General features: G+C 39.6%; 8 protein-coding genes and 1 long non-coding RNA gene across 18 annotated transcripts in view; 6 read left to right on the forward strand and 3 right to left on the reverse strand.

Moving 5' to 3' along the window:
• Window positions 1-334: 334 nt before the first annotated feature.
• Window positions 335-7,936, forward strand: plrg1 (pleiotropic regulator 1). Of its 2 annotated transcripts, none has more exons than XM_044347364.1 (15): window positions 335-493; window positions 711-820; window positions 1,814-1,950; window positions 2,187-2,240; window positions 2,848-2,941; window positions 3,055-3,145; window positions 3,254-3,352; window positions 3,459-3,551; window positions 3,898-4,047; window positions 4,173-4,274; window positions 5,544-5,646; window positions 5,787-5,895; window positions 6,767-6,906; window positions 7,056-7,249; window positions 7,335-7,936. In XM_044347364.1, the coding sequence occupies exons 1-15, from the start codon at window positions 485-487 to the stop codon at window positions 7,392-7,394; spliced, it is 1,545 nt and encodes a 514-aa protein (XP_044203299.1). In that variant the 5' UTR covers window positions 335-484; the 3' UTR covers window positions 7,395-7,936. The 2 variants fall into 2 exon arrangements, with proteins under 2 accessions (XP_044203299.1, XP_044203300.1); XM_044347365.1 differs by having other exon boundaries at window positions 339-493; window positions 714-820.
• Window positions 7,537-11,014, reverse strand: LOC122979691. Its single transcript, XM_044347366.1, has 4 exons — window positions 10,025-11,014; window positions 9,703-9,903; window positions 9,354-9,559; window positions 7,537-8,121 (listed from the first exon to the last, which is right to left on the reverse strand). Exons 1-4 carry the CDS (start codon window positions 10,159-10,161, stop codon window positions 7,895-7,897), a joined length of 771 nt encoding a protein of 256 aa, XP_044203301.1. The 5' UTR covers window positions 10,162-11,014; the 3' UTR covers window positions 7,537-7,894.
• A 674-nt stretch (window positions 11,015-11,688) lies between these two features.
• Window positions 11,689-47,295, forward strand: dchs2 (dachsous cadherin-related 2). The gene is made up of 20 exons (XM_044347368.1): window positions 11,689-14,060; window positions 17,523-17,714; window positions 17,863-18,094; window positions 20,072-20,308; window positions 23,396-24,424; window positions 24,518-24,705; window positions 25,798-25,897; window positions 25,982-26,151; window positions 27,138-27,981; window positions 29,202-29,441; window positions 33,400-33,534; window positions 35,764-35,973; window positions 36,456-37,316; window positions 37,400-37,513; window positions 38,264-38,475; window positions 38,575-38,726; window positions 39,777-39,907; window positions 40,007-40,293; window positions 40,739-40,880; window positions 43,129-47,295. The coding sequence occupies exons 1-20, from the start codon at window positions 12,312-12,314 to the stop codon at window positions 45,738-45,740; spliced, it is 9,837 nt and encodes a 3,278-aa protein (XP_044203303.1). The 5' UTR covers window positions 11,689-12,311; the 3' UTR covers window positions 45,741-47,295.
• LOC122979695 lies at window positions 27,879-78,320 on the reverse strand. 2 transcript variants are annotated; one of them, XR_006402901.1, is made up of 5 exons: window positions 78,234-78,320; window positions 71,768-71,880; window positions 45,581-45,713; window positions 33,380-33,497; window positions 27,879-27,965 (listed from the first exon to the last, which is right to left on the reverse strand). It is a non-coding gene; the product is annotated as an uncharacterized LOC122979695 (long non-coding RNA). The 2 variants fall into 2 exon arrangements; XR_006402900.1 differs by lacking the exons at window positions 27,879-27,965; window positions 33,380-33,497 and adding an exon at window positions 37,154-37,240.
• sfrp2 (secreted frizzled-related protein 2) lies at window positions 69,708-73,727 on the forward strand. The gene is made up of 3 exons (XM_044347371.1): window positions 69,708-70,799; window positions 71,128-71,208; window positions 71,580-73,727. The coding sequence occupies exons 1-3, from the start codon at window positions 70,298-70,300 to the stop codon at window positions 71,882-71,884; spliced, it is 888 nt and encodes a 295-aa protein (XP_044203306.1). The 5' UTR covers window positions 69,708-70,297; the 3' UTR covers window positions 71,885-73,727.
• tnip2 (TNFAIP3 interacting protein 2) lies at window positions 78,085-81,746 on the forward strand. 2 transcript variants are annotated; one of them, XM_044347370.1, is made up of 6 exons: window positions 78,085-78,801; window positions 79,227-79,529; window positions 79,733-79,822; window positions 79,956-80,219; window positions 80,352-80,468; window positions 80,581-81,746. In XM_044347370.1, the coding sequence occupies exons 1-6, from the start codon at window positions 78,484-78,486 to the stop codon at window positions 80,854-80,856; spliced, it is 1,368 nt and encodes a 455-aa protein (XP_044203305.1). In that variant the 5' UTR covers window positions 78,085-78,483; the 3' UTR covers window positions 80,857-81,746. The 2 variants fall into 2 exon arrangements, with proteins under 2 accessions (XP_044203305.1, XP_044203304.1); XM_044347369.1 differs by having other exon boundaries at window positions 78,087-78,801; window positions 80,578-81,746.
• Window positions 81,747-86,399: 4,653 nt separating this feature from the next.
• On the reverse strand, window positions 86,400-106,315 carry fam193a (family with sequence similarity 193 member A). 4 transcript variants are annotated; one of them, XM_044347373.1, is made up of 24 exons: window positions 105,922-106,315; window positions 104,553-104,627; window positions 102,903-103,145; window positions 99,858-100,033; window positions 99,589-99,756; window positions 98,931-99,177; window positions 98,635-98,759; window positions 97,423-97,570; window positions 97,216-97,290; window positions 97,038-97,112; window positions 96,821-96,933; window positions 95,870-96,112; window positions 95,425-95,581; window positions 95,089-95,229; window positions 94,228-94,506; window positions 93,639-93,861; window positions 93,184-93,540; window positions 91,175-91,460; window positions 90,867-91,053; window positions 90,319-90,558; window positions 89,280-90,171; window positions 87,931-88,012; window positions 87,406-87,501; window positions 86,400-86,872 (listed from the first exon to the last, which is right to left on the reverse strand). In XM_044347373.1, the coding sequence occupies exons 1-23, from the start codon at window positions 106,141-106,143 to the stop codon at window positions 87,408-87,410; spliced, it is 4,848 nt and encodes a 1,615-aa protein (XP_044203308.1). In that variant the 5' UTR covers window positions 106,144-106,315; the 3' UTR covers window positions 86,400-86,872; window positions 87,406-87,407. The 4 variants fall into 4 exon arrangements, with proteins under 4 accessions (XP_044203308.1, XP_044203309.1, XP_044203310.1 ...); XM_044347374.1 differs by having other exon boundaries at window positions 87,400-87,501; XM_044347375.1 differs by having other exon boundaries at window positions 86,484-87,501; window positions 93,232-93,540.
• arfip1 (ADP-ribosylation factor interacting protein 1 (arfaptin 1)) lies at window positions 103,319-124,075 on the forward strand. Of its 4 annotated transcripts, XM_044347376.1 has the most exons (10): window positions 106,618-106,914; window positions 108,173-108,561; window positions 112,755-112,856; window positions 114,118-114,226; window positions 114,823-114,924; window positions 116,871-116,983; window positions 117,284-117,505; window positions 120,039-120,196; window positions 120,779-120,953; window positions 121,053-124,075. In XM_044347376.1, exons 2-10 carry the CDS (start codon window positions 108,175-108,177, stop codon window positions 121,206-121,208), a joined length of 1,524 nt encoding a protein of 507 aa, XP_044203311.1. In that variant the 5' UTR covers window positions 106,618-106,914; window positions 108,173-108,174; the 3' UTR covers window positions 121,209-124,075. The 4 variants fall into 4 exon arrangements, with proteins under 4 accessions (XP_044203315.1, XP_044203311.1, XP_044203312.1 ...); XM_044347377.1 differs by lacking the exon at window positions 114,823-114,924 and having other exon boundaries at window positions 106,621-106,914; XM_044347378.1 differs by lacking the exon at window positions 108,173-108,561 and having other exon boundaries at window positions 106,646-106,914.
• Window positions 124,076-126,430: 2,355 nt separating this feature from the next.
• The window catches only part of fhdc1 (FH2 domain containing 1), a 34,192-nt gene continuing 17,892 nt past the window's right edge, over window positions 126,431-142,730 (forward strand). The window contains exons 1-2 of the mRNA XM_044347381.1: window positions 126,431-126,620; window positions 142,697-142,730. The exon at window positions 142,697-142,730 is cut by the window's right edge and continues 791 nt beyond it. The gene's annotated coding sequence lies outside the window, so the exon portion shown is untranslated. The remainder of the gene's footprint in view (window positions 126,621-142,696) is intronic.

Genomic DNA, 142,730 nt, shown 5'->3' on the forward strand with positions numbered 1-142,730 from the left:
AGATTTGGACAACAGTGGACGATTAAATCCAGAGGGAGGCAGTAATGCAACATAAAGGAAGCCAACTGCCGTAAAAACACAAAGAAGAGGAAGAAGAAACGCTCCGGGTCGATTTTTCTTTTGCCTAGGATGGCGAAGTCATGACCCGCCGTACTCTGCCTCTGATTGGCTAGTACTCGTTCCCTCCGTTGGTTGGGAGGAGTGAGATTGGTTAGGATTAGGGTAAGAATATCAGGGTAAGCCAATCAGAGGTAGAGTAGGGCTGGTCATGACTTCGCCCTCCTAGGAAAAATAACCCAGCGCGGCCGGTAGGTGGCGCTGACAAAAAATCCAGCTACTTTTTAGTGTTGTTTACTTCCGAGGTGTCGGTTTGTCGCGGTGGTGGTCATGTTTCTAGACTTGTGATATATTTTCAAGTGCGACCAAGTTTTAATCGCTGTAGTTTCTTCATCTGCGGTGTTACATCAGTATATTTATCACCACAATGACGGAGGTAAGCCGAGATTTGACGTCTTTTCGTGGCTTCTCCTTTGCTCCCGCTCTCCTGCACTGTCGGGCCCGGCTAATTGCTGGAACGTCACGTTAACAATACTATTTTTCTTGTTCGTTAAGAGTAAACATAGAAAGCTTTGAGATGTGTGAGTTAGCTTGTAATTGTAGACACCACACAGGTTAAATACTTTATCTGAAATATGTTTTGTTTTCTCAAGCAGGATGTGCAGAAACACTCAGTCCACACGCTGGTCTTCAGGTCTCTGAAAAGGACTCATGATATGTTTGTGTCCGACCATGCGAAATCTGTCCCACTGGATGAGCAAAGGTAAACTCTGATACTTTATTCACCTTGTTCTTATTTTACAAGTACTTTAAATGAGTTTTTCGGGCTATAATGTTAATGATAATCTGGTTCAGGGTTGGCCTGTATAAGTACAGCAGTTTTATGGACAGTGAAATCGCCCTTTTTATTTGTTTCTACGATGATAACAAATGTTTCCCAAATCTTACTAAAGATTCCCTCCAGACATGTTTAAAGACGTATATAACATACTCTACTTTGAATAATAATTTGTGCCTGATATGTTTCCCTCCCCCAAAAAATTCAATTATCATGTTCAAGTCCTCAAAATTGCAGCTTTTCCTTCTTTCTCAGTAAAAATCTATGAATATGCAAATATATTTCATTTTAAAAGTTTAACTGCTGGACACATGATGTCTCCTAGTTCACTGTAAAGTAAATTCTTAATGTTTGTGCACTGGAGGCTTCAAGTTTCCACATCACACTTGTGTAAGTTGAATATTGGACCAGGATTGACTTTTAAACTATTTGTGATGTCTCAAATCCTGCTAGGCCCACTTCTTAAAATCTGATTTTCAATTAGAACAGAGAAACTTTCCCTCTTCAGCAGATAAATGTGAAAACAGCCGTCTAGTATCAAACTCTGTATCAAACATCCAACTGAAAGAACAAGAAGAAAAGCACATTTTTCAGCAGAGATGGACTTTAAGCAGCTGTTTGATCGTTTTGTGTAACAAGCGAGTTAAGTTCAGCCCTTGGCCTTTCCAAAAAAAAGTTCTGTAGGTTTGCATCGATGTGATGAAGTACTTTGCACAACCCTAGTAAAATAATCTATCTATTGTTCAATTCTGTTAACTGCGTTTCATTGTTTTGCATTATATCAGACAAAACTCTTCGTATGTGAAACAACAACAACAAAAACTAATGTTTTGGCTTGTAAAATAATAACATGGAAATATCATATCATTAGTTTTTTTAAGTGTAAAATGATGCATCATTGTCCTCCTGTGTTTGCAGTCACAATGTGAAGATGACTGTGAAACTGAAAACGGAGTATGGTGCGGTGTTACACATGCCCGTCCTGAAAGAAGGGAAAGATCGAGTCTCGGTGCTTCCTGGCAGCATGCAAGGCCACCAGAGTTACACACAACCAGGTAATGATGAAATGAACACAACATGTTATCCTCAATGTGATAACAGTGGATTAATAGAAAGCATGAAGCGAAACATCCATGCATAGATCTTATTTTTATGTCTCTAAAAAAGTCAAGTATTTAAGAATGTGTTGTAGTTTATTTGGACAAATTTTAACATCATTTCCTTGTTGTTTTTATGAGCACTGATGCTCTAAAACTAGCTCATTGAGTTTTTTTTCTCTGATGTGTTTCAGGAGATGACCCAGATTACCTGATCACCGGGACACATGCTTACCCCTCTGGACCTGGTAAATTATATGATGTTAATTTAACTGAGCTGCATGCTTGTAATTCAGGGTATCTTCAAAAAAGGCCTTAGAATGTATTAAAAAGTCTTAAATTTAATTTACAAAAGCCTTAAATATTTTCTCTTGCCTGCTGTAGGCAGTAATGATAGTTATAATGTCAGAGGATTGTGTTGGTGGAGTTTCAGTCAGCACCATCAGACCTGAAGCAAACGCTGACACTCCTGCATCATTTTATATTCATCAAGTATCAATATTAGCAAAAGACTTAAATAATTTAGTATCGGTTCATCCTTCCTCCATTTTCTGCCTCTAATCAGGGTCCAGGTTATGTTGATTGAATTAATTCAGGATTGAATTGCAGAAAATGTGATATTATAATAACAATAAATAATTCAAGGCCATATTGTCCCTACTGGTTTTCCATCATGCTCTCATACTTTGACCAGTACGATGGTGAAACAGGTATTTAAATTGTATTTTATGATATTAAAAAAGGTCTGAAAAAGTCTTAAATTTAACTCTGTGAACCCTGCAGAAACCCAATTGTTCACAGCCCATTTAATGTACTCTTACTCCAGTGTTTACACTTGTAATCTTCACTCAACAGGAGTCGCTTTGACTGCTGACACGAAGGTGCACAGGAATCCCAGTGAGGGAGGAATCCACTCCATGGCGCTGGCTTTGCCACCCTCACAAGCCAGGTGACGTTTCCCCCTTACAGTGTACAAATTATGAGTAATTGAGTTGAATCCATATTTTTCTGCTTTTCACACAAATTAATATGTAAACAATGTTCGCTTTTGTTGACCTTTAGGCAGGACATCAGCCGCACTGCAGCCAGTGTTGGTGACATCCATCGACATGCAGGCGGCGCAGAAAGATCTCAACCTCCATCGAGTGCTTTGGTATGTCGCAGTGTATTTCCACATTCACTAAATCGAATATCTTGTTTACCTTTGCCATAAAAACACCTAAAAGAAGTGCAGAACTGATGATGAATGTATTCGCTGCAGTCGCTGATGGAAGGAGGCGGCACCAGAAATTCTGCCCTCATGAGGAAAGCACCAACGATGCCCAAACCTCAGTGGCATCCACCGTGGAAACTGTTTCGGGTGACTACAAATCATTTTAACTTCTCTCATTTAGGCTGCTCTTCCTCTTGATTTGGGATATGTGTGTCGGTTTTATTTCTAACACTAGCTTGTTTCTATGTGACAGGTCATCAGTGGTCATCTTGGCTGGGTGAGGTCCATCGCTGTGGAGCCTGGGAATCAGTGGTTTGTCACAGGATCAGCTGATAGAACCATAAAGGTGAGTTATGTTGCAAATAACAATAATTTTCTTTGTCAGTTATTTCTTTGATTAATTATTTTGTGTATAAAATGTCAAAAATAATAACAAATGTTAACCAGATGTTTATCCTTTGATTACCTTTATGTATAAATTAATACTTAAATATAAAAGAAAACTAATCTTAGTATTTTTGATTCAGTAGCTGCAATAATAAATAATAAATAAATAAATATTCTTCTAGTTCTTTGTTTTTCAGTATCTACGACCGCAGCTTTCATGACATCATCCCTCCTGCCAGCTCAAGGTGGCATATTGGAGACACTTGAATTGAATTTTCTATAATAAATGTTTTTTATCTCGACAGATCTGGGATCTGGCCAGTGGGAAGCTGAAACTTTCTCTTACTGGACACATCAGTACAGTTCGTGGTGTGGCGGTCAGCAGTCGCAGCCCCTACCTCTTCTCCTGTGGAGAAGACAAGCAAGTCAAGTGTTGGGATCTGGAGTACAACAAGGTACGCTGTTACAATGAGAAGACGTTACTTTAAAATGTTTTAGAGTTTTAAAAGCCATAAAAAGACTTTTTATTTGTCTTGTGGTGTTTCTGAATTTTCTTGACATCATCAATCTTGTGCTTTAGGTCATCAGACACTACCACGGACACCTGAGTGCTGTGTATGATTTGGATCTACATCCAACCATTGATGTGCTGGTGACGTGCAGCAGAGATGCCACAGCAAGGGTAAGCTCTTACTTGGAGAGAGTTTTGGGAACTTTTCGTGACATGAGACTCTCGCAAGGATTTACAAAAAACTGACGATTTAACCTCTGTGGACCCGAGCATGAGTTACCGCAGGCTATCAGATATCCACATCTCACCTTACACCTGTACAGCCCTTCATGGAACGATGGCTGAAGTCAAAAGAAACTTGATTTAGAGTCATATTACTTCCAAAACATGAAGTTACTGAAAACATCAAATGCTGCTACGAGAGATTTAAGTGTATCTCTTACCCTTGTCTACTTGCACGTTCCATCACTTGGTTTTTCTATTTGTACTACTGCTTTCATCTGTATATACTCCATATTCATAACATCTAATATTTCTACTCTAACGCCTACCATTTAGCTATTTATTTATACACTTTATCTACTGTAAATTCCTTCTCTGTAGTAGTTCTTGTCTTTTTTTGAGCATTATTGGTGTTGACAGATTTTTCATTCAGACATATAAACCACACAGAAATCAATCCCCGAAACCCAACTTAGACATGTGGGGTTTTCCTCTTGTTTTTGGGATTGTGTGCTGTTTGTAGGAAATGCAGTACTCACTTTAAACTGAACCTGTGTCTGATGTTTATTGAACAATTATGAATGTGGGAAAGTGCAGTCCTCCATATTTTATCAGGCAACACAGGATTTATTTCCCTTTCCAAAGCCTTCTTTATACAACTGACAGATACTGAATCCTTAGAAAAGAAATTCACAAATTTGGCAATAAGTTTCTTTCTCTCTGGAGAAAGAGAAAGCAACAAAACAGTGTCTCCCCTACAAGTGGACTCAAAATGGGGGATGTTTTCCCCTCACAAAGTGTCTAAGTTAGAAACAATGAGTGTGAGTTATGTTGTACTTAAAACATAATTGACTAAAAGATGTAAACTTGTCTTTGACGCACTGAAGCAAATGTATCATCCAGCAACACTGGAACAAAAGCGTGATTGTAGCAAAATGGCGTATATGTTGAAATAGCAGTGACTCTGTAGATATGATAAATTTGAGATTAGTGTTTCTTGTCTTTATTTTTGATGCTATTGTTGTTGTGTGGAATTACTTTGTGTTACTGTCTTGAAACGAATTTTTAGCATTTTGTCGTACAGATGTTATTCAGCAAAAATTAGTTGAAGTTTTTGGTGTGCAAGTAATTAGGGTCTTTTTTTTGTTGTTGTTGTTATTGTTGTTGTTGTTGTTGTTAATTAATTGCACTGATTTGATTTGCTGGCTGTCTTTGCAGGTTTGGGACATCAGGACAAAAGCCAACGTGCACACACTAACCGGCCACACCAACACCGTGGCTACAGTCAGATGCCAGGCTGCAGAGCCACAAATCATCACCGGTAAATAAATATTTTGATTTCATTTAATTTTAACTTAATATGTGTCGGTGTAATCCCTCAGTGTCACTGTGTCTAGGTATAAGTGATTGGTTTGCTTTTCAGTATTGATCCCAGACTGATATATGATTGTTTTCTTGCAGGCAGCCACGATTCAACCATCAGACTGTGGGATTTGATTGCCGGGAAAACCAGAGCAACACTGACCAACCACAAGAAATCTGTCCGAACCATAGTGCTGCATCCCAGACAGTAAGCAAACACGCGCTGTTAAATAAATCAGTGCTGAGTGTAGAACTAAAACCACGAGTCAGTCAATCTATTAGCCAATCAAAAGAACATTTATCAACAATATTTGATTTTAAGTCATTTATCAAACCAAAATGCCAAACCAAACCCGTTTGGTTTGGCATTTTGGTTTGCTTTTCTCAGTTTCTGGGGTTTTTTAAAATGTTTTTTCAAACAAAATAAGCAAATATAAGACTTTATATTGGAACATTGTGATGTTATATTTAAAATAATCAATAGTTTAACCTGTAATGAAATAATCATTAGTTACAGCCCTTGTTGGACACCGTGGGACTTTTTACCTTTGTGATTATGATGTGCCAATAATTACCTGGCAAAATGCCTTAAAGCAGCTTTGATATGTTTATAATAACAACACATAAAATGACAGCTTTATGGTGCTTTAAAGTGAAATTTAGCTCATTGTTTAGCCGTCCAGCCACATCTTTTCTGTTTTGGTTCAATCTCGGCGCTTCCATTGTTTCGTTTTTGGCCACAGCAGGCAGCTGCACACTCTCTGCTCAGCACCAAACGGCAAATAGAGGCAGTCGCCAACTAACTGGTGAAGATAATGGAGCATTTAGCAGCTAAAGAGCTAAATGAGAGATCAAAGTTAGAGCTCAAAGAGAATGAATATTGAGCTTAAATTCAACAGGTAGACAGAAACACAACTTCAGATTAATGTTAAAATGACCGTAACAAATTAAAAAGTGATGATATGTCATTGATGTGTTCACAGTTTGTTTCTGTTGCCCCCAAGTGGCCTAAAAAAATATTGCAGGTTTAAGAATTTGTAATTTGCTCATATCGTTGTCTTATTTCCTGTGTTTTACAGATACACCTTTGCCTCTGGTTCTGCTGATAACATCAAACAGTGGATGTTCCCAGATGGCAAATTCATCCAGAACCTATCCGGCCACAACGCCATTATCAACACTCTGGCTGTTAACTCTGACGGCGTGTTGGTGTCTGGAGGTATTTTCTGTTTTTCATCTACAGATATTGTTTGACTTTTGATGCGTTTTTAGAAGTTAGCATTTTATTGGTACAGGCGATTACAAGTATCGCATGAGAAATACATAAATCTCAGACTCATCGTACACATTTCTGTTCTCTCTCTGTAGCCGACAACGGGACCATCCACATGTGGGATTGGAGGACAGGCTACAACTTCCAGCGGATCCACGCAGCTGTGCAGCCTGGATCTCTGGACAGCGAGTCGGGCATCTTTTCATGCGTGTTCGACCACTCAGAAAGCAGACTGATCACCGCCGAGGCCGACAAGACCATTAAAGTGTACAAAGAGGACGACACTGCTGTAAGTTTTACAGTCTTGTTTAAAGTCAGTTTCAGTTCTCAGTCAACAGTTATATAATTTGACAACTCTGTTTTCTTTCCTTCAGACGGAAGAAAGCCATCCGATCAACTGGAAACCAGAAATCCTCAAGAGAAAAAGATTCTAATGTTTTGTTTTGTTTTTTTTATTTGATCTCGCCACTGTAACCATCTTGAAATGTATTACTACCAGACTTCCTGTTGTAGGTACACCCTTCAGTTTAGCTTGTTTGTGCTTTTTCATCAGGCAAACTTTTTCATAAACCAGAGCGACCAAATACGATTGTGTCCTGCATCATTCTAAAAACCATTTGCAGTCCTCGTTGTACGATGTTAGTCCAGTAAAGCGTCCGTTTTGGACTGCCAGGAACCTCCCGGAGTGTTTGTTCTTGATGATGATAGCTCTCTGATGGCTCTGGTCTGTCTGGTCCACCAACAGCAGCCACTCTTCAGACACAGAAGGACTGGCCTCAGAGTGGACCTCGTCCCTGCTGGGGTCAAACCCTGTAGAGGGAAAGACGGTGTGTCCATCGTTTGAAAAAGATAATTTTGTATTGACTCAACAGAATTGCCGGTTGTACAGACGTGGAAACAAACAGTTCCCTTTTTCTAGCCTGCATTACGATGTTTATTTTGCTCCATTAATAATAAAAAACACATTTTTCACAGACTTGCTGTTGTTGTTTTTCAGTAAAGCAGAGCGTCTGTACTCACCGAGGTATGTTTTGGTGACAACATTCCTGTAGTACTTACAGCCGTTGCCCTTAATCTCCTCCCAGTAACAATGATCACCAGGTGTCTGGTGCAGCTCCACTGTATGTCTGGTGTCACTATCAGGGTGGATTATCTGCTCACCTGTGAAATCAAGTCATTGTGCCAAAGAATGCATCACATTGTTTTCAACACAGATTTTTAAAAAGTCTTCATTGTTAACTCAGTTTAAGTTTACAAAGCTCAGGGTGCTACTCAGATTAAAGGTTAGATTCACCACAATGACAAAAAATATTTTGTATTAAGCGTTATACAGCCATGAAGATAGAAGATATCCTTTTAAGCATTCAACAGTAATTATGTCTTTCTACAAATAATATCACAATGAATCTGGATGATCCACAGACCTCACTGAACAGTTATCATGAGAACTTCTTCCTGCTACAAACAGTCCCTACAAAAACTGTTGACAATGTTAAAACAATGGGTTATCAATAGTAATTGGGACATTGTGTCTAAATGCTTGCTGTTGAATTTTTCAAATGTCAGTTTTCTGTACTTTGGACACCACAGATGAAATTACATTCACTTCCCTTGTATTTGGGTGGAGGCAGAAATTTAAGAGAAGGATCAGATCTCTTAAAACCTGAGCAATAAAACCAAACATGTCTGCATGACTAAATACCATCAGGCGCAGCGTCTGAGAACAGAAAGTCATGTCCTGGGTATTTTTTGGGGGACTTTACAGGTTTTAGGAACTTTGCTGGAGTTTACCTTTTATAGTTAAAAAAAGATATGCATAGTGTTATTATTGTCATTATTGAAACGGCTCAGCCAACCAGTTAAAGTCAAAGGATCTGTGTTTCTCCTCCAGAGGACTTTTAAGCAGCAGTTAAACCTTTATTTTACTGTCTGTAGTTTCCAAAATATTTCTTAGAAAAACTAAAAAAGTAAAACCTCACACAACCTTTCAACCACTATGGGTCTGTCGAAATGTTGTCCATGCGAATTTAGGAACAATTTAGCAGTGTGTGGGTACTTTTTTATTCTTTTGTGTAGCTTTTGTGACCCAGCACCTGCAAAAATATTTTCTAATTATTTCTTAAATAACCTCCTGAAAAGAACTTCATTGTCTAGTTAAAGGGAACTAGTCAAAGCCCTGAGACTGTTTAGTAAGTTGAGTTCCTAAGCAGTTGTTAATTTCCGGAGGAAATGTTGTATTTGTGGACACCTGCTGTATATAAATACAACTTGCAGAAAACTATTACTGAACGGCTAACTCAATGAATGAAACAGAAACAGAAAGTTTTGGTGTCTGGTGGACCTCAGCATTTCTGGTAAGTGAGAGGTTTTGTTTGTTTCATATCCATTTCTACCTGACTCGTGGATGTAGAGATCGGAGACGGCATGACGAAAACGTCGGCCTGGTTTCTTCTTCAGGAAGTGTTTCGGGTTCTCTGGCTGATCCACCACCTCTCTTTGATGTTCCTCTTCTGCCAGGAGGTGACCGGCGTTAAACATGATCTCCTCCTCCAGAGACCCGAGACACATCTCAAAGTGCTCCTCATCATTTTCTGCATTTCTAGAGGACGACAGCATTGACAGTAGATGTAATTTAATGGGTGTTAGATGCTTGCATGATTGATTGAACTCAATTTTCAGCCTCTCAAATCTTTTAAAGTGGTGTTAAATGTGTCGCCTCTCCCCCCTGAAAGATCTCCTCACCTGAAGTCCACCCACAGCAGGCCTGCAGTGATCAGTCCCAGCCACTCACTGGCCTCCCAGTTGTTGGCCAGCATGACCGGCACGATGATGACCTCCCTGGTATCCGCGTAGTTGAGCTCCTTCTTACAGCTGCGGGACGCCTGGTAAGCTGGAGTCATGAAGGGACAAATCACCACAGCCTCCTCCACGCCTGCTGCCATCCTGAAAACACACACAGCTTCTGCTTAAAGAGACCAAGTATATCCTGATTTCTGTAAAAACAACATGTGTCAAACAGTAATTTATCTTATCTGTGAGTGCCATGAAATTCCTTTATACTCACGCATCGTTAATGTTCCCCGTCACCCCTCCTTCAATATCCATCCACACTGGCAGCCCATCATCTTTGAGGCGGTCGTATATCTTTTTCACAAGAGCCTGGTCATCCCACTGGTAGGAGAGCATAATATGAGATGGCATTTTCTCCTTTATTCCACAAAAATAGATGAGAAAAAACAATCCTGTATGAAGCTTCTGAGCTGGACTTTTCACAGTTTTTCACACTTGTTGAACAACCTGTTGATCCAGACAAAGGGAGACTCGGTAGCTACGCAGCTTGTTTACTTAGGTATACAGCTCAGGTTACATCTGTTGCTTAGTTACAGCACTTGCTTGCGCCAGTGGGAGGCTGCATGCTGGGTACTGTACCCTGCAGGAGCCATGAAGAGTCCACAAGGTGATAATAGAGCTGTGACCCAACAGTGACTGTAAAGTGTATCTCTATGGAGGCCTGGATTCTGTACAACTAACATGTTTTATTGTTCTGTGCTGGTAGTTTATTATCTTCTCTAACTGCCTACTTAAAAAAGTTTTTAAAAGTTGAGAGGATGCACACAGAAGAAAGAAGTAAATAAAATGATATATAAATGGGAAAAAAATGAAAATAAAGAAGTTTAAAGTAAAACTGTACAATAAAAGTCTGATCATGTCAAAATAATTTCATTTAAGATAAAATAGCATAAAATAACAACACTATGAAACAGTCACTAGAGGCACTGCCTGTAGCTGTAAAATAACAACAACTAGATATCACACCAATCTCAGCTCCGTCCTAATATACAGCCGTTTAAATCACTCTGTGTTTGTTCACATCTCCCCTCTCACAGATTTTAGAAATACATAAGTACAAATTCATCCTAAACTCCTCAGAAATGTTTCATACACACACGTGAAAAATATATGTAAATATATTCATTGAGGCGTTCAGTTAGATCTTCTGTAGATGTTATCTGCCTCCCTACATGACGGTCTACATGTTGTGTCAAAGATTTCTCCAAACTATCAGGATTATAATTCTGACAAAGAAACATTTTTCATTTTTAAGGACATTATATTTGACTCTTAATTTAATCAGAATAAATGTCTCCTTAAATTGTTAAAATCCCAGTTTTCCAGAAAGAATAGTGAGGACCTGACCTCTGTTTCTTCTTTACCTCTGAGGTCATCCAAACAAAACATGATGATGTGAGTCAGGCTCTGATCACCTTTAAACCGTGATTAATGTTCTCTGTGGCTTTAATTAATTTAACAATCTGCACTCTGCTTTATTTATTTGACTGTTTTAATCTTTATATGTTTGTTTGTCTTTATTTTCGTTAATACTTTTATCTATTATTCAGTACCTTTATGGCTCATATAAAGGAAATTATTTTGCATTCTTTTTTGCAGGATGTTTTGTTTTTTAATTTCATTTCATTTATTAATTATTTTTATCATTGTTTTGTGCAGAGTTGATTGCTTTCTGTCCCAGTTTTATTGTCTTTGGGCTCAAATAAGTGTCAGTAAGACTTTGAGCTTGTGAAATAATGTTCAGAAATAATTTCAAAGCCTGTGGTTGTGTGTCATCTGTGGAGCAACTTAACAAATTCAAGTTTGTGAATGTGTTGGTAGTTGTAGAAAAAAAAAAAGATTTGTGCATCAGGTGCATCAGGTGCAGGTAAACAGTCTCATAGTCTCCTCCACTGTTAAAGTGCTTGTTTTTACCGATAGAGGGAGCCACTCACACACAACTAGGGACTTTGCTAAGACTGAAAGAGGACCTCGTTATATTCACTTTTCAACCTATTTACCAAATCGGGCGCACTAAATGAATTTATTTAAAGTCAACTTTATGACTGCAGTTCATTCTGCGTGCGTTTTATCTTTATTTCTTCTACTTTACAGCTCACTCTGTCACTTTCAACAGGTCAAATTTACTACATGTCTGTATGCGGCACGGTAAGTAATCTCTTGGCCTAATTAAATCTTAAGCAATCAGGGCCACAGATGGAGCCGATCAGATAGGGACGCGCCGCCTGGCAGGAGGGAGTGCTCAGTTCGCACAGTTGGTTCACCGTGGCCAGTCAGTGCCGTGATGTGTGGAGGATCCTAAAGGATTTCTATTCTCCAAAATCCCGCAAGAAGCTGCTGAATTATTGTAATGGAGAATAACTGTTTGCTGTTTTCTTGCGCGTAAAAATGCACCATGCGTTTACGCGTTTTTATTTGGAGAGGTGCTCTAAAACGTGAGTGAGGAGAGTGTTTTTGATACGGAAATATGTAGCCTTCTTTTCACAAGGTTAAAAAAAATAATGTGTCAAGGAGGAATGGGTCGCCAAAATGTCTCAACTTTGCTCCTTCAGACTCTCGTCCTGTCGCTGCTTTGCGCGCAGTCGCTCGGACAGGTTTTCAACCTGACGCTCTCTGTTAAAGAGGGTTTGCCCGCTAAAACCATCGTTGGAGACCTGGGAGCGTTGTTAAGCAGGCCAAGCACTGGATTTTTCATCTCAGAGAGCAGAGACTCGTATGTGTTCAGAGATTTGGAAATAGACGCAGACACGGGGATCATCTCCACAGCTGTGATCCTGGACAGAGAGAGCAGAGATAAGTATGAATTTGTGGCCGCAACTCTTACAGGTGAGATGATCAGAGTGAAAATAGAGGTGAAAGATGTCAACGACCATTCACCCATGTTTCCCTCCAAGGAGGTTCACTTGGAAATATCAGAACTGAGCCCCCCGGGGAGTCGGTTTCAGCTTGAAGGAGCTAAAGACCAGGATGAGGGTGAGTTTGGTACCCAGGGATACAGAATCACAGAGAGCGAGATGGGGGAGTTGTTCCACCTGGAGTATCGTAGTGGATCTGAGAACCACCTCAGCCTGGATCTCATCCTCACAAGCAAACTAGACCGGGAATCACAGGACTTCTACTCCCTGACCATCGAGGCCTTCGATGGTGGGATCCCAGCCAGAACGGGGAGGCTTCAGGTGAACATCAACGTCCTGGATGAGAATGACAACCCTCCCGTGTTCAACCAGACTGAATATCACGCCTCGGTGCTTGAGAACGCTCCACTTATGTCTGCTGTGTGTCAGGTGTACGCCACAGACCTGGACCTAGGTGACAACAGCAGAATCACTTATGAGATCAACAGACGGCAGAGTGACCCAAATGAGGTTTTCTCCATCAACGAAACCACTGGTTTAGTCTACCTGAACAAGCCGCTTGACTTTGAGACTCAAGCTTTTCATGAGTTGATCATCAGCGCGAGAGACAACGGGGCTCAGCCGGAGTACAGCAGCACTTTTGTGGGTGTGAAGGTGCTCAATATCAACGATAACAGCCCCACCATCAGTGTGCTGTTCCTCAGTGAGACAGGAGATGCAGTGGTGTCAGAGGCAGCAGGGATCGGGGACTACGTTGCCCGAATTTCAGTGTCAGACCCCGATCTTGAGGAGGAGAGGATTACAGTCACCCTCGAGGGTGGTGATGGGAAATTCACCTTGAAGCAGACTGATGATTTCCTGTATGCTTTGTGTGTCAACGCAGAGCTCAACAGGGAAGAGAAGGATCTTTATGAGTTAAAGGTGCAAGCATCAGATTTCGGGAGCCCCCCTTTGAGCAGTGAGATGGTCCTTCTCATAAAGGTGTCTGACATTAATGACTGCCACCCAGTCTTTCAGAGGGACGTGTACATCATCAACATCACTGAGGATGCTCCTGTGGGGAGTTCCCTCATCCAGATGAAGGCCCAAGATGCGGATGAGGGCGTCAACTCAGATGTCAGGTTCTCCATCCTCAAGTCCAGCCACCAGGACGGCCTGATCAGCATCGACCCTGAGTCAGGGATGGTCACCACAGCCGCCGAGCTGGACAGAGAGAGACAGATGGAGGTGTGGTTCCTGGTGGTGGCGGTGGATGGAGGGGAGCCGGCTCTGTCGTCCACGGCTACAGTCACTGTGTTGGTGGAGGATGTCAATGACAACGAGCCGGTGTTCCAGCAGCAGCTGTACAACGTGTCCATCCCAGAGCACAGTGACATTGGAAGCTGCTTTTTACAAGTATGTTGGAGAATATTTAGCTTGAAAGGCCACAGATCAGCACATTTTCTCATTTTCTTGCCATGCAGGCAGTTTTGTTTAATTGTCAAGGTTCTGAGATATCCACCTCTGAGATTTGTGCCTCCACCTCAATGCAATTTAGGTTGATGGAATTTCAACCACTGAAAAAATACATTTTAGATGTTAAGCAGCAGCGTGTCTTTCCAGACTTTGTCCTGTTTGCTGTAAACTGTTTTCCTTGTGAATATTTCTTAAAAAGTCCCAATGAAAACTGTTGGCAGTGAGTTTTGTGGATTATCAAAAGAAACCAGGACAAAGTTTTTGGAAATAGATGTTGCTGTTGAATGTTTCATAATGTAACTTTCAACGCTGTGAGCATCTGCATGGAGGCAGATATCTCAAAACCTGAACAAAATGAATGAGTTAAATTGAATATTTCTTTTATTTAAGTGTCATACACCCAAAGGTCCCCAGCCCTCTTGGGCTTACAAGACACTACTTAACATCCCCTATAGAGGCAAGAAGAACAGAACAAAAAGAAATCAAGCTAATACACGGTAGTACACATACATTCATATGTATACATATGTATCAACACATTATATCAACTATAACTTAACAAATTAAACATACAACGCTCTCGTACATTGATAGTAAGCATCCAACAAAAGTAGAGCTAAGTCAAAGATCATGATCACTCTAAGATCAAAATAATAAGAAAATGAAATGCATTTCATTCTCAACCTCGTCCAAATCACATAAGTGACATTTTCTGTCCTCCTCTGGGACTAAACTATCTGCGTAGCTAGATACCGCTAGAGGTAAATGTGTCATTGTTAATTGGATGAACCAAGCTCGATTCTGCAGATTCAACTCATTCATCTTAACAGTAAAATGTCAAGTCAATATTAAAATATCCTCTGCAAAAGTGGTTCTGAACCTGGGGGTCAGGAGCCCTCCAAGGGGTCATAAGATAAAGCTGAGGGGTCTTTAGGTGATCAACAGTATCATAAGTTCAGCACAAAATTATATTAATTTTTTCTCCCCAACATTTCTCCTTTTTTCATGTGAAATGCTCTAAAAATTATTTAAATGAAACAATCCCAGAAAGGAAAATCATTCAGTGGAATTGCTCATAACTCATAAACATATGCAGTGTTACAGTTTTAAGGGTTTGAAGGTCAAAAAGGTTGGAAACTACTATACAACACAGTCCAGTGGATAGATTAGACGTGACAATGCTGTGTTATATGTAAATTAACTTTGGTTTTACAAAAAAAACAAAAAATGGATAGGGTAGAGTAACAGTCTCCTCTGTGGACCAGATATTTTATTCTCTGTCTTGCTGTCTCTTTCTTACGTCTCATAAGACAAAAGTAGCCTTCAGTCTGTATGCACAAAGGCATCAGTGTTCTTCCTAAACACACACAACACTCACACTTTTTCCATTTCAGCACTGTGGCTTTGATATGACAAAAGCGATGCCTGGTACCACACTCCTGTAGCCTGACACAAGCTGAAGCCCATTACAAAAGAGGCCTTATTTACCAGAGTATTTTCTGTAAACATAAGCAATATATTGCATTCAATTCAATTAAATAGGTGCTAATAGGGTTTTTCATTGCAGTCTTTTTGCTGAACAGTGGTCTATCGCCAGGCTTATAGCTTTAAGTGTGTGCTGCTTTGCTATGCTAATACCTCCATCTGTCGCTCTCTAACTATGTTAATGCAAAATACCTTCAAAAAAGTGAAGAAGACTGAGTGAAAATGCTAATATGAGAGAATCAAGAAGAAGGAAAAACTATTAAATTCACTGCTTATGATTCAGCATCTTATCACACAGGTGTTTGTTTATCAGTCAGAATCAGTTGCTCCAGATACACCAATACTATGCAAAAAATGTGGATCTTAAGCAAGTCTGAGAATGTGAATTCCTCAGAAACTACTTGGCAGAGAAGTGAGATAAAAACAAGAAGCAAAAAGTGCTGCTTTCATTATCAATTAGTCTAAATGTTTTAATTTTTATAAGTTTAAATTTGTCAGATTAGGCATTTATTCTATAAAAGGCCAAAAAATAGCAACAGATGCCAAGATAGTGTCTTCCATTGCTTGTTTTGTTTAAGGTCCAAAACCAAAAGATACGCAGTTTACAACAGAGTAAATCAGTAAATCCCAACAGCTGAGAAGAAGAAAACAGAGAACCACAGAGCTGCAATGATTAGCCTAATCAATAGTCAGAAAATTAATCGGCAACTGTTTTGATAATCGAATAATTGTTTTAGTCATTTTTCTAAGTAAAAATGACAAAAATGTGTCAGTTTCAACTTCTCAAACAAGATGAGTTCATGCTTTTCTTTTTCATATGTGATTGTAAACTGAATATCATCTGGTTATGGACTATTGGTCAGATGTTGTTCATTTTCTGACACGTTATAGACAAAATAATCGATTAATCAAGAAGATAATCGTCAGATTAATCGATAATCAAAATAATTATTTGCAACCCTAACCAACTAGCAATAGCAATAACAACTTAGCAATAACAACTATATATTTATGACTTCCTCATATATTTTAACAGTATACAACTCGTTTATGGCTCACTTCTGCATGTGCAGTATTTAGCAGTTCACACTCAGTGGTTATATGTTATGACACAAATACAACAAGAAAACAGATGGAAAACATTTGACTGTGCATATTATTTTTCAAATATGTATCTCAATATAATATAAATGTATGGTGCACAGTATGTATGAGCACATCATGGACGTTCCCAGATCTAATGTTAGCTCAATGTTAGCACATCGGGTGTGTTACATATCTAAACAGACCTTGACCCATGTTCTTTAAACTTCCTGTGATCAGAGCTCATAAAGTCTGAGATGATATCACCTTTATGGCTGGAAAGTGAGAACTGCCTTTGTAAAATGTGTCTCTCTTGTCATGGGTACATTGAGATATGAAAGGAGCTCAGTGGATCAAAGACGTGTCCTTTGCACCGTCTGTTGGTTCCACTGCAGTGATACACCTCACCCTTTGATTGTGGGTGTTTTTTATGCTTTTATTATATTGACTGTCTTTAGCTGAACAAAGCCACTGTTATGATTCACGACTACTGCAGAGGTTCAATCTAAACACTGACAGATGACACTGATACTACACTTCCTTTAATGATAGATGTAGAGCTCAAGGTTTGAAGTACACATCAGTACAGCAAACTGTATAATATAGAATGAACTAGTGACAATGAGTGTGTAGAGTGTGCTGAAGAAGGCCATGAGATACACTCAAAAGCTCTAGAAAAGCTTCAGAATATTTAATCACAAAGACTTTTAGAAACTTGGTCATTACTTTGAACTTGAAGAGACACCCTACATTACATTATTACACTACACACACCTGCTGCATATTTCATTACTGCCCCTCTGCTGTTAATACCTGTATCTCTCTTCTTTTTAGGTTGTTGCCACAGATGCAGACGGCCCCGAGTTCAGTACACTGTACTATTCTCTGTCTGATGGCTTTGACAAGCAGGACAAACACCCCCTCTTCCAAATCCACCCAGAGACCGGAGAGCTGTGTGTCTCCCAGGATATCGATCGAGATACAGGACAAACAGTTCACGACATCCTGGTCAAAGCTGAAGATCCAGTGAGTGGGCTTCATTTATGATTAATTAGTTTTGTATAACACCTATCATTTAATGAAGCAGATATAACTGACTCCAACGAACAGAAGAAGATCCAGGTGTGTTTGACTTTTGAAGTAACTTCCTCTTTTCTTACTTTTCATTTGTCAGGGAGGTCTGAGCGCTCAAACCTACGTACACATTGAGCTAGAAGACCTCAATGACAACACTCCAGTGTTCAACCCTGAAGAATACACCATGAGCATTAGCAGCCATGCACAGCCTGGCACCGAAATCCTCAATGTAATCGCTACTGACCGAGATTCTGGCAGGTTTGGTCAGGTCACCTACAATATCCTGCCAGGTGACCTGTCCAGCTTGTTTTCACTGGATAAACAAACAGGTAGGCAGGAATAACACACTGTATCTCTGTGTTTAATTCTCAAAGAAACTGTGTGAAAAAAGAAAATGTGCTGACCAAATATAACAGACAGATGACAATTCATAAATCTGCAGTGCGTAGTGTCGTCGATCTTTGAATAATTTGCGGGTCAAGAAACTTTTCGAGATTAATTTGTTCCCTTTATTTCTCCGTAACTCATCTAAGACACTTCTTGTTTTGACTTGACTTGTTATGTTCAACAGCCAACAAGCCTGTTGTACTCAAATCAGCTTCACACAGTATTAACACAAAGTAACACAATACTTAAACAGCATTTTGCTATTTAAGTAATTATACAGTTTAAGTGAGTTTTTAAACTGTATCTGAATGACTCCTCAAGCTTCAGTGACTTGTCAGCTACTACACATCCACTCACTAGTCTTTAAGTAACTGGTGTGACTGGCAGTCTCAGTATTCAGGGATAAACATCGACTTACTTTGTGTAAGTCCTGATGATATGATTGCCAGTGTCACCACACAGCGGGAGTGGAGCAGAAACCCAAAAGCTTTATATCCCAACATGGCTGAGTGTAAGATAGAACTTAAACTCAGCCACAATGTAGGACCAGATACAATGTTAAATAAATAGAATATATTAACTATTTTTAAATGAGTGTGTTTGAAGTAGTTTTACCTGCACTTGAGTGAATTTCCAAACTGAATACAGTATCAGTAGTAGTGTTGATTATCTGGGGTTTCCAGAATAATGGTTGCCTATGTGGATGGGATTGAAAGGTACATTTAGGTGACAGAAATTAGTCCCGTTTCTGACCAATCTGTCATCATTAAATTGTCTGCCTACAAATGCAGTAAACAAAATGTTGGCAAATGAGTTTTATTAGCCCTGTTTCAACTTTGGCAACGAACAAAATCAGTTTAAAATAATTTGAAGAATATAACTCTCAGTCATTGTTTTAGATTTATTTTGATTATTTCTGAAAATTCAAATACCTGTATGTGCATCTTAACTGGATATTGTTTGTGCAGCGTGTGCAGTCTATATTGTATTTTTGCAAAATTGTTTTTACTGCTGCCTTCATGGCCACGTCTCTCTTGAAAACTATTTTTTAATCTCAATTATGGATGCAGCCAACAATCATTTTCATTACTGACTAATCTTAATAATTAATCAGATTATTTTTGCAATCAATTGATTGTTTTGTTTATAAAATGTCAGAAAATAGTGAAAAATGCCTTGTAGCCTGGTTCAAGAAGTAGAGCAGATCATCCACTAACAGCAGGGTTGACGGTTTGATCCCCGGCTCTTCCTGTTCATGTGTCCAAGTGTCCTCGAGCAAGACACTGAACCCCAAGTTGTTCCTGATAGTCAGGCCAGCGCCTTGCATGGTAGCTCTGCTGCCCTCGGTGTGTGAGTGTGGGTGTGAATGTGTGAATGAGTGGCAAAAATTGTAAAGTGCTTTTTTCCGTTAATGTAGAAAAGCGTCATATAAGTGCAGTTCATTGACCATAACAGCCCAGAGCCCAACTTGACGCATTCAAATTACTTTTCAGTTCAGTTCAATTGTATGTATATAATGCCAAATCATAACAAAAGTTATCTCAGGGCACTTTTCTCATAGAGCAGGTCAAGACTCTTTAATTTACAGAGACCCAACTATTCCCCCATGAGCAAGCACGTGGCAACTTATCAGCAAATTCTCACATCTGGAACCAAAGAAAATTTGACATTTTTGCTTTCAAAATGATTTAAATGATTCATTGATTATCAAAATATTTGCAGATTTATTTTTTTGTCTCAACTTTAATCTCAATATGACTTCTATTTAGTTAAATAAAGGCAAAGTAAGGAATTACCTTAAATTAAAATGAAATAATAAATACTAAAATAATGCTCCAAAACAAGCTTTGTATTTATTATGTGATTTAACTGTGAAAGCCGACAGAACAAAACTTCACTTTATATTTGTGTCCCTGCAGGAATGCTCTACCTGACCTCCACTCTGACCCACCTGGGTGCAGCCAGTGTCAAACTCTTTATAACAGCGCAGGACGGTGAGGGCCTGACCGCAGTCAGACCCGCAGAGGTCACCATCAACGTTTTACGCAGCGCCCAGGCTCCAGCTGTGTTCCAGAGGTCACGCTACACCTTCACAGTGCCTGAAGACGCACCTCCAGGCACATCTGTGGGGACTGTGGAGGCCATCAGTCCAGCTGGTGAGTGTACAACTGCCCACATCATTGTTTTTTAAACTGGTCTGAGAGCCGCTGGGTGAGAGGTGGGGGTTTATGAGAAGGTTAATTTTACCACTGTTGGGTAGGAGAGTAGTCAGATTACTGAACACAATTTTTAAAAACAGTAAAATGGTTAATCTATCTGCAATTTCTACAGATAGTGATAATTACTGATAAAAGCAATAAAGGCAGAAATAAAGGCAAAGAAAGAAATTACCTTTAATTAATACATGATCCATAGTTCCACAATGGCCACGTTATGGAAATAAACCACCATTATCCTTTAAATACTGCTTCTTAGTCACTGTCTGTGTCCTTCACTTGTTCATTCATTCACTGCTTTCTATATAATGGACACACAAAAGTTAATAATAAGCAGTGAATTTAGATTTCAGACACTTAAAAATTGTTCATCATCCGTGACAGGTGTAGAATCGAACAACAGTAATGTTGCATCTTGTGGGAGTTTTTGAGAACATTATAGTTTATTTAGTTAGATTTAGTGCATAAAGTTGACACAAAATTCAAATAAAATGGCTGATGGAGTGATTTTTGGCAACTGTCATTGTAAAATTGTAACAATATTTAAATCCACTCACAAAATATAATTAAATTTTGCACAAGCCTGCAGAGAATATTTGGTGTATGAACATCTCCACTTGTAGTTAAAAATTACAGCCTCATGTTACCTTAAACATAAAGAATTACCTAATCAGTTCTACACAGTGAGATGTACGGATTTTAATTTAAAAATAAAAAAGAGCACATGTGTCAGATTTATACTCTATGAGCTGATACCCAGCTCACTTTGGAGAGAAAAAGTACAATCTATGCATCCCAAGACGCTGTGCTACTAATTTAAAAAAGCAAGTTTAGTAATACGGATTAAAATTAAATTGGTTTGTTGCTTAAAAACAACTTCAAGGAAAGTTTAACTGTCTTTGAATGTGATGGTGACACAGCTGTAATCACTGTCACCTCTCCTGCACCGGTTTCCTTTCACAATCAAATGAAATGCAGGTCGGATAACTTAGAAACTTTAAATTGTATGTTTGGATCAGCTCCAGCTAAGCGGTCGTAGAAAATGAAGCTAAAAGACAATTCTTAACACACCCAACACAGAAGAAGCTTGCTGATATACATATATATATTTATGAGGAAGCAAACATACACTGGTTATTCGTTCTTGATCAGGACTAACACTGTAATGTACATTGTACCCTTTAAACAAAGGATTAGTCATTGGATTAGTCCTGACACATGATTGTGACAAAAACAACTGAGCGATCTTTGTTACTGCTCAAATCTGAGGTGTGAAGAGGCAAAAGGGAGGGCTGCAGTTTAATCTTTAATCCTCTTTAGCCACATGAACAGATGACAGATGATTAACAGTCAGTGGCAACTGCACACTATACTGTATCTATATTGTCAGGGGTTAAAGATAATGCTGTCATAAATGTACACCTATCATGGTGTAGGACTTTTTTCTGTCACTGTTATTGTGATTGTAAATTAAAATATCTGTTTAGCGTGGGCTCATTTAAAGGAAGTAGATAGATAAGGTTGAGTAGCGTATATTATAACCACAATTAACATTCTGAGAAGAGAAGATACTGCAGCAGTAAACAATATAATATTTAACATAGACTGGAGCCTCCTCTCTGTTGAGGGTTTTTGAGTTCCCCAGTTTTCCTGGATTATCCCTTCATAGTCCACTTGTTTTACATGCCACTAACCCCACTGAGTCCCTTCAACAACTAAACCACTCGACAACACTAGACAGTCATTTAAGGTTGTCTAATTAATTAACAGATTAACGCTTCAATTTAAAGTGGAAACAACAGAATTGGGCCTGTTTGACGGGGGTCGGCCAGCGTTAAGCTCCACCCTGAAGCTTAACTGTTTCCTGCTTGTTTCAGAGGTTTGTAGTTACTGTTGTTGTGCAACAAACACTTAAAGGGGATTAATGGGATCTCCTGAACTGTATTGTAATTACTTAACGTTGCTTACTGTGTGTGTGTATGTGTGTGTGTGTGTGTGTGTGTGTGTGCATGCTCTGCATTCATGTTCTCGTGCATGTTAAGCATGTTTGCATTACATAAAGTATGTTGTTTCACCATGCGGCCACATATTTATACCAAAACACACCAGAAACATTGTGCATGAAACCATTTATACTGTATATAAGGTTGGTTGGAGTCACTTGACCTGCACACTGAGGAAGACAGAGGTTAATTTTAATTTTTAATTTCAATTAATTTTTTTCTTAATTTGTCTTCTTACCCCAGTTTTTTTTTTCCTTTCTTTCTTTTATCACTTATTTTCTTCTTCACCCTCACACAAATCCCTTCAAACACTCTCATATACATCAACTTCTTCTTATTTCTTAGCTCAGCAAAACTCACATAATTCTTCTTGTTTTTTTGTTTTGTTCATTTTGTCTCCTTTCTCTTCATCTCAACTTTCAGGACTCTGAATTAAAACTACATGCTATATTTCATGTTTTGTACAGTATGTCGGTTCACCCAAATTACCAAAAAATATCTTCTCTCACTTACCTCTAGTGGTATCTAGCCTCGTAGATAGTTTTGGTTTTATTTGCCCAATTTTTGAGATATACAGTATGTCTCAGAGATTTCTGCCTCCACCACCAGTGCAATGAAGATTTGTGTCATTTTAATATTAAAAAATAATGTTTAAAAATTCAACAGTAGCATCTTTTTCTAGAAATTGTGTACCCGTTTGTCTGATTAATTCACATATCTTATTGTAAACAATTTTTATAACATACCGTAAAAATGCTCCCTATGAAAGGAGTTGACTATGACCTGTGGCACTTTTTCTAAAGAGAGATATTTATATTGGATTTTTTAAAATGTAAATTTTTACTACTGTGACCACCACATATGAAATCCTAGTAACATCTTTTGTACTGAGATGTAGGCAGATACCTCAAAATCTGGACAAATAAACCAAGTTTTACATGGCTTCTCCCAGTAAACAAGGTAAACAAAAAAAAAGATTTCTATTTTTGCAAATAAATAATGTAAATAATCTTTGTCTTCACAGACTCTATGGAATCTGTATCGTACCGAATCTCCTCTGGCGACCCTCAGGGTTTGTTCTCAGTCCATCCAAAGTCCGGCCTGATCAGCAACATCAGACCTCTGGACCATGAGTCACAGCCGTATGCCCTGCTGGTTCTTCAGTCCTTCACTGACACTTCCCCTGTTTACAGCACCACACAAGTCAACATTACTATAGCTGATATTAACGACAACACCCCTCTCTTCCCGAAACTCACTGACACCATCACAGTGTCCCAAAACACTCTCCCAGGAACGGTGTTGTTCATCACTCATGCACATGACTATGACAGTGGAGCCAACGGGAGGGTGCATTATTACCTAAAAAGTAGCAGAAATGGTACGTTTGCTGTTGACCCCAACCTTGGGACAGTGACATTAAATCAGAGCTTACAGGTGGATCATCAGCAGAGGTACAGCCTGGAAATTGTGGCAGAAGACGAAGGAGAACCCTCCCTGAGCTCCACACTGATCCTCACAGTCAACGTAGACCGAACAGCTGCCGAAGACAGTCTTGCCTTCGAGACATTAGTCTACCAGGTGGAGATAGGCGAGGGCTACCGGAAGGATTCACGGGTTATCCAGGTGAGGGCACACAGGAGCCGTGGAGCTCACACATCAAACTCAGGTCTCACTTACTCCTTGGAGGCAGAAGCGGGGTTCCCACCCGCTCCGTTTCGGGTTCACCCAAAGACGGGATGGTTGTATCTCTCTCACAACCTCGACTACGAGACAGAATCCATGTTTCGTTTCCGGGTGCTGGCCACAGCGAAGGAGGCCTCGCTGGCTAACACCACAGCTACAGCCTCGGTGATCGTACTGGTGCTGGACATCAATGACAACGCTCCAGTGTTCAGCAGTGAGGTGTACTACTTCACCGTGTCAGAGGGGTCGTCACCTCAAGGACTGGTGGGAACAGTTAAAGCTGTGGATGAGGATTCTGGGAAAAACGCCCAGCTGTCCTACATCCTCCTCTCAGATGGAAAGTTCTTCCGTATCAATGCTAAAACAGGTAGAACTTTCACACTAATAACTAATCATTTTTTGCTTTACCGTGCAGCCGTACAGTCCTCGCCCTTTATCTGTCCTCTCTGCACGCTTCCAGGTGAAATCATCAACTGGGTGGCGTTGGACCGCGAGCAGCACAGCCAGCACAGTCTGAAGGTGATGGTGACAGACCAGGGCCACCCTCGTCTCAACGCCACTGCCACCGTTCACATCCTGGTCACTGACGTCAATGACAACGCACCACTGTTTACACACCTGCCTGCCAGCAAGGAGCTTAACGTTCAGGTAAACATGTTTGGATTTTACGTCCACATTGGACTTAGAGAGTCCGTCTGATCCTGTCAGAGTGAATCCTTCTTCAGATGCAAAGTTTTTTACAGAGATCTAAACCAAATTTGATACTAAGAATAACAAAATTATTTCCTTATAGATTATAGCACTTTTTAAGCACTTTTTAAAAACTTATTTTAGTGTTGAACAACGGAGAAAACACTAATACAAAACAAAATCAGATTTTTATGTCTTCCTCTGCTTTTACTTTTTCTTGGATATAAGTCTGACATTTAAAATTGCAGTCTTTTATTTTAGTGAGAGCAAAATGCTTAATATAATATTTATTTTTCTGTAGCATTGTTTATTTTTACTGAGGCAACTGCTCTATTGATATTTTGTATAATAACATTAATTATCTATAACAGGAGCTCCCTGTGGGCCTCCCCTTAGATAAAGCTTGGAAAAAGGCACCCTCTCAACCCCCCTTAGTTTACTTGCTTAATTTCACTCAATTGCTGAATGCCTGTGGGATCATGATTATGTTATTTGATCCCATAGAAACTCAACAATTTAGCCAAGATAGCCTAAAATTGCTGTTTGACATAACATCAGACTACACCAAATATATAAAAAAGTCTGTCCCAAGGCATTAGTTTATGACTTCGGGTAAATAGGAAAAACAGTAAAATTCCCCTAAACTACTGTATCTCTGAACTATCTATGTAATCAAATCACACACATTTAAGCTATTCTATGTGATCTCCTTTTAATAACTAATGTAATATTTTTTCACTTCCATTCACTGAGCCTCCCCTGGGGACGCCTGCCTCCCGCTTTGAAAATCTCTGATCTATAATATTATATATTTGACTTCACTTTCTTAAAACAGTGTGTGAGCCTTTATGACTCATCCAGAGCATTAGGAATAATATTTCTGTTTAATTATATTATTTCAGTGGTTTTCTTAAGGCACTTTTTAAGACGATGTGTCATAAATCACTTGACTAAAACAGCAAAACCACAGAAGTGTGCAGTTTGGTTCATATGGTCACATATTGATATCCAACCTAATTCACACTGTACATCCTAATCTGTACATTGCAGATATGGGCTGGTCTACCTACAGGATCCTTGGTGACAAACATGTTTGCCAAAGACTTGGATGCAGGAGAAAATGGAACAGTTACCCTCTCGCTGGTCACAGGTGAGTTGTGAATGTCATGTACTGTTATTGTGTGTCTCTTTTATTCATGAGTTCCTCAGTATCACCGCCTTGTGTTTCTCTCAGTTGATCTAGAAGATGAGGCTTTTAGACACTTTGAGATTGATGGTGAAACTGGAGACATCAGGACAACAGAGCTTTTCAACCAGAACGCTGAACGATATTACACTCTGCAAGTAACAGCCAGGGACGGCGGAGCCACACCTCTGGAGGACACCGCAGTCATTCATGTACAGGTACAGACTTTCCTCTGCTGAATACTGTGATTCATGTTTTTTTAAGTGAACTTCCTGCTACATTAATCTACTTTGTATATAGTTCATTCTAATTCAATTTCTGATCAGAGTCTTTAAGCATTGAATTAAGTAATGATTATATGATTCACTCTTTTATTGTATGTTACTGCATTATAGCTTAGCCAGAAACACTCCATTGAAAAAATGCAGTAAAATTATCATTTACAAAAGATATTTCTTAAAACTGTATTTGTTATAGAACATGAGGACCACACAAAAGTTTTCCAAATCAACAAAGTGTGGTTTGATCAGTTTGTATGTTTTTGTTTCAAAGCATTCTGCCTTCTGTCTCTAATGATTATTTAAGCATAATCGGCAGATTTCTATACAAAACCAGTTAAAAAAACCTTATTTCTATCTGCTAGAGTCGACACATTGAATATTGCTGGCTCCAAAACATTCACATCCAGACCATCATAAACAGTATAAACATGCAAAAAATTACAGCTCCACCAATGATGAGATCACATGATACAAAAAAAAACATGATCCCATAATTGATCCGTTGTGTAGATAAAACTACATAGTAACTGTCATGAATCAGGCTGTAGTCTCTACAGGAGATGTGCAGAGAGAAAAGCTATTAGGAAAAAATCCATAACTAAGTTTGGCAGCAGAGGGAGACATTTATATATTTATAAGCACTCATGTAGACCATGAGGTGACACAGTGTTCAGCACGTAGATCCAGAAAGGTTCACGTTTTTTCTTCCTTCAAATCTCCTCCCCCGGTAAATTTTACAACTCTTCAAAGGGGTCCAAACAATAAATCTCTCTCTCTTTTGGCCTCTTCCAGCACATCTGTTGGAAATATATGATTCTTTCTGTTTTTGCTATTTATAATTCTACTGCTTTTTACATTTTCTTTTCTTTTTTTTTGCAAATAAACAAATTACCAGTGTAATACTGTATGTATTTCACATGCAGGTTCATGGAGTGGAGGCTCAGTTTGTCCACTCTGACCACCAAACAGTGAGACGTTTTTCGGTGAGAGAGGACATGGAGCCGGCGACTGTTATCGGCTCTGCCAGTGTTTCAGGTAAAGGGAAATTCCACTATTCTATCACTGAGGGCGACGGGAGTGTTCACTTCGGCATCGACGGCTCCTCTGGTGACATATACATAAACCAGCCACTGGACTATGAGTCTGCCATGCAGTACTTCCTCGTGGTTTGTGCTGAGGATGTAGGACTCGATCCTGCAGCGAACGTGTCAGTGCTGGTCAGCGTGATAGTGGAGGATGTAAACGACCACACGCCATGGTTCCCTGATAAACTGGTGATGTTCGGTCTGCGGGAGGATGCTGCAGTTGGATCACTGGCGTTTGCTTTTCATGCCAGGGACGCTGATGGGACCTTTCTGAACAGCGCCCTCCGCTACTCCCTGACCTTTGACCCAGGACGTAGTGGGTTGTCTTCACGCTTCCCCTTTCAGATGAACCCTTACACAGGGACCTTGACTGTAGTGGCACCTTTAGACCGTGAGACGACCCCCAGCTATGCCTTCACTGTAACAGCCACCGACCAGGCGAAGAGGAGGGACGAGCGTAAACAGACGTCAGTGACGGCTCAGGTCTTCCTGTTGGATGTGAACGATAACCGGCCAGTGTTTGTATCAGCGGACACAGTTCAGGTGATGGAGGACACAGAGGTGGGGAGTCTGCTGCATCATTTTGTGGCCATAGATGGAGATCAAGGTGAAAATGGTGTTGTATCCTACGTCATCATGAGTGGAAACAAAAAAGGATTCTTCACACTGGAGGAGAAAACAGGTAGGATTTGATTTTTTGCTCTGATAATGGACAACTTTTGATTACATTAAAGACGCAACAATCAAGGTTAAAGTAATACAAGCAAACATGGTTATAAATTAATAAACACTCAAACACTTATATCAGCAATATATCAGCAGTGTGACCAGATTTCCCGACCACATAAGAAAACAACAGAACAATATGAGCATGGAAATTCATTCTTGACCTTGGGATTAATATGTGATAAAATAATCTCAACTCAAGGTCCATTTACTAGTTTTTTCATAGCTTTCAACCACACTACACAGTACTCATTAGCAAATGGCTCAGGTGTCATCATGCGACCTAAGTGTGGCATTGAACACATGATAGCGAGCGAGATGCAGTTTAAAGCTGTGACAAAACAAGTGGAAGGCTTTCATTTCATTATAATGCCACTGAGTTGAGTTTTAGAACTACTTTGTTTTTGCTAAGTACAGACTCCCTTTTTTTGTAAAGGTATCGGTAGGGTGTAATAGGACATTAGCAGCAACTTGTCAGACAAAACTTTTACACCCCTGACGGTAGTATTTTTAAGAGATCTAGTTTGTTCAGTAAAATCACTAAAAAAGCAGTGAACATGCTAGCAAATACATGAAATCTTGATCCTCATGTGGACTTTGGTTTATTTTAGCAACAATAATAGGATGCAGACAGAATTAGTCAAAAAAAATATTAAATTCAACATCATTATGCTAGTATTTAATTCCTGATGGCTAGAAATAATTCTCATTCTGTTAAATAATTTTTAACAATTTTTTTTCCAGATTATGTAGCTCAAAGAGGAAGGGATTTTTTGGGGGTGGTTTATCAAACCACATTGTACAGTTTTGAAGTGATTATTTTGAGAGGTATAACTGGTGCATGATACGTGAGGTTTGACGCCATCTCTGATATTAAATTGGAAAAAAGTCTCTGCAAACATTAAAATGCGACAAGTGCATCGTAGAAAAGCACAACTTGAATAAATTGAGAAAAACTCCAGCACACACTCTCACTTACTGCTGGAATATTTACTCGTTTACGATGTTTCAGTATGTCTGAATTATTTCAGGTGTACCTGATGAAGGTCAGACAGACCAAAACATTGTAAACTAATAAACTTTTTCTCATTTTTATACAAGATTGCTGCATTAAAAAAATGATTCCTCCTTTTGTGGCCATCATTTTCAAAGTCCATCTTGGTTCATCTTCTCTAGGCCTCTTGTTTCTCTCGGCCCCTTTGGACTATGAGACGCAGCGTTCCCACCGTTTGACCGTCCGTGTGGTGGATCACGGTCTACCCGTGCTTTCCTCGACCCAGACTCTGACAGTAGAGGTGGGGGATGTGAATGACCAGCTGCCCGTCTTCGATCAAGACATCTACAACGCCAGTGTGGCAGAGAACAGAGACCCTGGTGAACCGGTCACCAGGGTTTCTGCCACTGATAAGGATTCAGGTAATAATTATCAGCATTTTATATCCTCTTGTGAGTTTGATTATTTGTTAGTCATGACTAAGCTGCTTTTGTCAAATAACACTCTTCAACGAGATTATTTATAATCAAATATTGCAAACCATATTTGTGACAGAAAATTCCAACAGTGAATGGATTTTATTCTTAAGAAGTGCATCCAAATTCAGTTATTTCTAATCCAATGATTGCCCAAATATAAAAATATAGAACCAGGATGACCCAGCAGCATCAAAGCTATTTGTCTCTGAAGGCAGATTTGATCAGAGTGTGATGGATGCTTTAGTCCAGAGACAAACACAGAAGCATCTGCTCTGTACTTCTAGTCACTAACTCTGTCTACTCACCTGTCCTCTGTTGTTTGTACTGAGGGATTTCCCTTTTTTTTGGAGTGTTTTCTCATCTAAATTAAGGATCTGTGGATAGAGGGTGACATTTTTCATACAGATTGTAAAGCTCTCAAGGTTTTTGGCTATTATAAATAAAAATGACAACAGAGGCCGTTAAGAAATAAACTGACTGGTCTCTAAAAATGTTTTGATGAGCTGCAGTTCTGATTGCAGCATTCTTGTAGCATTCAGTTTAACCTGAAATAATCATCCTGTGGAAGAAATGGCAGTTTGCTTCCATGGTGCCTAGATGGCAGCACTAGCATGCGTCCATGAAGCCAAGCAGCCTCAAACGTATGCATTAAACCAAACAGTGACACATAAAAATGGAATAAAACTGAAGATATTAAAACATTCATGTAGGAGTTTTTTTCTTTTTCCGTGTCACTTCAACCTGTTATTACTTCATGAGTTAAATATTGAAAATAGGAAATTCCCCCACAGCTTTTCTTCTGTTTTTCTTCTGTTTAAAAGGTAACATAAAGCAAAGCACCACATGACAAAATCCAGTTGAGCAGCAGCTCACCCTTCCATGTTTTGGTTTAACTTCAGCAGCACAGTGAATCAAGGTTATCGTCTGTTTAGTTTCACTCCATTAGCCGTTTAATTGAAACCAACCTCTGCCCCTTTCCCTCATGTGTTGCTCCATTTGTGTCTTTTTCATATGCTACGTACACTGTACATCCCACCAAATCTCATTCATCTGACCCCTAATCATATTCGCAAATCTACACATCAGCCCTGTTTATTTTAACACGTTGTGTGCGGGGCCTCCTAAATCCCATTTCGTCTCCTCGTGTTGACAGTACGAGTCCTTTTAAATACTGCTGGCACCCGGAGGTGGAGGGCATGTGGCAGGAGGATCTGTACAGGAGGGGTTTTGATGTGAACTAACATTCTTGGGGGTGAGAATTGTCCAAGAACAGCAAGCACACAGCTCCTCTGGGAGATTTGAAAGGTCCTCTCTCATGATGATTTCCATAATCCAAGCCATCTGTGCCAATAGGCCCCGTGTTTTCATCTGTCTCCTCAAATCGCCCCGTCTGGCAGCTCAGCCCGCTCTCCCACCAGTCTTATTTGATTATCATTTGTGCTGCTTTTTTCCCCAGCGCTCCCCAAAAATGACCATTGTTTTGTGCCTGTGTTGGTCTCTGTATCCAGTTTCGAGTGTGACAGCTAACCTGTGTAACGCTCTGCATGTCCTGGATTTCACTTTGTTCAGTAAATGTTTAAATGTTTGGAGGGAATAACTGTTCTGTCTTTGGGGTCACAAGGAGACAAATTTATTATTCATGGAGATGAATGTGATCCAATCGTACTTTTATGGTAAGATTTGATCACATCAGACTTACCGTGTACACATTCATTTGCATCAAGGAGTGCTAATTAACTCTTTGACTTTTTGACTCTTAACCCTCATAATTGTTTTCTAAATATAATCAAAAGTATGAAGAAATTGCGGTTTATGTTATGAACTCAGTCAACTGTGGCAGGAAAATCTGGTGAATGTTGAGTATAATCTTTTGTTCTGAGTAAAAATGAAGTCACACAGAAAGCTTAGATTAGGCGGCTTTATTAATCCCTTTTGTTATTTGTGTCTCTTTTGTTTTTTGCAATGACAAATAACAAAAGAATCATAGCAGATATTACGTATATATGCCTGTTTTGTCTGACCAACAATCCCAAACACAAAGAGATTCAATTTTCAATTACTTAAAACAGGAAAACACATGTGAGAAGCTGGAACCAGAAAATGTTTGATGTTTTTGCTTGAAGAAAAATTGAAACGATTAAATGATTATCAGAATAGTTGCCAATTAATTTTATATTGATCATTTAATCAAGTAATTGTTTCATCTCTATTCTATTAAGAGGAGTTAGTGTAATTAGTAATAAGGGTAGCTCCGAATCCTGCCGTTAACTATAAAAATGATGTAAGAAGTATTGCTCAATTAATAAAAAATAAATAAATAAAAGGCCAATCATTAAGCAATATATATGTAATTACTGTAAAAATGAAAAGTAAAGGAAAAAAATACAACCCATATCTCAGAAAACAAGCATCTTGGCATTCATAAATGGTCACTCATCACATTTTTTAAGACAGCTAAAAACACCTTTTCTAATGAATCAGGAGTCAGTCTGGTTATAGAAACATTGGCAGTAAAGTTATTACTCCAACCTACAAGAGCATGAACGCTTTGGTTTACTCAAATTACAAAGATAACAGATTTTCTCATTTAGCTCCAGTTGTATCCAGCCATGCAGATAGTTTTGGTTTTATTTGTCCAGATTCTGTCTCTGAGATTTCTGAGGTGAATTAACTATTGTTTGTGCTGAGAATTTAAAAGTGAGATACACTAAAATTCAAGCAACATCTCTGAGCTGAAACAGTGTCTGTGTTACTCTGAATAATCCACAGAACAAACTGTGACCAGTTTTTATAGTGACTAACTTGTACTCACAGTTTCTGCAGAGATCTTCTGAAACTGACACGATATAAAAAAAATACACCTTCTGTAGCTGCTACTGGACGCTGATAAGCTTCACTAACAGAGTTTGTGTGTAGCTTAAATGCTAACTTTTATTCTTTTGGTTGATGTTTTGCTGCCAATAGAAGAACGTTCGAGAAACAGGGTCAGACCAGAGCAGCACAGTGTTCAGATAAGTCGGGTTTTTTGCCCACATTATGTTGTGTGATGGTTCTGTTTTCAATTTGGTGATCAGATAAGGCCTTCTTGAAATAGAAGCAGTCATAAATATAAACTCACCTGATGAGCTGCTAAACTGAATCTCTGGTTCGAAGAAAAATAAAACTATTTTATCGGTACTGATGGAAAACATGAACGAACATCATAGGAAGGTAGGAGCTTATTTTAGACTTGGAAATTTGATGATTTCACACGTGTTTGCATTTCTTGTATTGAAAAATCTTAATCGTTCCAAGGCTGAATATTTTTGTAAGATATTTGGAATAAGCAGAAGATTAGACATTACATTCACACCTAAAAATATTATTACACAGAACCATAAATGAAATATAATTTACAGAGAAGGCAGATCTTATCAACTGAGGTAGGCAGATAGATGTTCAGTTAAAGTAGGATTTGATTTGCTTGTTTGAAGGTGATATGTTGTTGGCTTTTTAATGAGGAGATTTCTGTTTTAGCAGCTAATAGAGAGTACCTTGTATCTTTCATGATAGCACATTTCTGTCATGTAAATCTTCTGAGATGTTTTCTCTTTAAATTTATGGATTTGTACGGTATGTATGTATGTACCAGTTGCCCTTGATTCATCTCTTCTGGCTGTACAGTAAGATCTGCCATGTGCATCTGCTTTCTAGTGTCTAAGCTCACAGTCTGGGCACAGAAGGACTCAATTCAGTCACCATAACATTAATAACAGGACCTTAATTTTTCTTTTTTTTTTTGTTTAGTTTAAGTAGTTTTCCTCACACTTTTTAAAATGAAGCTACATCAAGGCCCATAACAGTGTTTAGTCCAGCAGAGCTTATAAAACATTTGTATTTACCGCCTGTTTCTGTCCCTCAGAGGAGAACGCTGTGGTGTGGTACAGTCTGTTGCCGGGCCCCGGCTACGACCTCTTCAGCATCAACCCTTACACCGGTCTGATCACCACTACCTCCTACCTGGACAGAGAGCAGCAGCAACATTTCACTCTCAGAGGTAGGACATTTGAGCAAGCACATGCTGCCAGATACACACATAAACACACACTGTTAAAACCTGCTACGCCAGAAGTGACAGAAATGTAAGCAGATGTAGGGCTCTGAAAAACCTCAAACTCTTGTTGTCAAGTAGTGACTCCAGTTTTGGTGATTTTCATGTTTCGTTTTCAGTTTGCTGCTTGTTTTTTTGTAATTTAACAAAATTCTGAAACCTTTGTGACGCCCTTTCTAAAACCCTGCTGGAGATAAAGACAAAAACATATTGATGATATTAATGAAATAACAGGGTTTCCCGTAGCATTTTATAGTGGAAGCAACCTGTCTCTCCTGCAAAAAAAGCACATCCACCAGTGTCAGAAGAAATTCTTACACTTGACTTTTTAAGCTTTAGGAAAAACGAGCAGTGACGCTACATCACACAGCAAAGACTACACATTAAATGAGTGAGGCGGTTGTTTAAACTGTGTTAGTAACTATATTGATAAGATGTAGCGAGATCTGATTCATCTCAGCAGGTGATAGTGATGGATTAATCTCATCATATATTCACTGCGACATATTTAATCAGAGCAGCATGTTGCAATGTTGGAAAAAACCCTCCAAGTTTCCAAGTTGGGAAACTAGTGACAAACAACTCAATCAGTCCCAGTTCGATGTTGATTTATGGGGAAAGAATTCACCCCTACAGTGACCAGTTGGACTGCATCAAGTTGAAGGTCAAGTTAGTACTGTAGACTCGTATCATCGATGGCTGCAATCAGATGGTGCAGTGGTGTGGGGGTTGGCAGCACTATTCTGCGAGAAATCCTGGATAAAATGGTATTTCAAAGATATCGCCTGACATTGCCGTATGTGACCCTGAGGATATACACACATCCACAATCCGACTGTTTGAAAGACTGTGATTCTGTTGTTTGCTCAGTGTTCCTTTTTGGCATTTGAATCAATACTTGGCTTAAATCTTCCTCCTGAAGGGTTATAAAAACATCTAATGTCAATATTAAAACAAAAAAGAAAGTACATAAAGACATTTTCTCATTCCTTACGCCTCTCTGTTTCTCATTCTCTACTTTCTCTCTTGTCATGCTTCACAGCCAAAGTCATAAAGAACTTCAAGGTCCACCCCCACGTTATTCAGCAGATTGATTTATAAACAGTAGACGTTTAAAGAGATGTGGTACTGTACGTATATCTAACCTCTGCTGACTGCTGCTGCACCCTCAACCTTTTTGAAGTGTTTGCTTTCACTCTCTCATGGGGATACTCAGTAATTACATTTAAACTATTCAGCAGTGTTTAGTGATAAACTGCTTTCAGATGTTTTATCATAATATTTGTACAGTCAGCAGTATGGCGAACAATTACATCTAATAACGAAATATAATAACAGGAAAGTCTGAATGTCTTGAAGTTGTGCCAGAATCACACAGGGCTTATTGGGAAATACCGAAATATGCAGAGACAATTTTTTCTGGCTGCAGATGAATTTTGGAAAGAAATGAAATACCAAGTTCTTTTCAGCAAGTATTAAAATCTGTCGCAGTGCATTTTATGTTGACAGGATTTTTTTTCTCTTTCTAAGAGTCAGTGCTGCTATTAAAAATGTAATCTGGCTTCAGTCTTAGGTCAGCAGAAGTGGTGCCAATAAGATTGTCTCATCGTTGTGCTTTTAGATTGAGAGTGTTGAGCAAAATTGTATATTTCCATACAATCTATTACATTTAATACTTGTCCCTTTGAGTTATTTACCAATAGCTATATTTATTCCTGTACATTTGATTGGGAACTTGTCTGTAGGTGGAGATTCTGTGTGGATTTGAGTCCAGAAAGTAAATAAGAACAATAAATCAGGGGACGTCATGGTGTTCTCACAACGTCCCCGGTTGAGTCGTAGCCAGAGATATTTGTTGCATGTCATACCACTTTCTCTCTCTTACCTACTGTTTCCTGTATATCCACTGCAGCCTACTAATAAGGGCAAAATGTTAAATAATAGTAATAGAAACCACTTTTTAAAATGGGAACCCTGATGTTTTTTTCAAGCAGTAAAAATCAGTTGCTAAAAAAAAAATTCTAAATGTTGTGAAGCTTTAGGGGGGAAAAATTGGATTACTGATTTTACATGACAGTCAAATTAAGTTTAAGTATCAAAATGACTTTAAAGATTTCTGCTGAAATATGTTGGAGAAGAGTCAGAGTTTGAATTCCTTTCGATTCCTGTCCTCAGTCCAGGCTCGCGACAGCAGCACGCGGCCTCTTTCAGGCACCGCTACAGTGTTGTGCTCCGTGCTGGATGACAATGACAACCCTCCAGAGTTCATGCAGTCATCCTTCCAGATCAGCCTGCCAGAAAACCTGTCCCCCGGGGTCATCCACACTGCTCAGGCCTCCGACCCAGACCACGGAGAGAATGGAACTATACACTACTCCATACTAGGTAAGGAACACAGATTACACACAGATCTCTAGGTTACCCAAAATTATTTGGAAGATAAAACAAAGACTAATGGTAAAATGATTATCCAAACTCTCTGTTTTAAGTCTCCATCGCAGTTTTAAGACCAACTTTCTGGTTTAATTTGGAGTTATCGTACATGCAGTAGTTGTGCGCACATTTTACTGTACAATGAAGGATTATTAGCAACATTTCAGGTGCACTCAATTTCGGTTTTACCTTTAAAATACTTTTTACTTTTAGCTTTAAATTATCTGCTCATTTACAACCTCTCTGACTGCTCATGTCGAACTTTTTCACAGCTATCTTGTTGAATTTTTGAGATCTCAGCAATTACAGTGTGAACATAAGCAATAGACATAATTGCCAAATCCACCAAAATAAGACCCAAGTTGTAGTAAACCAAAACTATCCTTTTATTTCTGTCCACTGTTGGTTGTGACTACAACTCTGATTGTCTTTAGGTGAGGACTACAGAGGTCGCTTCACTATCAACAGTCACACAGGTGCTGTCAGCACCACGCAGGTCCTTGACCGTGAAGAAAGTCAGAATTACACGCTCACCATACAGGCCCGCGACTATGGCCCCACTCCACTCAGCTCCTCTACCCAGCTCCAGCTGGTGCTGCTGGACCAGAACGATAACATCCCCTCCTTCACCCGTAAGAGCTACCACGCCTCCATCACGGAGGGCCTACCTGCCGGAGCTGAGGTCCTGCGTGTTATCGCCCTGGATCCTGACGAGGGGTCCAACGGGGACATAACCTACTCGCTGACAGAGGACAGCAGCCAGGGGGCCTTCTCAGTCGACGCCTCCACAGGTGTGATCCGCACCACCAGGTCTCTGGACAGGGAGAGCAGGGCCCAGTACACCCTCAGAGCTGTGGCTACTGACGGCTGCACTCAAGGACCGCTGAGCTCTGTGGCATCAGTGACCATACAGGTGGAGGATGTGAATGACAACGTGCCAGTTTGTGTCCAGAATCCCATCAGCGCCTGGGTTACCATGAGGACTCTTCCAAACCAGATAGTTACCACGGTGACAGCAACAGACAGTGACCAGGGTGACAATGGCACAGTGCAGTTTTTTTTGTCTGATGAGGAAAATCTGTTTGACGTCAACGGTGAGACAGGTGAGATTTCACTGAGGAGACGAGTGAGAGCAGGTTTCTCTGGGAGGAAGCTGCAGGTTGTGGTTTCAGACAGAGGACAACCTGCTTTAACCTCCACCTGCCTGGTGTTTATCCACCTAAAAGGAGAACATGAAGGTTTACAGTTCACAAACAAAGTGTACAACGGCACTGTCAAGGAGAACAGTAGAGCTGGTAGGTTGGACCACTTCTGTTTCTGTTGTTTCTACTGATGACATTAAATACCTCATTAACATATTCACTCTGTGTTTGTAAAGGTACTTGGATTGCAAAAGTTGAGGCCAGTGACCAAACCAACAGCAGACAAAGGATCACATACACCATATTTAGTGGCAACGAGAATCACGTTTTCTCCATTAACCGTCACACAGGTAAGAAACATGAGATTTTGCAAACAAAAAGTTTTTTTTGTTCTTTTTTTCTGTCCTTCCAAAGTTGTCGCAGTTCACAGTTATCACTCACAGATGGCATTCTAGTTACATTATGTATTTTGAAGGAAAGTCATGCATGCTTTTATCTTCATTTGAATTATGTAATAGCACAATTTCTCATTCACTCATCCATTTTATTTTTCCACTACGGTATCCAGAAAATATCTTTAATATCCAGTTTCCATTTTGCTTTGTTTCTTACCAGTGAACGTTAACAATCCAACCTCACTATTTTTAGTATCTTTCTACAAAATGCCCCTTCAACTTATCTTGTACATCTTGTTGTTTATATACAAGTACTTCCTAAAGAAGTATGATTGTTGCCAGCCTGATTTTATCATGTTCTAGCCCATGTCTGCAATTGCATAGATACAGTTGCACAACATTCAAATAACACCATTCTGTGTCAGAGGATTGAATACTTTTGGCTTCTACAAAAGCATGAACCTATGTTCAGTTGTGTTTTTCTTTCCTTTACTTCCTCTTTATTTTTCCCTGATCTGATTAAAAAATATATATAGGCGTTACAATGCCAAAGTTGAAATATTATTATATATTATTCAGTTTTACATTTTATAATTTTGAATGTTTTATATTTTAAAATAAACTTTCCACTTTCACCTTGAATTAAAATGGGCTATACCACTCCTGAATGATGTTGTTTTATGCCGTTTTTTACCCTATTTTTAGGCGAGATCCGTGTTCAGAAAGATAACTCTCTGGACTTTGAGGTGAGCCCTCAGATCGAGCTGGTGGTGCTGGCTGACAACGGGCTGCAGACAGCTCACTGCAGGGTCTCCATCAGCCTGCTAGACATCAATGACAACGCACCAGTGTTTGAATACAGCAGCTACAGAACAGCTGTCTGGGAGGGACAAGTGCACAATACCTACATTACGCAGGTAAAACTATGAATATTCAAGCCCTATGGTATATATTTTATTGTGTTAACTAGTGAGATGATCCATTTTAAGACTTATCTCCTCCCATATTTTCTCCAGGTGTTTGCGTCTGATGCTGACAGCGGGATAAACGGGCAGATTGAGTTTGCAATTGTGTCTGGTAACCATAACAACGCATTCATCTTGGACTCTGTTCGCGGGATCCTTGCCACTAATGTTTTACTGGACCGAGAGATCACCCCTTCATACAAGTACGCTGATGTAACACATTAAATAGTATTTCTGTACCCATTCGTAGCATGTATCATAGTCAAGACAAGATTTATATGCTTCTACTTTGGAAATAGAGAACAAAAGTCCCATTTTCTGTCCTGGCGAGCCTCTGTACCATTAGCATCTGTGGGTTCTTTCATTGAAAGTGTCTTTCATTGGTTGTCTAAAAAGCTAAAACATGATACAGGAATTTATTGTCCATCTTCACAGTTAAATGTGTATCTACTACTGTACTGGAATTAAAAACTTGGTTTCAGCAACCACATATCCATCTAAAGACACATCCAGTCTTTGCCATGAGCTCACTGTCAGAGACTCAGGCTCAGGAAAGATGCAGTTGTTGAATGTTAACAAAATAATCAGTTTTATCTTTGTGAGGAGAGGGGAATAAGACTTCTCTAAAGTAGTTTAAAAGGGGAAATAAACTCCTTTTGTGTGTGGTCTCAGTGAGTCAGTCAGTTTGTTACACTGCTCACATGCAGATTGTAAACAGTGGCAGCATTATAGTTCACTAATGAGTCACTTGCAAATTCCAGATACATATTTGAGTCCTACAAGCTCATGCACGGGTTACTATTTTAATAAGCGAAACGTCTCTACTGTAAATGAGCGAGAGGAAATTATCTGTGTATCTAATGCAAATCGCAGCTTGCATCTTGCAAATTTGATGAGACGGGGCCCTGATCATAATTTCGTTATGACTGTGCACTGCCTGTCTTTTCTTCATAAGACAGTTATCTGACAGATTTACTGACAAGGCAAAAGAGTTTCAAATCACACTGAAATGGAATATCCTCCTGATTCAGCGATAACAGCATAACTGAAAAATGTCACTCAGTACAAGAGTCAGAATCTGCTCAAGTGAAAGTAGAATGATTGATGTTAGAAGTACAAATACCTAAAAATAACTGCTCAGTTTTTCATTTTCAGCACCATACTTAATACATAAATTTCCAGCCTAGCGTTATACATCAATACGCTATACGCTTAAGTGCCATCATTTGTTTACTTCTCTTATTATATTGCAGGCTGGTTCTGCAGGCAGCAGACAGGGGGAACCCTCCGCTCAGCAGCACCGCCACCATCAGGGTGAAAGTTGTGGACGTCAATGACAACAGCCCTGCCATCCCCCCCATGGAGCCTGTGGTTATAGCAGAGAGTAAGACCTTCTCCCACTGCCCTGCTCTCTGACTTGATGTTGTGTGTTTAAAGTTATGATCTATATCCACTTATCCTCACATCTTTGGTTCTACTGCAGATCTGCCAGCAGGTCACATGGTTACCAAGGTGATCGCAAATGATGTGGACCTCAGCTCAACCATCACCTACAACTTTTCATACAACAGTAGCACCAACAGCCCCTTTATTATCGACCGATACACTGGTGTGGTTACTCTGACTCGAGCCCTGGACTACGAGGAGCAGACAGAATACACTCTCACAGTCTGGGCGTCCGACTCCCTCCACCAGACCACCGGAGAGGTCAAAGTTCAAGTGCTTGATGTCAATGACAACGCTCCAGTCTTCAGCCAGGTCTCCTACCAGGTACAGATGATTTGTATCCATCAATGAAAAGATAAAGGTCACACATACAGCTGATTTGGGTCACCAAGCCATCAATAAGAAAGAAAATCCATACAATCACCACTGTAGCATAACTATAATCAACTTTTTAACAAGGCATGCTTTATTAAGGATTTATTACTTGTAATTAATATTATGCTTTCAATAAGGACAACTTGTAGGCAACCCTGTCGTCATTACCCTTTATTAATGACTTATTCTTATTTGTGAGTGCAGACTTGACAGCGTATTACAAAGTCATTATTAATAAAGAGTCACAAGGTTCTCAACCAATAATAAAGTCATTAGTTACAACTTGAAAACCCTTTATAAAGTATGGCTTATTAGAAAGTGTTATCTGACGAGCTATGCAGTATACATAATGATCTTGCTGGAGATATGACTCATTAGTTGTTCTTTCTTTAAGGTGGAGTTGTCAGAGTTGGTCTCAGCGGACACATTCGTTCTGTCTGTATCTGCTACTGACAGAGACTCTGGAGTCAATGGCAAGATCACCTACAGACTGCTCTCATCTCCTTTACAAGGCTTTTATATCCATCCAGACAATGGTAAGAACAGCTCAACTGATGGAAAAGACATCCTGCAATGACTCTGATATAAATGTCTCACTGACAATAAACTGTTACTGTGTGTATATATATATATATGTATAATATATAGAAAAAAGAGAGAGGTTAAGAAGTCACCAAAAGAAAAAAAAACCATTGAAATGTACCACAGTTCTTCTGTAAAAGACATTACTTCATGGTGACAAGTTTCATGACTGTCTGGGTGTCTGATTTTCATATTTTCATATTCATATTCTTGTTCCCTCCATTAAAATCATTTTTTTCTGGCATAGTTAAAGGGGCACACTCCACAAGAGAGGGCACAGAGAAAGTCTTAACCTGGTTATGAGGAGCTCAGCAAACACTATCAGAGGTTACCTAGAGTTTAAACTGTGCCAGTAGCAGTATACTTCTCCACTGTTTTATATTTTTATAGTCTTGGATGTACAGTTAAGTTTCATGGACAGGGAAAGAGAGAGAGAGAACGGGTTGAGATTTAGCAGCAGTGAAGGCAATTAGAAGTCATTGAGATAAAGTGCTTCAGAGGAGCCATGCCTATCCCATTATCTCCCTTTTAGAAATCCTTAAACCCAAGAAAGAAGATAAATCCTACATAGCTGAAAGCAAACCAGCACTCCTCAGTGCTGGCTAGTCTTTTCCACTCAAGAGTGATTTATGGGCTTCTATCATGTTTAAACCCCGAAGTTTAATATCAGAGAAATGTATTTGCCCTGTTTTGCGGTGAGGAGCACTAATGGAAAGTGAAATTTGCATCAGTGTTGACTAAAGCTCTCTAAAACAAATCCAAAAAATTTAATATGGTTCTTTTTGTGGTAAAGTGCCTCTCAGTTTTTCCATGCTTATATATTTAGCAAACAATGAATGGTACCGCTTTAGAGGAGAGCTTCAGAATTAATAAAGTCATCCTGGAGAGAAGTTTAAGTGGCAGTGAAGTGGAATAATACAGTAAATTGGATGGGCAAACACTTCATTGTCATCCAAGAAGAAAATTTGGTCTTATAGTCTGCACATGGAATTCATAAAATAATAGTCACACAGGAAATCATGTTGCATTGCTGTATCTAATGACAAGGGCAATTATGATTTAACTTGCAATACATTGTCATCCAAGCAGACAGACTTTATAGATCTTATTCTGGAGAGAAACAAATGCAGGGACAATTTGTGTATTTGTTAAACCATCTGTTCAACCAACTGAAAAGAGTTTTATAGTTTTGTTGAGACCAGATGTCAGGTCATTCTTATAGTTTCTCTACTTTGCTTGTAAGATGAAATTGACATTATAGTATGTTTGAATGAGTGCTGGATGTCTGTCTGACTGACTGAAACACATTGTTTTGATACAGGTGTTAAATTTATTCTGCCTTTTACATTCCCAACATAAAGACCCAAACATCTGAATTTAATTTTAACAGAGAGCAATACTTTAAGGAAATGTATTTCGAAAGCATTTTAAGCTGTATTGATTGATTTCTTTTTTGGCCATTTGGGGGCAGCAGAACAAGCTTAAATCTATTATGTTGTCACCTTATTGAGTTGTTATGGCAAAGCAGTTGCCAATTTAGTGTCAACACAAGCATTCATTTAGAGTCGTGTTTCTGACCACCTAAAGAATGTAAGTCAAAAATGAAAAATTCTTCTTTTATATATCTCTGGTATCTGAGAAACATATGTGGCTCTTCAGCTAGCTAAATACTGCATTATGAGCTTTCTGGCTGAAAACAGCTTCTTGCTACATCTGGAAGTGAAGTTCATGAGAGAGTAGTTTGCAGACCAGAAAACCAAAAGAGGGTGCTGAAAGATGCTAAAATGCTCTGTAGGGGAACTGAGTTGGGTGATGATTCTCTGTGGGCTCATCATGTTTCTGTCCACCTGCTGAATCAAAGTCTAATATTCACTCTCCTCTAGCTCTGTCTCTCAAATCCTGAGGGAAATCTGTCCCTTTAGCTGCTAAATGCTCCACTATGCTCACCAGGTAGTTGCTAACTGTGTCTGTTTGCCGTTTGATGCTAGTGTCCAGTGAGATTTTTTGCCGAAAACAGCTGCCTGCTTTATAAATCTATCTCCTTAAAGCTGAGAGGAGCTGCAATGCTCTGTAGGTTAATCACTATAAGCAGCGCCTCTGACATTATACATTATCATTTGATACACTGTTGTTATAAAAAATATCAATTATAGTAGTTTTAAAGAAATTAATTTACTCTTGAACACATTTTTTGTTTTGCAGGGTCTGTTTTCACTAACAAGCCCATAAAGGCCATCACAAACAGCAACCCAATCCATATTCTCGTTGAGGCCAGAGACGGAGGAGATCCAGTACGCTCCACTATCACCTCCATAGACGTGCTGATTCTGGACACCAACGACCATGCACCTTTGTTCCACCAGGACATCTACACTCTTACCATCCCAGAGGACACACCCACAGATACCACCCTACTGACACTCTCTGCAGAAGACCAAGACTGGAGCCCCGAAAATACCAATTTGGACTATGCCATCATCAGGGGAAATGAGGAGAAGCAATTTTGTCTGGAAGTAAAAAAGATTCAGGTTGAGAATCAGATGAAAAATGTAGGAAAACTTGTTCTGTGTAACCCTTTAGACCGCGAGACCACAGAGAGCTACGCGCTAACAGTGAGTGTGTCTGATCGAGGAATGCCTCCATTGAACAACTCTGCTGTCATTATGGTGACTGTGACAGACTGCAATGACAATGCGCCAATCTTTTCCAGCACAGAATACCATGCACAGGTGAGTGAAAACACCCAAGTCGGTACCAGTCTGATCCAGGTCAGCGCTCAGGATCCTGACTTGGGAACCAACGGCCTGCTGCATTATGACATTATCTCTGGGAACAGCAAAGGTCACCTCAAGCTGGACCCTCAGTCTGGCCTTTTGGTGGTGAACCACTCACTCGACTATGAGGAAGACTCAAAATATACCCTCACCATCCAAGCAGCTGATGGCATTGAATCATCTGAAGACCGTAAAGTGGCTTTTACAGTCATCTTTATCACAGTGTTGGATGAGAATGACAACACTCCTTACTTCATGTTCCCTACTGTTAACTGTTCTGTACTGGAAAACCTACCAGCGTTTACCCACGCCTGTTCAGTCCACGCTGTTGACAATGACTTAGGCCCCTACGGGCAGCTTACGTACTCGATTCTGTCCTCCTGCTTCATGGACTATGGCAGTGGCAACCCTGAGAGAAAGGAGGCATTTGCCATTGACCCCTTCACAGGTGATATTCATACCAGACAGACTTTTGATTATGAACGTGAGAGTGAGTACTGCTTTGTAGTGGAAGCCAGGGACAAAGGCGACAAAGCAGCTACAGTGAGAGTGCAGGTGGCCATCAAGGGAGTGGACGAGTTCAGTCCAGTCTTCACCCAGAAGCAGTACCGCTTCCTCCTGCCGGAAAACGCCAAGCTGGGAGAAACAGTCGGCTTTGTAATGGCGATGGACCATGATGGAGGAGTGGATGGGCTGGTGGAATACTCCCTGGTGAACTCATCACCATTCTTCTCAATAAACAAAACAATTGGTTCTATCTATGTGTCAGGTCCTGTATTTCGTGGACGAGGCAGTCATGCCAATGATAATATGGTGGTGCTGGTTGTGTCTGCAAGTAGTCCCAGATTGGGCTCCAGGACCACCGCCTCCCTGGTTTCCATTGACATCTCCAGCTCAGCAGAGGCACTCACTGGGATGCCTCTCAATGCGCACATGCTTGCTCTGAGTGGCTCATTAATCATGTTCCTCCTTGTCCTCGTCATTTTTGTGAGCTTGGTTCTCAGGTTTAAAATCAAAGAAGCCGCCATCAAAAAGGCTGCTGCCATTGCCTCAAATTTGAACCATGACACAGGTTCATTTGGCAGAACCTGTGTCCAGTCACAGAGTGCCATCTCTTTGCAGGAGATGACACAGCCCAGCATCTTAATGAACAAGAGTGACATATCAAACCCTTATACTCAGTCAGACTCAAGCGGACGTGGATCAGCAGAGGGTGAGACAGCTGAGGACCAGGAGATCAAGTGGATCAATGAGTATCCTTGCCGTAAAAGAGTTGAACCTGTGCAAGGGAACCAGGCCTTAGAGATCTCAGACTCTGCCGTACCTGGGGACAATATTTCCTGCCACTCTATTGATGTAGGGCCGGAGCAACTTTTAACAGTTAGTAAATGTTTAATCTCAGGGATGGCCAGTACAGAAAGCCTCCACCACTTCAAAGAGGAGGGAGGAGGTGAGGGGCTACTTCCTGCAATACTTAGGGTGAGAGATTTGGAGGAGAGCCTGGAGTCAAAAGGGTACGCTCCCCTATCTGAAGCCCAGGCGTCTGCGGATTCTCTGTCGTCACTGTTGTGTCTAGACGAGCAGATGCAGGGCAGCTACAGCTGGGACTACCTCCTGGACTGGGAGCCACAATTCCAGGCTCTGGCCTCCGTCTTCACCGATATCGGGATGCTCCCTGATGAGGAGCTCCAAGGCGGCCGTGAGGACTTAGCAACAGAGTTGAACTGTCTCATGTATCCACCGCCTCTTATAACAGGAGTGGCTCAGCCTGGCATTAGGACTGTGCCTCCACGAAACCCGGCTCGCATGCCAACCCTGAGCAGGAGGCCCTCTTACCCCAAATATGCCTATTCCCCTTTAGCCAGGAACACAGGACTCACCCCTTCAGCCATGACTCCCTCTTTCTCTCCATCGCTGTCCTCACTGACCATGAGGACCCCCAGTGCTTCACCAGTTGTGTCAGAGACAGGGGTTGGGGGTATCAGACTTGACTCAGGGCCCCTCACTGCAAGCCTATTGGAGGCAGAAATACAGGTGTAGACATGAACATTGACCAAACTGATCTCTGACATTCAGTTCACTCTTTCTCCATCTGAAGGTATTTGATCCCCATGATCACCTCAGTATTTTAAGAGACTTCAAGGAATGCCTCACTGTTCAATTTTGATTTTGGTTTATTATCAACATTCTTCAATATTTATGAAATACAACATATAAAACTTTGTCAGGGATAAAATGATAAAGCCCTGGATTTATTTCAGTCGTTGTCCCTATTTTCTGGTTTTGGTTTTAGACTCATGGGTTTCATTACTTTAGACTCAAGAGGGGCGTGACCAGGCAAAGATGTCATGTGAACATAATATAGTAGTTTCATTACTTAGATTAAGGTTGATTTCATAACTCGCTTCTGTAATAAAAACTAATATTAGTGAAAGCCAGAATTCAGTTTTGCATTATATCCTTATATTGCAGCACTTTGAATAAGAGCAGATGTTTCAGTCAGCAATTAATTATTGAATGTTTTATTGTAAACATGTTTATATGTGCACAAAATGAAACACTTGCAGTTGGTTCCAGCTTTTAAATGGAAACTTTTTCATGGTTGATTTAACTTTAATAACCAAAGAAAGGCAACATTGTTATGTGGTTATGTCTATCTTCCTGGAATAATAAAAACCAGGGTTTTGAATTCAGACCCATTTTTTGCCTCATTCATCTTAAACATATTCTGCCAATAAAATCCTGTGACGAACAGAACTTATTTTATTAGTTCAATATAAGACAGTCCATAATTTCAATATTCAGCCTTTCAAAGCTGGAAAAGAATCAAGGTTTATTCAAGCATTATCCAATTATTCAAAAAAAATCAGAGCATGCATTTTGTATGGATTCAGGATATAGGATTATATTGTCTCTCTGTCACTGGACAGTATGATGGCTGATTTTCATAAACCAGTCCGATGTTGTGGCTGTTACTTTTCTCCATGAATACAAATGGTCTGTTGTCTTTATCACTGTTTTGTGTGTGGTGACTGTAGACTATGGACACCATATTAATAAACAGCACTTTATTGTATGACATGTACAATTTCCAAGTAATTGTATTGAGTTTTTAGATTAATATATTTGCAAACAAATTTGCAACAAAAAAACTTTGTTCGGTATTTTGTTGGGTTTGGCATTTAAAAGGTATGCTAGTGTGGTACTGATTTTCTTTCATGGTGATTTTATATACATCATCAATGTTAAGTGTATAATGTTACAATATATTTAAAAACATGACCTCTTACTGTAAATGAGAATAAGTAAAAATCTAATTTAAAATTAAGCTGTGCATCCCTAATAAAGACAATCTTCTTGTGGTGAGGATAACAAGGAAAATAATCGAATAAAACAAGGACAGTATTTATCAGCTGTATTTTACCACGCAGTACCTCAACAAGCATCTGAGGTGAAGCAAGAGTTACAATAAATTCTCTTTCACTATGTTAAAAGCACTATCTTAACCTCTTGAACCATGTTTCCCTTAAAAAGCTCCCAAAGTAGTTTTATGTGTTTTATGTGTACTGCCACATAAAAGAACTATACTTAATGCTTATATTGAGTGTATTAAGTATTAAGTATTAATTTTGAAGTCATATTCATTTTATAAATTTTCATTAACTGGACACTATTATGTATTTCCCTGTATCCATGTGCCAATGCAGCCAATTTTAATGTGAACTGTTTGATGCAGTGTGTGCTCCTCTCCACTTTCAGCTGCACCGGTGCTTGGGCAGTGTCTGTCCCAGCTTGTACAATTAAAAAGCTCTTACTGAATTTTTCAGTGCTTTGTTTGGCTTTAGACGAATCCCAATACTGATTAACTGTCTCCTGAAATTGGTCACACTATTGGAATCAAATCATCAATTGGCCTATGATGGAAAACAATGTCATATTCAAAGATTTTGTCCAGTTTACATACTACATTTTTTCAATAACCCAAAATTATTAAATTGTTTCTGCTCAGTGGTAAATCATTATTCATTAAATGTTCATCCAGCATTTACCTATTCATATATTTTCATCTTATTGACAAAAAGCTGAATATAGTCACAACAGCTTTAAGACGTTTGGAGCCAATTTCCCTTTCTTTGTCTACAACAGTGATCTGAACATCTCTGAATTTTGCTTCTCCAAGAAAAGCAAAGAAATACAAAGTAATTCAACATGGCTCCACTTGGTCTGCTGTTGAACCAAATGTGCTGCCCCTCAGGGAACATATGAGCTGAGGAAGCTGAGGAGCTAAAGTCTTTATCAGATAGTTTCATGAAAGATAATAAACAGTCAGGCCCCAAACCGTACCAGCCGAGTGTGTTCTGCATGTAGTCACTGATAGGTGCATAATTATTTATTGACTCAGTTCAGTCTCTCCTCCGCACCTCAGTGGGTTTTGACAAGCTCCATACTCTTCTGTATTTGTGATTTCAGCAGGTCCTTGGCCTCAGGATCACGGCGATGGAAGAGACCTCTCGCCATATCAGGTGATCTGGCCAAACAAGCTTCTGTGTCTCAGCACATAGCTCAACAGTCCCTACAACTGGAGTAAAGAGCTATTCAGTGGATCTTTATCAAAAACCACCTGTCACTCAGTCCTTAGAAAAGTGGCAAGACGCCTTGTCGCAATTTCTTTGCACATAAAGACAAATACCTTTGTGGATACACCTTTACATGTACAATAAATGCTTGAGATATTTCACATTTTTATAAAGAAGACAACAAGAAACTGATGTTATCCCCAGCATGGTCAGATTAACCTGCTCGCAGGCCCCTGGGGCAAAAATGAGCTGCCGGGCCCCCATTAACCCCTTAATCCTCCCCCTCTCTGTCCAGTGTGTACAGTATTTATATGTTTGCCCCAGGTTTGCTCTACTGTAATTTGAATAAACCTAAATTAGAGTTAACACAAATTAGTTTAGAAAAGAGCAATGTGAAAGCACAATACTGAAATAATAAAGGTCTTAAAACTAGTTTTTGACACTGATAATCTGACTGAATTGCCATTTCAATTTCACTTATACACACATAATTACACATAATTGTTTTCTGTTTGGGTGGAGGGTTTATTTTGCCCTGACCAATCAGCAGAAACTAACTTGATTATTTTTCCAACCAAGAAAACAGCCACCAATGAGCATAACACCAGACTTGACTCACTGAAAAGACCAGCTGTTAGGCAGCAATTCAGAGGTCCGTAAACAACAATTTAGAGGTCTGGAAGCAGTGTAAGGCTGTGTTTAGACATTAACACCGCATGAAAAAATGCTGCCTCCTCATTCATTTCAATGAGGCCACTGAATTAATGCAGTACTGGTGCCATAGCAGAGGAATCCAAACACGAAATCAAAAACACAGGTTTGTCCTTAGAAAAAAGTTGAACCTTGCTCAACTTTTGCACCAAAGATGTTGCATTGCCTCAATGAATTATATAATTATTGCTGCTCTTATAACTTTACAGAGTTGTGAAATCCATCCAAGTAGCCTTATAAACCACTGTGCACTGTTTTGGTGTCTGATAAGTCTTAAAACCTGACTGCATAAAAAAGATGGACATAGTAAGGTGTGACATCACCCTTTGGTTTACTTCGGAGTCGGTTTGAAGCCCAGAGTTGCAGCTTATGGTTGGGGCCGTCTTTTACGCTTGGAGCCAGGACCTTCCAAATCTGCTACCTGGACCGAAGCAAATGCTAGTTACTGGGAACACCAAACAGCGAACACTTTGGCTAACGTTAGCTACTTTAGCTAAATTGTGCTAATATTATTAAAATATTGCGGGGCAGCATCCATTAAGGGTCTTGTTAGTCTAACTCCTTAACCACAAACACAGCAGAACTACGTTTCTGGAGAAGAATCACTTTTAATTCTTTAAACAGAAGCTCCAAATGTCCAAGACAGCTCAAATCCAGGAGCCGAGGAGAGCAGCAGGTGAGCAAACTGTCAATCATCACCCACACAGCAGACATCAAAGTCTTCAAATCTGGATGATTCAAATCTGGATTAATGGAGCAATAATTTCCAAAATGACCACCAGCATACTGAGTAGAGGGCACAAAGTTTGAGACCATAATGACTTGATGAAAAAAACAATTAACTTAGTATTTAGAGAGAAGTTGATGCTTTTTGAATGGGAGTCAATTGGAGCCAGAGATTTTGATGAGTCAGCATTTAGCAGCCATCGGTGGCATTGCACTTTAAGGTACTTCAGCATTGGCTTCAGCCTCAAGTTGTTCCTTTGGCTTCAAACTCACAGTTCTATTAGGCAAACAGGCCTGTGCCTTGATGTCTGTTGATGTTTAATTTTCAGTTGCTCAAATTACCAGATAACATAGTGAAGCAGGGGCTCTTGGGAGCCCTTCAGAGGTGTGGTGCCTGAGAGCCTACTTTGCCAGGTTGATAATCCAGCCTTTGGTGGACACAGCGACATCAAAAAGAAACAGCCCAATCAAGACAAATAATGATCTCTTAAGTCTGAAATAATGCATAGTCATTTGTAATAGATCATCACTTGTCAGATCTAATCATGGGAGAGCTCACAACTCCATCCCCTCCCCCCAAACCCTCTTTCCAGCAGAACAAGAAGAAAAGAAAAGCATCTGATAGTCCAGTCTGATACTCACTTGGAAGAGGAGGCATGGTGACAAATAAAACCCAGCTGTGTTCTCATCCTGGCTTGGATTTCATATTTATCTCTATTTGCATTCTATTGAGATATGTACTGGCCTCTAAACAAGTTCTGCATTGTGGTTTCTGGCTTGTATCTCAGGGGACTTGAGGCTGTATGATGCTTTGTAGGAATTTAGGTTATATTCACTTGGCAGAGAAGCAGCGGGAAAGTGAAGTCAGGCAGCTGACAGCTGATTTTGTAATGAATTGTTGTTAAATTGTTTTCATATCCAGTGTTAAAGGTTTTGATGGATTGCTAAATGTTCCATTTGGCTCAACTGATGTACTGGAAGACGTTGTAAAGAATGCACAATACGTAGACATATTTTTTGTGTTTGCTGAGTGTTACCTCACATAGACATTTATGTTTAGCTAAACTTGAAGTTTTAGCATCGACAAAAGTAAAATCTAATTAAATGTAATTGCAGCAGTCTGATCCTGGTCTGTAATGTTTGGTGCCAGAAGTACAGTGGTTTGTTAGACCTTTACCTAGCTAACAGTAAAAAAACAACCCTTGCTTATGTAGGTAATACAGATTTGTAGCATAAGATTTTCATTACAAATCCCACCTGTTGCAAGTAAAGCTAAAACAAGAGTGTCTATCGGACTTCTTCTGAAGTTCTTTTACATGAAAGATGGTGTAGATTATACTGACTGACCTCAGACTGGAAAATGAAAACAGCATAAGCATCTCATTCCAGCATACGCAACTGGCTCTCTGTGTTCAAAGACATTTTAATTGTGCTTTTTTATATATATACTGTATATGTTGGGGTTTTTCAAGTAAAAACATCCCATACCTACTTCCCTACAAACTGCTGCCTACTCTTTTAACATTTAATTTTATGACTTTTGCTCTGCAGGCATGAAGTATGCTGAGTATCAACCTAAATGCCTCATACCAGCCAAAATGTGTCCAAGTATTGAAAACTGTATTGAGAAGTGTCAAAATCTGGCATCAAATGTCTGATCAGATTCAATCTTTTTCTTTGATCAGATAGTTCCTGATTTAAATAAAAAAATATTGCCAATTTTAGATTATACTTTATAATAGTAAAGTCATTGTATGATTGATTGTGTCTAGACAACATTTAACATTTAAGAACATTTGCTTCTTTTGATAAATGAAAAAAAGATTTTGCAGAACAAAACTGGTAAATGCTAACATCAGCATGCTTACATGGTCACAATGGCGTGCTGTTTTTCAGCAGGTATTGGCTTTTACCTGATGATGGCAGTAGATGAAAAATCAGGAGATCACTAAAGTTTTTAAAATTCATCCTGAGGGCAACATAAATGTATGTGCAAATTTTCACATCAATCCATCCAATATATATATATATATAGTAATTATACGAGACTTCAGTCTGGACCAGAGTAATGGACCAACTGACTTTATATACTTTGACATTACCATCCATAAAGCCATGCATCAATAGCATGGTTAAAAACATATTTATATTTTTCAAAGTATGGTATCAAAAAAAATGTTTTGTTTCTGCACTGTATTGAAAAATTACAGTTCAATACAATTAGAAGACCTACACCATGAAGTAATCAAGTCCATATTGTATTAATTTCTCAAATTTTTTATCCTTCATTCTGTCAATAACTTGCAGCTGGAAGACCTTGATCAGGAGATCATTACAGAATCTATGCCAATTTGTGTTTATGGAAGCAAATATCCAAGGATACTACTATAATTTGGATAATCTTGATTATAGAAGAAAAACTCTGAGTGGGGAGTAACTTTTATTGGACAGAGTTAAGTGACAAGAATGAATTTGGTTGGACAGCAGTTGGACCTGCTGTAAAACACAGATCACTAAACAGCTTTTATACGTGAGGACCGATGAAAGTTTAAATGAAATCATCCATGTTTTATTTATAAAATGAACACAGTTTTGTTTTTATCAGCGTGTAGAGTAAGTAGTGTCAGTGTTACAGGAGAATTATACTTGCACTGATGAAGCTTTCTCTATACGTTCTTGGTTTAGACAAAACCTCAGAATCTGTTTATGGTCTATCAGCAGGATTGTGGCAAAAACATAAATCATCATCTTCAGTATCATAAATCACCACTGGGCCCTTTGACTCCAGAATCAGCATATGTGCAGAGTCTTGATATTTTTTCATAAATCTGTAAGTTCATCTACGCTGTGTCGCTGAAAGATTATATAAACATTGTCACACTGAAAGCATGCCTTATGCTTCATTTGCGAGCTGGAAACAATCCAAATGTTTTCTGTTTTCTCTTCCACCCATTTTCCCCCAAAACCAAAGGGGCACTTTTGACAACAGAATAAAGAAATGTTAACTATCATGATTTATTAATAATGGGGAACAATTTTAGTATTTATTTATAATACAGCCATTTTTCCCATAGACATTTGTGATCTTCAGAAATGGCTCACAATGCAGTTTACATAAAGAATTAATCACAGAACGGGAACGAGTAAACTGTGCTCGGTGACCATAGCTTACCTCTGTTTTTATCAGAACCATGTGGAACATCCTTTCTATGCTTTTCAGATGTTTGACAAGTGTGTGGGACGATATATGCCAGAGTGGGTTGCTGTGCCTGGACCTGATGGAAATTAATACAGACATGATGTGGGATAGCAGAGCAGAGCTGGGAACAAGGTTTGAAGTGGGGATGGTAACATGCAGCGTGTAAGAGCTGGCTTGTTGCTCAGAAGATTTTTTCCAGACTCTTATCGAGGCTCGTTTTTTATATCTTAAGCAACTGTGGACTTTCATTTCAAAATAATATGCAGGACTATTTCAGGGAAACAAAACTTCCATACCTCTTAAATATACATACATACGTCTATAGAAATTATTAACAGCAAGTAGTGGTGGAAACAAAGTTCTTTCTACTCAATACCATACTATTAGGAAATATTGTCTTCTTTGCTCCACTACATTTATTTGACAGCTAAAGTTACTACACATTCATATTTTATCACCAAAACCTACATTTTTAAAATATGATGCACTGTTATAGATCAAATCACTTAAAGGTGCCGTGTGTAGAATTTAGTGGCATCTAGCTGTGAGTTTGCAGATTGCAACCAAATGAATATCGCGCTCCTCCCCTCCCTCTCCCCTTTCAAGCGTCTAGGAAAACCTGTGGTGGCCACGAAACTCGTAAAAAACGAACATGAAAGGCCCTCTCTACAGCCAGTGTTTGGTTTGTCCATTCTGGGCTACTGTAGAGACATGGTGCAACATGGCGGCCTCCATGGAAGAGGACCCGCTCTCTATGTAGATATAAAGGGCTCACTCTAAGGTAACAAAAACACAACAATTCTTATTTTCATGGGATTATACACTAATTAAACCATACTTATGAATACTTTATTCCATTTCTGCCAAGTCTGCTCTGCTAGATGCCACTAAATTATACAAACTGCACCTTTAACAGTATGTAAAGTATTTAAAATTAGCTTAACTACTACTACATCTACAACTACCCTCTACAGTTTTTAAATGCTACTTACACATTAATGCATCAGTAATAATAAGCCAATAATAATATGTATAAAAATATAACACTGTGAAAGGGGTCATTCTGCATCATGAGATAATAAAAACACTTTTACTGTCAGAGAGTGAAAAATTCAGGGAACTAGAGAGATATTACATACCAATATCTACTATCTGTCTAAGGCTTGCTAACTATGGCTAGTATTAGCCACCATGAGCTACTGGTCATATCAAAATAAGTTAGACAGTACCTGCAGAACACCTGAGTGTATTAAACTGACCAAGGGTGTCTTTTATTGCTCATGAATTCAACAAGAATGTGTTAGATGTGTTATATTTTCTTTCAAAAATTACATAGTCTTGCTTTAAAGCAGTTATAATCAACATTTTTATGTTAGAGCGGCAAAGATTAGTCGATTAATCTATTTTGATAAAAAATAATTGCCAGTCATTTCAGTCACTTTTCAAGCAAAAAAGCCAAATATTCTTTGGTGTCAGCTCCATAAATGTGAGGCGTTGCTGCTTTTATTTGTCATATAGGACAGTTATACAAATATTGTTGGGTTTTGGACTGTTGTTTGGAAAAAAAATAACAAATTTGAATATGTCACCTTATACTCTGGTATATTAAAAAAGCATTTTTCCATTTTTTCTGACATCTTATAGACTAAGTGATTAATTGGTTAATTGAGAAAATAATCAGTAGATTAATCAATAATGAAAATAATAATATAATAGTATAAGAATAATAGTTGCAGCTCTATTTTATATTAACAATGGATAACATGACTACTTGTAGGTGAAAGAGAATTATCACAGGACTCCACAGTTCCCTTCATCTCTTCAAATGTTTTAGTGTCTTTCGGCATATTGTTTTGGTTTTATGACCTGCACCTTTACTGTTTTGGTTCTCTCTCACCACTCTCATTTCCAACAGCAGCAGACAGCTGTTCTCTGACAGACAAAGTTAGCGACTCACTGGTGAACATAGTGGAGCATTTTGCAGCTAAAGAGGCTTCAACCCTCTGGAGTTGGATAAGACCATAACAGAGTGGGAAAAAATTCAATAAATGCAGCTTTAAGATGCTTCATCGATTTATGTCCACCCTCTAATTACCAATTATATTTAAGTTGAATAACTTATTTTAGTATTATTATATCAATCAAAATGCATTACCAACAGACATGAGTGGAGGTCAATCTTTTCGATTTAAGAATGAACTGCTAAAAGTTGTTCAACAGGTGGACAGATGTGATACTAAATGTATTCTTTCACAGTTTGAAGTAGAATCCACCTAACAGCCTTAACATTATGGTAGAGACTTTAGCTCGGAGCCCAATAAGCTGAGACAAGACTCAACATTCCCACACACATATACACATGTAGTCGGGCCTGGAGTCCCTTGAACAGGACCAGTGGGAAGAGGGAAAAGGAGCTTTGTTGGTGGAGGGCAGGAGAAGGAGGGTCAAACAGGCTTTGGATGTATGAAGGAGCCTCAAGCATCACATTTGGGTCCAATCAAATCAGTAATGTTTTTTGGCCACAATATATAAAACAGATGGACCAAAAATGGGAGGAGTACAATTCTTTTGTATAAAAGCTGTTCAGAGTGGAAATGTAGCATTCTTCTTTTTATGGCGATCTTTGCAGCTCTCTTGTTTATTTTCTGAAATGTTGTTTGTTCATACTGTGGCATCTCTATAAACTTCTTATTTCTTTAAAACATTGTTTTGGTTGTTATTCTTAGCATATAATGTGTTTGCTCTGAAGCTTGTGTGGCCTTCTCAATCTTTGACCTGCCTGTAATATGAGATCAAATGGATTTAACCACTGACTTGAGTGTGAATGTCACCTTAAAAGAGTGTCTCTGAACATGCAAAGTTGTCTGACACCCTCAAGTGACCTCTAACCCCTCAGGAAAGCAGTGGGGGATGAAGTGGGCTCCGGGGTGTGGGGTTAGGGTTGGGGTTGTTTTAGCCACAAGGTGAAAACACGAGGGCAGGTGCTCACTAATGGGGCCTCCGCTCCCGGTATAAGGGGCCTGATTCGGCTGTGATGGATGGGTCTGGCTGAGATGCCAGGCCCCTTTGGGGCAGAGTCCACAGCAGGGGGGGCACCATCTGGGAACAGAATGTCAAGACCGGCCCAGGGTGTAGATTTATGTCCCAACCTCAGGTTCAAATGGCTGCGTCTGACACAGCGTAGATGAGGTGGCAATGACAGCTTTCCTCCCTTCTAGTCCAAAAAGAGTCCATCCATTTTTGTCTTTGACGACATCAGTTGGATGAGGGGGATCAGACAACTTTAGGGTCAAGTTTTTCCAACCTAACAGTCTTCCTTTTTTTCCTGGGTGTCCCTGAGTGTGTGTCATGAAGATAAACTTCAAGCATTACAGGTTGCAAATGACAGACACAAGTGTCAATCTCTCTGGTGCTGCCAGCATTGAGTTCTTTACCCTGCTCAACAAAGAAGAGCTGCTGTTGTGTATAGACAATTAAGTACAGACTGACTGAAAAAAATCAGACAGAGATATCCAAAACACTTTTTTTCTCCTTGTTTTCCTCAGGCCCCAGAAGAAGTAATTTTCTTTTCTTAACCACTCTACCATCCTCTTTGCACACACGCAATTCAGATACATCAACCATGTGCAGTAAACACAGGTGGCGAAAAACATAAATTCATCCACTGACCAGTGAAATCTCCATCAGTTAGCTCACGGTAATAAGAATAGGAGGCCCCAGCAGCTTTTTGATGGGCCTATTAGTGCCTCGGCTGCACAGGGAGGTTGGAAGGGGAAAGGTATTAAATTAGGGCCATAGACACAGATGTGGAAGACAGAAGGAAAGGCTCAGTGTGTGTGTGTGTGTGTGTGTATGTTGGGGGTTCCCATGCCTATGAAAGTGGTCGTGCAGGACTATGCACAGTGTCCCATGTGGAGCTCATTTTATCCCTTCTCTTTGAGGATAATATGTGGAGTGTAGAAGCATAAAGCATGTGTGCATTTAAATTATTTAGTTTACTTGCATATAAAAGGAATGTGACTTTGTCTGTGCTTCTTAATGTACCTATATACAACTCAAAAACATAAAAAGACAGACATTTTATAGATGTTATATACAAAGAAAACCAGTATAGAAAAAGGCAGTGTAAAACAAACAGCCAAATAGACAGGACAAGTAGTTTTTATATTTTATATGTACAGGAGTGTATATATGGCAGTTTGGTCACCAGTTGTGGTGAATAAGTTCATTTAAAAAGACTGCAGCAGAGAAGTGAGTACATTTTAGTGTCAGGCACATTATGTGTACCTACCACCCACAAGAAGTGATATATGAAAAGATATAATTTTACATCATGGGAAATAAATGTGTCTTCTTTCTTTTCAGGAATTGGATAATGAGATTGATACTATTGACCATGTCTATCTGTTAAGTTTTGACTGAGGTTAGCATAAAGTGTGGATGCAGGGGGAAACATCTAGCCTGGCTCTCTCCAAAGTTAAAAAACATCCCCCTACTACAGCCTCTTGGGGTAATGTAAAAATGAAATTTATGGTTTCACGGGGAGTTACATGCTGTAACTCTTTCTTGCTCGGGTGCAGTGACTTCCCTGACTCTTGTCGTCATGGTGACGTTGCCAGGCAACCAGTGGATGCACAGAAGCATTGGGCAGATGGATAAACTATTGTTCATTAAAAAAAAAAAATAGTTAGACCAGCTTTAGAGCTCTAGAGGCATATTGTTGAACTTTGGACAGAGGTAACTGTTTCCCCTGTTGATCTTTTCCTTTAAAGCAACAGTTCAACATTTTGGTGAACATTTACTTTCTTGCAGGGAGTTCCATGAAAAGATTGATACCAATCTCATGACTGTACAACATGTTGTATCTCATTTGTTTAATCCTTACAAAACCAAAGCATATAACGGCAAATTACATTTTACAGGGGGGTTACGTACCTTGAATTTTGGAGCACACCTACTGGAATAATTGATCACCAAGGCTTTACTACGACAGGAATTTTAATTATTGTACATTATGCATTATACACTCATGACACCAATCCCAAAATATTTTTATATTTAAGGTCATCTAGAGGCAAGCATGATTTTTTCAGAATACAAAGCAGCTTTTAGTTTTATTATTTCTTATGAGCTGTGGGATATTTCATTGTTCTGCTCCTTCAGCAGAAGAACAGAAGCCAACATTTTTGTTCAAAAAATGAGGCAAACGAAACAGTCTCGTAATCTTGATGCTAAGTAAGTTTGTCACTTCATGCTTACAATTTCAGTTGTAATAGCAGGCTTAAAACCCAGACATCATGCATGGAATGGATTAGAATAAATATTATATTCAAGCTTGTATACACTGGATGTGTCATCTGATAGGGGATACGTAACTTCTGGCAGTACGAGGCAGAGCCAGGGCAACGTTTTGGTTGGAACGCTCTAACTCGATTTTGTGCCATCACCATTATTTTACCACGACTGTCAAGCAAAGATTTGGAGAATATTTAATTAAGCACCAGAGTGAAAGATAAGCATGGTCGTGTTTACTCTCTGGTGATGAGCAAAATTACCTTGTGGTGCAGTGATGATGCTCTAAAACACTTCCGCGTGCTTCTGTTTCATCTGTCTGCGACAAATACAACCAGGATGTCAAATGATTACAGCGGAGGCATTTCGGAGGAGGTCGTTTTGTCGGATGTTTGAGGTTGGAAAAGCCCTCGGCATTAAAGGGGAGCCATCATTTAGTTAAGGTGAGGCCAGTTTTTACGTGTGTGTGCAGTGATGTGTCTCCTGAATGAGTTTAGGGTAACTCTGGGTCTTTTCCTCCTCTTCTCAGCAGGACTCTGCAGGTTTAATATGCACCGCCTCAGGCTTGTTCCATCTGCCTCCACACACCATTAGCCAGAAACACACACACACACACACACACAAGGTAGTGACGCTACTGTAAGTCGGTGCAAATGTGCTCTCTTCTGGGTGTGTGAAAGAAAATAATAAACGGCTTGGTGATTCCTACTGACTGCATTCAGGCTACTTTCCCCAGTTACCACAGTGGGGGAAAAAGGTGCTTGGGGTTTTAATGTTGCTTTCTCCAAATGAAAACAACAGGAAAGTAATGATGACATGTTGGTGGGTCCATTAGACCACTGAATGTTAGTACTTGGCACTTTTACAAAAGTATTTCTTTACTGAGGAGAAAATGTGTACTTTTGGAAACTGGCTATAAAATAAACTCGCAGCCTAGTGAAACAAGAATGCCAGACATAATATGATGGAAAAGTTTTACTAGAACGAAAAGATGAAGCAGGACAGAGCACAGTTTCAGCAGTCGTAAGAAATACATCAGTGTGCTTAAAGCTGCTACAAGGAGTTTTTAACCGGTTGTGAAACAGTTTCAATTCAATACTGATGCCTCTATATGACCTACATAAGCAAACAAGACCTCCATTGAGAAGACTGGCTATTTCTATATAGTTATAGATGACGCATATAGTTACAGATTTAGTTAAAATGACGCAGACCAGAAGAGCAGAAAAGAGAGAACCACGGAGGCAATGGTACTGCCAAATGGTTGGATTACTTTTTTTTTTTTTTTGTAATTAACGAAGCTAGTTATTTTTATATCTAAATGTGCTCAGGAGGTCACATAAATAAAAAACGTCAAATTAAAATGCACAATTTCAATAACCGGTTACGTTTTAACATCACCACACTGATCAAACGACACATCATCGGGTAGAGACAAACGTGTTTTGCCACTGTTAGCTAGCTAGCTTTCTCTGTGGATCCTGCTTCAGGAAACATGGCTCTGTCCACTGGGTTGGAAAATGAACTGATTGAACTATCAGCAGACAGCAGCCTGAAGCTTCAGCTCACACAAGTTGACCTTGCGTCATTCTGGATACTGGCTGCCAGTCAATATCCCTCTTTGTCAAAACGGGCAATTAAATTTCTGTTGCCTTTCACCACCACCTATTTATGTGAGTCAGGGTTTTCCATTGTGACTGTCAAAAAATCAAAGGCAAGGAACAAACTGAAAGCAACTTTGAATGCTATTCTGCGTGTCAGCTTCTCACCCGTCCCTCCACGACTTGATCTCATTATTTCCCAGAAGCAAGTCCAAGTGTCTCAGCGAGGGTAAGCAGAGTATTTATTCTGGTCATTACAGCTGACAGTGGCATGACACATATTTACAGCCTAGTTTATTTTTTCTCCTTTTTTTTGCCATGTTATGTTTTTTTTCTCATTTATTTGGGAAATGATCCTTGGAATTTTTTTTTTTACAATCAGAAGTGGGCCTTGAGTTACAAAAGGTTAAGAACCCCTGGTCTATGAAATAATGGCAGATAATTGTTAGCCAATTTAGTCTGTAAGGTTGAAATGAATGAATTAAAAATAAAAAGGAACCCCTATGCCTCCTGCTGATAGATTGCACCTCAGCATATAATGCACATGGCCGTGTACAGTCCATGGAGGTATAGATCACAGTGGACATTACTGTAATACAACTGGCTCATAACGTAACATTTAATGGGGGCCTTGCTACCGAGCTATAGCTTGCTATTGGCTTATTATTATGGAGAGAAATGTAGGGAATGTTGATAACTTTAGCTTTCTCAACAAAAATACTATTACTGAGCAACCCAATCTATTAGTTGTAGGCTTACATGTAACCTAGGTGTATGAATGGTACTAAAACAAAGTTTACTTTGTTTCATCATGATTATATTACAATTATTTATCTTATATAGCCACAAGTAGATACATTACCTCATTGCTATGCATCCTGCAAAGTGTGTTTAAGAAAAATAATATTAAATAAGTTGTGTCTTTATTTCACTAGCTTCTAAAACAAATGCATGTGCTAGTCAAGATCTAGTGTTACAGTACTGTTTTTGTTCACAGAGGCCGCCAAAATCAACATAAAATGAAAGCTCCTTGTAGTTGCTTTAAGGGCGCAGTATACTCCATCAGTACTGCTTGTCAGACGGTCAAATAGGTTTGGAAACCCCCTCCCCCCACACATTTCCCATGTCAGATTGGAGGGAGCTGTGTAAAGCCATTTCTGTAACTTTCCAAAATCGACAATCCGACGTTATTGATTGGTCAGCTCAGCGGAAGTGAGAAAGGAGCCGGGTTTTTCCCTTCTCTCTCTTTAGCTCTCTTTTTTCATTTCTGACAAAACTATTTCTGTCACTTTTCATGTGAACAACTGAGTGCAACACCATGAAAGCCGTCCAGGAAAGACTGTCTGAAAATGAGTGCCGTTATCCCCGTATTTAAACAATATCAACGTCTCCCCATCTCTATAACGGCTGGCTTTTCATTACGCCTTCAAGTGCAGTCATTTGGAAATAATTATAAACACACATTGAGTATAAACCGACCCTTACAAAGAGCTGATGAGCTATTTCTCTAATACATCTTCTCCCAGATCAAGACTTCAGATCATTTGAGGCTAATTTTGTTATCTCGTCCAGCTTTTTTGAGTGGGGCTCCTTATCAAATGACTGGACTCAAGAAAAAGCAGCAAAAAGTATTACAATGTCTAGAAACATCTGAAACTTCCCTTCTATAATCATATTTTAATTTTTTCTTTTTTCAGTATGTGGCCAAATACACAATTGTTTGTTGCTGGCACAGTTAGCAGTTAAGTTTTGATGTACATCTAGGTTTGTTACACTGGTTGTTAACAACTGTTTAAATGCTAGCAATAAGCAGTGTAAGCTGCCATATTTTGTCAAAAAGATGTACTTGGAGGGGTGTCAAGTGTCAAGGTATTGTTGGGGTTTTAAAGCACATATTACATAAATGCAATGTCCCAGGTCGTATCAGGCCAATAACCTGTTCTGTTATCAGAAGATTGGTGAACATACAAGTTCTGTCAGACGGTATTGACCATGATTCATTAGAAAGACGATGAGACAAAGAAAAAGAAACTTGATTGGAAACATACATTAGACGCCTTTCACTCTATGGCTTTTAATGTTCATATTTTATTAGCATCATGGTATAGATGGAGTGATAACATTTGAGGGTTGTGGGTACTTCACTTTATAATGGTCGTCCTGATTTCCGTGCAACAATTTCATCCCTTCCGCATTTTGTATTTCTGTTATCTTGCTAATCTTGTTGGTCTGCTTGCTTGATTTATGCTCATGTCAGGTAATACGTGCTTTTTCCAGGCCTATATGTATTTTGAGCTAAATGTGTTTCTGTGTTTATCAGCATGACATAGAACAGATGTGCTTTTGGTCCCATTATGAGGTGTTGGATTCTCAAACATTTGCCCCGGTGACGTTAAAGACTGCGCATTTTGTTTTGCTGTAATAAGACCTAAGCGTGCAGAACCTTCTTCTCTTTTTATTTACTTTGCAAGATTAAGCGGTAAAATTTAATTCAAATATTATGAAGGTAAAAAAAAAAAAAGATTTAAAACAAACATAATTTAATGCACTGTTTCCCTTTTGTTCTTATCTAGTTGACTTGCATTCCACAGCACATTCAGATTTCCTTGAAAACTCTGTTTACTCATACATGCCTGTAGTTTTTGGCAGGTCAGCGGTATCTGGATGAAATTACCCTTAATTGCATTTACTTAAGTTGAATGGAGTTATCGGCATTACATGCTAACAGAAAATAAAACATTTTACAGTAAAGGAACAAAAAATCATATCACAGACATCTGGAAATTTTTAAAAAATGTCTTGGAGACCTGCTTTTTGTACTATGCAGGTTTTGTATGAGATAATTATATTTTGATGGTTTGATCTTCTCTTGAAACTGTAGAGAGTGACTACGGGTGAAATCTTGTTTCATGGTTCAGAGTGGCTGTTTTGAAGTTTCGAGGTTGAATCTGTGAACAGAGGTTGTTGAAAGTTTGTGTCGACGTGGTGCAAAGTCTGTTTCTGTTCAGTGGACTCACTGCTTCTAAACTTCTCCCTCCAAACAAAACGTGTCCTTGTTGTGGTGTCACAACTGTGAATGAATACCAAATCTTTATTTACACTTGAGCCTGTGTCTGGTATTCCAGGGGTCACTGTGGGTCACTTGCTAACCCGCTGCTACACTAAAATTAAGAGGGGGGGAGGAGGGGGTCTTCGTTTTTTTTTCCTTTCCAACCCCCAAATTCCTGTGATGAAGGTATGTGAGATTATATTTCACAACATAAACTGTCAAAAGGCAAATGATCCGTGACTTCTGGCAGAGTGGTAATTTGTTTGTGTCGCAGAGAACTTGTCTTTATGAAGTGAATGAATTTAAAGAGTTGACACTTTTTTATCTGCATTTATATTCTATAAACATGTAATTTTTTATTTTAAAATATTGTATATTTAAAAACTCATTTATATCTGTATGAAAACTAAAAAATACACTTTATTAAATCAACCTCATCAAATTCCAATAGAACCATAGTATTAAAAATGCAATATTTTTTTCCTTATACTTATTTAACACATATTCACCTCCAGAAGATAGAGAGGAAAAAGAAAAACAGCTCAAACCTCGGCTGTATATGTAACACATAAATGTACGTTTATCCACCTGTTTTGGTCATGTGATCACATCCAGAAATTTTGGAAAGAGGTTCACTCTGTCATCCAAGATGTTTCTAGTAAACAGTTTTATCTATTAAACCATATTTCACACCAAATCTCTGTTAACAATTATTTTGTTTCCGGCTAAAAACATTTTTTTTCACTTTTATTTGAGCTCTTATTTGAGCTCTTAAGCTCTTACATTTTTTTAAGTCAGAAGAAATTGGATACATAAGTTTTATTCTTAAATTTGCAAGGACAAAAAAAGTGAAAAGTCTTGAAGAAATTGAACTGAAACCTCCCTAACAGAGCAGGAAACTCCCCTCACTGAAATAAAGGCATCTTTTAAAATTATGCATACTCTTTTTCTGATTTTCAATCACATATGATTCAGTATTAAGGAGAAAACAGCAACATCCCTTTTGTGAGGAATGTGTGAATGTGGAAAGGGCCAAGACTGTGGGTGCCCTTCTCCCTATGGGGCGGAGATCAGGTACAGGTCACTCAGAAAACACTTCTCTGACAGCAGAGCTGCTTGTACTTTGGTCTAAGTTGTAAAATATCCCCGAGAGCCCTTCGCAGTGTGAGTCTTCCAGTTTCAGTATCGGTCAGGGGTTAAAGAGCAGGGCCCTACAGAAGGATCTGCTTGTCACAAAGACCCATGGACATCCTGCGAACATAAAACTGCCTGGCTCAGTGCTTTGTTTTATGGCACAATGACATTGTTTTCAGATCATCTAACTGCTATCTGGCTGAGGTTTTAAACAGCCTTCAAATATTGAAAAGTGCCTTGATTGTTCCTGAATACATATTCATCACATGGCGGCATGGTAGTCATCATCAGCCATGAAATGACTCATAAATGTCTGATCAATTAACATGAAATATCACTATTTGTGCTTTGTGACTGTTACATTGACTGATTACATTTTAATACAGAAAATATGGCCACTGCTATGTACAGCGCACGCATCTCTAATATGCATCTGGTGGTGCCAAAGCAACACATCCTCATAATGAAACAACCACATAGGTTCATTGTGCCCTCCAGAACAACTCATAAGAGCATTTCCAGAACGACCCATAGTTTTCTAATATGCCGCCTCTATTGGCAGTAATCGTAAAAAATAATTATGTTTTATGGTGTGACAACGCTGTGGTTAAGGTCTGGTTTGGTTTAGGCACAAAAACCACTTGGTTAGGGTTATTGAAAGATCATGGTTTGGGTGAAAATCATCACTTGGCCCGTTGTGTGGGTTTAAGTTACTACTTCCTTAAAGTTACGCAACCTTCGTCATCATGGCAACAGTGAACACCACGACAACAGCTGGAAACAGGTGGAAGGGGGAAGTGAAAAGCAGTCTCTTGCAGCTAAGTCCACTTTTAGCCACCTAATATGAAAATTTGTCACCTTATATTGACGTCATCTGATCTGCGTCACTTCCTTGGCCGCTAAATGGCGTAAACGTAACTATAGCTTGTTTTTGCCGGCTGAATTTTCAACCTATACCATCGTTTTTCTTGTCAGGACGAGCTGGCTAAAGTCTGGTAGAGTCGTCCCACGGCTGCTCTAAAACCCCATACTGAGTCAATTAGACCTGTACAATAGGGACATCAATTACGCCAAGCAGGCATAATCTATATGACTCTGGAGCTCTAATGAGATTAATTCCTCTTGGATGGGATAAATTCCTTCCCAAATGTCAATGGAGAAGCAGTGATTGAAGTTAACAAGCTCATTAGTGCACTTCAGGACGATGTTCAGAGCTGTATAGTTGATTCTCAGTTGGCAGTCAAGGAGTTGTGGAAAGACTAGTGGATAGTGAAGCCTTGTGGATCTTTGTTATTGGAGGCTACTTAATGGCTACAAATTGATCTGTAACAATCCTTATTTCTAAAGGCAAATTAACAGATAACATCATTTTGTTGTAGATCAAAACTAAGTATTTTAATTCTGTTCACTCAAAATGGCAGTGACTCAGCACAGTTAAGTGCTGAGGGTTTTAGACAAATTAAGTTACTGTAAAATATAATTTTCCTCTTCAAAGAATAGTTCTAAATTAAAATATGCTCACACACTTTTTTAGTAGCTGAGAAGATTATCACCACTCTCATTTCAGTATGATAAATATAAAGCTAATGATAGCGGCCAGTTTGTTTACCTTTACACAAAGACTGGAAACAAGAGGAAACAGCTAGCTTGGCTCTGTCCAAAGGAAACAAAATCTGCCTAACAACACTACTAAAGCTCACTAATTAAAACTTTATATCTTGTTCATTTAAATTTTACAAAAAGATAAATGCAAAAACAACAAGTTGCGGTTTTACAGGAATTATGTCACTGGGTCATATCTTGCCAGACAGCGTTGACTCCAGGAACATACTCCCCATAACACTATAAAATGTTGTTTTAACACTTCGTTTTTTATATGGTTTAAACTAACAAGATATAACGTGTTAATTAGTGGGCTTTAGAGGTGCTGGTAGACGGATTTTGTTACCTTTGGACGGGGCCAGGCTAACTGTCTCCAGACTGTGTGCTAAGCTAATCACACCAGCTGCTGGTGAGTGCTTAAAATAACATACAGACAAGAGAGTGGTATTAATTTTCTCATCTAATTTTCTTTAAGAATGCGAATAAGTGTACTTCCCAAAATGTTGAATTATTCCTTTAAATATAAGGCTGGCATTATTGGTTATTTTTCTTGCCAATAAATTCCATGAAAAGACAAAAAAAAAACAAAACAAAAAACAAAAAAAAACAATCAATGCATTGGTCCATCTCTCAGTACTTTCTGACTTCCTTACTCTATCCGTGGCTCTCAGCCCCAAAACCATTTGTTCCTGCTGAAGACATAAATCTTTAAAAATAGATCACAAACTTTTTTTTTTTTTTTTTTTCATTTTTAAAGCATGTAAGTCATTTCCCAATATAACTTGGCATCATAGTTTTTCAAATTTTTCACAAACATTACTCATACAGGAGTAAATAGTACATTTGTTGGGGACTACTGTCAGCACCATTGTTCATCATGTTGAAGGAACATGTCCCCCAGTGCAGCAGTGTGTCTCATTCATGTGTTTTAGTTTTTGCACAACAATTGAGCTCCATGGCACAGAGGAATAATCTATGTCAGTTTTTGGCTACACAGACAGTACTAAATAATAGTTAACAGGATCAATTAATTGTTGGTTTTAGTCTTTTTATAGGATTTGTTGACAGTAACAAAACATATAGAGTAACATCAGCCTTATATTCTAAACTATTCAGATCAGTTGTAATTTCATAATAAGGTTTGTGTAAAGCAAAGAAACTTAGCCCGAATCCCAAGATCCTACATGCGCTTGTGTGTATTAAAAATGGACTACTGGCAATCTGCTGAGAAACAGGACTCAAAAACAGGGCCTTGGTTTACATTACAGCATTGCTTTGATGCTCCTCACACTCAGCAGAGTCCTCATGAACATTCAATAAATTGATTCCTCAAACATTTCCACTGGGGTTTGGCGTTCTTTTGAACCTGCACCATACATTCTCTAATTGTTTTTGACAGTAGTCTAGCCCTTGGTTCTTTATTTTTTCAAAAAAGGAAGGAAAAGGGTGGAGTGTTGTGAAAAAAGAGAAAGAATGAAGGGTTACTGGGCTACAGATGGACCAGTAGGTCAGACAAGCTGTGTCTCATTTCCACACAGAGTTGTAATGAGAACCCGCTGGGGTCCCTTTAAGCACAGGCCTAGGATCAGCTTACCTCTATCCCGAGCCTCTAACCTTAACTGTCTGTGAAACGGTATTGTTAACAGAGACTGCATGGTATCTGTGTTTGGAATTGCAGTCTGTTCATCTTCTTTTGGTTCCTTTCCATCATATACAGCCTTTGTTTCTTTTCAACTCAAAAGGTGAACTTAAGTATCCAGGATGTATCACTTTGGATACTTTATCACATGTTTTACAGTCTGAGAGTGCATCATGAGTCTGTCAGCAGCTGATCATATTTAGTTGCTTAAGAAAGGTTAGCATGTGACCTGCCACACCACAGGTACAGTTTAGCAGGCTGACCTACTGCTTTTCTTATAGACTGCTCAGCTAAAGGGAGTCCAGTTGCAAGTTAACAGGGGGCTCTAGCACTTAAATGCCTGTATAAGTGTTTCTACAGAGACCCGAATAGAATTAACACACTTTGAAGGAAAGAAGATGAGGGAGGGAGAGTTGCCCTATAAAAGCAAGTTAAACTTTTGACACAGCCTGAAGAACCACTTAGGTCCCAGCTCTTGTGTTCTTAATCTTGATAGGCTTGGAAGACATTTTTGCTCTTTAAAACAGCTATAACCAATGTTTTTACAATAACAAAGGATCAAATGACTGAGTGTAATGTGAAATGTGTCACTCATACTGGCAAACTCACAGAGAATTATCAGCCAACTCCTCTGTTCCCCTCAGCGGTACAGATCTTTTTAGCACCTTTCAGCTAATTGTTTTGGTTTTTCGTCCCGCAACTTTTCTGTTTTCATTCACTCTAACGGCATCTCATAGCATCTTTTTCGACTGCAGCAGGCAGCTGTTTTCAAACGTCTAAAAGTAGATTGTACCCTACCTGCCCAGCACCAAACAGCAGACAGAAAAGTCACGAGCATTCAGCAACTACAGTGCTATTTCCCTCAACAGTTGGTGGAGAACAAAAACAGAGCTAAAAGGAGAATTAATATAGGACTTGCATTCTTCATTTGGGCAGAAACACGACTCCAAATGAATGATAATGTTGCTCTGTGTCTGCCAGATGTCTAAATAGGCAATGATTTACTGACAGGATCACCATATCAATTTAAAAGGTCTTTTTGCTGCAAGTTGGTAAGGGGCCAAAAAATCACATCATGCAGATTCAAAGAGTCAGCTCATCCAAATTACAGACATCCCTGTGGATATTCTTCATTCAAACTCATATGAGAAAACAGTCCCGAAATTGTTCATAGTATGTTCTGTGGATTACCCATTTCTGGTGTAACAATGACACGGTCTCTGGATAGATGAATATAGATGTTGGCATTGCTTTAAGCACCACAAATTCAATTAAGCTCAAATTTAACTTTTATGGAGATATATGTCATAACCTCTGCAAACAAAATAAAACTATCTGCATGGCTAGATACAACCACAGATAAATAAGAAAACTTTTTTTTTTATTTGAGTGAACTGACTTTAAATATAAAGAAAAATATTCAAGGTCATACTGGAGAGAAATATCGCTGTAGTACATCAGTCAACATGTGCCCACATTACTGTAGCTTTGCTCTAATTCGTTTCTGGAAATGGGCAATACATTCATCAATGTCACTAGTCAATAATGTGAATTCATGCATCACTATAAGGTATCTAATTCCATTCAGACTCCTTTGTTCAGGAGTTGGAAACACTTATTATATCTTCAGAACCAAAATCCAACACCTAATTTACGGGAGCAGCACTTTATTCATAATATACTATTTACACATGTCAGGTTCACCAAATCATTTATAGGTTCTGTCTTGTTTTCATAGGGAAAGAAAAACAAGTGAAATGGGACCTCTTGCCAAAATATTGTCTTTGTTCAGTTCTGCTAAAAATTTTGGCACATGTAGAGCTATAAACTTTAATGACAGGTTTCATTCAGAGCAAATAATCTACAACTGTGTTTTCAGTTCAAATACTTAGTTAAAACAAGCGACTCATAACCTTTCTGAATGATTGAAGAAGCTGCTAAATGGGGAAGGTAGGAGGCTCTGACAGACTCAACAGTGACAATGCAGGAATCAGCATGTGGTATTTTGTTCACAAGATGAGTTTTGGGATGGATTAACACACAACAATTCATAGCCTCTGGCAAAATATGCTGCTGCTGAGTTTTTCAAATTTTAGTTTTTGATGCTTTGAACATCACAAGCAGAAGGATGTCTCTGATATCTTAAAACTCTTAGTAAGTAAAACCAAAAATGCATGACTAGACACCACAAAGGGTAAGTGGGAAAATATGTCTTAGTCATTTGGGTGAACTGACCCTTTAAGCAAGAAACCCTAAAAGCATCACTTATTTCAACTTCTTCTGAAGAGAGGAAGAGGAAGGTCAAACCTGAGAAGAACCATTCTGCTGTGTGCAGACCAGACTGTAGCTCAAGGATGGGGGGTCTGAGAGTGGATAGGAGCCAGAGCTGCAGGGCAGGAGGAGTCAGATTTGGTTTCACCCCTGGGTGTGCTGAGTAGAGGTCTGCTTCTCACACCAGGGCAAACAGTATTTCACCATGTGGTATGAACCTGCAGACCTGCCCAGAGGATTTCACCACCATACTCCTAATGATGGAAAATTAACGCTCCACTGACCTGAGTTAAATGCCCCTACTGACATTTCCAAACTATTTACAGCATGAGTCTAAAAACAGCAAGTTAAGGGATCACTCAGGATATATTTCTGTTGATTCGGCGCGTAATGAGGAGAACCTGTCAGACAAGTTTTGTTATGATTTCCATGTAGGGAATGAGATGAAATAGAGGGGGAAATTGTTAAGAAAACGACTGGTGATAAAATACCGTGGGCTAAAATTAGAAATCAAACATGTCGGTCAGACCCAGAGGAGCAACAAGTGAGAATTCTTTGACCAAGGAGACAAATTTATCCACAAGGTTCACCTGATACAAGGAAACCAAGTGTGCTGAATGGAGAAGAAGTCTTTACGCACAATATACATAGACTCCTCCCAGACATGCCTGGAAGAAAACCTCTTGTTACAGTAGGAGCTGGCCACTGACAGAGGCTCCATCCACGCTGACTGATGCTCCAAAACATCTGAGTAACAGTCTATGTTCATATTTTGCGAGCTTTACGCATATCCAAAATGAGAGCCTTTATTTCGACAGTGACAGTGTTATGGGTGATAATACTACCCTGCATGGAAGCTATTCACGGATTGTACAGTTTTGGCCAGCATGAATTTTTCTACAAAAAGAATAACTGCAAACCCATTCCTGCAAACCTCCTATTGTGCCACGATATAGAGTACACGGAGATGCGCCTCCCGAACCTGCTCGGACACGAAACCATGAATGAAGTTCTGCAGCAAGCTTCGTCTTGGATCCCGCTGGTTCAGAAGCAATGTCATCCCGACACAAGAAAGTTCCTGTGCTCCCTTTTCGCTCCTGTCTGTCTGGACGATTTGGACGAGCCCATACAGCCGTGCAGGTCCCTGTGCGAAAGCGTTAAATACGGCTGCGCGCCCGTGATGTCCGCTTTCGGCTTTCCATGGCCAAAGATGTTAGACTGCGATCGTTTTCCACTCGACAATGACCTGTGCATACCACCTGCAGGCATCGATAACTTTGCACTAGTCACCAAAGAGGGTAAGATTTAATTGAACTGTATTTTAGTGGCAAATTTACCAAGAGTTGTGCGCAAATGCCAAATTCAGTTAGTGGCGCCTTAATTATAATAGAACATGTTTACTGCTTTATATGACATGCACATGTAAACAGCATGAATTTCTGATTCTGTTTAGAAACTTTGTGCATATGTATTATGTGCATATTTAGCACTGCACATATCATTTTGTAAAGTAGTCTATTATGGCAGAGCATGTATTATTTACAACATGTACATTATGTGTTCAGTCTGACAGGTTTCATCACTAGTATTCACTGTTTTGTTAACTGAGTCTTATTTCTGTTTCAGTGCCCAGAGTGTGTGATGCTTGCAAGGAAACGGATGAAAATGACAATGAAATTGTCGACAACTTGTGTAAAAATGACTTTGGTAAGTCTGCCCATTTATTTTATTAGACTAGGAGTGCCCAAGGTGAAGCTCAGGGCCCCAAAAGGTCATGAAGGGAGGTTCCAGGACATTTCAGGCAACATAAGGGGAAATTTCACTGTTAGATGTGTTTCTTTCACCAGAAAGTGCAATGAAAGAATGAGGATTGTGACCAGGATCACTCTCCTCACTTTTATCTTGCTTATTGAGTGGGTTTTAGCATCAAAACATATGTAAATACATAAGCCTTAGGCTTCTAACATGGCTTTCATTAGGACAGCACTACGTCAAAAAGAAGGATCTGTATCCAGTATAATGTTTGCAACAACAATGCCATTTTCCATCCCTTACTCTCTCTTCTGCATGCAATATAGCTCTGAAGATCAAAGTCAAGGAGATCTCCTACATCAACGGTGACACCAAGATAGTGCCAGAGACCAAGAGCAAGACCATTTACAAGCTGAACGGTGTGACGGAGCGTGACCTGAGGAAGACGGTGCTGTGGCTGAAGGACGGCCTGCAGTGCATCTGTGAGGAGATGAATGACATCAATGCTGCCTACCTGGTCATGGGCCAGAAGATGGACGGCCATCTGGTCATCACCTCGCTGAGGCGTTGGCAGAAGGGACAGCGCGAGTTTAAGAGGATTTCCCGCAGTATCCGCAAGCTGCAGTGCTAGGAAGAAAGAAAAAGAAAAAGAAAAACTGCATGTGTGACTGTTGAAGTTTAGTCAAGCCCTTCCCTGTTGACATTTTCATAATCGGGTTTCACTAATAGATTCCTCTCTAGATTCTAGCAAAGTTTTCCTGGTCTTAGACACACATCTCCAGTTTGTCAATGGTTTATCAATACAAAAAAATGCCAAATATCCTAAAAAAATTACACAAGATAGGCCATACATGAGGTTACAGAACAAAAAAAACTTACATTTATTTTATCTACAGCTGCAATTTTTATGGATTTTCAATTTCTGGAAGGTGCCAGGCCCCAATACACTCAAGCTACATTAATCAGTATTTTTAAAAGCCAACTTTGGGTAGCTAAAAAACACTAATTGGCCATGCCTTTTGAGCAGAACAGCCACAATTTTATCTGCTACAGACACAGAGAGAAGTAAAAACAGAATGACAAGTCGTTATATTTCTGAGATTTTGTGCAGTTCATCTATTGACTCACATTCATTTTGCACTTATGAGGCATTGAACTCCCCCTAGTGGCCACTTTTCATGTGGTTCGTCTTCTTGCAGGGGGGCCGTCTTTGCTGTCACCTCACTAATTGCAGTTAATTACACTCAGCTGGTGTGCCAGGTGTAGAGGAATTATTAATTACACGGTTGGAGCAAAAACTAACTCGGCATTAAATCAGGATTAAAAATGATTCACTCTAATAATCATTGGCAGATGTGGCCTAACTGTTAAATCCAGCAATGGAGGGAGAGATTATCACACTTTAAAACATCATTAAAATGAAAACTTTTTACTTTTATTAAAAACTTTAAACTTTTACAACATCCTTTTTTCTTCTGGTGTCACTAAAATATTCCTTGGGATGTACAGTACCAGTCAAAAGTTTGGACTCATCTTACCATTCCTTTGAATGAGAAAGTGTGTCCAAACTTTTGACTGGTACTGTACATCTGCTCAGATCTGTATCATAACCTAAAAATTAAAAAAAAATCACGTGGGGGGGCTTCAAACAGGATTCAATCATCAGCATTTTGTTTAGTTGTGTCTGGACTCTATTCAAAACTCTCATAGGAGCAAATTACATTAGAGGAGTCAAAGGTCTTGACACCTTGAGATCAATACCCATGATTGAAGTATTAAGGTTAAATAAAAAGAGACATTTTTAGAGGTTAAAAGTCTTCCTAATAAGGTGTTTGCATCTGATAGACTGTCACTTCTGTCATAGTTCAACAGACACCATGACTTGACTTGACCTGACTGGACTTGACTCGACTTGACACCATCACAAAAGTGGATTAATAATGTTTGGTGCATATTGAGTGAAGCTGTGATCCCCGTGTGCGCTTGTGTGACGTTCAAAGACAAAATAATGTTTGTGCTTTTGTATTCCTCCCGTTTTCTCAAACAAAAATGAGAGATAGCTGGCTATATTCTCTTCCTGTTCAACATTTATTCTTAGCAGTCTTTTTATACTTGAGCCACTGCATACTTTTCTACCACAGTATGATAAAACTAATATTTTTCTACTCCAGACTTTCATATTTCATTTGAACTTTTATGTTAAGCTTTGGTTTGCATCTTCATCCTGTTGTTTGATGAGCTTCCTGCTTTTACTCATTAACTGTTTTTAATTACCTGGCTTTTAGGTATTAATATCTGAGTTTTGGCTGATATAGTGTTGATTTGATGAGCAGTACTTTTAACAAATAATCATGTGGTTGTGTGTATGTGCAATGTAAAGTATTTTTTTTTTTTGGAAGTATTACTTTGTAAATATCAAATAACGTCCTTTATTCTTGTATAAAGTTTTCAGCCATTAAAAGCTGCCAGCGACATGTTTGAAATGACTCAGCTCATTGTTGTTCCAACAGTCCATTAAAAGTAAAGGTCAAATATGACTGCATTCAGAAAACTGATACACTGAGGAATAACAGAGGGGTGTCAAAGTGCCATGTTATATGGTGGAAAGTAAACCCATGTTATGTACTATTGATCACACAGCACCATCTAGTGGAATTATCTAACAAAATCTTACCATAGGTTAAAGCTAGAATCATGAGAGACATTTGATGTTGTGTCTATCAATATAAGACATTTGTATTTAATTAGAGCTGCAATGATTAGTTGATTAATCAATTAGTTAATTGACAGAAAATTAATTGCCTACTATTTTGATAATCAATTGATCATTCTGAGTCTTTTTTTTTTAAGAAAAAAATGTCCAAGTTGAATATTTGGTCCTCTATGACTGTAAACTGAATATCTTAAGGCTGTGGACTGTCGGTCAGGACAAAAGAGAACATTCGAAGACGTCAAGTTGGGCTTTGGGAAACATTTTCTGACATCTTATGGACCAAACAACTAATTGATTAATCTAGAAAATAATCGATACGTTAATATTTAACCAAATGAAACATTCTTCACTAACATGTTGCAACACTTCATTTTTTTCCCTATAAAATATTTGCACCAATAAATTTAGGTTTATGATGCAAAACTCATTTTGAGCTGTAAGTTATGTGACTGAAGCCAATCAAATGGGGAATTTCATTGACGAAAAAGATACCAAAAAGCACTTTGCTTGCTTTTGCTTTTGTCTTCAGTTATTCCACATTTATTTTTATTATGTTGTTTTTATGCCTGTTTGTTACTATCCTGCCTGTGAAGTGAAGCACTTTGTAATTTTTATTTTGACGAGTGCTCTATGAAATAATTCTTCACCTTTTTATTTACTTAATACTGAAAGGCACCCTGTAGCCCCAAACAATGACAGATTTGAAAACAAATGTGAGCTGCAACAAAAAATTACATGTCTCTTTAGATTATTTTTTTAATTAACTGATAGCTTGATTCATCTATAAAATGTCAAAATAGTGAAAAATGTCCATCACAGTTACCCAGATCCAAAGGTGAGGCCCTCACATTGCTTGTTTTATCCGACCAACAGTCTAAGACCCAAATGCATTCAAATTATTATGATGCCAAACAGAGAAAAGCAGAAAAAAGAAGAGAAGATGGAAAAAAGAGAAGACAGAGCCAGCAAATGTTTGCAGTTTTTGCTTGATAAATAACTTTTTAAATGGTGATTGAGTTGAATTTTAAGTCAATACGTTGATCAACTAATTGTTTCATGACTACATCAAAGTATTGTGCCTGGTTCTGTACAAGCTGGATGAAGGCCATTGTACTGTCAGGCCAAAATAAAACTATCCACTGGACTGTAGGAGAAGAATTAAAGACGTTTCACTATGCGTTATGTAGACTTGATCAGTTCTGCTCATTGGTGGGGAGTCCCAGACATTTCCACATCTCTGGGCTTATCGCTCCGTGATGTCACATGGGCTGCAGACAGTTATCGTAGTCGCACGAATCAAGGTGTGAATTAGTGTGAAACCAAATGAGAGGGGGGTGTCAGGGCAGCTCTGTAGCCTACAGCCTAAAAGATTTACATAGTGTCCCATAAGGAAGGAACATCACACTCAGGCACATCACTGTCTTCTGAATGGCACCAAAAGTGAACTATAGCTATACCAACCTAAAGGATTTAACTAACAATCACTTACTTACTTAAAATGCCATGTTAACACCCCCTCCCACAAGGTTTTTACACTACTTCACACCTTGATTCATGTGACTGTCACATGACTCCCATGTGAACTTAATGACTCACCTTCACAACTCTCATGTGATATTATGGTGGGATTGACCCAGAAAGGCTTAAATATCTGGGACTCCCCGCAGGCCAGTTGAGATGATGAAGCCTCCTGAATGAGCGGCTTCAAGTCTTCTGTTCTACTCCCACAGTCTAGACAATAGTTTCATTTTGAACTAATAATGCATAAAAGTGCTCTGTTCTAGTAGTCCAGAGTCCAACCTGAAAGGAAATGGAGTTTTGCCAGGGTTTTAGTATATTAATTATTCATTTGTGGTCTATGCTTAGGGACTGGGCTGCAAATGATCTTCAGTTATACACCTGTTGCATTTTCCCTATGTAACCAGGTTTACCTAGTAAACTACAAATTGCAACATTGCCCTTACACAGTGGAGGAAGAATTATTTTAACATTTTACTTAAGTATAAGTAGCAATACCACAGTGCAGAAATACTGTTACAAATAAAAGTTCTGTATTCAAAATGTTATTTAAGTAGAAGCACACAAGTATTGGCATCAAAGTGTACTTACAGTACCAAAATTAAAAGTACACATTATGCAGAAACGCCAATTTCAGAATACTACATATTATATGATTGGATCCTAATTATTGATAAATTATTGTGTGCACATAATGCTGCAGCTAGTAAAGGTGGGGCTAATATCATAATTTATTAGTTGATTGTATTTGTTAATAACCTGAATCTGTAAAGTAACTGAAGCTGTCAAATAAATGGAGTTGAGTTAAAAGTGCATCAAAATTGTACTTAAGTACAGTTCTTGAGTAAACATAGTTTTTTACATTCCACCACTGACCTCACACATGTTCGAATGATAATACTTTCCACAGTTAAATGCTTTCTTTGGATTGTATGTGGATTCATTTTTCAAATTAACATTTTATGATATGATATTTCAATAACTGTTTATTTCCCTTGTGAAACAATCTTCAAGGATACATACTTGCTGCATTATGAGATGTACAAGCGGGTGTCAAATTGAAGGAAAAACCAACATAAAGTGTCTTAGTAAGGTGTTGGGCCTCCATGTGCTGCCAGAACAGCTTCAATGCACCTTGGCATTGATGTCTACAAGTCTCTGAACTCTTCTGGAGGGATTAACACTATTCTTCCAAAAGATATTCCCTTGTTTGGTGTTTTGATGATGGTGGTGGAGAGCGCTGTCGAACACGTCAGTCCAAAATCTTCCATAGGCGTTCAATCAGATTAAGATCTGGTGACTGTGAAGGCCATAGCATATGATGCACATCATTTTCATACTTATCAAACCATTCAGTGACCCCTCGTGCCCTATGGATGGGGGAATTGTCATCCTGGAAGAGACCGCTCCCATCAGGATAGAAATGTTTCATCATAGGATAAAGGTGATGACTCAGAACAACTTTGTATTAATTTGCAGTGACTCTTCCCTCTAATGGGACAAGTGGACCCAAACCATGTCAGCAAAATGCCCCCCTACAGCACAACTCTGAATCCCCTCAGGGGGTCAGATATTCAGACCTGTGCCAGTTTTTCCTTTAATTTGTGGCCCGTCTGTTACAAAATACATTAAAGTGGGAATAGCCTATGTGATGAAATTTAAGTATTGGTCAAGAGCAAAGTTTTTGTTCATTTATCTGTCAACTATTTTCTTTATTATGCGATACAAAACTAAAGAAATTAGTAAAAATGTCCATCATAGTAATCCATGAAATGTTTTTGTTTTGTTTGTTCAAGAGAAAGCAGTAAATTCTCACATTTAACAGGCTGGAGGTATTTTTGCATGAAAATTGATTATTAAAAGAGTTGCCAATTGTTGCAGCTTAGTGTCCTGTTTCCAACATTTCGGAAAGCAAAAATACCCCACAGATCATTAAGACCCACTCAGTGGTCAGTCATGTATGAATCATGGAGCTTGAAGCTACAATATACAATATCTCTCTCACTCACTCACTCACACACTCACACACACACACACACACAGATACACGGGTTTGGCCATAACTGCGCAATTCAGGCTACTTAACAGAGGAATTAAACATCATAATGAGAGAAACTCTCAATTATGATGCCTTCACAGTTATGGGAAAAATAAGCCTTTTGGGGGAGATTAACAAATCAAATATGATGACTGTGGATTTATGGGGATTTTGCTATGACACTCCGACTTGCCTTTATATGACGTTTGGGGGGCGGGAAACGTAGATACCCAGTAAACTACCGTTGGGAAAATTAATACTTTTTGAATGTGTATTGTCTGTTACTCCATGCATAATATTAGCTAATACTGTGGGGAACTTTGTGTGATAGTTCTACATGTCATGCTAACTACTTCCTGTTATGTCTACAATGGCAACTTTTGGGTTGGATAAATAAAAGGTCAATTAGATGTATGATAGGGATGTTTTCTTCTTATTCACACTCCAGCTATGTGGCCTAATTTGTAAAACATAATAATACAAAAATACCTTTTTTACTGGAACACTTTTTGTTTGCTATTGCTAAGTATTTAGTGCATTGAAAATCGCACTTCTCGCCTAGAGGCTGAGTTTACGACGGCCGTGAAGGCAGCACCGGTATTTCTTTTTCAGCCGTTGGTGAGACCTAGCTTAAAATTTTTTAGCCTGTACCTAAGATTTGTGTGTCTGTGTTTCTTTACTTTTTGTGCCAAGAGGCTATAAAAACTTTACCTCCCAATGACGAGTGAGGGTGAATCTTTGAAAGCAGACAGGCTCAGTTTGACGAAGCACAAAAAAGTCCGAGGGGAAGTTCCCTAGGAAATCCCCTGTTCGGGGATATTATTGTCGACACTGATGCGCCAAAGCTCCGACACAATTGACCTCCCCAGTCCATTTCGAAAAACTCAAGGCTAGAAGCAGATGTGTCAAATACTGGATTATTATTAAGACTGCTCCTTCTGTCAAATCTACGAATCTTGCAATGGATAGCGTGAGTATGAACACGGATAACGACATGCTGAAAGACAAAAACAGGAGTTACAGCACGTTGAATACTCTGTATCATGAGACGCGGCAGGAGATCGACCTTCTCAACAAACAGATCTTCGTGAAGGACAACATCATAGCAGATTTAAAAACGAGGCTGGGGAGATATGAGAGGATTTATATGACTGTAGGAGATAAGGAGTCTGTGGTCATCGGGCCGTCCAAGTCCTTGTTGGAGAGTTTATGTAAAGAAGTATGCAAACTGAAACAGAAGAGGAATGAAGTAGAGTTCAAAGCGGCCAAACTAGCAGAGGTAAAATATGTTGGAAATTGTTTTTTTTAATAATTTTGCAGATGTCCTTTGTAGATACATTAACCACAGATCTATTGGTACAGACATTAAAGCTGAAGAATATTTATAAAGTCCATATATACATTAAGGGTGTTTTTATCATTACTCTCACAATGTTGTATTAGTTTTAAATTATTTCCTGAACCTCATAGATGCACATAGACCTGTGACCAAATGCATAAGATCTTAAAAGAAAATTGAAAACCTACAGTTATAATAATGAACTTTATTTATGTGGCACCTTTCACATGTAAAATGCAGCTCACTGCTTTACATAATAGCCAAAAAAAATACAAATTAACATTGTACTAATTGATGTGATCATGCAATTAATCTCTCTGTCTTGTCCCCGCCCCCTGTACCCCCCCACCCCCCACCCCCTTCAGGAAATCAAGAGGTTGAATGGGCAGCTCAGAGAGAAGGAGCTCGAGTTGGAGAGCATCAGGTGTCAGCCGGACCACGAGAAGGACCAGGAGATCCAGAGGCTGCGGTTAGCCTTGGAGGACAGGGAGCGGTCAGAGGCCACCAGGGCCGTGCTGTGCAATTCCCTGGCGGAGGAGGCCGACCAGCTGCGCAACCAGCTAGGCGCGACCGTGAAGGTGTGCCAGGAGCTGCTGGCCAGGCTGGAGAAAGAGAAGAAAGGGGGAGGAGAAGTGGAGGAGATGGCTCAGCAGCAAAAGGCAAAGGAGGTGTGTGACGCCCCAGCTGTGTTGAAGTGTTTGTGTTAACTTTGGGCTTCATGGGGGCAACTGGTGCCTGTTACTCACTTGTGCATTGGACCATATGCTCAAAGTACCAGAAAGTGTTTCTATATGGCTCTCAAAATGCAAACTGCTTTTTTATCTTGATTTGAAGAGCCTGGTTGTAACTCTCCTTCCTCTATTTTCTACAGTTGACAGACTGCTCTGACAGGAGTAGTGTTAACACCCAAATCTGTCAACTTAAGGAGGAGAATCAGCAGCTAAAGCAGCGAGTGGCATATGTAAGTCTCAACTATAACAAGTTCACTAGTTATGCTCAATGATAATACTTTTATTTTTGACAAAACTTAAGTGTTATACAGAGCATAGTGCATGATTAGAGGGTCTAACCTTTGTTGTACTTGTTCCTTTTAGGTACAAGGTCTGAATTCTCAGTGGCAGAAGTATGATTCCAGCAGGGAGGATTATATCAGAGGCTTGTGTCAGAGGCTGAAGGAGACCACTGGGCAGGGCTTGATGCCTGGGCTGGGCTCTGTCAACACTGGATTGCTTCATCAGGAGATTTCCAGGCTCAACGGCTTACTGGAGGACAAAATGAGCGAGTGTGCGAGGCTGGGAAGAGAAGTGGAGGAAATAAGGAGACATGACCAAGAGCGCATCCAGACACTGGAGCAGCAGGTTGGTGCAACATTGTGGTCTCAGAGTGTTGAGTGGCATCTGATGTTTTTTCGTACAATCATAAAAAATTTGATTTATAACAAACAAAGCAGTAAAAATAGAGAGTAAAGGTTATTTCTTTCACTTCCTCAGGTCCTCATCTATACAGACGACTTTAAGTCGGAGCGTGCTGACAGAGAGCGAGCACAGAGCCAGATCCAAGACCTGAAAGATCAGGTTTATCAGTTGAAGCAGCAGCTACACAAACAGGTGAGACAACAAGGAGGATAAGTGCATCTAGTGGCGCATTCACTTCCTTTTTTTGGTGTTGGCTTGTGCTCGTGCAGTACTAACAGTGTGTGTACATCACTGTCTTTAGCAGGGAGCAAGTCGAGAGAGCAGAGAGGTGGTTCCCATGTGTCGCGTGCACATTGGACACAGGATCTCCTCGAGGCGACACAAGGACTCTGCAGAGCATCTGCTGAGGACAAACACTGAAGCGCAACAACAGCCTGCAGCTGCAACAGTGGCACCGAACCCTGTCTGGAATGAATACCCAGGCCTGTCAGAGTTACAATGCCCGCGCTGCCTCACCAAGTTCGATGACATGGATGCAGCAGAGTACCTGAACCATTGTGAAGAGTGTGCCAAACTATAAACGGAACAACACTCATTTGGAAAAGACACTTATCTCTTGCTGACAGTTACTGAACACTGAAAAGCAGCACTACATGGCTGAAAATAACCCGAGTGGAGTTTCCAATTCGGAAAGGCTTGACTACAAACGAAACAAGTGATTTAAGATGTTTTGTACATATTGAAGCAAAACTGTACAAACCAGAGTTCCCCTGTCACAAGAGAAATTAGTTCAAGTCTTTTTAAGCCTGCATGTAGTTTTGTAAAAATCCAGGTTTTAAGTGTTCTCCTATGGGTGGGCAAGGGGTTATCGTGGTAGGGAAGTGGATTTATCAAATATCATATACCTCAACATGTCAAATTACAAACTTGTTGCACTTTCTTGACATTTAGCCAAAATAAATAATCGTTGGACCGTACGATTAAGAGATTTGTGATACATAAGCTTCTAATGTTAGATCTAGACATCTAGTTGATAATGTGGTGCTATATAAGTTGTTTATTTTTGATGGAACTTTACATATTTCTGTTCTGTAAATTATATATTCTTAACAGATTTAAAATATATAACTATTATATTTATATTTATTCTCTTTGCATAAATAATTGGAGGAGGCAAATCAATCTAGTGCAATGTTTTTAAAACAAAACAAAACATCATTTTGCCTTTTTTCCACCAAAGCCATGAGAGATTTTTTTCTGGTAAGTTTTTGGGATCAAAAATCTTAAAACACATTACAACTGGAAAAAAATGTTTAAGATCCAACTTCTTGTAAAGACCGAATCCCGACTGACAACTTTTTTTTTTTTTTTTTTTTTTTTTTTTAGAAATGGTGCTGTTTTTTCTTTGAGCTGGCACATTATTTTTGTAATAAAAGATTGTTTACCCACCCTTTATCTTATGGTGATTTATATAGCTTTAAATATGTCTCATTATTGCGTGGTGTATTTTAATTCTTGACTGTCTGCAGCCTCGAGCTGTAACCACAGATCATAGCCCAACCACGAAAATGTTGGCGCTACTTAATCTAAGTGTGTGTGCATGTCTTTTAGTGTGTGTTTCCATCAGTGTCACGTGTGTGTGTGTGTGTGTATGTGTTTGTGTGCGGTGGAAAACCCCTTCCCAGTGTTGCCTGAATGGGCACGCTGTACTGTGACAGCCAGATTCCCAGCTGTTGTGTGGCTGAAGCAAACACTACAGGGGTACTGAGAAGACCAGTGGAGATGGTATCTCAAATTACATCCAAACCTTCAACAACTGCCTGCGGATCAGTTAGTGACTAAAACATGCAGTCAGTCGCTCTGAAGTATCATTTTGACACAAACAAGCCAGCAGTGCTATTTGGTGAATCAGTTGTCATGGGTTTGGTGCAGTAAGCACAGGAAGCTGGACATCCCCTCTTTAAAAAAGGAAGTAGGCTGTTGCAGAGTATAGAACATATGAAGCCAAACAACCCCTGTAGTTTTTGTTTGATTTTTGACTAGATATTAAATACAAAAACCAGACAATTGAACTAGAAGACAAAACACACCCTTAAAACTGAAAAGCTGAATCCATGAACAATAAAACTCAATTCAGTACACTCAGGTTTTGTTTGTTACAGCCTCACTGGGTCTAGTATGACTAGTAGACTACAGTATGTTGGCTAATGTTACCAAACCTTGGATAGACAACACAGGTTGATGACTCTTCATTGACCGGATAATGAGGAATGTGGAAGCAAAAGTTTAACAGTCTTGCTTTAAATGTGCAACATATTACCTTTTTAGGTCAAATAGAAACAAGGTAATTCTGGGTTTCTTATTACATTTTTAGTCCATCCTTTAAAGGAAAAGTTTGACATTTTGGAAAATACACTTGTTCGCCTTCTTACCAAGAGTTAGATGACAACATTGATATCACGCTCATGTCTGTATGATAAATATGAAGCTGCTGTGAGCAGCAAGTTAGCTTAGCTTAGCACGGACTGGAAAGAAGGGGAAACAGCTAGCCTGGCTTTGACCAATTTGCCAGGTAACCAGCTGAGATATTAACAGTCCAAGACAATAAATAATCCAGAATATAGCCTCTAATAAAACCGCTTTTGAGTTTTTGTACGGTTTAAACACATGAGATATGTGTTAATAAGTAAGTTTTGTATTTTGTAACTGTTGGACTGAGCAAGGCTAGCTGTTCCCACCTTTTTTATGCTAAGTTAAGCTAACCAGCCACTATCAGTAGTTTCATATTCACAATAGAGACATAAGTGGTATCAATCTTCTCATCTACAGACAGGTGACAAATTAAAGGAAAAACTAGTACAGGTCTGAATGCTTGACCCCTACAGTGAGGGGGTCTGGTGTTATGCTGTAGGGGGCATTTTGCTGGTATGGTTCGGGTCCACTTGTCCCATTAGAGGGAAGGCTCACTGCAAATCAATACAAAATTGTTCTGAGGGTTAGGATCCATTGATGAAACATGTCTATCCTGATGGGAGTGGTCTCTCTGAATGGTTTGATGACTATGAAAACGATGTGACTCATATGCTATGCCCTTCGCAGTCACCAGATCTTAATCCAATTGAACACCTATGGAAGATTTTGGACTGACGTGTTAGACAGCGCTCTCCACCACAATTATCAAAACACCAAATGAGGGAATATCTTCTTGAAGAATGGTGTTCATCCCTCCAGAAGAGTTCAGAGATATGTTCAGAGATCAATGCCAAGGCGCATTGATTCACCTTAGTATTACCAACACCTTTGTAACACCAACATAAACACCAATATAAAGTGTCTTAGTAAGGTGTTGGGCGCACATGGTGGCCCAACACCTTACTAAGACACTTTATATTGGTGTTTCCTTTAATTTGACACCCATCTGTAAGTCTCTGTCAAAAAACCTCAAAATACAAAAACTATTGCTTTAATACAAATTAAAAAAAATATAGAAATCTTTTTTACCAATAGTAGAATTAAGGTTATATTATGCCTTATTTAAGAATTAAGGCATAAAATAAGACTTGAAAAGGACTACTTCTAAAAATAAAACGAAAAAGTTTGAAAGTTGGTACATCACCAAAGTCCCTAAGTGATTAAATGACACTAAGCAGCATCACATGCTAACTTACTCATCAGCCAACTGGGGACGATATATGTGGCTGAATTACTTTCCAACACACTTATTTAATTTACATAACACATCAGCCTGGCTCCAGTTTATATACCCACAAAGAGATTGGTTACAATTTTGGTTTTTAAAGGGCAACTTTTAGTATCTCTATAAGTCAACCACATGCACGCTGGCAGAAAATACACACAGGCCCAAAAAGGCCACAACTGTCTTCTGGGGATTCTCCCCCGCCAGCACACACCTACGCGTTTTCAGTAGGGTCTATGAGTGACTGCACTTCCTCACACACAACCGCTCTACCCACCAATTTGAGAGTGGAAGAAAATAGGTCACAAGTCCCCACCTGAGTGTCTGGGAACTTTTCTAAGAAACAGAAGAATTAATAAGAAAAATCAGGTGACAGTGGTAGATCAATTCCTGTTGGAAACACGTTTCAAAGCACCAGGATGTGCGGGTGTAGCTGTCGTATACTTTTAACAGATAGGGAAAACTTCAGCCTGACACTTATCCAGACAAACACAGAATGGATAGATTCAGCCTTTAATCTTGTGTGTATCCTAAAAGAATGGGAATTTCCCGCCATCACGAGGGAATTCCCAAAAAAGCAGAGAAGTTTATTTGAAAAGTGGAGCACTGTCGACTTGAGCGGATCATTTTAAATTTCACATATGTTAGTTGAGGTAGCTGGTATTAATGCTGACCTGGGTATTTTTAGGTCTTTTTGGTTAGGAATTTCAAGGTTTTGGCCGTCAAAAGCAGCACTGTGGCAGATTGTAGCCAGGAAAGAAGGGGGGATTCCCTCTTTGGAAGTGCGGCCTGGTGTTCCAGGCAGTTGACAATGAAAAAAAAATCAGCATTCTGATTACAAGCCACAAGGCAGCTTTTGATCCCTTTTAATAATCCTTCTGGCGCTCGCCCCCGTCATTGTCAGACTGCTCTGAGTGCTCTTACAACTCTCTGGAACCATTGTTTTTCCTTCATCAACAAGGTCACTTTTTACAGCAGAGGATATACTTTTAAAAGAACACAATGTACAGTAAAATTCTTTTAAGTTATCATTGAAATCTCTTATTTCAAAACAGAGGAAAGGCTGAACTGAGTTGCAGTTATCTAGGCATCTATCAGAAAAAAAAAAACAAATCTGTGCCATTTTAATATTTTATTTAGATCACTGCCTACACTATCCTCTCACATTTCACCTGGTGTTTTTGACTCGTCTACATTTGCGTAGTTTTGTGGGGCATTTGCCTCAACGTGGTACATCCAGTCCTTACATCATCAGTGACTGAGAGCAAAGCAGCCTCTACAGAACAGCCAGACACTCATTCATACCTGAAATAAATTATGAGTCATATCTGCTCTGTCTCATTCATCAAATTTGTAACAGTGGTAATTTCTGACAGTGAAATCCCTTAGTTTTAAGAAATTGCTGCTCTTGGAAAAAGTAAGAGGAAGCAGTCATCGTGTAGCTCACTTCCTCTTCCACTTTATCCTTTTAGTTCTCTAAAGGGATTATACTTACATAATGTACTTTTACGACATTTATACATTTTTTAAAAAACAGTTCTGGTGTTCATTTTAAAGTAAGAATGAAAATATATGAATATTTGGCATCCTACAGGAAATGTTAGGTAACTCTTTACCCTTGTGTCTTTATGAGGTTTTAGCAAATAAAATGAACTGAAATTGAAAGTCAGGTTCAGTTCCTTAGTATTCTTAAAACACCCTGCTACACATTAAGGTAAGTACATTTTCAACACTATATAGCATAAAGGGGAAAAGGACTACAAAAAGTTTACAAAAATGTCCTTATGCCCCTCTTTAATTTTAAATTTGAACCTTTTCACTGGTGGAAAAACACCAAGCAAGAGCTTTTACTACCTGACAGTAGTGATCAGTGAAAGGTATGTATTAACTCATCTACATCTAGATAAGCCAAAGCATGACCTCATTTCACGCTTACTTTACCCTGTGGGAATGTACTTGATTTCATAACTGCCTCAGACTAATTTTCCCTCAAGTTTCATAAGCATATATGAAAAAGAGCTGTGTAAATACCTGAAGTAGCCCAATGCCCGCTACCCCCCCCCCCATCCCCCATCCCCCTCCCCCATTTTTTTTGTTTTAATGTACTTCACAAATGAAAATGAACCTTGGGATCTACTTGACTCATTTACAGTGGCCCTCTAGATGGACTATGACTGTCGATTTCTATGGCTGTTCATTTCCCAAAAGGAGCACGTATCTGAGGGTGTGACTCACATCGCAACCTTGTGTAGCTGCAGACATGTAGAGCAGCGACGATGATCAAATTCCTGCCATTGTAAAAGAAATATATTTGATTACCAGTCCCATATGGGCATGGTCACACTGACGAGAAGTGACCTTAAAAGGAACGATGATTTTCTCACTTAGGCTTGATTTTAATGTAAGTTATTTAAATGTATGTGTAGTTTTAAGTGTCCATGTCCTTTATTGACAATTTCCACTGCATGTAGGAAATAAGATTTGACACAAGACACATAATCCTGCCATACTACTGTATTCCATCTTTCAAAAAAGAAAGACAAGATTTAATATTACTTAACAATATGTTAAAAGTAGCCAGTTTGGCTTCAGTGTTAATACAATATACACTCTATAACAGACTGATAGTGTGAGTATTGTTCTTTTTCAATTTCATTCTGAAAGTATTCTGATACAAGCTGGCTACAGGTCAAAAAGAAAGAAAACAAAAACTGTAACTGGTACACTTTTACTCAACAGTTTGTTAAACAGAACCTAAAAACCAAAAAAAGAACATTGTCAAGTATTACGCCTTCCTCCTTTCTGTGAAACGGGGTGGAAAAGGGGGGGTTGGAGGGGGGAGCAGGGAGTGGAGACCAGCTGACCAAGCCCCCTTGTCAATCGTGGATGAGATGCCGTGCTAGGAGAACGGGAAACGATAGGATAGTAAGCCACAATATCTCAAATACAGCTTTTAATTCATTACATTTTTCATTTTTTTGTTGTTTCCATGTGTCTTTTTTTTTCAGAGGTAAACCATCCAGACATAGCAAGCATCTTTTGACTACAGGTAAGCCAATATAAGAAAATAATTTCAGACCATGGCTTCTTCAGTCAAGAGAAATGCCCAACTCAGACTAAAAGCACACAAGCACGCAAGGAAAATTAATCAGATGTGAAGTAGCATTTTGTGATTCTTTTTCATTTCATTTTTGTTTTAGTTCTGCGGGTGGATCAGTCCAGATGGGTCTGTGTTGGAACCACACAGCGACAAGAACAAAGCAAGGCAGCGTGGGTGTGATTTGGGCACAGCAGGAGAGAAGTTCTGGGAGGACAACAGTTGGATGGTGGTAAAGGGACAGAAGGGGTGGGGGGGGGGGGGGGGGAGGGAGACGTGTGGGTTGGTATAGCTGTTAAGGTACTGATTGTGTCCTGACAGTCACTCACTAACACCTTCAATGTGCAGCAAACGTAGCTTTCTTCAAACTAAAGTTTGACCAGTTGATGGAAAGCCGTTGACGGGTCTGCCGGGCAGAATCCAAGCAAAACCTGCACAGAGACAAAAAATAAAACAAAAAACGTTACAAATATGTTTTAAATTGTCGTCATCTGTGACTGATATGGTTTTTTAGAAAAGTTCAGTCGACTAGTTGCATAATTCACCATGATCGAATGTTCCAAATTAGTTGTGATGTCACAGAATCATGCTCGTAAGTGCACGCCCTAAACTGAGGTTTGGGAAAAGGAGCGTAAAGAAACTTCCTCCTTCAGTAGATGAATGTGAAAACAAGCTTCTAGGGTCAAACTCAGTTCAGTGAATCTCAAAACATCCAAGTTAAGTAACAATAAGCAAAACACATTTTTCAGTGGAAGGGGACTTTAACCCTTTCAATTATTTTAGTTTTAAAAGTTAAAGGACAACAAGAGAGAAAGGATTTCAAAAACATCCAGTCGGTCATCCGAGTTTAATAAACGCACCTTTTGAAATATTCCACCTCCCTCTCCGTCTCATCCATTTCAGTGCTATCCAGATCGATGTCTTTGGGCAGGAATACATCATCTAAAAAGGAAAAAAAACATGTGATATTAGCTCCTACTTCAAATATATTTATTAAGTCATTTGCTTTTAATTATATTTATAGGTTTATTCAACATTGTCATGGCCTGAGCAGCACTCGTCCCAACCTGTCAGGACATCATACGTTTCTAAAGTGATCCTGCCCACCTCAGACAACGTTTATCATTTGAGGTTACAGTTATTATATATAGTATATCTTAATAAATCCAGGTCTTGATTATTCATTTGACTGATATCAGCAGTATATCTGTTGCCACACTCACGTAGTCTGCATATGCAAAATCAAATAAGACCCTTATATAAATGAATTGCCGTTATGAAAAAAAAAAAACGGACGCATTACTGTACGTCCTTTCTGGTAATTTTCTTAAGATTCAACAACTACGCTTCCCATGACGTTTTAATACTCGTTATATTGTTAAAATGTCATGGTATTTAGATATTTTGGGCAAACATGGTAGGAGTTACCTATTTACATACAATGTACTGGTATTGATGATTTACATACACGATTTCCCCTTTAATGCTACCACCGGGGGGGGAGGGGGGCACCGAAGTTGCACATTTTCAAATTCTACAAATATTGGCTTTAAAATTGTTGAAACTCAAACCTAAACAGATTAAGCAAGGATTTCAAAGAATATAATAATGGATTCTGATTGTATAAGATGTTATGAGGCACCGACCCTAATGACATCTCAGATCTCTCAGTTTTGGTCGAGCAAGTTAAAAAGACCAGCTGAGAAGTTGAGAAGAAGTGAAAGTGTTCAGAAGAGTATGAGATTTGGTTTTGGAACTGGTTCTGTTGCTGCAACTCGTCAGCAAAAATCACTTGTATGTAGCTACACTGTCAGAAAACAGGGCTGTAAAGGTGCAAGTGCAACACCAATTAAAGATTGATTACCTTAAGCGAACCTTGTACTGGCTGCTTATAGAAGTAAATGACAGCAGCAATCAGCAAACATTCACTAACTGCACTATGATGCCGTGTTCATACCAAAGAATACCGGCAAGACAAGTAAGGAAATAAATGTAAAGTTGGAAAGTGAAGCTGATCCTGGTCAGAGTGTTAGAGCACAGTTGGTATTTCTGTCACGTAAGAGAGGGTTATATTTCCCTCACTGAGCATGACGTCTGTAAAGCCACACCAGTAATTCAGACAACCTAATGGATGTGTACCATTTTTTTTTATAGTTGACATACACCTGAATCTTGAAATTGTAAACATTGTCGATCACAGAATACCAACCTATTGAGTTGTTCATCTTGTCCCCCTTCTTCTTCTTGTTCTTCTTGGTCTTGCCTTTGGGCTGTGGGGACTCTGCACTGGGAGGTTTACCGTTCTGCTGGGTCTGCTCAGACTGGGAAGTTGGAGGGGGAGACGGGGAGGGGTTTGACACAGGTGGACTTCTCCTGTCTTCCTTTATTTGGGTCAGGGGTTGCTGTTGCTGCGGCTGCTGCCTTTTTCCACTAGCACTTCTGTTGTTACACCTCTCCTCCCTCCTGGGTTCGGTAGTTGGGAGAGGAGCCAAGGCCTCAACAGGCCTGATTCGCGTTGCTTTGGTGTCTGTTGTAGTGGTAGGAGCGATGCCATTAGCTAGCTTTGCTGGCACATCTGAGCTCTTGGGTAACTCTGGGGCCTTCTTAACGGGGGCCTCGCACATGAACACCTTAGCGGACTGCTTTGCTTTAACTTTACTGTTGACCTCAAGCTGAGATGTAGAAGTGCCGTTGTGGAGGGTGACTGGAGTGTGGGGGATGTTGGCCTTCTCACTGGTGCATTTTGGGCTGTGCTGTGTGTTGGGCTGGGGTACGGGGTCATATCTGGGTTCCTTCTGGTCGGGGAGTCGGATGAGGGTTTGAAGCAGCTGCGATTTTCCATTCTGAAGATTATCTAGGACGTTCTGAGCTGTCTGTTTAAGGGGCTGTGGGTTGTTTTGAGGGGGTGCGGTGTTTTCCTTTGCTTTCTCTTTCTTTTTCTTCTTGGCGGCGCGATGTTGCTGCAGTTCCTGCAGCCGAAGCAGTTCCTTTTGAAGAGCAGCCTCTTCCTCTTCCTGCCGCTGTCGTCGTTGCTGCTCCTCCAACAGCTGCTGCTCTTCCCTTTCACGGGCCTCTGCCTCCAGACGGGCCTTCTCCTCCATCTGAAACACAAACATACACTATGAGCATTTTGAAAAGCACCAAAAGGATTGGATTATTTAGTATCAGGGGTTCTGTATTTCCGATGGGTTTAGAGACCGCATGGATAGACACAATTTTTAAAAGAATTCTTTGGGACAGACAGTTACCTTCTTTTGTTTATGCCTGGCCCGTTTGGCTGCCTTAGAACTAGAAGCAGGTTTATTGTCAGCACTGTTGATGAACTGCAGCAGGTCCTCCACACGCCTGTGGTCCTCCACCCCTCCATCCCGTTCTATCACCGGCTGCTGTTCCTCACGCTTCGGCTGCTCCTCCTTACGTTTTGTCAAACGCAAGCGCAGCTTCTCCCGCATCTCTGCATAGTTTCGACTGGTAGGAGCTGCTGGGGGCTGGGAATAAAATACAAGATACAAGGGATAAGAATAGTCTTTGAAAAAAGTATTAAGGCTAATAAACACTATTTTCCATTAGACTACATCTGTCATATGTCAGAACGTTTTTTTTTTTTTGCTTTATAATGCTTACAAACATTTTAGTTTGAAACTAACTACAGGCAGAACTGAAATTCAAGATTGTTTGAGAACATTCAAATAAGTACTTGTAATTAGCATCCTTGGAAATTTGTAAGAAAACAGGAACATGTTAATTTGAGGTGAACATGTTAATTTCAGTGAGTAATAACCATTTTGTGTCTTACCCCGCCATGCCCAAAGAACTCGCAGTAGCAGCAGTCACAGTACTTTCCTTCTTTCTGGTTGGTGGATGTGGAGGTGGAGGAGCTATGCTCAGAGCAGCTGTCCTCGTCCTGACTCTCCTCTCCATCATACGGCTGGTGCTCATATGCCCCATTCCCCTCACAGCGATGGCCTTCACAGTCAGGATCACTGAAAAGGATGATGAATAAAACCAAATCCTATAAATACCTGCCTTCAATTTAGGGTATTTTCTTCTGCATCACTAACAACAACATCACCTTCCCCTTCATATGAGTCTCAGTTGGCTTACCTGCAGACACTGGGCGGGGCGCTGACGGGACCATCTGCTGAGGAGGCTGGAGGCTCGGCAGGCGGGAGGCACAAACCCTGGTGGGCCTCCACAAAGTCTGGGGCTGGAGCGGCCATCTTTGGAAAGGGCTGCGATCCCATTGTGGGAAGATGCGTGGTGGGTGCTGGGGGCAGGGCGGGACCAGAGAGCGGAGGGAGGGAGGTCAGTACTCCTGCGGAGCCGTTTCTAGGGGTGGCTGGAGCGGGTTGCCTATGGTCCTCTTTACCTAGATTGTGAAATACATCATCTAGAGGAGACAAAGATACACTGGATGAGAACACAGTTTTGTTCTCCAAACCAACGTGTTAAAGCATGCAGTTATTCACAGAGATCCCATACAATGGAACAAGTTAATGACTAACAAAAAATTCAAGAAAATTAACTGGAACGCACATTTTCAGAAAAGAAAGAAATAACAAAAGCCACAGAAAATTTTGTCATACTTTTTTTGACTTGTATACTTATGCGGTCAAAGCTATAATTACCAAAAAGAGGAAGTTTAAGTTTTATACATATATGTTCTTTAGGTGTGTGCAGTTTTGGTTCCCCCTCCTTTCTATAATTCAGGACGAACACAACACTGAGTGTGTGAGAGCTGTCAATGCCTCAGTGGGTACTGAAATAACATGAACCAAAAGTATTATCCATTGGGAATCAGTGTTAACATTAACATCCTAGGCACTCAGAAAGTGGAAGCTAGTTAGCCTAGCTTGCTCGTTTCAACTTTCCAAGTGGAATACAAACTTTAAAACATGATCGTGTTCCCAAATTTTTTATCATTGTAAAAAGGACGAGCGTCTTAAACGGTACATGACCAATGCTTTATGTGCTTCTTGAAAAAGGGGAAAGAATACCAGTATTCAAAGGATTTACTGGGATAAAACGTGCTACAGTCAGTAGCACACCACAGAAGTTGACAGTTCATCTCCTAGCAACGCATGCCAACTCTCACTCTCAAATGTCAGTCAACCACTGTCAAAGGAAATACCCCCCACCCCACAGGCTTGAAGCTTTGACACTGTTACCACTGTACCACAGTTTTAACTTCTTTTGAAAAATGGAAAATTGTGTAAAATTGCTGCAGTGTCATTGAGAATTTCCAAATAGTGAGGAGCATTACAATTTCAGTTTGATTGTTGAACAAGACTATGACTAACTACGCTTAGATCATCGCTTAATGTTGACTGTTATTTATGTAGTTTGATTATTGTGAATTGTGTTTATTAATAGTATTGTTCATACTCAGTGGGATGAAACACAGTAGTCGTGGGCGCATCCACAAAACCTCAGTGGGGTAGGTGCTAGATACAAAAAACACCTTAGTTTACTCTGGTACTCGGTGGGCACACCAATAGTTCAATACCTTTAAATATATTTGGTATTTTTTCAAGGTTGTGCATTGTAATTAACTTGTGTTACAGCAATTATTAATGATTTATTTTTACCAAATTGATGTATTTTTCTTAGGTTTGATTTGATTTAATTTGATTTTCATTTCTTTTCTTTTTCTTTTTTTTTTACAGTGTCATCAGATGATTATGAATTAATTATTAACTGTATGGATCCCAGGAAGATTTGCAACCACTACAGTGGCTGCTAATATCAAGTCTTTCATTCAAATCTACATACAGTAGCATCAAGTGCCCTATAAATGTAATTCTTTTTCCAAAGATACAGAAGCATCCCTCTCACATCTGATCCATATTTGGATTGAAAGGCTGTGGTGATCAATACTTAATAAGTTCTTATAAACTATTATCACAAAGATGTTGACTGAATACCCTCGTGAGGCCTGTGAATAGCTAATAATGACCAGGTTCCTTGTTCCAGTGTGGGTGTGCATTCAATTTTTCAACGGACTAAGAAAAGCTAAAAAGCAAAACATTTTCCTTGACTGGTAAACAATCTCTGTCACCAGCAAGCTCTCTTACGAGTACTAACCTAACCACTGCTCCTACCTCCTATATTACCTAAAGAGTTGGGTCTTTTAGATGCTAGGTGGATAGGTGGGTTATTACTTGACTGGACAGTGGTGGCAGTGCAGGACACAGAGGACGTGGAGGCGGAGGTGGCCATCACTACTCGGTTGGTCTCCATGAAGGCATCCTGGAAATTGTAGAGACACTTCTTCTTGGCGCCACTCTTCTTCTGCTCTTTGGCTTCCGAAGAGGAGCATGACGACGAGGATGATGATGAGGACGAGGACGATGATGAGGAAGAGTTAGAGGAAGGGGGTAGAGGAGTGGGCAGCGAGGGGTGTTCCCCTTGGGGGCCGATAGATGTTGGGGGGAGGGGGACGTCAGCGAGGGGTGGTCCAAGCATGTCACCTGTTGATACATAATGTGAGAGGAGGCGTGATTTTGACTTGCTGAGTTCGTCCATTCACTCAATTTTTGATCATTTCTGTTTTGCCCGAGTGGCTCACCTGGTAGGGACTCAGGCAACAGCATAGAAGGATTCCAGCTCTTCATCACAGCGGCATCCCACAGGTTCTCAAACTTGAGCGAGAGGCACTGCAGTGAGCTGTTCCAGTCACCTGCTCCGCCCGCACCGCCAAAGCAGTTCTGGTAGACGTGCTCTGGTAATGACGGGCTGAAGGCTGGCTGCTTGGCCGCTGAGTGGTTTGATGTAGGGTTTGGGGGCAGAGGCTTGAAAAAGAACAGAGAGGTCGAGTTAAGGTACAAGACAAATTGTCTCATTAGTTTGGGATTATGAGATGAACTGATTTGAGCAGACATACAATTCAGTTTTGGATCAGGTCCACTGTGACTGGGTACACTCTGACCCCTTGTGGTAGACAATTAAAATGACAGTGAAATTAAGTGAAACTAGAGTACAACTAAGCTTAGTATTGTTCCTGGAACCTTAAAAAAATCCCCAGTGATAAGGAAATGAATCAGTTTTCCCTGAAAGAAACTATCAGAGCTACAACTTAACACATCGAAACAAAAAAAGAAAAGAAAACAGTTTCTGTCAATCCTTATGGAACGTGCGGGGTCAAGAGTAATCCTCACCTTGTTGTGTGTGAGAGGAGGACTGGGAGGGTAGAGTGTAGGGTGCAGTAGGGGCCGGGAGAAGTTGTGTAGGGGCAGGTGGCCGTGGATGTGGGGGTAGAGGTGGAGGGCGGGGTGGGCAGGGGGAGCCTTGCTGTCTGTGAAGAACTGGTGTCCAACAGCGGGGGGAGGCGCGGCGTGGAGCCGACTAGGGGGCAGGCATGTGGCAGGGCCCAGGTTGGAGGAGCTGGGGTCCTGGTTGCACACGTGGCACTCGCAGGCATGCTGGACCTGTTCTACCTGAGGTGGTAACACAAATTCAAAACAGGTTGTCTACTTTTATTCTGGAGTGTGTTCCTCAACATAAGACAATTGCCCATGTGGGGGGAAAAGGTCTGGGTATTGTTTGAAAATGTTGTGCCAATAAAATACCTAAGTTTTGGTATCAGTGACAAATGATACTTTTTTCAGTACATTATTTTGGGGAATACACGGTTTATCATTTAACAAAATTGGCGGAATTTCTTTGTTGCCGTCTAAAATTGGCAAAATTATGATTCAAATCAGTAAATATGTGATTTAAGCTTTCTATACTAAACAGTAGGATACTCTTATGCTACCGAAACATTTTGGTCAGTAACACACACACAAAAGAAAAGAACTGAAGTAAAACAGAAACAAAAAACCCAAGTCGAAAGAGCAACTCATCCCTAAACCAAAACCCTTTGTCTCCACTATGAAAAACAATCCTGTGAAATACCGTGATTGTCCTTCCTTCTTCTGTGTCTAAACACGTTTAAAAGTAATGACTGTATGTGCATCAGCTTCCCAGCATTCCCAAGCAATTATGATAAAGATGTCTCATTAGAAGTGTGGTAATACCTGCTGGTGGTTGTAAGAAGGTGGAGGACTGTTAGTCTTTCCTGAGGAAAGTTCCTCCTGTTGCCCTGGGGGCTCCCCACTGCCATCAGCTTCCTCCTCGTCACCCTCTGATGAGCTACTGCTGCTGGTAATGTGAGGAGACTGAGGTGGAAATGTGCAAATGGGACAAATGAAGATTCTATTAGGAAATGAGTGAGGAGCAGTACACAAAACACTTCCCGAACTACTGGTAACTCACTCATAATGAATATCAGTTTCATCATCCAGAAACTCAGCAGGGAAATTCACAACTAATCTTAGGCATTGTTCAAAGTATCAAATCAGTGTAGAGCTCACCCCTGCCTTCAGCGCCACGTTTTCACCCTCCCCATTGATCTCACTGTGGAGGCCGTTCACAGCAGCGCTCACAACACTGTTGTCCTCATAACCACTCATGGGGTAGATGTCCCCAAACTTACTGGACAACGGAGGCACTTCGTCATCATCACTAATACTAGAAGAAAGAGAAGTGAGAATCAAGAGAAATGAGTAGTCAGGTTAGGGGAAAGTGAAAGAGGGGGAAATGGCAGCTTCTTGGAAGAGGTGTGCAATTACTATATGATATAGACAAATGATGCCACACCACCTTTAATTCAAGTTTTCATTTTAAAATTGAATTTAAGGACAATATTAATCTTTAGGGTGAGTGAACAATGTACCACACACTCTAACCTGTGCCTATGACATGAACAACCATTTGACTGGGACTGGGACTAGCACTGGGATTGGTTGGTTGACTTACAAAGTGTTGGTGTCCCCTTCAGGCATAATAAGTCTTGGATGCTGCTGAATGGTGATGGGAGAACTAGAGTTGGAGCCGGACGCTGAACTGCCGGAGGAGAGGCTGGGAGGGTGCACCTCTGCCAGGTAGTCCCGTGGAGGTTCCCCTTGCAGAGGCAGTTTGATGTGGAGGTCCTCAGCAATGGGAGAGTCCATGATGCCACATGTCAAGATGTGGGAGAGACTGCAGTCATCACATGTGCACCTGTTGGGGTGTGCAATACGGACAAAATTAATCCGTATCACAGCATTATGTCAATAGTGATTTACTACTATATTCAACTTCTTATTGTATAAACTACAATTCATGTTCATCTCAGTAAGTTAAATGGTTTTCAGTGTTTTACTAAGAAAAAAAACTAATTTTGACAATAAATAAATTCATGTTTAGGACTTAATGAAATGATGGATCTTGGTAAAATTTACCAACCATTCATTTTGACAGGATGACGTATGAGACTTTTGTCACTGTATGATTACTAAGCAATTATACTAAATCACTGCCAAGCCTCAAATGTTTGGGAATAACAGTCAAAAACTAATTCTCTGTTGCTGAAATCAAAGCCTCTAGCAGGTTTAGATAATATTCATTTTAATATAAATGAGAGATTCAACCATACATGTTGTGCAGATCAGATTCAAAATCTCACACTTTAGCTCACTCATTAGATGAAACGGGGGCGTACATTGTCAGAGTGGGAACAATTCCCTGACAACTCAAAGTCAGGGAATTAAATCTTTCATAAACTGACACGACAAGATGATAACTTGTTGAAAGATTAATAGGAAAATAAGAATAGATTTTCTTTCATTTGAAAATAAAGCTAGTCTCAACTATGTTTCACATCTACTGCAAGGCAGTGAGTTGATCCCACGCCAGATAATGACATAACAGCTAATCCTCTAAACTCACCTTCTCCGATAATTACAGTTTGGACAGTCTGGAATACTCAGACGAGATGAGAGCATTCTCATAGTGTCTGTGAAGTTGTTGTCTCCGGTGGGCGACTTCTTACTGTTAGGTAACTAGAACAAAAAGAGAAGTAAAGAGAACAAAATAAAGAACTGCTCTGATTCAGAGAAATGCACATTATAATCTGCCATGATGGCTCCATATTCTTGTATCATACCTGTTCTTCTATATATCTTCTCTGCTTAAAGAACTCCCAGTCCTCCTTCAGCATTCGCTGCTTAGTCTTCAAAGTCTGGAAATTGGCAAATCATGAAAGAAACATAAACTTCTATACATCAAAGACAGGAAAAAAAAACCATCTGTCTGTGTTCAGATATAATTTTAAAATGTCTTACATTTTTGCTAATCAAGGACTTGTGTGGCTCTGTTCTTTGGTTGGTGAGACTCTGACCCTCCACCTTAAAAAGCAGCTGCAAAAGAATCACATATAGTACTTAAACCATTAATAATTATTATCTTTATCCACCTTAAGTGCCACCTTTATATAAAAGTACTGTTACTTTCTGCATCAAATGCATTTGTGTCGTCTTGGATGTGTTTACCTGTTCATCTACATAGTCATCAATCCTCTTCTCACACTCCTGCCATTCAGCAGCCACTGAAGCCATCTCCTGCTGCAGCTGCTGGTAGCTCTCTAACAAGGTCCTGTACATATCTTCATTGTATGAATCATGGGAGGCTGTGCCATGTCTGAATGAGGGATGAAAAATAAGACATGTAATTTGTAAACACTTGCTGAATGGCTCAGGAAAGAAAGATGCAAAATTTGAAAATTTAACAAGACTAAGAAGGCTGGGAAGATGGGCATTAATTTATTTGGTCATAAACCAAAGTATTGGACAAATTATCATTTTGACCTGATGATGGTGCTAGATGAAAAGTCAGGGGATCAACAAGGATACATCCTCTGGGGACCACGAACGCCTGTACAAAACTTAATCTCAATCTGCCCAGTAGTTGTCGAGACATTTCCATCAAAATGGTGGACCCATTAACATAGCCAGTGTTTCCCCTAGGATGAGTGATTTGGCCTGGCGGGCGGGCGAGGGGGGTGTTGTTGATTGTTTGTTTGTTTTTTTTGGGGGGGGGGGGGGGTAGTAGGCAGCTACACATTTCTCCATTTTCTATTTATCTGTTTAGCGTCGTCAGGCTAGACTAACCCATTGTTGCTAACTTTGGAGCTAACCCCTTCACTTTTCCAGCAGTTGGGGAAACAACAGATGTGACTTTTCATGGTCTTGACAAGCTGCGGCATTTATTAACTGACACACTGTAGTCTGTACTTTACATTTACTGGTAGACTGACAACTTACCGCTAACCTTTTTCTCTGCTCCGCTCGCATTCACCATTATTTTTCTGCCACTCACTCTCTCGCTTAACCACTCACTCGCTTACGCTTTGCCCTATTCCTTAAAAGAAGACTGCTACCTGCAGTTTCCCAGGCAACAACATAGATGTTAACTCATGTTTCGAGACAGCGCTGCTCAGAGGCTCCCAAACGCTATTGATTTGCGAATTAATGGATATTTTGCGTTATTTTTGACATTTAAAAAAATATTTTTTGGCCTGGCGGGGGTTCTCGTTGGTGGTCCGCGAGGCCTGTACTATTAGGGGGGAAACACTAATAGCCATGCACTAGCATGGCTAAAAACATTTCATCATTGTATGTGTGGAACAATAGTTTGGATCTGAAGTAGCAGATAAATGATGAGTAACTTCTATCTTTCTTTAAACTAGTAAAACTATATCTTACTTCAGCTGTGCAACCAGTGCAGGTAAACTGCTGTGCAAGATGGGTTCAGAGAACACCAGATTCTCAAAAAGGTGCTTGTTGTGCAGCTCCCACGTCACCTGGAATTTCTGGAGGTGCTCATTCTCCTGAGGAAAAAACAGCTTGGATTATTGTTGATTCAAAAACAGTAACACCGGCTATGTCAAAACATAGCACTACATGCTGGATTCATTGTTGAAAAGGTAAAAACGTTGCCTTTGGTGCCACCTGCAGGACAGCTAACACAGTATCTCTAGCTTCACAAAGAGCAAACTGACCAGGGTGAGCAGGAAGCTGCTGATGGTGCGTGCAGCTTGACAGAGGGCGTTGTACTCCTCCAGCAGCAGGGAGATGAACTGGTGGGCTTGAGGAGGACCCTGGGCTGCAGCCACGGTCCCCGCTGGTCCTGTAGTCTTGGAGCCTGCAGACAGGTGCTTCAGTAGCCGCACCTTCATTTCCAAGACATATTCACGGGCCTGCTGCTCCAACCGCTGGTACAGCTGGTAGGGGTCCTTCTCACAGAGTCTAAAAGAGGAAAATAGATCCTTTAACAATCAAAGACACCAATACATTGAGACTGGACAAGTGGGTTTAAATAAAAACTCCCAACAAAAGACTTGTTGACCCTTCTATAGAATCAAACCGGGTTTCCCTACCAGCACATCATCGTGATTCAACAGGAAATACGTCATGTGAAGGAAGTAAAGATGCCATTTTATGCTGCCTTTAACCTGACCAATTACAGCAGAGAAGGAAATAGTTTCAGCTTGTTGACATCATTTCTTTCAAAGGCCTCTGATTGTTTTTACAGAAGCTTGTTTCCTGCATCCACAGAGACTTTGACAGTTCAATAGAGACCTCTAGTGGACACACACCCTAAAATAAAGACATATGACAGAAAGCAGTGAAACGGAGCTCTGCTTGCAGTTATTATACCTGTCCACCAGCTCCTTCATGCCCTCCTTGTCTCTCTCTAGGGGCTGGTCATGGTCATCTGCCAGTGGTGTTCCCGTCTGACGGTAGATACAACGCACCAGGTAGCGAACCTCCGACCAGTGGTTCTGCAGCTGCTGAGATTCCCTCTCTGACTCGGCGGAGATCTCCCTGTAATTCAAGGCACAAAATCATGAAGATCGCATCAACTTTAGAATAAAGGTAATCAGTTGAAATAAAGATCACTTCAGTGGCAGTCGTTCTGAGCTGACCGTCGCTCATTGCAGGCTTCACAGCTGCACACTGTATCAGCAGGCATTGGTGCGGTGAGGTCCGGGGCAGGGAGCATGGGTAGTGTAGGCGCAGCAGTGGTCAGTCTGTCCCCTGGGGCTGCTTCCTGGCCCAGGTTTCCATTACCCACAGGCATGTGCAAAAGAAAGTCCTGGCTCTGTGGGAAATACGAAAAATAACATACTTAGATACAGAACAATATTTAAACATTTCTCAAGACACAATTGCAATGTTTTAAAGACAATTCTAAATTATTGTGTTGTTTGCTGAATCATAAATACTATACAATAACGTGATGTTTATGATGTTTTGATGTCTAAAGTCCAAAAGACGCTGCAACGGCAAATCATATGACTAGCACACATTGGGAATGTCAATAGGAAAGTACAGTAAGCCTGAAATAATGCATATAATGTGAATGTGGAGCAATTCTCTGTATTTAGGAGTATTTTATGTTTTTCAACAGTCATCGCAAACAGCCTCAAAACACCACAAAATATTATATTTATAAAGCCAGAACTGTGGGTCACAGAGGTCTGAACACTGTTATGTCTCAGCGATACGTTTCTCCTTCCTTGTCCACTGTGGCAGCTACAAGGCCAAGGAAGAAGACATGCTATGACCTGCCAACAAAGGAAGTCAAGGTACAGCAGCTGGGATCAGCTAATTAAAGGAGCAAGTCTTGTGTCTGTGTCAGGACCTGATAATTGGGCACAATACCAACCATGTATCATACAGCAGGAATTGCATGGGACAGATGTTACTTACTCAGTAACTGTCTCCTGCAGATCCCAACAAATTCACCAACAGCTGCATCTTTTCATCCATTCCTCCCTTGCAATTTTAAAAAATTATAAACACGCACAATGTGCTGAAATAAGTAAGAATCTACATTTAGTAACAATTTCTAATCGAACCAATTTAGATAACAGAGTTAGACTAACCTCCCTAACCTCGGTGGCTAGGATAGGGGCCTCAATGATCTAATCGGTGCCAAACTGCTGGATTTACAGTATAATTATGTGTTAAAATTTCGTTAATGCAAATTTAACAATTTCTGCAGCTGCTTCACAGGAAAAGCTTCCCAGTGGTTTGGCTCTATAAGCCCATAATAATGTGAATCAGCATAGTAAGGCCCTGCTGTGAGGATGCAATGGAACAATACATTTATGAGGAAACCAAACCCAAGCTCAGCAGCCAAAGCCAAAGCACCCACACACACATACACAAAACTGAGGAGAGCAAATACCCCTGACATACAGTACCAGTCAAAAGTAAATTAAATAAAAGAAATTGTGTCCAAACTTCTGACTGGTCCTGTACCTGACAAGCTTTAATATAAAGCATGACCAAAAACATATGAGCCAGCTCTTCTACGTAACCACGCACGACTACTAGAGGTAACAAAGAGGATTTTGAGTTATACTGTAATAGAGCTGCAACTAATCGCTTGATTATTTTCTTGATTGGTCACTTGGTCTTTAAAATATCAGAAAATGGTGAAAATGTTGGTCACCGTTTCCCAAAGCCCAAGATACAACCTCAAATGTCTTGTTTCATGCCGACCGACAGTCCACAACCCAAAAATATTCAGTTAACTGTCATAGAAGACTAAAGAAACCAGAAAATATTCACACTTGAGAAGCTGGAGCAAGAGCGAATTTTTGTGTTTTTATTTCTGACCATGCAACTTTGAATCATGGGGTCAGTAAGGCAGTGTGTCTCTGAGATCATGTCTTACTGTAGAAAATAAATCTCGCAGAAGTGGACACATCTAACTCATGTGAGTAATGCAATTTAAAAATTCTGCTACAATATGCAGATTTAGTAAGTTTCTGGGTTTGAATTTCCTAATCCAATAGCTGAGTAATGACAGGAATTTCCCTTAATTCAGATCTCCAATGTGCAAATAGCCAAATTAGCTAGAACTGTCTCTGTGTTAAAACATTAGTGTGATTAGCAGAGGGGACTACACATTACTTCTAATTTAAAAGGAATGGTAGAAGATGAAACTACTTCTTGCTGTCTATATTACAAATAACAGATTTTCCTGCTAATTACGCCGCATTCTCACTCATTCTCCAGCAAAGTAGGCACAGGTAAAAAAAAAAAAAAACAACGCCCTGTAAAAAAATAAGGTTGAGTCGTTTCCTTTTTAAATTTTGTATGTGGTCAAAATTTGTTAATAGCCAATAGCCTTACAAATTACAACCAATAATAATCACACCCTTATAAACACAACCCAGACGAAGAAAAGTGACATTGTACTCCAGTGAAGAAAACGCTGGGTGGAATCACAAGATTTTCCCACTACTAAATTAGTGCTGTCCTTGCAAAGACACAAGCTGGGTGCATAGCATGGGCTGTCTAACATAAAGGGGCTCTTTATATGAAGAGGTATTAGCTTTAGACATCATGGCATCTATACAGCACAGGCCTGAGAGGATAATTGCAGTCACGCTCTGATGTGTAAAAGAAAAAGAAACATCTGACAGTGAGGAATATACTTCAGACGTACTGAAATCTTATCTTCATGTATGCATTATAGTTTAATGCATTGTAAGTATTTGATCCACTGCATTGTTCTTTGTTCAAAGAGCGTGACAGAGAATTTGCATATTTAAGCTAGATATTATTATCTAGCCATAGTTTAAGCCAAGTCGAAAAATTAAATGATAACATGTCCTTTATTTCATTCTCTACAGCAACAGCTGCTGCTTCTGACCACTGCATCTGTTTTAGCCTTTTTGGCAAAGAAGCAGAGGTCTCTGGTGAACACCCAGAGGCTACACCATGCACTGAAAGAATGACCACAGCTGTGCGAGTTAAATTGCAGATATCTGGCATCAGTGCAGAAACATAACATTCGGAAATGGTGAATCATGCAAAGAACTGGGGGACATGTAATACATTTTTTTCACTATATCCATAAACTTTTAGTGTCTGTCGTTTCTTTTTTATCCTCAGCAACATCCCACGACTTCAAATCATTTTCCTGTGATGTCATTCATACCCAGGTGACTTACCCCTAACGACTGCTCCAGAGCAGTGTGCCGGTCCTCCTTCTCCACTGTGCGCCTGCAGTCTGAGCACACCCACAGAGGCAGCTGGAGGGCACTGGGTGTCTTGGTGGGCTGCGCTGTACCGTTCTGGCCCGGCATCCCTGCCTCCGAAGGCACGGCGCTGTCTTTACGCTCACATCGGCATAAGAGGCAGCGGTCGCCAGCCGTGTAGGGAGCCCGCTGGTTCAAGCCGAACGTGAATGGGGTCTGTGAGAGAAAGGTATGTAGTTACTGTCAGCGTGAGCGTTGTGGGTCACTCATCGTCTCCCGTTACTCCAGTAGTAATCTGACTGAACTGTTGCTGCACTCAAAGGCAGAGCAGTAAAACAATAATCGTGCCAAGTGCTTGAAGCTTTTTTCTTAATCGTTTGCCTCCATCGAAAACTTTATAGTTTCATTCAATCCAATATGATGGTGTCAAAATCCAATATTGCACAAATAATCTACATGTATGATTCTTATATTTACAGTTTCAATGTAATGCAACATTCAATTCTGTATTTTTGAGACGTTGTAATGAAACAACTGAGTTTTGCCTGACCCATTTAGACCAATTTCTCAGCATCATAAACAATCAGTGTTTACAGTGTAACAAATACAACAGAAAGTAGCTCGGCTAAACACACACATTTTGAAGAAGCCTGGAGTGGACTGTTTGATTCATCATGTGTATTAAATTAAGAGGTGTGTGCTGAACAATGCACAAAACAAGACACTGTTACAGCCATATTGATTATTTACGATGGTGTATGTAAACAGGACAATATGTTGCATCATATTCCATGGTGCACAAATGAATACTTTTGTGGGAATCATCAGTGAGATCAATTTCATTATAGGGGAAACTTTGCCGGATGCAACTGTAGCTTAGACACTATAGCGAGATCCATAATGATGTTACTGGGACACTTTTCTTACTTTTTCTTTTCTTATTCGGAGCAGTAAGATCTACATTCCTATTAAACGTGTTTGTAAAATAATAATTCGAACAAATGTTATTTGAGCCGAGAAATTCAGTCAGAGCGAATGGACCAGCTCCAAATGTGACATGTGATGACATCATCGATGTCTTGGTGATGTGCTTTCCAGTTTAGCCGGTTGTCTGTGGTTGTAGATATTGATTTTACTGCCCAAACTCATTAGAATAGCAAAATATTCCAAAATTCAAGGCAGATCTTTCCTCTAAAGAAACGCTTTGATTACAGTCCCTTGAAATGTGGATAAATGCCAACACAAGGCTGCTTCTGAGGTGTCAGCACTATGACACTGGTGTAAAAAAAAAGTGCTGCAAAACAGAAATTAGTGTTGTAATTGTTCATTCGAGGTGGAGAGTCACAACACAACTGGACTGGCGCCCATCACTGGTCCTAGTGTGTAGTCCGAACACAAATGTTGGAGCATCTTGACGCCCTGCTGTGGCTGAGCACACAAGTGTGTTTGGACAATCAAATATGCTTTATATTTATGATAACCTGGCCATTGTGTCACTTTGGATATGTTTTGATTTTTGTATGTAAAGGCTATAAAAAAAAAAGGTCAGATAAAAAAATCTTCAGCCGATGGACTTCTGATGTAAATAGTTACATTAAATGGAAACATCTCATGTGAATTTACCTGAAGGACTCCGGAGAAGTCAGCATTCACTGGTCCTTCCGTAAACTGTGGTGTAACACTGTTGTTCACTTTGACCTGAGGAATAAAAACAACCCCGTGTTTACATACAGCCACCCACTTAATAGCGACAAGCACATGATTAATTCTTTCTGTGGAAAGTTTTCTTAACACAGCCTAGAAGAGTGAATCACTTTTAGTGGGACGCTTATTGTAACATCACATTTTAAAATCAATGTTTAGAGTAGAGAACTGAAGTAGAGACATTTCTCCAAGTCTCCAAGCTAGCCGTGTGTGTGGTGCACATGCAAGGCAGAAAATTGTAGTCAGGTCTGCTGAAGTTTCTAGGCAGGTATACTACTATATACATACTATATAAACATAAATGTGTGTACAAATGATAATCAGACATATATCATGAAGTGCAAGATTGTCTCAATGGAAAGATGGCTGGTGCCAACGACAGAGATAATTGATAGATAATGTGTAATTAATAGGTAACGTGAAGCAGCAGCACCTGTGTGTGTGTATTATAAACATATACATATTTGCTACATGAAGGATTTGTTTTAACTATGCTGCTACATCAGTACATTAAATATACCTCAAGAAACAGAACATAATTTGTGAGTTGAACTACCAAATATAAGTCAGGTGTAATGAAACTAAAATTTTCTTTATGAAGTCAATGCAACACTTACTTACCGTTTTAGTGCCAATTTAAGCCAACCTGAATAGCTACAATAAGTTTGATGGTTTAGCTCATGTCCTGGCAGGTATAACCAAGTTAAACTCAGGAAAAAAAACTTTATAAGCCGGAAAGATTGGAAGGTCAGCTTGTAAAAACACATCCAAGGCCCGACGGGACTCAAGTTGTTAGCATTAGCTAGCATTCATGTTTATATGTGTAAAAGCAGTCTGTGTTTAACCTAATGTTACTCTTGAATAATCGTGTCTTCGCCAGTGTAAGCTCAACCTACCTGCACTGTATTAGCTCAAAATAAAGCTTTGAGGTGTTTAAATTGTTGTCGATTCTGATACGGTCTCTGAACTTCAGCTAACGATGGTAGTCACAGCCTTAACAGATAAGTAGCCTGATGTTTACGGCAGTTTGTAACAACATAATAAGGCCACTTTAACAATATGGTTATAACTTACGGCTTGTTAGCTGGCACGGTAGCCCACATAGCATAACAACAAGCATTAGCGTTAATTAAGCCAATTTATATCTAGATTTGTTGCATAGGTTAGTCAGCTAGCTGCCTTCCTCGCATCAGTGTCGGGCCCTGATCAGATTTGTGTCGTTGATAACGCTGCTAGCTAGTCGCCCCCGTTTTGACATCCACCGGTTAACATTGTGTGTCACTCTTACCTCTCCGTTTATGCCCGTGATGGACCCCATATTCCCATTGCCTGCGCTGCCAGGTGTTAAAAAGCTGACGACAGAGGCAGGTGTTGCTGTTCCCGCACAGCCTAGGGCCGAGGCAACCCCGGCCTTGCCACCGCTGGTGTTGCAGACAGCACTGCAGCTACTGCCACCGCCCCGCTTGTTCTTCCTGCGTTTAGCCCCTCGTTTAGCATCGGTTGGACTCATTTTTTTCCACAAAAGAAGCGAGACAACTTGCCGTCCAGTCTTGGCAGGGTCTCAAGTGGAATGCCTGGCACAATCACTCGGGTATAAATCCGGGATAGCGATTTAGATACTCCCAAAACGACAGACACTCAGTTCCATCAAAGTGCAAGGCGACTTCATAGATTCCAATATGGCTTCTGACTGGACTGCCTCAGCCTGGCTTCAGATTGCGTTGCAACGTAACTACGCGTCCCGCATCCCGGGGCTGATGGGAAATGGAGTTGTTGTCGTGTAATATCAAGTCGTGAGCAAACTGGGGAGAAAGTAGTTGCGATAAACATTAACGATGTAAGGCTAGACCAGCACATTAACCTGTACACTGTCGCGTTTTACATAAAAATTGGTTTATATGTTTTAAATTGGTTTAAAAATGAAATTAACTAATTTTAGACACTGGATACAAACTGCAGGCGGCAGATTTTAACAGCAGGGGGAGAGCGCATTCAACAGATGATGTGTTCTGCTCCAGATGACAGCCGAGGGCCCGCACAGCCGATCAGTCTTTCCGGGGTTCAAACAGCAAGTCGGGTGTGCTTGCTGAGAGTCAAGGGACGCCGATGATAATTTGATAGTTACTATATATCTGTGCAGCGTTTGCATCAACAGCAGGCAACACTGCCTTTCAAGAAAACGCCCGGCGCGGCACGACACCAAGGATTTCATTTAAGTAACGTTACTAACTTACAACGGCTAACCGTTAACAGCTAAATAGTTAGCCACGGCCGCAGACAGGTAATGTTAACTAGTTTTCATTATCGCCATTCCCTTAGGGCGTTGAGGTGCATATCTAGCAAAATAGTTATGGTAATGTGAACTATTTTGACGTGCTTTCACTGAAGTTTATTGTGCGCTATCTGTCAGGTTAGCTAGGTGTAGCTAACAACACGTCAACGAGTCTGATACATTCAAGTTTATTCAGCTTAGTAGACAGCTGCATGCTAACTAAAGCTACAGAGAGGTCTTAACATTGCATTTACAGCATGTCTGCATAGCCTTATTCATACAATTTAACAAGTACATTATATAATGGAACTGTGTCGTTTTTAGCACTAAAAAGTTTTTTTAATCACTTTTGGACGCCGTACCTAGTCACGTGACTGTATGCTATACAGATTGTTGCAACAGGTAGTTAACCTTACTCGGCCAAAAGTTACAGCCAGTTCCGGTTTGTGATGTTATATGCAGAGAAAGAGCCTATTTAACTTTGTAACAACAGCTGTAATGTTTAGAGATCAAATGCAGAAGGAAGGATTAATCTTATTACTGGTTTTATAATGTTATTTCCCCTGGTGTGTCACAAAGTACCAAACCTGATTTGGATACCATGATATAAATAGGGTGTAACTTCCTGCAGAGCTGAAAACCTGGAAATGCACAACTTAATATTGTCTCTTCAGCAGTTAGCACACATCTGGTCATCTGTATACAAGGCAAGGATTGCTCTAGTGTTTTATGCGACTGCTGATATTTACTTTCCTTTTTCTGTGTTATTGATAAAGGCTTGAAATCATCACGTTTAGGTAATAGATCAGTATGCAGCTCAAGCTTGAATTTGGTCTGGATAATGCGCACAGAGAGGAAACAAAAGTCCAACTTGGGGACAATAAAGTCTGACTATAAAAAAGTTTATTGATTTAGATGTTCATTCTCAACAACGCTTTTATGTTTTTCTTGTGGTGTAAAAAATGAGCACATGATGTGAGATGTTTCTGCTGTCGTAAAAAGGTTATAAAATAATTTTGTCCTGCAGCGCAAATATTCTTTATCCAAATGGTTAGAAGAGTCTGGGGATTCTGGAAAAGGCACAGAAAGAGTATGAAACAACCTCGTGGGATTTACAAATATCATCAGGAGTTTATTTTTGAGAAAAACTGATGTATGATTCTGTGACGAAGTGAGGCTTGGTTAGTCATGCACTGCACTAGTGCAATATGAGCAGTCAGCCAGCTCGGTAGGACCTATTCATACCCTTCTATATGTCTGTTTTCAGGTATGTCTGAAGTTAGTCTTGAGGCTGAATCGGGGAAGACCTCAGCCGAGGACCCTCAGATGGATTATAAGGAGGCTGACGAAGCAGAGGAGAGTTTGAGTGAGGGTGTGAAACAGGAGAGTGTAGACACAAGTAGGGGAAAGGATGACAGAGATGAGGTGCTGTACGACATTGATATTAACAGTGCTGAAGAACATTCAGAAAACAGTGACAAGGATGTTCAGAAAGAAGATGAGGGCATTCAGAGTGAGAGTGTGGTGACGTGCAGTGACGGCGCTGCTGCTGCACACGTGTCTGGCAGTGTAGACAATGGGGGACACGAGACAAATCATCATGTTGAAACAGCTGAAACGCCAGAGGAGAGTGGAGATTCTCACACTGAAACAAAGGTGATATTTACCTTCACTTTGGGCAATCAACCTCTTCTAGTACTTCCTTACTGTGCTCCTGCTCATGTTGCTGTTTTGATCTTGATTTGCTGTGGTGGTGGTGGTGGTTGTCTCTTTCCTATCATTACATTTTCAATTTTAGATCAAATTTATCGGTAATCAACAACATGAACATGAGTTATAGCTTTCAATTGATTGGGTTTGTTCCTCCCTTTTACGATAGTATGTTGTGTTTCAGATTTCATTCTGCTTTGCTGGAGGTTTTAGAAATATAGCTGGTGTAAGTGTTGCTTTTGGTGCACTTTGTGGCTTTCTTGCTAATTATAGGTGTGATGTCTCTGCTTTGTATGAATACTGACTGATCTCAAGCTGATTGTTGAGATGGATTCAACTTTGGTGTTTTATTATTATGTAATATATGTGTATATTTATGATTTTAGTATTCATGCTCCATCCTGTCAGTAAGTACACTTCTCTACGCCCATTTTTGCCTTCTTCGGTTCAACGCTGACTCTGTGAGAGAACGTGTGCATGATGTGTAAATTACAGTTTCCTCACAATGTTTCCCTGTACGTAAGTTGGGTAAAGCAGAGCTCTTGAATTCTACACGCTGTCAGTCACATGGCCGGGTAAGTGAGACGGATTTGGACTCCTGACATTCTCAGGCAGTCCCACTTTTCTCGTGGAATGTGCAACTCCTCGGGCTGTTGAATCACGTTCTGCTTTGGGCCGACTGCCAGTGTTACATGTCAGATTCCATGAATTTGAAAGCAAAAATCCTCCTTCATTAAGTCCCCCCCCCCCGAACGTGTCACAGTCGTCATCCAGAATTTTGACTATGAGGAACATTTTCCATCCTTTTGCAGCTTGAACGCGACATTGTGCAGCACGATTGTGTCACGTTGTAGTTTGAGAGGCAAGACCGTGACTCTTTCCTCCTCGGCTGACGCAGCTAATTGAACAATTAGTTCATTGTTGTTATCCATCCCTCCCACATCATGTTAGCTTGTATCCTGGATACTGAACTGTTGGAAACAGCAAACCATGACTTGCCATACCTTGTCCCTTGGCATGCCTAATTAATTCCCAGCCACTATTTTACTATGTCTAGTTCAGTAGGGTGACACTATTAGCAAGTCTCCCTGTAAAATGTTTGCAGATGGTGGGTGGGATCATTTTGGCTCTTAGACCTCTGATCCATTGTTGAATTAGTCCCAGTGCATTTTGCAATATAGTAAGAAGACTATTAAATCAGGATTCATGGATAGTTCTGGTACAACTGGAGCTAAATGGGGGGGGAAAAAAAAGAAACAAAACACTGCTGGTCAGCAAATTTTGTTACAATCACTCCTCATTTACACCCTCTTTTTAAATACATGTAATCAGAGACATGCCCTTGCCAGACAGCCAGTTGGAACTTTGTGTCAGAGAGGATTATCAGACAGGAGTCACTCTTATCTGCAGTAGGTGGTTAGACAGGCCTACCAGTGCATATCTCTGCTGCCCGCCTGCCTGCCTGCCTGCCTGCCTGCATGCGTGCGGGCGGGCATCATATGGCCTTTAAGTATTTATGTGTGTGTCACATGAGTGACACAACACTCAAAGTGATTCACTTTAGTCTTTTTTTAAATATGTTATATTCTGGTTGAGCATATCAAATCTATGGTTACGGGTTTTTGCTTTAAAGGAAGATGTTTTGACTCCCCAGAGAGCCAAACAGCTTCTTTACATCCAGCCTTCCTTGCTGGGACATGTTTTAACCCTTTATACTCCTTTATAAACACACAGACAGTACAGCATGAGATGTGTGATTACATCCAAAAAACATGTCCACATATATGCAAAATATTTGAGTATGTTATGAAATAAATGACCCACCTTTTTAGTATCTTAAGACTATAGTTAATAGTAGTTTTGTAGAAGCTATTACTGTGTTTATATTATTTAATCTATTTTTGCTATCCATATATTTGGGGTCACTAAATCTTCTTAAGGGCTTTGTGCTGCTTATCATTGTTGGGACAAGCTGCAGTCCCCACATACAGGTTGTGTTTTGTGTTTGTTTATTTGTTGGTGAGGTTTTAAGTGTACTAACAGTATTTCTTTAATTTACTAAATTGTACTAAAATCAGATTCTGTATGTTTACTCAGTACTGCAAGTAGTTGTACCTGGTGGTCAGTAAAGACATAACTTACTAAACGAATTAAAACTGCACATGCTTGCTTTGATATTATAAAGTATTGTTCATATAAACCTCAGGATTTAAACTCACTTTTTGCTCACACAGTGAAACCAGTCAGTCCGATTAGAGCTGACCCAGATCTTGTTACCTGGTGATCTGGTAGCCATTTGCATTATTTAGACACTGATCAAGGTCCACAGTTGAAGGATCATCTCTAAGAGGTCAATTCAGATTTATTGATTGCAATTTATTTCAGTGCTGATGCACTTGATCAGGTGTATAGCTAATCCACATTTATCAGCTTTACAGTGTTAGGCCTCACAGAGCCACTATGCATAGCGTTATAGTCGTTAGGTAAGTGTCCTAGTTCCCAAGTCCACAGTGATTAGGCCACAAAAAATTGTACCAAAACTAGTGCAGATGTATCTTAAGCCTGCAACTAAGGGCAGTCAGTTCATTGTAGCCTAAACAAAACTGATGTTGCCACAAACTGTTGTCTCCACCCTTTGGTTCGCTATGAGCCAACAGAAAATTTACTGCTAAGCAAGCCACTGTGTCACTGTGTCATTTTAACCCACAGGCACATTCGTTTAAGATGAACAGTGATTTGTATGTTTTCATAAAGATCATAACAGGTCTTTCCATGTGATTAATTATGTTAATTATGTTTAAGGATAAGGAAAAATTTTGTTCCATGGATGTTCCTGCATCACAAGACTTTCCAAGTCGGACCACAAAATGACTAGTTATAAATGTGGTCTGAAATAGTGAATGTCAGTATGAAACAAAGTCTTGTATTTCCTAGGATACACTAACAGGAACGTACACAGCGAATGTCACTGCCGTAGAGAACAACAGATCTTACAGATAACTGGTCCCATTTTTTGCATAGCTTGATGGGTGGGAGCATTTAGCACTAAACATTTACAACACACGTAATATGAGACAGCCTTCACAATATAACCAGTGATTTATAACCAGTAATTTATGTATGTAAAGAGTGAGGGTAGTGACATCCTCTTACAAATATATTACATCCTGGTTTGTTAAGTTATTGAATAGAAACAGTTTTGCAAAATAGGGGAGTGTTGAAATAGGTGTCAGTGGTTGCACAAGAGTGTCGTATCCTGGTGATGACTGTAATGCTGCAACATAACTGACTTAAAGTTCACAAAGCTCTTCATCCTGTCCGGGAATTAGTGAAAGGAATCATAGAAGGAGGGCAGATTGACCAGTATTAAGGCATATTTTTGCAGTAATTTGCTTGAATTGGACATGAATTGGGTGAAATCAGTGTTACATATACATTTATACATTAATATATACATCTTTATCTGTAACCCATTTTAATTATCAGTTAATCTCTCAATCATTTTCTTGATTAATCGATTAGATGTTTGGTCTATAAAATGTCAGAAAATGGAGGAAACGGTTGATAACTGTTTCCAGAAGCCTAAGATACAACTTCAAATATCTTGTTTTTTCCCGTCCAACAGTCCAAAATCTAAAGATATTTAGTTTACTATCATAGAGGACCAAAGAAACCACAAAATATTCACATATAAGAAGCTGGAACCAGAGAAGTTTTTTTTTTAAAAATGACTCAAAATGAATAATTGATTATCAATATAATTGGCAATTAATTTTCTGTCAATCAACTAATCATAGCAGCTCTACAGTACATATTACATAATGTTTTGGGTATTCTCATGCTGAGTAATCAAAATTTGGTTAATTGGATCATGTGAAACGTTCAAATTGTTCCCACTAATGTACTGTACAGGTCAGAGTTGTTCATGTCATCACTTTGATTCCACTGAGCAGCTACAGTATCATTATCAGTATTGAACCCTGGCACAGGCCGATAATTCACATATGTAGCAGCGTCCACAAGATGGCAGCCCACAACTACTGTGTCCTCCAAGTAAATCCTGAATCCTCTTTCTCTTTATTAAGTTGGCAAGGAAAGCTTTAAGCAATAACCTGCTTCATTCACCTTCCTCATTATAGGAAAGCACAATGGCTGAGGAGTCCCAGAGAAGCTCAGCCGCTGAGATCCCAGTCACCAGCAACGGAGAACTGGATCAGAGCCCGGAGACAGTATTCCAGAGGGTAAGGGTTTGTTTAAAGAGGGAGAGAGAGATAAAAATGCCTCTCAAAACTGTATAATTGTCTGAGACAGTGCATAGTTACTGGCTTCTTAATCAAAACCTTGACTAGGTCGTCAAGGTCGTTCATTTGAAAGACGGCATCCTAAACAACAACACTACCCACCTGTTTATGTATTTCACTTATACATCAAGCATAATACATTTCATTAAATTGACTCAGCATTAAAAATCCCTCTCCTGGATGAGAGGAATTGTTTGTACAAAGAGGAAATGTACAGAAATTCGGAAATGTACACAAAATAGGTTTAATTTTCCGTAGCAATGACGTACTCAGGCGAGGCGAGATCCTGCTGCAGTGAAGTCATTCTGATGGAGACCTCAGGGTGCCCTCTCTTTCTCATCCGTCTGACTGTGAGTTGGCAGAGCTTCCAGATGGCCTGCTGATTACTCCTCATAGCTCACAGTCACACTGTCAGTCTGTAGCAGGGACAACGTGGCAACAATAAGCGTGTATGCAGCTTTAAAAGGTTTAATCTTTATAAAATTGGATCAGACGGGGATTGATTTTGTTCACAATCGGTGAACCTTACTTTGAACGTTACAGTAAAATCTTATGAAATGTTTTCCTCTATAAAATCATCCATCCTCCTCAATCAACAGTTCATAACAATACACCAGCACAGCCCACTCCATTCATATGACTCAGTTATTTAAATTTAGTCACATCTTCTCTACTCGGTATCCTGGTGATCTGTGTCTCTCCTCTCTGCTCTATCATTTTTCTGCCCATCTCAACCTTCAGTTTAAGATGTTGAAGGGAAATTAACACACAAGTGCTCCTTAATAACAGCAGAAAGCAGGTGTGTGGAGAGAAATAGCATGTTTTATATAAAACTTAAGTTTGCATTTCATGCAGCTTATTTTTTTATTGTCAAGCAACTGCAGGACGGATTGACCTGAGCAGTCACTGATTGTCACTGGGGTAGTTTAGCTTAGCTTAAAACTTAACAAAAGTTAAAACTTGGTCTGAATTCATATTTCTATATTTTTTAATTTTTATATAGGTGGATAACTTTTACCAGGCGAACTGGTTAGATATAGATTTGTGGGTTTCTGTGCGTCCATGGCGTCTGCAACTGTCCGTGTACACGTCCGCTCAGTAGTATATCTGTGGCTTTATGGGTTTACTTGTCATTCTGCCTGTCTGTTAGGTACCACTAAACCTGTTAATATCATTTCTGTTTGATTTTTTTTTTCCATAGGACCCTTACTCTGGTGGACCTGGGGCCCTAAACCTCTCAGAGTCTTGTGTAACCTCCAGCAACTTTGCCTCAACAACAGAGGGCATTATTGAATCAGGACCATACAAAGGTAAAACACTCCTCTCCACTTTTCTACTGTTGTTCTCTTTCTTTAATGTTTCTACTTATTCCTAACTGATCACTGAGGTGATGCAGCACCTTATTAGGATTTATCAGAACTTTAAAAACAAACTTTGTCCAGCTCGTTGCATTATTTAATTTTTTTTTTTTGCATCCTGTTGTGTTTACAAATCGTTTTTCTCTCCATGTATTCTCAGAGGTCCACTTCTGGGTTGTAATCTCTGTGAAATATGAAAGGCAGACATTTGAATTTGTAAAGGTGGACATCCAATTGAATTTAATTAGTTTCTTCTGATCTCCACGCGGTAACCCTCCTTTCCTTTTCATCATCATGCCCATGTTACAAATGCAAATAAAAATCTCCCCATGGAGGGACGAGCTGATGTTGCCATGGCTATTTTTCATGTTATTTACTCTGGATGAGGTAGGCTTTTGTTCAGTAACACATTCATCCTTCAACATGGGGAGAGCCACCCTAATTAAAAATACACACAGGAAATCAGCATAAATGAGAAATTCCCCCTTGCACTCCTGTAGGTGGGGGCGGTGACATACTAATGAATCATAACTCTGAATATCTCCCAGGGTCAGCAAGCCTGCCCACATCTCCCGTGACACCTGTAGCTCCCAGCTCAGCTGTTGCTAGCCGCCTGGCGCGCTCTTCCAGCGATAGTCAGGCCGAGAAAGGTACCAGCTGTGATGGAGTATGAACAAGATGATACTGAATCGTCATCATTTACAGTCTACACAAAATTAACCACAATCTACTGTACCTTTCTTCGTCTTAATTACTTTCTTACCCTCTCCTCGTTCCCACAGGCTGTGCTCCATTCAGAATCAAACCTTTCTTCTTCTCCTCTCTCAACTTGCAGAACTGTTTATTGGTTCTCCACCCTTTACCTTTGCACAAGTCTGGGCTTAATGAAGTAGTGATCTGCTTTGCAATGGTTAATGATGAGCCTTTCCTCCGTAGGGTAATTTTCCTAAGATCTAGATCTGAAGATTTCTAGATCTCATGCAACCTCTTGATGCCGAAAGCATTTGCTTGGCTTGGAAAGAAAACTGCTTTCACATTTAATCTCAGTGGGTTTTTTCCTGCTTGCAACCTTTGTCCTTGCAAAAGTTGGCACCCATAGTTTCTCTTTATGGAGTCCTGAAACTAACAAAATATAGTAAAAGATTATCAGACAAGTCAAAAGTAAATAAATTAATACATCAATAAATAATATTGTCAGTTAGATAATATAGTAATATATAGTGTAAAAAGAAATATACTTTTCTTTTAAGGATCCCCCAGCAAAATTGAATATCTCATTTAAGACAACGTAAACAAACTGCTGTAAGTACAAGTCATGGACAGACAGCATGTCACTAACAGAGATTTTGACACCAAACCAGCATCTAACGGGTCCATAGTGACATCTGCAGGTATGTTTACATGCTATTTACTGTGAGCAGCTAATTAAAAATATTTAAAAACATGTAGCTGCTAACTGACGTTAGCGGTGCACTTTTCCCCGGTGAATGTTTGCCTGGTGGCTCATTCAACAAGCTGCAGGACAAGACGTGTGTCACGAGTTATCATCTGGTTTTGACTATCTATTTTTTTTATTCACTACCATGTTTAAAGGAAGAAGGTATCATGCCTCATATTGCAATTTAATTTAACAATTGAGCATTGAATATTTTATATATTTTAAGATTTTATTTAAACATTGGACATCTTGAATGTTGTTTTCATTTAAGACCACGGGCAAAAGTTCCTTGCTAAGTATATATTTTTTTTTTTTTTTTTTTTGCTGATCCAGAAAATGATCAGATCCGTGACTCAAATCCGTGATACGATCGAACCATGAGATTTGTGATCCTTTGCACCCCTAATCTCAGACATCTGCATGCTACTGTAGCATCAGGGTATAAACTTGTGATATTAAGCATTTTAGCTGGCAAGCAAACACTAAGAAAGTTAGCTAGCTAATGCTACTTAAAAGTTTTTAGTTTAGTTTGTTTGACATTTTTGAGAAAATTACATTAAATCACATCTTCATAATATTGCGGATGACACAATAAAGTCCAAGACCTATTTCTACTGTGGTCCTTAATGGAGACAAGAGTTATAAAGATGGAAGCATGTTGCCTGTGAACTTTCAAGTAGCTTTAGCTAGCTAGCTTTGTTAGCATTAGCTTCTTTTTTACACTCTATTTTAAGCATTTAACTAACAGTATTAATTTCTTGGTGTATTCAGCTATTTTCGTCATTTGTCTGGTAAACTTAAACTACATTTTGTCACTTTTGGGGCTCCATATGTTTCAGCATTTCCCCTCTGCCCAAAACACAATGAAGCACTTCACATCGCTTTTACTGTGATTGTTAGCATTTTAAAAGTGATACATCATGACTAATTGTATTTTAATGTTCATTTTGATTTGAATAATCATAGATGTCATCAGCTTCCCCTAATGCCTTCAATTTAGTATTTGGTCTGTAGAGAAGCTTCAATGTTGACAATGTCATTACACTGTTTGATAATTATTACACTTGAATTGTACCTCCCTAATTTTCACCATAGCTCTATAGACTGCAAATCCAATAACTCAATCACTCACTAAGTGAATGACTTTTAATTGTCCAGGCGCTATGAACGCACAACCAAAGAGTGGAGCAGTGGTCCTTTCAGATGACTTAAAGAACCCAGCCATGGAAAAACTGGACCTAGTGAGAAAGTGGAGCATCAACACGTATAAAGTAATCCTCTCTGTCCTTGATTTATTATGTCTCCCTCTACTCTGCTACTTCTCTGAGCCTTAGTCCAACTCGTTAATTAGGATTTTGGAAGAAAAGAGAACTATATCCCAAACTGACAACCACAATAACTGATATCTTTTCTTTCTTTAGACTTTTTATTTTGGCTCCTCTCTTTCTCTCTGTCTTTTTCATAATTTCTCTCCTCTTTGTCCTCTTACACAAGTGTCAGCCTCAGTATTTTACAATGCACTTTTAACTCTTATCAGTATGCGCTGTTATTAAGCTAGCTGTTCTCTGCAGTGCACCAGGCAGATCCTGTCAGAGAAGCTGGGCCGGGGCTCGAGGACTGTGGACCTAGAGCTGGAGGCCCAAATCGAAGTCCTCCGTGACAACAAGAGGAAGTACCAGAATGTGATCAAGCTGGCTCAGACGCTGGCCAGTCAACTGTCCCAGATGATGCAGACACAGAGGCAGCTGGGCGACGCCTTTGCCGACCTCAGCCTCAAGTCACCAGAGCTCCATGTGAGTCTATATATTTAGACACATTGAAATCAATCAGATTAGGTCGTGTTTTTATCTTTACTTGGTGTCCTAGCAGAGAGTCATAAAATAATGCAGAGTATGTATTGGTTTGAGGGCCACCAGCTGGGAAGTTTCATGTTTCCTCACACTCTCTTATCCTTTAGATTACAATTTATTGTTGCTGTTGTTTGCGGTGTATGTTTATTTTATTTTATGGAAGCATTACATGACATTACATGATGTGCACATTCTGTAAACTAGGAAGTTAATAGCTTACAAGGGAGCTCCTTTACTTCCTGTTAATCCTCCAGCTGTGTTAATAAGTTCCTTTTTTTTGCGTGAGTAAATAAATATACTGTACAGTTATATCATGAAAATAAATGTAGCATTTTATATCTCAGACGTGAATGTTCTTTAGTGAATGCTGTGCTGTAAATATATTGTTGTACTTGATCCTTTATTATATCTTACATGGTCTGCCAATTTAGTATTGCACTTCCAAAAAGTTGAGGAACACGAGAGACAGATTTTTAAAAATAAATTATAAATAATATTTTCTTTTTGTTCCAAATGTGGGTCTTGCTAAAAAAACACTGGATTGTACATTTCCCATAATGCAACTAGATAGTGTCTTTCGATAGACCTTCCCTGCCTTGTAAATGCCCACGCCATTTAAAGTCCAAGCCCCCAGTTTACTTTCTGTTAAAAATTTGTTTTCACCTCCACACTTACTCTAAGCCGCACAATGTAATCAGGACAACAAGAATGTTTGTAAAAATGAGAACCACACCCATATTCATACATCCATACACACTAATAGGCTGACAAGCTCTACGATGACAGGTAGGGGTGTCACAATTTCGATTCTAAATCGAAAATCGATCGAAATGAGCATTTGGTTTCGACCTTCTAAATCAAAAGTAGGTTTCTTTTTTTTTTCTCCACCTTCGCCTACTTGGACGTGTTCAGCGCAAGTCCGAAGGAAACAAAATAACGTTTCAAAGACACCACAGCGTAGCTTACCGGTAGCCTGTAGCTGCATTACATTTCGAGACACCATGGCCACTTTCAGAGTCGGAGAGCCACCAGGATTAATTCAAGCTGTTGTTGTAAAGTACCCTTCTGCCATCTAGTGGCTCTTCTTTTTGTGTTTAACAGTTTGTTCCCAATTGACTGGTGAAATAAGCTATTGTTATTACATTTTAAATGAATTATTTAAATTTGACCATATGGTCCAAGTGTGGTACACTGGCGGCTATATCCCACTTGACACCCTGTAGCCTATCTTTTAAAAGAAGAATTTTAAAAGGTAAATGACAGTTGTCAGGACATAAAATCAATGATCTGTTGATCTTTACAAATCAAGACTCAGTTTAGCTATGGCATAGCCGTCAGTGCTGAAAATAAAATGTTTAAATCGAAAGTCAAATCAAATCGTTGATTTGGAAAATCATCACACCCATAACGACAGGTGTGGTCAACCATCCAACCCACCCACAGTGATAAACATCTCAAAGCAATTAATAACTCATAAAACACATCAAAAAGAGCAGGAATTCAAAGGCCATACTTCAAAAACAATATGTCAAAAATATCACAAATATCAAAACATATACAGTATCGGTATATAAACATTACATCAGATTCATCATCACATATGTTCAAAAATATATAAGTAGTAAGCCAGAGTAAAGGAAACCTTGAATTGTTGTACGAAAGGGGGGCTTAACACCCTTCCATAAAATATTAACTAGATCAAATAACATTAAGGAAACTGACATTATATTTACAAATTTTAACATTTTCAAATGTGTGTGTCGGGATCTAGAAATATTAAGCCATCAAAAAGCTGCAAACATTTTTTATACTTTTAGAGAAAATGTTTAATTTCGTAATCTTGATTCTGACCTCGAGGTGTAAAAGTCTGAAGAGTGAAAATATAAAAACTGTCTCTTTGGAGTAGGAGGGTATTTAAATCACCTCCTCTTCTCAGAGATCTAACGTGTTCAATCCGAGTTGGGCAGAGAGTTAGAGGAATTTACGTTAATAACACTAGGGTCAGTATGCTTACAAGATGCATTTATTGAGCTTCCACTACAAACATTATCGCATGAAAAATAAACTGTCTTAAGTTTCAGAGGGGTCACAGTGTGTGGGGGGACAAAAGTGAGACCCTTAAATAAGACAGATTCTAATTCTGGGGATATTTGTTTGTCTGATAAATTCACAACGCTAATGAAATCTTACTGTGTGTCTAGCATTGTTTTTAAATTGCCAAGATACCCCTGATGACATCATCATGACATCATCAGGGTTATTTTCTCAGACTTGACAGAAGACATTATACAGTAATCCCCATGACCAGTAAACTGATGTTTGATCATGTGTATAATTGGTGAAGTGCCCCTTTTTAAGATGTATTGAACGTGTTGTTTTATTTATACAGTGTTAATAACTATTAATACTCCTTTATACTGTAGCTGATGAATCCTCAACAGTACCTAATGAGATCACTGAAATTTCTGTTCTTCAGGAGGAGTTTGGTTACAACGCTGACACCCAAAAGCTGTTGTCCAAAAATGGAGAGACTTTGCTGGGTGCCATCAACTTCTTCATCTCCAGTGTGAACACGCTTGTGGACAAAACAATCGAAGACACCATGCTCAATATAAAACAGTATGAAATCGCCAGGTAATGCGTAAAATATGTGTTTGTCCTCTTTGCATGACAACTCAAATCTTCAATCCACACTTTTTTTTTTAACCATTTAGAGAAAACGTTTGGCTGGATCTTTGTCACATCAACACCTCCAAAGAAACTCTGCTGTTATCGTCTAAATGTCTTTCTGCAAATTACTTTTTTATTTTAATCAGTTTAAATGCCTCACAAATTCCCAATTGTTTTGGTCCAAATTGCTTGTTTTTGTCTGAACAGCAAAGATATTCAATGGACAACAGTAAACAAGCATCAAATCAACACATCTGAGTAGGTGAAAGCAACAAATGTTTGGCATTTCTGTATAAAAAAACTCTTAAATGAATACTTGATTAATTAATAATAATTGTTTTTCTGGCCGAATGATCGACAAATTGTTTCAGCACTAATGTCTTCTATTGGTGGTTCAATTAAACATGGATTTGGAGTTCAGGGTCACTATCATCACACTGTTGTACTGAATGTATAATGACACTCCTCTGCTACGTGTCACATATCGTAATGCTTGCACACATATTACATATTTCTGATGCTTTTTCGTTAATAACACACTCGTAGGGTTGAGTACGATGCGTACCGTACGGATTTGGAGGAGTTGAATCTGGGTCCACGCGACGCCGTCACCATGCCCAAGATCGAGCAGTCACAGCAGCAGTTCCAGATCCACCGCGAGAAGTTCGAGAGGATGCGAAACGACGTCTCCGTCAAGCTGAAGTTCCTGGAAGAGAACAAGGTTGGCTGTTATATATACTGGCGCCAACGTACTGTATTGACTCTCAGTTCAAGCGTTCTCATCATCTCTCTATTCTTCCTTTTCTTTGCTTCCAAACAGGTGAAGGTATTGCATAACCAGCTCATCCTGTTCCACAATGCCATAGCTGCCTACTACGCTGGAAACCAACAGCAGCTGGAAGAGACTCTCAAGCAGTTCCACATCAAGTTGAAAATGCCAGGTGGGAACAGTCCATCTTGGCTGGAAGAGCACTAATCAATCCTTTCTTTCCTTTTCACTCATTTAGTGGCTCAGTTTGTTTTGACAGGAAATGTCAAATTCTACAGAAACTACAGGAACCTCCCTCCTCCCTTCAACTCCGCTGTTAACTACTTTTCAAACTTTCAGAACTGTAAATCTTTTAAGGAAAAACAAGAAAAGGAAAAAAAAAAAACCAACGCCCACAATCCGTTTTACTCTTGCTGTTATACTTAATCATTCTTTTCATCTCTGCAGTTGTTTGAAATCATAGGAAATGCACTTTTGTACTGTTTGACCAGTCCGTTAAACAGGTGCTGCAGTAAACACATTTGGAAACTGTAAATGGCCTTTTGTACTCCAGCATATGAATGTTGTATCCCAGCACGGCAGACATGTCGGCTCTGTGAGGGCAACTACGGGGGATCAAAAACGACTGCCAGTTTTTCACCTTATTTGCATTTCTGTTATCAGCTGACTGAAATTGAGATGAACTTTGCTTTATGAGAGTCTGATCACGAAGAGACCGGAGACGGCTTTTAACATTCAACATGATTCTCTTATGATTTGACTTTGACACCTGTGGTGATGAACGAGGCCAGTGTTTCCCTGAGGTTGTCTGCTCTGGGGCGGTGCTGGGAGGCGGGGCTTGAGGGGGTTGCTGAGCCATACACGGGAGAGACTCAGCAGGCCAGGCATTTCTCTGCTGTATGTTTAGGAGCGGCTGAGATTGACACTAAAATGAGAATAGCTGGTCCACTTTAAAGGTCAGTCCACCTTAAGTGAGCCTGGTCAGGTTAGGGCTAACCCGTTGCCGTTAATTTTGGGCTAGCCTTCACTTTTCCAGCAGTTGGGGAAACAACAGACAAAACTTTTCTTTCTCTTGAGAAGCTGCAGCATTTGTTAACTTACACACTGTAGCCTGTACTGTATATTTACTGCCAGATTGACAACTTACTGCTAACCTTTTCCTCTGCTCCGCTCGCATTCACCGCTCGCTCTGTCCACTTGCTCAACCACACACTCGCTGCGCACACACACACATTACGCACTGCCCTAAAGGAGCTACGCTACTCTTATAACAGTACCTTTCATGTAGAGATCCTTTGAAGAACGAGGAAAGGAAGGATTCTGGGATTTGATGCACTAGTCGATGACTCAAAACAATTCCACGATAACGTAGGGTGTTATTGTGCTCGCACAGTGTGCGAATGAAAATCATAATAGCCCATTGATATTAATGATTGTGTGAAATTTTAGCAGCAGGGATCATAAGAATGAACATGAGAGAAACACTGGGGGCAAAACAGCATTCAGATTTCTGGATCATGCAAATGCAAATTGACCTCTGATTTAAAGAGTCATATTGAATTGACTTTTTTTGCTGAGACTTAGATGAGAAGGTGGATACCTCTCTCATGTCTGTCGGTCTGTTAAATATGAAGCTACAGCCAGTTAGTTCATGTCAGTATAAAGACCAGAAACAGCTAGCATGGTTCTGTCCAAAGCTAACAAAATCTACCCACCAGCACCTGTAAAGCTCATTAATTAACACTTTATATTTTGTTTCTTTAATCTGTACAGCAACCAAAGTGTAAAAATAACAATTTGTGGTGTTACAGGAGATGAGTGTGCCTTTGGACAGAGTTAGACTAGATGTTTCCCCCTGATTCCAGTCTTTATGCTAAGCTAAGCTAACTAGCTTCTGGCTCCAGCTTCATATTGAACAGACAGACATGAGAGCTGTATTGCTTTTCTCATCGAATTCACAAGAAATTTAATAAGATTATATCCCAAAATGTCAAAACTATCCCTTTAAATAGATATTTAAAAGTCATATTGATTGCTGTTCACAACAAATTCCACACGCTGTGATGCAGTAACGTTGACTTGACGTTATTTTTAATCAATATTACCCTCAGTTTTTCATTAGCATTTCCCTATTTTGTCTACATTCATGGCATGTGACTGAATGGGTAAAAGTGTTGATTCTCTTCAATTCCAGAGAAAATGAAGGACCAGCCTTATGTGACTAAATGTGCCTTGATTTCTTGAATTAGTTCTTCTCTTCCCCTTCATGCTACCTGGTCTTTTTATCGAAAACAGGCGCTCTCACTACCAATTTTTGGGATCAACTCTTAATGAAGAGAACGGACCAAACACACCACACATACACATACATGCACACACACACACACCCAGAGGAAGTACGGTTAAAGCCTGTACCATGTTATAACACTCCACACGACACCGCAAAGGAAACTCCAGTAACTTCAGAAAGTCTGTTTGAAGACATGCTGTTCTCAAAGATATTTATCCATATTGCACATAAGCACATTTATGCATTTGAGACTAATTACAAAAAACTTGTAAGAACTGTATGATATGTAAGGTGTAAACCAAAATGCGATTAACTTGACAAACTTTTTTTTTTTGTAAATTTAAAAGACCAGCATCCTCTGCCTCAGCTGCTAACAGTTTCTTTCACTGAGCTATATAAAAGTATATTTTTCAAAGAGGACATACTGGACACTAGTTTGTATAACCAGCTGTCATGTCCTCAGTTTGTTGATTTGTACTTTTCCTATGGCTTACTACAGCGGTTTGAGAGTGTGAATCTTGTAAAACAATCTATTGTTTTCTTGAAATAGATGGATATATATTTGTAATTTTCTCTATTTTACCCTGAGTATGTAGTTTATGACCAATGCTGCCGTTTGGCTTTGTGTTTTTCCTGAAGACCTAAAGAATGATATGCTAGTACCAGCATGTACTAGTGCATCTATACCTTTGTAATAATGAAACATTAACAAATGTTGAGTTGAAAAGGATTACGGATGTTGTGTAACCTCTTTGGGGGAAAATAAACGTTTCTTTTCTTTAAATGTGTGCAGAGATTTATTTATTTTTTAGTCAGGATTTGTGGTTGAAACATGTTTGAAAAGTCACCACCAGGGGCCAACAAAGAAATATGAAGCACAGTAAAACCATAGAGTTCATTTGGCTGATTGCTTCCAAAGTGCTGCAGCAAAAAAACAATGTCCTGTGAGAATAACATGTCCTATGAGAATATACACCTGATCTGTCGTCCTGTTTTTTTCTAGTTCCTTTTGAGATAGACAGCAGTGATTTATTGCATAGTCTCTTATATTCTGTTTACATATGGATTCAAATTGCTGTAGTCGACTGAGGGACTCTTCTTTACTCGAGTCCAGGTGCTTTTGGGGTTTTCATAATCATAAAGCCACCACACCCGCAGGTATACATTTTACAGGATCAGGTTAATCTTCAGAAAAGCCTCGAGGATGTTAATCACAGCCTCAGTGATGCCTTTTATCTGTAGGTACATTGTCAGTTAAATGTAGCGTTTAAGAACACGACACTGAAGGAAAAACTTATCGTATGTATAGCGGCAGGTTTATGGTTTTCAGTGGAAAGGAGTGAAGACGAATGTGGTTCCGACATGACAAGGTAAGTTTATATAGCACAATATACATGCTTATCAAAGCTTCGTACATACCTGAAATTATTTAAAAAGAATTAAAAACTAAAAAATGCAGATGGACACACTAAGACGATTAAAAATGAAGAGAAATAATGGTGCAATTTAATTTTGTAACTCAGCAGTTTTTGCAAAAATTGTAGAGATGTATGAACATTCTCATAACTGAGAATTTTCGTATAAATTGGATGCGAGGAAAATTCATCCAAATACATTTTAAAGTTTTATTTGTCACACTGTAGACTTAAATGTGCAAGTGAGTGCAATAAAAAGCTAATTGTCTTTTGCACTTTTAATCTAGTTTGTGTTATACCCTCACAGTGGTGATAGAAATAGTTTAATCTTAAAGTAGCAAAGGGCAACAAACAATAGCACAGTGTGAAAAGTAAAAGTCCTGCATCCAGATTTTACTACAGCAGAAGGTGTAAGTTTATTTTTTGCTGTTTTATCTCCAGTTTTCTGGATTTTCACAATTTCTAAACAGTTAAAGACGGAGAGATAGAAATGAGGAAGAAGACAGAGGACAGGATGAAATTAATGATTAAATGAAAAGAAAGGACAGAATTTAGGAAAATGGTAAGAAAGCATGGCTAGAGGAAGACTGAGAGGAAAAGGAAAGGAAAAAAATGTAAACCTCTTATAATAATGAAATGCATTATGTCATCAAGCTGCAACAAGCCTGTTTTTTAACATTTATTTTATTAAAAACGTGTAATACAAAGTCATTGCAAAACATGACAGAAAAGATCAGGAAGCAGATGTAACACAATACATGTGGCACAATCATTCTAATATCCTGAATTAAAAAAAATACATTCAAAAGTAATGTATCTAAAAGACAAGAAGTAAGCAGAGATAAAAGAAAAAGAAATGGCCAGAGGTGTGTTTTGATGCGACCAACAATGAATCTGGTCTATAAAGAAATGTCACTCTGACTTTCTCTGTCAGATAGTTTTATAAATCTTTCCATAAGTTCTCATGATGTGAGCAGTTAAAGGATGGGTTTACAATTTTTCAAGTCAGTCAGGTGCCCAAATTGAAATCTTATAATCATTCCTCCTGTTCATACTGACCATTAGAAAATCCCTTTATAATGCACGTATATTGTAAGTGGTGGGAGGCAAAATCCACAAACCTCCTTCTGTGCACAAATTTAAAAGTCTTTTTAGTGCCAAAATCCCACTTTTTGTTGCTATATTTCCAGCGCAGCTCAACAAGGAAACACAAAGAGCAAATTTTATGCTAAAAAGACTGTAAATGTGGCAGATATCCACTTGATATGACTGACTCGGACTGCTGAAGCTTCATATAAGCTTCAGATCAACTTTTAAATGCATTTTTGCACAAAATGACTGTGTGGACACACTGTGGATTTTGGCCCCCGTCACTTACATTGAAAGCACATTTAAAGGGGATCTTTTAACAGCCAGTATGAAGAGGAGGAATGACTACAGCAAGAAAACCCTCTTTTAGTTTTAATATGAGCACCTGACTGTTGTACCTAATAGTGAACCTCTCCTGTTATATGAACTCCGTTTCAATATTACAAAAAAGCTACAAAATACCTGAAAACCGATTAAATAGTTACATGAAGCCACCTGACTGAGCCACCTCATCACTGGTTGCAGCCTTGTGATTGCACCAGTGGTCACAAGCTGGGTGGAGGGCGCGCGCAAGAGAGAGGCGTGAACGCGCCTGCTCCACCTGGCCCAATCACGTACGAGGAAGCTCACAACACCGCCGTCTGCCGCTGCTGCTGCTGCTGGTGCAGCTGTGTGTCTCTGCTCTGCGCTGCTGGTGCTGCGGTTCACCTGAGCGGCTCCTAACCTGACACACAACACAGATTTTCTCCTCTGAAAAGTATCTCCTACTAACTCCAACGGTGTCGGAGCGGATTACGTGTCCCGACGAGCCCTCTCATCCCTCCGGTAAGTCAGGCAGGACGCCGCATCATGGTGTGTGTGTATGTGTGTGTGTGGATGGATGTGTGTGTGTGCGCGCGTGCAATATGTAACGACCTGTACTGTAACTCTGCTGTGAAAAGTCACCGTACCGTGAGAGTGGAGGCTGTATGCACATTTTAGCAAAGCAGAGAGCGTTTAACCTTCCTCCTGCTTTTTTTTTTCTTTTTCTCTTTGAGCCTTAAGGTGACAACAGAAGGTGTCCTGCAATGCAGTTAAGGTCCGAAATTACATCATTATAAAGATTTAATGTAGTTTGAGGCCTGAATCTGTTGCTCTGCTGTATGTTGGCATTGTAAACACCATGGCAACATCGGGCTTGTCCTCAGTGTTTTAATGGTCCCCCTGCAGAACATGACTATCAATTGAATGTTGTTACTAGAGAGCTCAAAATGTAAGTTATTACACATTAATTAAGGATTTTGTGCGCTAAGGTGCCAAAATATATTAAAGCTTCAGAGACTTACTTTTCATTCAAGTAATCAGTTTATAGTCATGTGTCAGATGTCAACATTGCAATAGTTATTTCATGTTGGAGTTCATTTGTGTCATACATACTAGCTTTATTGTCACCTCCAAACAAGAATCTCCTCAATTGTATAAGTTTAGATTAGTTTGTAGTTTACCTACTTGCAGGATCCATAAATATTGCACTAGGGCTGCGTATCTTTAAACATTTTCAATACTCGTGCTGAATCTTGGCTATCTATTGAAATAGTAGATACTTTCTTTTAGAAACCTATTTTTCTGCAAAACTCTTCTTTCGTTTAACAAAAGTAACCAAAGTCCTCATATTACAAGCAGCCGCACAAAAACTTTGGCTAAATAGTTAGAACTGGCAAACTCTAGTTTTAAATCAATAACTGACTGATTATATAAACAAAACTATGAATCTCAGCAGGCATTTGATGCCAACTTTCAGTACTTGACAGTTTTCGATGTTTGGTGTGCTGAGTAAATAAGGACATATTTTGTGTTTTGGTGGATTATAGTGGACATTTTTATTAACATCAGTCTCCTGTTTCTTGGAGCGATTACTGCAGTAAGAAGCAATGTTTTGGTGGTTGTTGTGGATTCCTAACAGAATTTACCGCCCCAACAGCAACACTTTGGTTTAACATGTATAGATTTATAACTCCGGTCCCTGTTGGTTTTGTTCTGAACGTCGGACCCGGGCTTCCTTGGCTTTTGTACACTATCACACATGCTGAGATGAATTAGAGGGCGATCCATTCAAGTGTGGGGAACAATACCCCCGTGGAAAAAAAGAGTTTCTCCCCGGGTCAGGTCAAGGGGGAGGGTGGTGTCACCCCTGGTTGCTGTGGAGGCCGAGAGTAACATGGAAAACTCAATTCTCTGACGTCATCCAGAGGAGGAAGATATTAGGGTGGGTGAGGGGGGGTGGTGGGGGCTTGATTTATTTGTGTGGGAGCAGGGAGGGGCTGAATAGTCGTTGCCAACTCGGGTCAACTCAAGTGTTCTTTATTGCCTGAAAATCTGTCCTTGTCTTATAAAATCAATTTTAGTCTGCAGTGAAAAACAGTTAAAAAAAAAAAAAGTAGGAACAAAAGAAGAAAGAAAGAAAGCGTCCTCGGATGCATGTCTTTCTCTTATGTCTCCCCTCAAAGCCCACCCACCCCTGTTACCACCCAAATCTCTCAGCAATAAACTGTCTTATAATGAAAAGAAGCCCCCCCTCCCCATGAAACCTCTACGAAAAGACGAGGCAAAGCTGGTTGACTAAGCAGTACCTGACAACTTACACCACTTCTTTTAGTGTTATTTTAATGGGTTTTTTTGCAAGAAAAAAAAGAAGATTCATGACAAATGTAGATAAATATTGTTTGGGGGATTTATGAACATTTCTCAGTGGCTACTGTTGTGTTTTAGTCTGTAATGTGATCCGTATGCATGCGCTGCCTGTAAGTAGTGTTTCGCTGGTATTAAAATATATTCCAGTGAAGCCTGCTGTGTCTCTGTGCCCTTGGGCAAACACTTTTCCCCACTGCCATGTAAACATGTTTGCATTCCCTCCATGTTTCCCTGCTGTTGTCTCTATGGTGACCTGGACACCTGCTTTATTTGCCAGCTTTTGAATATCATCATAATAACCCGCAGCTCATTCAGCTTCTGTTTGTTTAAGCCAGTTGTTAAGCCACTGAATCATACAGTACGTTTGTTATTTTACTCAAAATGCTGTGTTTAATCTGTAGGCTTCTGTGGCTAACACTGCTTTAAAACCACACAAGGCGAGACTGTGAAGCCAAGAGGTACAGCGTGATTTGCCTGAAGCTAATCTTGGCACCGGGCTCAGATTGCTGAAGCAACAATTGGAGCCCAGAGCCAGAGGTGGAACAGACGCAGTGGTCTGCTGCAGGCCAGACACTGATCACCTGTCAACAAAAGAACAAACAGGAGAAGATTCAAAGCTCCGTTTTGATCCGTAGCCTCGCAGACGGTGTAGCCTGTCCCATCTCATCCCTCCTTCTTGTCATTACCTTGCCTGAGTGGGTTTCGTTACACCTTTGTATTTTTTATCAGGAGATTCAGTGTGTGTTTTGCAATCTGATGTGTAATGTGTGTGTGTGTGTGTGTGTGTGTGTGGGATTGTATCATTCCTATTAGAAGTGGACAACGTGGATAAAATTCTCCATGACACATGTACGCAGTTTTATAGTTGTAATATCAATAAATATAGTGATGTACTGTGCAAGTCTTTGGAAAATCAGAGGAGAAATTGATAAATTACTCAGTAACGTCTGTTTTCATAAATCAAAGTACGTCATCACAGTGATAAAAACATCATGAAAATACAATATGGCCATAAAAATGCTCCTCTTCATTGATTTGCTGCATTACATAATATCTAATGCAACCAGAGATATTAAGATATACACAGCTGCTTGTTTTATTAGGTCTATATAGCTAAAACTAGTTCAGTCTATTACAACTTCCCTGCAATAACTTATGACCTTCATTAAAAAAAAAAAAGGTGTTCAACAGGTATTGACATTTATGGTCATTTTGGAAGCTATAGTTTGTGGTGCTGTTGAATTATTATACTGCCAGGTGTTTCTAGTCTACCTTTGTTGATATGAATAAGGTGGAGAAAATATTAGAAACACCTCTCAGTATCACACAAGTATAACTTATAAACTGGCTACTGAGTATAAAAACCCTGATATAGCAAAATGTCTGCCCCCTGACACATTTATGCCATCTCATTGTATATATTATCATGCCAAAATCCCATGCCAGATTCTTTTTAGGGTTGCAACTAGATGATTATTTCATTATCAATTAACTTTTTTCGCATTATTTTTGATTCATTGATTGATTGTTTAGTGTATCAAATAACTTGCTCGTCTCGTGCTTGTCTCAATGTGTTACAGGAGCGTTGGAAGGCAGCACATCTTAAAGGACAGGTTCACAATTTTTCAAGTTTGTCTTAAAACAACAGTCACGTGTCCATAAGAACAATGAAAGAGGTTTTCCTCGCTGTAATCATTCCTTCTGTTCATACTGGCTATTAAAAGATCCTCTTCAAATGTGTTTTCAATGTAAGTGATGAGGACCAAAATCATTTGAGCAAAAATGGGTTTAAAAGTTGATCTGAAGCTTATATGAGACTCCAGCAGTATGAGTTAGTCATATCAAGTGGATATCTGCCACATTTACAGTCGTTTTAGCAACAAATTCCCTCTTTGTGTTTCCTTGTTGAGCTGTGGTAGAAGTATAATAACAAAAAGAGGGACTTTGGTACTATAAAGACTGTAATGTTGAAAGACATTTACTTGATTTAACTCATTTGTATGGCAGAAGCTTCATATTAGCTTCAGATAAACTTTTAAATACGTTTTTGCCCAGAAGGAGGCTTGTGGATTTTGTCCCCCATCACTTACATTGAAAGTGCATTATGAAGGGATCTTCTAATGGTCAGTATGAACAGGAAGAATGATTATAGCAAGATAAACCTGTTTTAATGTTCACGTGGGCTCCTGACTGTTGTTTTAAGACAGAACAAGTGTTACTCACCAAAACACATTATGAGGTCTAACAAAAGTACTAAATGCATTTTCTTCCTCATAAAACATCTGCAGAGCTGATTTTAATATGAGTATTTTAAAATCCTGCATTGTTTACATCCCTGTTTACTAGCTTTCAGCCTTCTTCTTCCCTGCCTTTGCTGGCAAGTTGATAAGTTTCTTGGTGCATTACAACCACCTGTAGATCATTGGAATAGTGTGAAACCACTGGCAGAACTGTGTATCACCTCACTTGTGTGCACGTGCATGTGCGTCCTCTTGCATATGCACAAGACAAACAAACACTGCTCCATAGCGCTATTAGAGGTCAGAATACTCACATGGTGCCTTTAAATAAAAGTGAAAAATCTCTTGTGCACAGTCTCACTTACCCCTGGTAAATTTATACACAACATTTGAGTCTGATGAAGTTTGTGTAGACTGAAGTGAGACACTGTGTGTGAGAGTTTGTTTAAAATGAGCTGAAGATGAGATCAAGATTTGAGAAGATGGAACCAGCAAATGTTTGGCCTCTTTGACTAATAAATGGCAAAAATTATCCATCAATTATATAAATATAGTATCATTCATATCTCCTATATAATATATAGTTCTAAATTATCTGCTGCTCATGAACATGATCTTAACGTGTGAGGCGTTAAAGGTATACTATGCAGGATTTTCCTAAAAAACACTGTATAGACTGATACAAAAATAATCCCACTCAATCATCACTTATGACCCACTAGAAGTGTGTGGCGGTGTCTGTATCTGCAGAGACTCTGCCCTCTGCCTGTATTTTCTTTTTATTTTGCTGTGTTCGGGATGTTTCTGGGCATCAACCTTTAGACAGTGGGTGTGTAGCCAATAAGAACGCCCAAGGTGTGAAGGTGGAAGCTACAAAGTAGGAAGCTACAAAAATGGCGGACACATCGTGGATGTTCTGCTTGTTCAACAGTTGATTGATAAATCGCTCGTACTGTTTCCCTTACTGCTGGAATTTCTTGCACTTATGGCAGCGTGTATGTGTGTGTGTGCGTGTACTTCAGCCCCGCCCTCGCACATACAGGCGGAGAGCAGAGGAGAGCCGGACAGGAGGGGCCAACTTTGAATGTTGTGTTTACAAACAGCAACCGACAAATCCTGCATAGTATACCTTTAAAAACAGTTTCTGCTTCGTCAGCTGTTAAGAGGATAATCACAGATTCCATGAATCAGATTTGCAGAGGTTTTGCCGTCGGTTGTATGATTAGAAGAATTCCTCCTCAGTTACAGGTTAGCTGACGCGCATGATATAACCTGTGCTACAGGTGAAATAGTCATTCATATTAGTCTTAGCTGAACCCGTCTGTAGTTTGTTTAAACAGTCATTGACAGAGCAGGCTCGCGTGCTCTGCAAACTGGCAGCTTTAATCTTTAAAATCTGAAAACCTCGTTTCAGACACAGGCTGTTATTAGCAGATTTATGCTAAGCTTGGGGGATATGTGGTGTTGGGGGCTACTGTATCTGCACACAGTCTTTACAAAATCCTCAGTTCTCTAACTCTGCAGGTGTTTGTGTCACAGTGAGAAGCACATGAACAGAGAAGTTTTGGAGTTTGAAAGATTTTTTTAGTTTAGTTTAATTTTTGAGAAGCTGCATCTACACTACATTGTTGTCCAGGTAGTTCTTGCTAATATGAGAACAGTATTTATTATATGCTGTTATTCTCTAACCCTATGATTTAGAGCTGATGTAAGCTATAATATGATTCACGGCAATGTTGGCAATCCTTGTGTTTTGGCAATCTCCAGCTTTTAAATCTGTATGTCCCATATCATCAATAATTTCCTCATACTGTCAGCAGGAAGTAATGATGTGCTTGCAAGGCTACCTACAAGAAATGCCTGGTTAGACATAATTTCTGCCTCAGCAGTCTGAAGGATGTCCTGCCCTGTTTCTGTGTGCGAAACAGAGTTTTAATGTGCTGCGACTGGAATGACAGATCCTTTTTGTATAGATCTCTATGATAGATGTGTTAATAATTACACAGGAGATTTTCTCATTAACTGTTGCTGTTGGTAACGTAAATAAAATATTAGTCAGACAAGGACAGTTAGAAGAGCACATTCACTGCATATCTTAAAACTGCTATAATCAATGTTATTATATAAACAATGAATCAGATGACTACATGTATTGTGACCCACAGGGAATTCTTACCCAACTCTGCAGCTGACCTCAGCTCTATAGAGCATTTTAGTATCTTTTAACTGTTTTGGTTTTATAGCCCACAAACTGAACTGTTTGGTTCAGTCTCATCACTCTCATCAGGGTCGTTTTTGGCCGCAGCAGGCAGCTGTTGTCAGCAAAAGGGAAAAAAAGCTCTAAAAACACACTTTATGCTACCTGCCCAGCACCAAACAGCAGACAGACAAAGTTAGCGACTGGCTGGTGAGCAGAGTGGAGCATTTAGCAGCTTGGTGGAGACCAAAACAAAGGTAAAAGAGAGTGAATGTTGGACTTATATTGGTGGCCAGAAATATGACACTAAATGAATGCTAATGTTGCTCAGTATGTGCTTGATGTGTAAATTAGCAACTGTTTGCTAACACATTCGCCATATCAATTATATAAGGTGATAGATAAAAGGTCAGTGTTGGTGTCTCTCCGTCATACGCTCTGTAGCACCATTATTCCACCTCCAAGACTGAGTATTAAATTGCATATTCTCATGTAAATATATAAAATTTACTCTTATAATTTTGGTAATATATAATTGATAGTATTATTCCCAGAGAAAGAGTCTCACTCATTGGTTAATAGCATCTAATGCTATCATTGAATGAGTAGGCGAATCATTTTCATGACTCATTAAACAGGACTGAAAGTACAGCAATAGAAAACAATGCCATAATTATTTGATGTAATCCTTGATCAGAATTTTAAAAGCCCCAAATAGCCTACTTAGTGTTTTGTCCTTTCCAGACAGCACTACATAACCCAGAAACCCACATTTTTTTTATCAGAAGTACTTAAGGATAAATCTCTGGTTCAGTCACACGGATGTCACAAGCTAACCACAGACACCTCTCTTTTTTCCAACCGAAGTTTTCACAGTTTCTGCCAACTTGTTAAAAAAATATACCCAATTATCCAAGACCGACTGAGTAATAGTAACTTACTTTAAACACTATTATTAAGTGTAGAGAATGAAAATGTGACACATGAATCCTCCCGTATGCCTCGCTCAACTACAGAAAAAATAGATAATTGGGGTGGGGAGGCTAATAATTGAGCTGCTTACAGAGTTTATGAATCAGGCACTAATGTCACATCCAGCTGACAGCTTTCCTCTCACACTGAATGGGACTTTGATGCAAAGAGATGGGAGAGAGAGACTGACTATTTATAGTAACGTTTATGAATCGTGGGCCCATTTTAAGTCACAGTAGAGCAACACTGGGGACAGTTTTTAGGTAAATTGCCATGCTTGAGATCCCTAAAGAATGGAGAGAGACACTGAAATGAGTCGAGCAGGACTTTGTTTTTTAGATTCTTTATACTGAGAGGACTTAAAAAAAGATGCTTTTTGCAGCAGCTTTTTAAGAAGTCAGAAAATGTAAATCAAAACGTAACATCTTAATGTATCTATATGTCATGATAAGAAACATACTGTACGTTTGTTTCCTGCTTTTTACTTTCTGCAAAGTTGCACAACTGGACGTTGAGAAGGTGCAATGAGAAGATTAACCTATGGTGACCGGCAAGGCAGACGATCCTCAGCTAACCTTTTGAAGATAACCCTGTGATGCAAAGATCCATGTTTGTCAGTACCGAAGGTTTAGTTTCACATGGCATAAGATGCCGTGTACTGTACCTTGGCCTCCTGAGGAATCCATTCCTCGCTCCCAGACGAATAACACCATGTAATAATCTCCTCAAAACCGATTTTGCAGATTTGAGAGTGAAGAAACTGTTGAGTTCTATTAGAGCCACATTAATCCCCCACGCAGAACTTACTGTAGCACACATGGCTGTTTGTTTGGAGGTTGTTCGTCTGTTCGTGCAGCAGTAAATTCACTGTAAATTCAGATGTAACCTAACTCCTTTGTCAATATAATTTCAAAGTTACATGTCAAATACAGCACTGTTTTAATCAGAATTCCCTCTTCTTGCTGTCATGATGGATTGGATCAGAGATAGTTAAGATAAAAAAGCCTGAGAGGAGCATTACTATGTCTTCAGACAACCTTTGAACAATAGTTTAAAGACAGGAAGAGAGGTTGGAGTGAGTAGAGGAAATAAATGAGACTCATATGATGAGGATTATCTGATTTGACAGCTTGTGGACAGAGTACTGACATGTTCATTGATTTGCTCGCTCACCCAGAGTCCACATCTTGATCGCTTTGTGTCAAGGGAGTGAGGCTGGAAGCTTGAGCGTTTTTACTCATTGATCCTGCAAAGGTGATTATCACAGGAGCTAATTTAGCAAGATTAAAGTGCAAAACTAAGAGCTAATTTAATTGTTTTGTCTGAAATATTCACGTAGCAGACAAGCTGCCAACTTTCTAGAGATAAAGTACATAAGTCAAGACCTTTTTTTTTTTCTGTGCTTTCTGAATATTTCACTAAACCATAAGTTTCCACAGGTGAATTGCCTCTGGGTTGGCATCACTGAGCTCAGGACAGCAGCAGTTGGGTTGGAAGAGAGGTTACTTTATTCATGGGGACATGAATAATTTACTCAGTCAGGTTCTGCAAGGGGTCACTCAGAAAATACAGACATGAAGGTACCAAGTGCTTAATCTTTCAAAATATTTGATAAATCCTGGATTTCCTGGATAATGGGTTTCTTGTTCCTTGTCCTTGGTAGTTAATTTGTGTGTTACACAACCAGCATTATGAGATGATAAGTGGACTGCAGTTCAGCACATATTTAGTTTGTAACTTAAGCACATGTTGTCTGGTGTCAAAAGATATTGTCAGCAAACTTTTTACATTGAGGTTTTGACATGCACTTTATTTGACTAAGGTGCATTTTGTTTTAGGATGAGGGTGGAGGCTTAATGTGATTTATGAGGCAGACCAGATTTATACAGCTTGAATACATTAGTGATCCTGCTGCAGTCTGTCACCTTCTGCGACATCTGAATGATGAACTGCAGTCTCTCTGCTGTCGCCAAGGACGGCTGTACTGTAAACGTTTGTCTCTGTTTGCTACACGCTCCTAAAAGATGTCATTTCATATCCTCTTTTATGTGAAAAGAGAATTTCTGGCGACACAACTCTTTTGTCTGTGTGTGTGTGTGTTTGTGTTGTGTTGTTGGTGAGAATATGCTCAACTCAAAGTCTATTGTTTGTCTTCTCCATTGTAAAGGGTGCAGCGTTTTTTTTCATCCACACTGAGCTGCTGAACAATACAGAAACAGATGATCCAAGTGGTGAGCAACAGACAGTGTGTGCATATTTTATACAGTTATAGTTTAATCAATTCAATTAATTTATGAGTGTAAAACCCTTTAAATAGTAGCCCTTTGGAAATCCCCTTTGGGAGTTGTAAAGAGGGCCTTGACATTGGTGTTGGTGGGGTGAAGCAGCATTTTGACTGCAATGACATAAGAGACAAAACAGGTATCCTTCAGCCTGGATTATCATTGGTTGATAGGAAAGTCCTCAAACAAGTCTCAAGAGGTGGAGCCTCAGTTTGATGACAAAATTTGAGTAATACCTGTTTTCTACTTGAACTTGTGCTAAAAGCTTCAGTTCATCGACAGAAAATGTCAGATGTCATACAGTTCTTTGTACCTGGAAAGAGGACATACACATACACACAAGAGTATGCTGTACTGACTCTAAAGCCTCTTGAGGCAAATTTGTGAAAAGTGATTTGGGCTACATAAATAAATTCGACTCGACTTGAGGCAAAACTCAAGGACATTATTCACACAGTAGGAGACAAGCTGCTTTTTCGGTTTTGGGCTGTTTTCACATTGGGCTCGACTTGAGGTGGACATTTCTTTACCCCTTTTGATATATTTAGACTAAATGATTGACAAAAATAATGTGTAGATTGATTGATTGATATTAAAATGATCATTAGTTGTAGTCTTAGCTTGCAGAATTCGTTTTACAGACATGAGTAAAAAAAATAGTCCTCAGTGCCACTAAAATCCCGTCATGGCCTGCCCTCTCACCACCGTTTGGGCAAGCAGAGATCAAGGTGGTCGAACGGATCAAAAACAAACAGGTCCGACAGCGACACCCCACTGAGCTCTACGCAGAACTGCTCTCTGCTAACGAGCGTTCCCATGGTGATGTTGATGGAGCAGGATTGGCCAAACCCCTTGTGAACGCGCCTCTTTGCCCCTACAGTGTGAGTGAAAGACCTCAGCTCTGCAGGGGGCTCACTGACCCTCAGGAAATTGAACTGGAAGTTAGCAACAGGGGATTATTATAGCAGGCAGCGGTGCCTTGACCTTCAGCATCACACTTCTGTGAGTGAGAGCAGATTTTATTTGTTTTGGACTTGGCGGTTCCCTGGATTCCTGTTGACAGTCACGACAAGTTAAAAACCTTTTCAGTTGTGCAGGTTGGGTTTTTATGAAACAGGAAAGCAGTCAGAGGTCTCTGCATCACTTTTTGTATATTATGAAACTACAGGTGGGTGACAAATATAACAAAGAACCAACATAAAGTGTCTTAATCAAGTGCTGGGCAAGATTCTCCAAGTCTGCTGAAAAGATAAACACCATTCTTCCAAAATTGGGTGTTTTGATGGTGGTGGTGGAGAGCTCTGTTTAACATGTCCCTCTATAATCTCCAATAGGTGTTTAACTGGGTTGAGATCTGGTGACTTTGAAGGTCATAGCGCATGATTCACATCATTTTCATAGTCGTAAAACCAGCGATACCTTTGTTTCCTGCATGGAAGCATCTGCATTAATTTCTCTCACTCATTTGTTTCCAGGTTCAATAAGAGTGATTTTTTTCCCTTCCGATTGTTTTAATGATTTAGTCATTTGCCCAGATTCAGGTTGTGTATTCCAGTTTTGAGCAGGTCTGTTACAGGTCTGTTTCAAGTCAGTCCAAAAAACCGATCCGATTCACTGGATCAATATTGGCACTGATACTGACCTGATTAAGCATATCAGATATCAGCCATAATATGACTGATCCACTTTCAACCGTCAGTTTCTCTGTTGATGTAATTTAGTGGTCAGTGTTTCGGCTATCCATTACATTCATTCAGTCATAGCAGGCCGCCAACTCAGTTTTTTAGTGCCACAGCACCCCTGACCTCATGTTACCTTTCATAAAAATCATTCCAATAAATCTATGCAGTGAGGGATCCAGATTTTGCAGTGAGAGATCTAGGAAAAATTGGCAAAATGACAGAATAGGTATAGGATCAGTTCTTGGTATCAGCAGATATCTTGAGTTGTTGGAATTAGTACAAGTGGAGTCATTTTTAAAACAATTGACTGCATCTGAAAGGGCCCTAAGAGATGAAAGGATAATTAAACCTGATAAACAATGTGGCTGACCTGAACAACTCCAGCTCTTTTCTCATCTTTATCAGCAATTTGTATAAAAGATGAAGAAAGAAGCTGTTGTTACATTTGGTTTCACCTACTTTGTGCTCTTTTCTGTCCCTTTTCTGTCAACTTCTTCCTCAAGATGTCAAAGAAACCCTCAATTTCCCTGCACTTCACAGTTCACAGTCTCCATCTCACCTCAAAAAACACATTTTTCTCTTGCAATGAGTATTACGCACCACTATCAGGTATTAGACATATTGACACACAGACCCGAGACCCGTGGAGATAGAACGGGACCCCACACAATTAGACTGAATATAATTTGTACTCGGGGCATCTTGAGCTTCTTGCGACCTCTTGGGAGGGGCCCACTTCTTTCTTCATGTTAACTTTGACCTCTGTTGTGTTACCCATCAGACACTAATGATAGAGGGTGGGGTGTTCCTTGTCACTAATAAAGACTGATAGCAGTGGGAATGCCTCGGGGTCGACAACAGGTGTACCCACAATCTGTCACGGCAACAGGTGGATGATGTGTGAAATCTGGAAACGGTCTCTCTGCTTTCTCTCCCCCAGGGCTCCTCTGTATAGTGTTACTGACAGGTGTGTTTCCTCCTCAGTAAATCATGTTAGGCAAATGATGTCGGTTACAGCCTTGTTGGCTGGTTGTTGTCTCATCATGCAGTTTGAGATGTAATGTAATGAGAAGGAAATACCACTTATCAATCACAGTCACAGAGCTGATTTCTTTGGAGAGGCAGGATTAATGTACCGCATGTAACACAACTCAGATGTCTGTTTCACTAGAGTTAGAGAGCAGACCGGAAAACTGCAGGGTGTCTCCAAGTGTGTGTTCAGCTTTAAAGGAACAGTTTGACATTTTGGGAATGTTATATTTCTTTAGTTTAATTCATACATAAACTCAAGCATTAAAACAACAATTTGCAGTTTTAGGCGTTTCCCCCTGCTTCCAGTCTTTATGCTAAGCTAACTGTCTTCTGGTTGTATCTTCATGTTTAAAGGAATAGTTGGACCTTTTTCCTTTTGGGGGGGAGAAAAAGGCTTATTGCTTTTTTGCTGAGAGTTAGATAAGAAGATTGATCTCATGTCTGTCCATCAAATCTAAAGTTAGAGCCAGGACACAGTTAGCTTAGCTTAGCCACAAAGACTATGGGGCAAGCTAGCTTAGCTTTGTCCAAAGTTAAAACGTCCACTTTCCAGCACCTCTAAACCTCACTTATTAACACTATAATGTATATCTGGTTTAATCTGTACAAACTTATTATCTAAAAACAACTACTTGTGGTTTTATGGGGGCTATGTGCTAGACTTGCTGGTTGGGAGCAGTGACTTCCTGGAGTCCCAAGATTCCAGTTTTTGAACAGATTAAGCAAACGAGATATAACATTTTAGTTAATTGCTGAATTTAGGTGTTGGTGAACATATTTCTTTGACCTTTGACAGAGACAGGCAAGCTGTTTTTATCTGTTTCTAGTCTTTATGCTAAGCTAAACATCTCGTGGCTCCAGCTGCATATTTATTGAACAAACATGAGGGATCAATATTCTCATCTAAATCTCAGCAAGAAAGCGAATAAATGTATTTCCCAAAATGTTGAACTCTTCTTTTATAGCAGCTGACTGTAGCAAAGATGACAATGTGCAGAATAAACAATAAAATACAATAAAAACATTAACCGAGGTGGCAGACAGTTTAACCCTTCCCGTTCCCTTTCTGTTTTCCATTGCATCTTTTAGTGCAGCCATGTTTTTAGCTCCGCATAAGGAGATGACTCGGTGTGAGGTCAGTTGTTGTCACAGTCTCATGAATTAGACATGAGTGATGCTGTGGTCCGGCTCTGAAGAAGGGACAGCTGAGCACGCCGGCTGATGTTGGCAACATGAGGCCATTTGTGACGTCTGCTTTATTAATTAGTAAAGATCCCTCTGGTATCAGGTGGACAAGGCTGCTGACTAATGGGAGATTACCCCTAAGATGTACTTGAAAGGTTGTATAAGAGGCAGCAAGTAGATTATAGAAATCACCAGAAAGTAGCCACGTGTTTGATAACAATTATTTATTATTATGTTTATGAACAAATGCAAAAGATAGAAAATGTGCTGACTTATCTTGGTTCCAATTGTTTCCCTTGAAATCAAATTCTTTCTGTTAAGTCAATTTTAAGGTGCTGAAAGCAACACACTGTCACCCCCATCACCACCGAGCCTCCGATTCATCTCCTGTTTTTGTCAGAACTTCTATTCATTTCTTACTTTAGACCGAGAGGAGAGTATCAGGTCACTGTAGCCATGTCAACTGTGAGTGATGTGTTGTCCTGAAACAGGACCAGTTTCCCTCCAACTGAGAGCAACAGTGCAGCTGATAATTTGAATAAGAGGCAAGGAGGGAAGGGGAGGGGGCTCAAGTACTTCCCTCCTTTCTGGTCTATGAGGTGGTTGAGTTTTCCAGTACTCCTTTACCACTCAATGACCACTTCCTGTCTTCAGTAAATTCTCTTCTGAAACACTGTGCTGTTTCTAGAGGTTGTTTCAAATTGTAATAGTCTATGTTTAAATAATGTTTTCAGTGACCTGTAAATTTTGTTAATTTAAAATCATCTTTCTCTACTGTATGTGCATGTTTTACCTTATGCTGCTGTAACCTTTACATTAATGTGACGGCATTCAATTCAGTGCCGTTTTACAATATACAGTATTACTAAGGAAATGTGACTTTTATGTAAAAGACATGAGACCGACATGCTATTTACATAACAAGGTGCATGTTTGCAATGGGGGGCTTAGACTCAACACAACTGTATTTTTTTCAACAGTTACTGTGTGGAATAGAAGCAAATTCCCACTGTGTTAACCAGTAACCGCCCCTTTAATTTGATAGTGGTGGGCGCTCTCTTACAGGCGAAGGTGCTTGAATAAAACTCAGTGTCATGTTGTTTTATGGTTCCAGTTAGAGCTGCAACTAACGAGTTTTTTCATTATCAATTATTCTGATGATTATTTTCTCGATTAATTGTATGCTCTCTAAATGTCAGAAAATAATGAAAAATGTCCATCACAGTTCCCTGAATCCCAAGGTGACCTCTTCAAACTAGCAGTCCAGAATCCAAAGATATTCAGTTTATTATCACAGCACATCCTCACAAATAAGAAGCTGAAACTTGAGACTATCAGACATCTTTGCTTCCGATTTTAGTTTTACATCATCATCATAATTTTGTTGTATTACCTGTAGATAATCACTGTATGAGAATCCTATTAGCCGCAGGCGTGCAGAGGAAAACGGAAGCTGGGGAGACGACATGTCCACATTGCTGTGGGAGAGAGACCGTGCAAACACACACACACACAAACTCTCTCACACACACACACTTTCACACACACACAGATCCTATTAGCTCAGGGTCCCTGACTCATGTTCTCCCACAGTGAGCTGTCAGCTGAGGTGGAAATTTAGAGTTTTTCAGGTGTTATAATGCAATTGAAGAGTTTTCCTTCAAATCTACTATATGATTAAATTTAAAGTCCTCACAGGTGTAATGCAGTTTCCAGGCTGAGATAAAAAAAATTAAAAAATAACTATTATTAGATTATTCTGCAAGTTTGTGGATGTGTTTTTGGGCCCGGTAACATGGAATAAATGTCTTCTTCAGTTGTTTCAGTTCAAATGTTTTGTTGTTGCAGGGTGAACCTACAAATTGATCTGATCAAATTCGCTTTTTTATGGCACACTGTGCTGTTTTGTGATTGTTCGTTGCTATGCGACAGGCTCTTCCCTATGGCAACAGATGATGCTGATTGGAATACATGAGAGACCGCCGGTTGTTTTCCATAAAGCTACTATCAGTACTGGATGCTGATTGGCCACCAACCTGAGGAAGTTTGTCTGACTGGATTTTAGTAATTGTTGCTTTTCATTTTACCAGAGTTCATCCCATACCGTCTTTTTAATCAATTAATTAAAGGAATGGAATTAATTAGATTAAAATCGAAGAGTCAACAGCAATAAATAATTGACAGGTACAGCAGTTTTAGTGAGAATTAATTCAAGGCATCGAGGTGTCGCTTTGAGGTCAAACCAGATCATCACACTACCACAAGACATGACTTTATTAAAAGGAAATTATTTGTGGAAATCACATTATTGCGTTAACCTGCAATTACTTTAGTTATCTTTTGCAGCCCGCTACATGAGAGCTGTTTTAGAATGAAAATGACACCAAACTGTGTTACAGAAGCTAAGCTTTGTGTGTAATGTCTCTGACCATTTTACACCCCAGAGCCTGACTTCAAAGCCCTTCAAAAATAGAAAAAATAGGATTTGCCATTTCCCTCATTGTGAGCCCCTTTGACTGAGTACCCCTTCCCTTTTGATCTGTCGCACCCCTTAATTTCCCCTAATTTCAGATTGCCCATGACAACATGCATGACTACCTCTGTATAATCCTGTCCTATGTTGTTTTTGTTGCCTCTGTAGCTCCATGGCTGTTGCCGCCCTCCGCCCTCTTCCC

This window comes from Thunnus albacares, chromosome 3 (genome assembly GCF_914725855.1).
Source record: "Thunnus albacares chromosome 3, fThuAlb1.1, whole genome shotgun sequence".
NCBI classification, from domain to species: domain Eukaryota; kingdom Metazoa; phylum Chordata; class Actinopteri; order Scombriformes; family Scombridae; genus Thunnus; species Thunnus albacares.

What these genes read in the sequence shown, in the direction of transcription:
- LOC122979691 (XM_044347366.1), bottom strand. Translation starts at nt 10,161, where the DNA reads ATGCCATCTCATATTATGCTCTCCTACCAGTGGGATGACCAGGCTCTT. An exon ending in ACGGGGAACATTAACGATGC is followed by an intron (nt 9,904 to 10,024) that starts GTGAGTATAAAG and finishes GTGTGTTTTCAG; the next exon opens with GATGGCAGCAGGCGTGGAGG. An exon ending in TCTCTACATCCACGAGTCAG is followed by an intron (nt 8,122 to 9,353) that starts GTAGAAATGGAT and finishes TTGATTTCACAG; the next exon opens with GTGAGCAGATAATCCACCCT.
- fam193a (XM_044347373.1), bottom strand. Translation starts at nt 106,143, where the DNA reads ATGAGTCCAACCGATGCTAAACGAGGGGCTAAACGCAGGAAGAACAAG. An exon ending in GCAGCTTCCTGCTCACCCTG is followed by an intron (nt 98,760 to 98,930) that starts GTCAGTTTGCTC and finishes TTTTTTCCTCAG; the next exon opens with GAGAATGAGCACCTCCAGAA. An exon ending in TAAAAGACCCAACTCTTTAG is followed by an intron (nt 91,461 to 93,183) that starts GTAATATAGGAG and finishes TGTCTCCTCTAG; the next exon opens with ATGATGTATTTCACAATCTA.
- tnip2 (XM_044347369.1), top strand. Translation starts at nt 78,484, where the DNA reads ATGGATAGCGTGAGTATGAACACGGATAACGACATGCTGAAAGACAAA. An exon ending in AAGCGGCCAAACTAGCAGAG is followed by an intron (nt 78,802 to 79,226) that starts GTAAAATATGTT and finishes CACCCCCTTCAG; the next exon opens with GAAATCAAGAGGTTGAATGG. An exon ending in AGCAGCAGCTACACAAACAG is followed by an intron (nt 80,469 to 80,577) that starts GTGAGACAACAA and finishes CACTGTCTTTAG; the next exon opens with CAGGGAGCAAGTCGAGAGAG.
- dchs2 (XM_044347368.1), top strand. Translation starts at nt 12,312, where the DNA reads ATGTGTCAAGGAGGAATGGGTCGCCAAAATGTCTCAACTTTGCTCCTT. An exon ending in TATACACTACTCCATACTAG is followed by an intron (nt 35,974 to 36,455) that starts GTAAGGAACACA and finishes GATTGTCTTTAG; the next exon opens with GTGAGGACTACAGAGGTCGC. An exon ending in GCCTGTGGTTATAGCAGAGA is followed by an intron (nt 39,908 to 40,006) that starts GTAAGACCTTCT and finishes GTTCTACTGCAG; the next exon opens with ATCTGCCAGCAGGTCACATG.
- arfip1 (XM_044347376.1), top strand. Translation starts at nt 108,175, where the DNA reads ATGTCTGAAGTTAGTCTTGAGGCTGAATCGGGGAAGACCTCAGCCGAG. An exon ending in GGAGCATCAACACGTATAAA is followed by an intron (nt 116,984 to 117,283) that starts GTAATCCTCTCT and finishes TGTTCTCTGCAG; the next exon opens with TGCACCAGGCAGATCCTGTC. An exon ending in AAACAGTATGAAATCGCCAG is followed by an intron (nt 120,197 to 120,778) that starts GTAATGCGTAAA and finishes ACACACTCGTAG; the next exon opens with GGTTGAGTACGATGCGTACC.
- plrg1 (XM_044347364.1), top strand. An exon ending in CAGCTGATAGAACCATAAAG is followed by an intron (nt 3,552 to 3,897) that starts GTGAGTTATGTT and finishes TTATCTCGACAG; the next exon opens with ATCTGGGATCTGGCCAGTGG. An exon ending in ATAGTGCTGCATCCCAGACA is followed by an intron (nt 5,896 to 6,766) that starts GTAAGCAAACAC and finishes TGTGTTTTACAG; the next exon opens with ATACACCTTTGCCTCTGGTT.
- sfrp2 (XM_044347371.1), top strand. Translation starts at nt 70,298, where the DNA reads ATGAGAGCCTTTATTTCGACAGTGACAGTGTTATGGGTGATAATACTA. An exon ending in TGCACTAGTCACCAAAGAGG is followed by an intron (nt 70,800 to 71,127) that starts GTAAGATTTAAT and finishes TTTCTGTTTCAG; the next exon opens with TGCCCAGAGTGTGTGATGCT. An exon ending in CTTGTGTAAAAATGACTTTG is followed by an intron (nt 71,209 to 71,579) that starts GTAAGTCTGCCC and finishes CATGCAATATAG; the next exon opens with CTCTGAAGATCAAAGTCAAG.